The sequence below is a fragment of the Amphiprion ocellaris genome, chromosome 11 (genome assembly GCF_022539595.1).
Source record: "Amphiprion ocellaris isolate individual 3 ecotype Okinawa chromosome 11, ASM2253959v1, whole genome shotgun sequence".
In the NCBI taxonomy this organism is placed as follows: Eukaryota; Metazoa; Chordata; class Actinopteri; family Pomacentridae; genus Amphiprion; species Amphiprion ocellaris.
Window position 1 is genome coordinate 7,430,375 of NC_072776.1, and position 106,263 is coordinate 7,536,637.

General features: G+C 38.7%; 3 protein-coding genes across 11 annotated transcripts; all 3 read left to right on the forward strand.

The window, feature by feature from the left end:
* The first annotated feature begins 3,428 nt into the window (after positions 1–3,428).
* Positions 3,429–30,616, forward strand: LOC111583410 (rho GTPase-activating protein 6-like). 4 transcript variants are annotated; one of them, XM_055015555.1, is made up of 14 exons: positions 5,480–5,797; positions 19,860–20,019; positions 20,570–20,641; positions 21,511–21,773; positions 21,997–22,192; positions 22,362–22,417; positions 22,504–22,654; positions 22,773–22,921; positions 24,270–24,449; positions 25,222–25,319; positions 25,466–25,728; positions 27,396–27,470; positions 27,555–27,620; positions 30,415–30,616. In XM_055015555.1, exons 1-14 carry the CDS (start codon positions 5,651–5,653, stop codon positions 30,453–30,455), a joined length of 1,917 nt encoding a protein of 638 aa, XP_054871530.1. In that variant the 5' UTR covers positions 5,480–5,650; the 3' UTR covers positions 30,456–30,616. The 4 variants fall into 4 exon arrangements, with proteins under 4 accessions (XP_054871529.1, XP_054871530.1, XP_054871528.1 ...); XM_055015554.1 differs by lacking the exons at positions 5,480–5,797; positions 30,415–30,616 and adding an exon at positions 3,429–3,451 and having other exon boundaries at positions 27,555–29,635; XM_055015553.1 differs by lacking the exon at positions 30,415–30,616 and having other exon boundaries at positions 5,481–5,797; positions 27,555–29,635.
* Positions 30,617–37,890: 7,274 nt separating this feature from the next.
* Positions 37,891–64,779, forward strand: mid1 (midline 1). Of its 6 annotated transcripts, none has more exons than XM_023292495.3 (11): positions 37,891–38,048; positions 52,311–53,032; positions 54,359–54,418; positions 58,469–58,564; positions 59,164–59,271; positions 60,849–60,997; positions 61,138–61,265; positions 61,900–62,043; positions 62,554–62,715; positions 62,812–63,019; positions 63,644–64,779. In XM_023292495.3, exons 2-11 carry the CDS (start codon positions 52,367–52,369, stop codon positions 63,990–63,992), a joined length of 2,070 nt encoding a protein of 689 aa, XP_023148263.1. In that variant the 5' UTR covers positions 37,891–38,048; positions 52,311–52,366; the 3' UTR covers positions 63,993–64,779. The 6 variants fall into 6 exon arrangements, with proteins under 6 accessions (XP_023148263.1, XP_023148266.1, XP_035814163.1 ...); XM_035958270.2 differs by lacking the exon at positions 37,891–38,048 and adding an exon at positions 41,817–41,951; XM_035958271.2 differs by lacking the exon at positions 37,891–38,048 and adding an exon at positions 44,297–44,531.
* A 2,615-nt stretch (positions 64,780–67,394) lies between these two features.
* cog3 (component of oligomeric golgi complex 3) lies at positions 67,395–81,230 on the forward strand. The gene is made up of 23 exons (XM_023292500.3): positions 67,395–67,595; positions 67,884–68,030; positions 68,396–68,457; positions 69,667–69,832; positions 70,390–70,464; positions 70,857–70,949; positions 72,077–72,202; positions 72,315–72,395; positions 72,503–72,546; positions 72,660–72,786; positions 73,444–73,535; positions 73,817–73,956; positions 75,404–75,564; positions 76,556–76,664; positions 76,763–76,881; positions 76,987–77,076; positions 77,672–77,792; positions 78,071–78,159; positions 78,299–78,433; positions 78,907–78,982; positions 79,121–79,248; positions 79,927–80,025; positions 80,198–81,230. Exons 1-23 carry the CDS (start codon positions 67,428–67,430, stop codon positions 80,225–80,227), a joined length of 2,478 nt encoding a protein of 825 aa, XP_023148268.1. The 5' UTR covers positions 67,395–67,427; the 3' UTR covers positions 80,228–81,230.
* The last annotated feature ends 25,033 nt before the right edge of the window (positions 81,231–106,263 follow it).

Here is a 106,263-nt window from a genome sequence, read left to right on the forward strand (position 1 = left end):
AAACACATGAGCACATGTGTGAATCTCAAAGAGCACAGTCTCCTGGAAATGATGGGGTATCTGTGATGACTCACTGAGTTTAAATTTTGGATCTCTGCTGTGTTAAAGTGAACCCTGCCATTTTGTTGCAACCTTAAATAAAGAAAAAGAGATATATATAACAGTTTTTTTTTAAATCCTGGAGGGCTACAATTTGTGATAAAATCCTGTCATTTCTTTATAGTTTGTTAGTATTATTCTTCAGTATCTGCTCACTACTGGCTGAGAAATAGATACCTTTAGCAAGTAAAGTGAGTGCAACGTTTCCAAAGGTGCAATGTCACACTCCTTCGGAGGCCCTCTAGGACAAATACTCACTTTAACGTGTGCTATTAAGGGTTCATAATGCTATGAAGCTGAGAGCTGCTTGCATTAATCTGTGCTTGACAGTGCACCAGCACAGACAAGTGTCAAAAATGAGGCACTGCATTAGGCTAAGTTAAGCTGTTCAGGCTATGTTCTGTCATGTACAGTTTCTCTCAGTATGCAGTTGTTACAGGATATTATGTAGAGGGTTCATCAAACTCACATTTTCAGTAGAAGTTGCCTCTGGTGCGTTGTATAGCAGCTACACATGAGTTTGATTTCAAGAGCTTCTGGTATATTTCATCCTAAAGTGGTTGCAGTCAGACTACAGGAGATGAAAGATCTCTGTTGTCACATTTCCACATAATTCATCTTTGTTTTAAAATTAGAGCGATCTGATCTAAAATCCTGTTTGTATTAACAATCAATTTTAATACCAACTTCTTAGTTTGTAGTTAGTATTGATTCAATACTTAGTTTGACTTATGTTTGCAACATTTTTGTTATATCGTTTGTGTCGCAGCAGTTCTAACAGCACCTATTTTGTCCACAAATTACATCCATAAATCCCAAAAATCTGCTCAATCTATGCATTTTTTTTTCACAGGAAGTATACTGGGCATACATTAACATAATTCAAGTCCTGCATTGGTAGAATTTGCAACAATTGTAATGGATTTTATTATTATTATTATTATTATTATTATTATTATTATTACTGCACAGCAGATACGTCCATTTCCACATCCTGAATCTCTGATTTGATTGTAATTTGGATTGGAATAGGAGAATATCATATTGTACCGCTAAAGTATGATATACACTGGCTTAATTAGGACTACTACTACTATATTATCTGATTTTGAGGCCTTGTCTTGAAGAGATCAACTGTATCAAATTCTAGGTTTACAGTTTATTTGTTATAAATGTACTTACATGATGCATTAATAGTAAGTCAAACTACCTGCAGCAACTCTGCAGCTATTCCAGCAAATAGTATTTTCTTTCTGTTGAGCACTTTGTAACTTTAAGAGAAGGGCTATATAAATAAAAACCTTATATTAGACATAAATACTACACACAGTGCACAGAGAGAGGTGGAATGAGGGTTAATAGCAGCACAGCAGCTCATTTTTTGCTCAGGTAGGAGGTTAATCTGCTCAACCCAAATAAATTCTGCAAATTAATAATTAGTGCCACACACCATGTCTTGACTCCTAACAGTCAGACTGCATGTGCTAATGCCATCTAGTGGCCCGCTGTGTCCTGTTCTGTCAGCTCTTGCTATGCTGACTCATACAATCTTGCACATTCTTTCAGCTGCATACAAAATTACAGTGCTCCTCAGTTTTATTTATTATCATCATTTTTTTTATTAACCTCTATTTAACCAGGAGAAATCCCACTGAGAATAACAACCTCTTTTTCAAGGGAGTGCTGGCCAAGATAGGCAGCAGCAAATACAAAACACATTTACAAAATTACACATTTAAAACATGATTAAACCAAGTGCATGTTTTGGAGTCAGCCTCAAGAACTCACAGTTTGGATTTAAAAGCATTTAGTGGCTTTCTGAAATAATAAATAACCCCTGAGATACAACCTCTCATACATATTACACCTGATGTGGCCAGTCATTAGAGAGTTTAAAATGATTTTAAATTCAACACCGTGGTAAGGCTATTTTCATCACAGGTCTTAGAAGTCTGTACAAGAGCATGTAAATGCTACAACCGAGGCTTGTTTTGCTTTCATTTAATATCCCCCTGAAAATCTAATGGCACCAGAGAAATAACCTCATAAATCACAAGGAAAAATTACCTCCCACATACATCCCCAGAAACCTGTGTGGTTCCAGTGAGACAGCAGCATTAACAGTATCCCTGCTAGCAGGCTGCGCACTGCACTGCTCATTATTTTCCCTTTGTATTATTCTGCACGGCACTGTTCCACTGCTCCAGAGACTAATCCTCATTTATGTTCACAAACATGAATTCGATTTAATCAAAGCCAAAATGTTGTGTTTTATGCATGAATCTGTATATTTCTAAAACCAAATCCTGAGCTCACATGTAGCACCTTGGTGAACCTCATGTTTCTACTGACGAGGTTACTGGATGTAAGCTGCACCTATCCCTCTGAGAGATGATATAACGGGAAGTCTGATGGGAATCTCTTACTCCAAACCTCGCCACCACCAAATAAGTGGATCAAACGCGAAGCCGCCCTCTTATCACCACTTCCCTTGTCTGTTTGGTGGACTCTGGTATCTGATGAATCCTTATCGTGGCCATACAGTACTGGTTCACGTCATGTTATCACACAGGTCCCTTCCCCAGGGCTCCCACAGGAAGGGTCTGTGTCGAGGGCGCTGCATGCCATGTATCACAACCGCCTTATGGTGAAGGGGAAAAAAATTGCAATGTGAGTAAGAGAGAGAGCAGTAAATTTGGGCAAGGTCTGTCCCAACAGACTTACCACACTCCAGAGCCAAACTGATAGAACTGAAAGTAGTAATAGTTTCAGATGAAGTTTGTTGGATGTTTTCTGGCTCTAAAAGTGTTTCTGTAGAAATACAGATACCAGATATTCAAGCATGTGGAGCTATTTACGTTCATTTTGAACAAGTGTCTATTAATACGGTTTATATTTTATGTAATAAGTTATGTTTTCAATCATTATTAAAACATTTCATCAGTGTGTGAAGGATGAGTTGATGGAAGACAAAGGAGACACTTTTCAAACATTCTAACAGCAAATTATTTAGTTTTACAGCCACATCCCAAAATATGTTGTGACTTAATGTGTGAACTTTACTTTTAGACATTCCATCTGTGAGCGGCTGATTAGCCATCATTGCCATACAGCTGTGGGGGAACTAATGATTGGTTTGGCCGTTGTAGCAGGGGGGTCCAAATTGATTGACGGACGTAGCTCCAGTATACTCCTGAACACTCCTGGACAGGTACGCGCTGTGCAGCACGTGAAACACTGGTAAGTTTTAGATTTTGTATTAATATTGTTTCTTCTTTTAAGACCAGTCTTCTGTGGCTGCAGGGCCGAGTCCGCCGACGGCGTCATGCGCGTGTAGGGTCGGACAGCCGAGGTAAACAAAATGTTTGTTTATGCTTGTTGTTATCGTTCTGTTGCTTGATTGTGGTTAAACATTTCTTTGTTTCATTACAGTTTTGCCTCTGTTGCCTTGTCTTTTTGCTTGTTTATTTTGTTGTTTCTTTCTTTTAGTTTGTAATTGTTTTGCCTAGTTTTGTATCAGTTTGCTTGGTTAGAGTTTAGTTTCGTTTCTCCCCGTGTGTGTGTTTATCTTTAGGTTGTTGTGGCTGGTTCTCTGGCTCAGTAATCAGGTTTCTCCCCTCCATAGCGGCGTAGGGCCTGTGTGACTGTCAGTTTTAATAACTGCATTTATAATAACATTAGTGTGTGTGTGTGCTGAACATATTTTTGTACCAGAATAAAAATTGTATTTATATTTTTCTATACACGCCTCTGTGTTCATTTGTGCACGTATCTGTGTTTAGTAGGGGAAACCCTCTGTTGAGAGGCAGGATTGTTAACATTCTTAGGGTGAAAGTCCCTAGGTTGCGTTGTCTATTCCGTGTTAAAAGAAACCAGAAGACCCTCACCAGTCCTAACTTGGTTACACATCAGTAAGTGTCTGCGTTCACAGCATGAGCCTGTTGGATTTAACTAAATGTAAAACTATGGAGGGCTGAATGAAGGTTTAATAACATCTCTGTGCTTGTTTTTTTTTTTTTTTTTTTTTGTTAGATATTTATTAATTACTAGCACTATATCCTTATTCTTTAAACTAGCTCTGCTTTAGCGTGTTAATTGCTAGTTTTGTTGGCCCTAGTGCGGTAAGTTGGTCCTGACATTTTCTATTATCCAGCATGTGATTTATTTATCTATTTATTTTTTTGTATATGTTTTGTAAAATTTTTTTTGATCAGTTTAACCTTTTTTATATGCGATTTGGAATTTTTGAAAATGTCTGGACAGTTACATACGTTTTTCCTTCACAAATCTACAATTTTAACTTATTTTTTTTATTTATTTAATTATTTGAACTGATTTATTCTTGGCTGGTATATGTACATGAATAATTATAAAATTATATTAAGATGTAAATCTTTGTAAGGTCTCATTGATTTTTGAGTGAAATTGATTTAAAAAAATAGAAATATAGGGTATAAGTTTAGAAGAATGTCTTACTAGAGGGTCATTTCCCCCCCCCCCCAATTGTGTAGATAGATTAAACATTATATCGCTGTGTCCACTGTATTTGTCGTGCCGGTGTTTGTTGTGAAAGACACATGTAAGGTCCAAACTAGAAGAACTGAACGGGTCATTTTAATAGTTTTGATTGAAGTTTGTTGTATGTTTTCTAGCCATGAAAGCACCTTTCTAGAAATTCAGATACTGGATAGTTTCACATACAGTACCAGAATTATGAAAGAACACATATGGAATTACGTAGTAAACAAAAAGGTGTTCAACAAACCAGAATATGTTTTGTATTTTCGATTATTTAAAGTAGTCCCATTTTGCTTTGATAATGGCTTTGCACACTTGACCTGTTACTGTGACTATTTACTGAAATTTTGAGCTTTCCATCAAATATTTACTAATAAGGTTGATATTTTATGCAATGCATCTTCTTTTAAGTCATTATCAATCACTTACAGACGCTGGGATATATACTTGAGAAATTCTAAATGATATTGAGATGTAAATCCTTTGTGATGTCTTATTGATTTTTGAGCTACGCTGCTTAAATAAAATAAAAACAGCAATATAGGTTGTAAATGTGCAAGAACGCCTGACCAGAGGGTCAGTTTATTCCCTGGTCATACTTGAACGCATGAATCCACTGTGTTTACCCTGCTGGTGTTCATTGCAATTCATCTTTCCAGTTTACCAGCAGGAACCAGCTCTAAGTGAGTCATACCCACGCATAAATTAAAGTCTTTAGCCCTAATGCCTGGGTGTATTGTTTGTTTTGGTGCTTTGGGGAAATTAACACACTTCTTTAAATCGTTATTAAAAATGATGAAAGCAGGAAGCAGTGAGTCAGAGCTTTGGGAGGAGGTGGAAGGGGGAGGAGGTGACCAGAGACTCCAGGCGCGTATTTCATAATAGTGAGCATGCTGACGCGCCTGGGATTTGGTGCTGCCGTGGTGCTGCGCGTCTTTGGTCGCTTGGTTTGGACTTGTGGCAGAGATATGAGTCTGTTGTAACACTTTTTCTATATTTTTTTTTATCCACAATCTGAGTTACTAACTGAGATATGTCCGCTCAAGGATTGCTAAGCAGCGTTTTCTCGTGCTCGCTAAGTCCCAAAAGTATCTCCAAGAGGAGGCTGAGGCAGACCAGGAGTTTGGACTCGGCGTTGATGCGGCATTATGGTACCGAAACGGAGGAGACTTTATGTAAGGTCAGTGTCGGATTTAATCGCCTGAAATGCCAAACGGAACAACTTTGTCTGTGTGTGTGATTCCTCCAGTGTTAAACTTCTTCGATGATAAGATTTGGAGGCGTTGTGATAGTTAGATTTCTGGGGTTGCAAGTTTATCAAAACTTCCTTAAACTCACTTTTCAATTGCTTTTTTTCTCATAAAAAAAACATGCGTGAAATATTTTATTTAAGAAGTTAAGTGGAGCTTTTGGTTCATTCTCGCATTGTACATGCTGTTTCCAAATTCGGGAAGTGGCTGTGATTCCCTCCTGGATGAGGCATCCCAAGTGACGTGATTTCCATTCATCTCAAATAAAACGCTGGGATTATGCTTTTTCTACATCCACTACGTGCAGTTCTGCTTTTGGCGTGAAGAAACAGATCTAAAGGAAATCGAGGTGTCCTACTATTGCAACATCACCGGGTCTGACTAACAGGACAGTTTTGCAGTAGGCTACGTCTGGACGTCAGACAATAGAAGTGATTCAACTGTTGTTTTTTTTTTTGACATATTGATGCCAGCCTTTGCTTTGACTTGCTGGAAGACGTGTGACTGCATGGGAAACTTTGTAAGCCTTATTTTCTTACATCATAGGACAAATTTCAAGATGCTCTTCTGGGAAAAGCGAGGAAAATTCTGTCATAATTTCCTCTGCAAGTATGTCAAACAGAGTTATCATTAAACTATTTTCAGATTCGTGCTTTGTGAATCTGATCATATTCCTATAAAACTCTTACATAACTACTTATGAGCCTGAGAACCAAGGGAACAGGAACATTTTTAACTTGAGCTAAGGAAAACAATGTATTATTTTTCTAGTAGTTTCACAAATTAATGCAATGCTTTCTGCGTTTGTTTCTCTTAAACTCTTTCAGAAAAGTGCTATAAATTAAGTTTTTTTTATTGTTATGACTATACCACGTTAAGCAACAGTCGCAGTGCAGTGCATGCACAGGTAAAAGGCATTTCTGTTACAATTAATAAATCAAATCACTGAATATTAGTGCCTGCGACTGTGTCAGTCTGCTCTGTTGTGCTCAAATTGGTCCTCATGGTAACACTGTTTATGGAGTATAATGGAAATGTATTACAGACGTGACATTATAATAGGCTTGTAATCAATGCCAAGTATCTGTTCCCTCTTGAAGTCATCAACAAGGACACAGATCCTGCAGCCAGAACCCTTAGAAATGTATTCAGTAAATATGAATAAACCGATTAATAATGGAGACAACTATGTGTCACACAGGATATTTAATGCGATTTACGACTTTGGGGCGCGAGCCTGTGCCAACATGAGCCTAAGTTTTTTTAAATTTATTTTTTTAATTTATTTATTTTTTTTTTTTTTAAGCTGGAAAATTTTACCTCCACTGTAGATAACAGCCTCAGAGTCAGACTAGATGTTGTCATTAGTCACTGATATTCTTTTACTTTCACTAAGGCCTTTTGGGGTATTTATAGACGATGTAGCTGTACTGTCTTTATTCTAAGACGAAATCTAGACACATGAGCAGAAATCTCAGTTCTGTTATCCTTCCTGGAGACTCACATGATGTTGTTGTCAGCTTACAGTGACAGTAAGTAAGTGCCCTACTGTATGCAAACTACATTCCAAGTCAGCAATCGAAGTTGCATTTTCTGGCTGTGCAAACACCTAACCAGTGGTTCATTCAGGGACAACAGTATCCAAGAGACTGTTGCAACAACATTGGTGTAGTCAAGTTTACAGCAATTTCCCTTTTCCACAAATCACTGCAGCACCTCCGCCCAATAACAGCCCCAGCTTTGCAAGATTCTCCTTTCATGAGATATGCTTTGTAGCTCAAACTGCTCAGGCCTCTTTCAATACTGACTGCATTTACTTTCTTGAATGCCATCCAATGTATATTTATTTAAGACTGAATCACAAAGGCAACCGTGAGTTTTGATGAGATGCATTAGTTGCAATGGCTTGCTAAGGATGAGTTAGTATCACATGGAAATATACCACTACAATATGTCGTATTCAGTGTATCCTAATGAAGGTGTGCAGTCAAGTTTGTGATGTACATGTTGGTCAAACAAGCAGGTGATAACTTACTGTAGCATAAGAACACATATGTGTCTCAGAATGGTGTTGTTGATCAATGTTATAAATGGCCCTCTGTGTTCAATAGGCTGGCTATTGTTGCATTTTATTAGTGGTGTACTCACTCGGGATCTCTGCAGTCTGAGTTGAGATGGAAAGCAGAGACATCTGGTTTACATGAAGAAAGCTTCAACTCTTATTTCTCACAGTACAGCAGCATGACCTGATCCTTGGCTACAGTCCCTCAGGCACATATTTCTTCCCACAAGAGACTGTCCGTTTACATGGCATGGGGCTAAATCTGCTGCCTTGCAACTGCAGCAACACAGCATCCAGTTTGTGTCTGATAAATGGAAAACATACAGTGGGATGGCTGTAAATGTGAGTGTCAAATCACTGCTTTACATCAATTCATTTCAATCTCACTTTCAGCTACCTTTGTGTGGTTACATAACAAAGGGATATGATCTCCTTAGTGTAACTCAAAGGGTCCTCTCAGCCTAAATATGAGTTGAGATACTTACACTGCATAACCAAATTTAGCTCCTAGTTTTGCTGTGAGAATGCAGTAAGATAGTGGTGGCATAATGGGATGTAAAATTAGTTATGTTGGAGGTTTCAAGGTGCCAGATAAGGTGACAGATGAGAGGTGTATGAATCATCATGGCTTTGCTTATTACATAAACAAAGTGTTTCAAAGTTTTTACTCTTCTCTGGTTTTCTTTGTTGAGTATACTCAAAAGTGAACATGCTGTTCTTACGTATAAAAACAGCATGTTCACTGGTGAGCCTTTTTAGGGCAAAAATACATTGGAGACACTGAGAGGAGACAGAACGTTGAGCAGTAAGCGCTGAAAGTATTATGAAATTAGATTATTTCAGTTAGCAGAGGACAGTTTAAAGCACTGATGTGTTTTAAATAGGCTTTTAAGACACCATTAACAATGTGCACATTACAGTTACATTTTGGTGTTCACCTAAGAATCTACCATACCTTGATGTGCATTGATCTCATGTCTACATCTTCCCAGCATACTGCACTGTAGCACTGATCTTGAGGTGTTCTGACAGTAGGCTGCCCTACTTCAAGGCAAAGCTGTTTAATATGACTGCGGTGGATCTTTTCATTAGTTACAGTCATGTTTAAGATTTGTTTAAGTGGATTTTGCTTTTCATTTTGGGCTGTTATTAGACTGGCCTCTGGTTAGGACTTTGTGAAATATTGAAAAATATTTCATTCTAGTTGAATCTTGGATGTAAAAAACTTAACTTAATAACATCATTTAGTTTCTTTTCCTTTGTCTGCATTCTGCTTCAATATTGTTTTAGGGAAAGCTTGTGTGTAGAAGATGATGATTTTGAAAGGACCCCCAAGCAGTGCATGTTGTAATCTTCACTCATTTGATATAACCCTCAATGCTTTACAGGAATACTTTAGTATGATGCTCTAAAAAAAGATATACAGCTATAAAATATATCCTCACTCACTGAGCTTTCTCTTAGGGACCTGGTAAATCGCAGAAACGTATAAAGCCTTTAGAGGGAGCCGTTCATCATTCTGTTGTAGTAATGTAGTGACAAAATGAGGGCATAAATCACTGGAGCAAAGATTAAGAGTTGATAGGACATACTATCCAAAGATGTGTGCACTCATCTTGTGTAAAGTTAAACACTGAAATTGTAAGTTTTGCTGAATGTACACAGTTCTCAAATTATTCATGGTTGCGCTCCATTTATGACATCGCACATCCATGAGATCATTAGTTTGTGTTGTTTGCTAAAGGGGTGTTGTCACTGTACACATATTTCAAATGTCATTTTGTCTTACTCTCATTCCCTTTATGCCAAGCTGGAAGAGGCTGACTGCATAGAACTGTGGAATAAATGATTGTGGCGCGTTTATTACCTGCATTTTCTCAAAAAGGATCATAATAACCCTTAACGTATGCAGGCCTCTGTCAGTTCTTTGCTTGTTTCACATCGTTATAGCCTCATTTCACAAGCTAGTAAGCAAAGCTGCAAGCGTGATTCTGGAATGGAAGCATCTGAGACATTAAATTTCAAAATGAGATCATGATGTGCCGCAGAACACATCTGAATGCTCTCTTGGAATAATTTGAGGCAGGGAAAGAGAAGTTTGAGAGTACTGAGCAGCTGGAGTGTTTAGGTAAAGTGCCATCTGCATTCCTCTGAGCACCGTAGAGGAGAGATAGCCTGGAGGAGAATGAGCTTGCAGGAAACTGAAAAGTGCTCTCTTGGATCTCACCAAAGGGGGATTAACTTTGTGAAATGCAAGAGGAAACAAACTGAAATCTAGCTTATTTTCAGAAAGACTGAGAGACTCATTAAATCAGGCGGTGCTTCCTCCTCCTCCTCCTCTCCGAAGTTGAAAAAGTGACACTAGTGCTGCAAGACAGACTCCAATTAAAGTTTATAGAGGCAGATGATGACACAAATATTCAGTCTGAGGTGTCTCACGAAAATCTGTTGTCTATCATTGTGCTCTAATGCATTATACTGTCAATACCACAGAAACCAAATAGTTCAGACCACCTTTAATCTCTTCCCCCTCTACTGAAATCCATAGTAGTGAATTTATCACTGACTATAAACATTGTTCAAAAGAGCAAGTTAATTTCAAACAATGAACATGTGGAACTTAATCGGTATTTTGAATGCTTTTGTGCCGTGATGAGTTAGAGAAGACCTTCACACTGTAGCCGTGAGAAAGCTTAGGAAACTGATGTTATTTGTCTAATTGTAGTCGGCAGAGTGGATATTTAATCCTATCTGCATACTAATGCGGCTGTTAGTCTGTTCACAATATAATATGACAGTATAATATTTGTCAGCAGCTGCCCCAACTGCTGTGAACAAAGCCTTTGAATGCATTCGTGCTGTTTATTAAAACGAGTAAATGTAATAAGGGATGCCTTTTTGATTTCTAGATTTCATTTAATTATAAATCACTTCAGTATGGAGTCCATGCAAGTTCATTTGGCATATACAATAAATGGATGTTTTGCTGAAAGCACTACACAATTATCATCAGTTATCTGTGTTTAAATGTGTAAAACATCAAGCTGCTAATATACTGATTTTAGAGAAACATGTATGTAACTCAACTATTTCACAGACTGCATTGTAGAGAGTTTTGTGTTTTGTTTTGTTTTGTCTGTCTGGCATGCTGCCTCCTGTTCATGATCACCCTGCATAGCATTAGGAAACCTCATTTCTAGAAAATCACAGAAGCTTCAGTGCACTTTCCCAGATGATAATACATTTTACAGGGAGTAGCAAAAAAAAATACAACACAAAACAGGAAGAAAAAATTCAAGTCATATGAATCCAATCATAAAGAATGTACAGGTTTTCTCTTTCTTTTTAGTTTTACAATCAATGCTAATCATTGAGCTGTGGGCAAGTCAAAATATATTTAGGTTTTAAATCTTGATTTACTTAGATTTTTATAGAAAAAAGTAAATGAACCCTTTGGAATTAAAGTCTGTGTAGAACACTAAATTGTCTAGGCCTCTAAGTTACACTTATGAACAAACACAAGCATTTTGCTGTTCACAAGAAGCATCTGCTAATTTGAATGTGCCTCATATAAAGGGAACACTTATCATCAAACTGTTGATTTGCATGAAGCCAAAAAGATTCTCAAAGAGCTTAGATATTCATCATACCATAGTTAGATTGTCTATAAGTGGAGACACTTCAGCACTGTAGCTCTTCTCTCTAGAAGTGGATAGCTAAGAAGACTCCAAAGGCTGTATGCTGCATATTAAAAGGTCAAAAAAGAAGCTCAGAGTAACAGCTAAAGGCCTAAAGAAATTACTGCAGCTGCTATATGTCTCCTATCATGGCTGTACCACATGCAAATTATTGAAGAGACATGATGTTTGGGTTTAAATGTTTGGGAAGAACATGCAGCGCTATGTATAGCATCAAAATGGCATCCCAAAGGTGAAGTATGATAATGGGAGCATCGTGATTTGGAACGCTTTGATGCGTCTGGGCCAGAGCAGCTCTTCATTATCGAGGAGAAAATAAATTTCCAAGTTTACTGAGGTATTTTAGGGGATATTGTGAGAGTGGCTGTCTGCCAGCTGAAGTTCAGGCCACAAGAGATTACAATTGTTTATGTGCTATTAGCTTAATCACATTGTGTTTGTCTACACTTGTTACTTCGATGGAGATCAGATCTCGTTTAATGACCAATTAAAGCATTCCAAGCGGTTCACATACTTTTTCTCTTCACTGTAGTCGTTGGCACTTCAGTCTGACTACGGAGATTCATCTACAAGGGCGTTTTCCTTGAATTTGCCCTATTAGACCACTTCTCAGGCGGTAGACTGTGCTAGGCGCTGTCATGTTGCACTTTTTAATGCGGACAACTTTCACCTTTAGAACTCTTATAGGCCTTTTTCACAGTGTCAGTTTTGACCTGTCGTACAGTAGTAGAAAAAGAACTTTAGGGTTTGAAATAACACTAATGATGCCCATGTTCTGTTCAAGAGACCCAGCAGGCTGTGACAGTGAGCCTGCATGTACTGTACCAAGACCCTGAAACTAAAGCAGCTAAATAGAAGTTAATCATTTGTATCATTAATACCTGGGCTTATTTTATACTGGCTCATGTTAAAATGTCTATAAAGAAAGAGGTGCATTGGTGTTTTTTACTTTGCCTTTGACAAGGCCAGTTAGGTCATCATCATTTACTCCTTTCAGGTCCCTACTTAGAGCTCAAACCTAAAAGTGACAGAGGCTTTTATGGTTGTCACACCCAGACTCTGGGCTAGTCTCCTGTTCCACATTAAATCCTGTCCCTCCATTGGAAATTTCAAATCAAAATTATAGGTTTTTCCTGAAGCTGCCCTTGTCAGGCCCACTCTTTTTATCGACTTGCTGCTTTGTATTGATCGGTTGCGTTTTTCTCCTTTACTCTTTTGCTTTTATAGTTCCACCCGCTTTACTTTGGCTGTTCTTTCTGTTCATACGTCTGTCTTCACATGTGCTCATCCTTGTCACTTCCTCCATGTGTTTATATGTGTGATCTCTCTATTGTAGTTTATGTTTTACCCTCTCTGTTCTCTCTCCTTGTACATTTTTGGAGATATTTCTTGCTGCACAGGTCTGATCTGTGGTTATGGGTTCCACCAACATGTCCAGTGTTTGTATACTCTTGTTTGTTGTCTGTTTCTCTACGCTATTACTTTTCACTCTCATTTACTCTCACCCCAACCAGTAAAGGCTCCCTGAGTCTGGTTGTGCTGGAAGTCTCTTCAGTTTTAAAGGGAGCTCTTTCTCTCCGCTGTCTCAAATATGTTTCTGGGATTTTCCATTTAGAATTTTGTAGGGTCTTGATTTTTAAATTAATCAGGTAAATTTCCATAATTAGTAATAGTGTAGGTCCTTAACCTCACGATTTAATTTAATCAATTAAATTTGTATTTCATATATATATTTTAAAGTTTTTAGCCATATAATTGAAATTTCTCAGGTAATGTCACATAATGAATAGAACTGTAAAGTCTTTACATTAATATTTACAATTGCCTGGTAAATTCACAATGCAAATCTTTTTTTTCTGCACTGGAAAGCACTTTAGATAGAGAGCTATTTTAAATATACAATATATATAAAAGTAATTTTGCGAACCTCAAATGAATTGCCTCCAGATCAGTTTATTCAACCCAGCTCACTTCAAATACACAAAATGGATTTTTAAAACCAAGATATGTGCTAAGCAGGGCATTGTACCACTAAAAACTTTACTTATTAGTAGTGGACAAACAAATTGAGACCCTGTTTCAAGAGAAACTCAACCATAAACTGGCATTGTCTGTGCAGATACAGATTTAGCAAAGCTGTCTGCTTGCTCTTATTTTTCAGCTAATTTACTTCTGCTAGCTAACATATAACCAAACTAACATATATAGACTGACAAAAATGTAATAAAATTAAAAATTTAAACTAAAATTTTCCTATTGTGTTCAACTGGCTAAATATTACGCTGTACACCTAAAATATAATTTAATCTAGCTAGCTAACATCTTCAATCTGTTCACTTTCTTCCGCTCAGTTCCGCGCCGCTTGTTGGTCTCCATAGCGACAGTCGCCGTGGCTCATGGGTATTGTAGTACACGGAGTGATACACGCTAACCACAGTAATTAAACCCTCTGATCTGATAGCATCTGTACCGCAGCGTCTGCTCCCAGTGGAGAAATAGTTTCTTTGCATGACTGACGCTACTGTGTGTGATGATCACCTACATTTATATTCGTCTTTTCCTCCCCGGTGGCTTTGTTTTGTTAACTCGACGTAGGAGCGCTGACCCTTCCCGTCCAGCCCTCCCCATCAGCGCTAATAATATTCATGGAGATTGTAAATCAACTTGTTCCACTTTCCAGAGCACGTAACGAGTCTATCAGCACTCGATTCCGTGTGTTATCTGCGAACATGTGGGTCGTGTTTATGTGGGTCGATCGTCTGGAATCTGACGGTTGAACAGTTTGAGTTGTGGCTTGTCTTCTGTGGAGATCTAATGGGGGATCCGCTGCTGGAGAGAAGTCTCACTTATCTTGTGAGTAGCTGATCTTGTTGGTTTGGGGCAATAACTGTGTTTTTTGAAGGTGTCTTAGGATCACAAATAGTTATCAAATATGAATGACATGATTACAGGCGTATAGAAATAGAATGAAGTGAACTTGCAGCAGCCAGACTTTGAGAAGTTCTGACACCTTCTAAATAAGCATTTTTGTATACTATTATTTTATTGAAAACTACCTGAACTGTACCAAGTCATGCACCTGCTTTTTCCACTCCTCACTGAGTATGCAGTAGTGAAAAAGTAACTAAGTACATTTACTCAAGTACTGTGCTTAACTTGATTGTAATACAAGATAAGACAAAACTTTATTAATCCCAAAGGAAATAGTTTTGCCAGGTATTGCTTGGAAAACTAAATTACATCAAATGAGAAATGCACTGCTGGCAATATAATTTATATTATTAGATTATATTATTGCAGTATATAACGCTGGTAATTATTCTGAGATTGATAATGATGTTACTTCATACTTTCATTCCTCTACTTTTCAGAGTCACATGTTTTAGTTTCTGCTCCACTATATTAGTTTTACGGCATTACTTTCTTGAAAGATGAAGAGTTTTTGTAGTTTCTAACCATTTTGGCCTCTGACGTCTCACAAAATTCTTATTTCAGATGAGTTGTTAACAGCTCTAACAAATTGTGATTCCCCCCCCCCCCCCCCCCCCCACTTCTCTCATGGTTTAATTTCAGGAAATATTCAAATTATCCAATTAGAGAAAACTGAAAACAGATTTGTGTAGTTGAACTTTTTTTCTCTTCCAGTGTATCTGGTGTCTCTGTAAATAAAGCTGTATATGAAGTAGTTCAAACTCGCTCCACCTGCAGCAGCTGCAACAGAAAACATGCAGTTCCACATTGAAGCTTAAGTGGTAATAATCTAACATTTTTTTGTGCAGGACTTTTACTTGTAATGGAGTATTTTTACCCAAGGATTTGTGCATTTCTTCCCGAACTAACAGCCTGTGTCAACATTACCGTCTTATTATTAGTTCATGCCTTCAAGGACTTTTAGAAAATTGCCTGTTGTTTAAGGATGCAGCCAGTGAATGCGGTTTATTTAAAACCTAATACAGAATTCACTTTGGGACTCCGAGGCAAATAATGTGAACCGACTGCAAGGACTCTTGTGGAAAACTCTTCCTGTAATGCTCCATTGAATGGCTTCCTGAGCTCTGGCTAATATTCATCACCTCACTGGACCTCGCTCAAGTGTGCTTGATTAACGTAATCTGAGCTTTCAATCTAGCTATATTGTATGAACTACCTTGCACGTTTCCTTTCATTGTATTCTAGGAAGCGCTATTGTGTTCCAGCGAAGCTTTGAATTAAAATTAGGTACTGCTCAACCAAGTGCACCTGTATTCAAGTGCTGCGAGTTCACTGAAACATTAGAGGGGTTTAGATGAATTATAAGTTGATACATTTCAACAGCAGTGCATGCTTGACTGCTGGCGTTGTTAAGAGAATATGCAAATAAGTCATTAAAACTGACATTTTTAACTCGGTAGAAAATTTGACTGACTCTTAAATGTTGGCATCAAATTTGACAAGATTTTTAAGTGTGCATTTCACTGTGGTTTGCTTTGGCAAATCCTGTATTTTCATTCTAAGAATAAACTGCACAAGAAGCAGAAACTTCATCCAGCTTTGACAGCGACCGCTTCTGTAACAACTGGGAACAGCTGTCTGGCTCTGACTTCCATCCGCTGTGACAAATTTGAAAAAAAAAAAAGCATAAAAGGTTGTTAGAAAAAAGCCTTCTGCCTGTCAAAACTGTAATCCTCGCAATCCATTCACTGTCTGAAGAAATATTGGATAAAAACCGCACTCAAGTGACAAGTCTGGACACGACACACTTAAACCCGTTATTACGTAAAAGCTAAAGGGATGCTGCATCAAAAACCCAATACTTAGAATTCCACAAGGAGCGTAATTGGGTGTCGTTTGAAGACGTCACTTCACTGCCAGACATAAACTGTGGGAATAACCCAGCTCATCCTCACATCAGATATGGAGAAAGTTTCCACTCTAAGATAGTCACACAGGAAGAATGTCTGAACAAAACGGACAGATAAGAGCAAACGTGACTCACTCTCTGCCCATAATTTCACGTGCTCTCTACACAAAGAGTGGAATATAAAGCACTGGTAGTTGTTTTTATCAACTTTAGATGATTCTTACATATGAGACGTCTGTTGTCATTCGGAAAATACAATAAAGGATAACAGCGGTGACTTACATTGTGTTTAGTTTCCTATCTGCCAAACCTGTACTGGTTCCTGTCACTGTTTATTAATGAAAGTACTAAAGATAGGTGAGCAGAAAAGCCTCATAAAATACAGACAGCTAACATGCAACAGCTTCAGCAGCAGATAATTGGCTGTTAGCTGGAGCGCTATTCAGTATTAAACAATTCAGAAAGAGTGCCAGCCTCTGTCTCGGCGGTGTGTTATTTCTTCAGCTGAGGGGACTAAAGTGTCAGATTGCTGCTTATTTGTAAAAATAATATGTCTTCCTAAAATGTTCCCTACTGTAGTTGTAGCTGCCAAATTGCTTCCTGTCATCCTTTGTCTTACTCAATGTGATGATAAATTGAATATCTTTCGTTTTGGACTGTTGAACAGACAAAACAAGTGACTTGATATAATGAAAAGTGTACAAAAAAGTGTATTTTTCAACATCTTAAACAGCAGATGATTTATATTGTATTTTTTGTCATAAAACTATTGTGATTGTCAAATGATCATTTTAGTCATTTTAAAAGCAAAAACACTTTCGATTGCAGTTTCTTTGATGAAAGGATTTGCTTCTTTTCTCTGTTATTTATCATTGTGAGCTAAATATCTATCTGAACAAGATATTTAAAATGTCCCTTTGGGAAATAAATGATTAAACAATGATTTATTCAATCCACAGATTGATTGATAATGAAAATATTTCAGTTGTTTAGTAGTTTTTTAAGAAAATGATTACCAAATAAATCAATTTGGCCCAGTGGTTGATTGAAATGTACTTAAATTAACACTTCACTGGGCAAGCGATCATATTTGGTAACTTCACATTAAATATGGCGTTGCTCCCGCCTCTCAGTGAGGTCATGTGGTTTTCACCCAGCCAATCAGCAAAGATCAATCTACATTACAGCTTTCTACATCGTGGCATTTGACCAATCAGCAGAGGCCTAGAACGTATCAAACTTTCTCTTTTCTCCAAAGTTGGAAAAAGATGGACTTGCGGCTTGGTCTTCTTCCATATTTGCGGTCAAAACATCAACGCTAACCATGGTTAGTTGAAAAAACTCGTACATTTTACAGTTGAGTACTTGTGCTAAGTGATTTCTTGGAATGTTTTGTTTTATTTTTTACCACTAACAGGCAAGGAACCATATATGGTAACTTCACTGGCTTTGAATTCCAACATGGAAATTAAAAATTTAGAAAAATGTCACAAAAGTAAAAGTCTTGTTATGTCCTCCAATAGCACTCTAGGGCTGAAATTTTGAATTTCAAAATATTTCAATGACTGTCCTTTAAAGGGTTATTCAACATTCTGGCAAATCTAAACAAATAATCACATAATTCATCTTGTAGAAGCAACACTTTCTACAGCTCAAGAGTGTTCACTGAGGAGAAATCTAAAAACGGGTCGTTTAGGCAGCAGCATCCTTATATGTGGAGTTACAGGGTAAAATCAAAACTGCCGTGAGACAAATTATAGATACAGTGCAAAATAGTAAGATGTTTTATATAGTGACATTATTACAAACAATTCTAAAATTATATTTTTGCTTGTAATGTATTATGTACCTTTTTAAACTATGTTTTTGTGCAATCAGTGTGTTATTCTGTTGGTAATACAACTGATAGTAGACAAGAGTTGACATTGTGTTGCAGATTTCATCCACTTGGTTCTCAGATACAAATTGGTTGATGAACCTTAAAAAAAAACAAAAAAACAACCTGATTTCATACACTGCAGTAGGCTGGTGACCTGTCCAGGATGAATCCTGCTTCACCTTAAGTCACCTGATAGAAGTTCCAGCTCCTCCCTGACCCTACAGACGATTAGCGGTGTACAGATAATGGATGGCTGGATGGACTGACGTCATACATAGTGCTGTAAACAAAAAAAAGTACAACAAATTATCAGTATTTACCACCAAGGTACTTAGATTGTTCCAGTGTCCTGGAGAACTTGCCACCGTTCTTCTGTGGATTTATTTAGTCCAAATTGTTTCTGCCTCTTCGTATAATCCCAGACTGACCTGACAATGCTGAGGTCAAGACTCCTCTGTTCTCCTTCTTGTTGGGAGCGAATATAGTTCTTCTGACTTTTGCTGTATGTTTCAGTACAGTATCATGCTGCAGAATGAAATCAGTGGCCTTCAGATACCTCCCTGATGATGCTGCATGATGTTAAAAAAAATGCCTAAAACCTTTGTGCTGTATTTATACTATACTTTGTAGTACTGCATGTGTACTAGAGAATAGTATGCTACTAGAGCACAGCCCTAATTCTCATTTAATGGGAGTGAGGCACTTTACTGTAAGCCTTATCCTGATAATGAGTTACTAAGCCTCTTTGGAACATGGCTCATATGATTGGCTTGACTGTACTGGATCAAAGCACTGTAATCTCCAGCATGGAGATGCTCAAAGGTTGAGGATTTCAGATCAGATTATTTGCCCCATCATTACTATAGTACTAAACCTTCAGAATGACTGTAGCGATGTCATTATTAACATATTTCTGTGAGATGGTTTTGATTTATTTTGATGATAGATTTGTTTAAAGAAAATCAGTGGAATATGCACCAAAATTATATGCATCATCATCCACTATACTGAGTAGAGCGGGGATAGAATTAAGATGACGCAGGGCTTATGGTGTGTGTGTGTATGCATTATGAATAATCTTTATGCTACTTGTAAAGAAGGATAATCTAGACAATTGCTATTGTGATTCAGTATTTGTGGTGCAACAACTGGTTCAAATCGGCTTTAGGTATGTGTAAAATACTTTCAAAAAATGTATCTTAGTTCACACAGAGAGTGTCACTAATGTTGGCGTGTCACAATATTTGCCTCTTTTACTACAAATTCAGCATCCTAACATCAAGAAGTTAATTCCATTTGCGCATAACAAACTTTTACAGTGTGAGCTGTCCGTTCCTGTCATGGGAAGCGATTGTCCTTTTCAGTTGGCAAGTGAAGCAGAAATTTCTGTCAGCTCATGCACACTGGCGTCATGTAGGGAGCGTGACAGGTCATGAAAGTGAAATGTGACACCAATTATAGACGTGTCTGATGTGTTGCGTGAATACCTATGTGTGTGTGTGTGTGTCCTCAGGGCGACTTCACCTGGAACAGTGAGTCAGGGCGTAGCGTTGGCCTGAAGCCCGTCCCCTTACAAAGCCTGTCGGAGTTGGAGAGGGTGCGTCTCCAGGATGTGGCCTTTAGGCGATTGCTTCGTGGTCACGACCTGGGCTGCCACATCAGCATCCCTAAATGTATGAAAACACACACACACACACACACACACAAACACACACATATGTGCACACTTTTGGGCACCTTCTTGTCCACTAAGTTGCTATCTGGTTTTAGGCAAAAGCTTGACACAGCATTTCTCATCATTTATATGCAGAATGGGAAAAGTTTCTTTGTAAGGGTACAGTCTTCTTAAGCTCTTGCTCCTTTACTGATTTAATGACGTTTTACCAGTAATAGGCTGAATCATCAAAGTTTTTTTGACTGATTTCCTGATCCTGATTTCAGAAACATCCTTGCAGTCTTCACGTTTTGACAGTGTCTTTAATATAATGTTTGAAACTTGTGTTGTCACTGGTTTTGTAAAGGGCATACTCCTGTTTAAGTGTTATGAATTAGGAGTTACTCTCCACATCCTTGTTTTGACACTTTCTGCACAATTTATCTGTGTTACTCAGCTCTTTTGAACTGTGAAACCATTTGGGAAATGAGCCTGAGAGTATCAAGTGGAACAAGCACGAACATGAGAATTATAACTGGGTTTCTTCATTTAACTGTGCCTCTTTTCAGATGGCCACAAGCACAAGAAGTCACTTCGGAGGAAGCTGGACTCATTATCTAAGGAGAAGAGTAAGGACAGAGGTAATGTGGTTCAGGATATACTCCAAATTGGAGCCATATACAATATGTTAAATTGCACCGTTTGCCATTTATTAAGCACATTTTAGTTTCCTATTACAGCGCGATGTGATAGCAGTACCGGGGGAGCTTCAGTGCTCTCCAGCAATTTTCGAACCAGTGAAGATAAACACAGCTATCTTTTAGGCCTGTAGGAGAGCTACTGAGTCTTGTCAGACTTTTATTCCCTCTCCTGTTTCGAGCCTTGTCAGCCTCTTACAATAGAAAATATACTCTTTTCTCCTTTTGGCTGAAGCTGTAGAGGCGCACTGAAGCAGTCACTCTCAGCTGTTTGTACCCATGGAGCACTGAATGATCAGAATCTTACAGTACAGAGGAAGCTGTGATCTCCAGCCGCCACGCTGCCCCACCCGCTGCAACAATCTGGCAGGAAAGTGATGTTCTCTGTCAGACAGGCAGTCGAGGGAAATAACCAAACAATCTTAAGTGGTGGCTCATTCGTTACAGCCTATCCTCCGGCATACCCAGCCCCCTCTTTCCTCTTTTTCCCCTTTTGTTTACAAAGGCACTTGGGAAAGTATGCGCTCTCTACTCTGAATATTAAGTGTGCGCCGCAGCTACACGGTTCTTGCCATTTCTCTCATCGTATTTATTTTGAGCAGGATTTGTTTAAAAGTTCAGGTTTAAATATACTGAATGAAACTATTACAACACGCTTTCCGACACTTTCCACAGAAAATATTCCGAAGGGTATAATAGAGAATACGCTGACATGACTGACACATCTAAAGAGTAATTCTGGATCTCTCTGTTGACTTGGAGCTGACTGTGAACTTTAAGTCTCTCTGCTCATGCTCTTCCTCCCCACACAGAGACTATGCCACAGGCATTTGGCATACCGCTGTCGCATGTTATATCCAACGACCGCGTGCACAAGCTGCGGCACGATCACCCGCGGGAGGAGCACAGTGACCCCACAGAGCTGATGCTATCCTTCCTGCATCTGAACTCCAGCTTCAAAAGGGTTAACAAAGAGCTCTCCAGCAGCAACTCGTCCCTGAGCTCCACTTCTGAAACCCCTAATGAGTCACCTCTGCCCAGCACACCAGACACAGCCCCACGGACTCGCAGGAGGGTAGGCCTTTTATGTCGATAAATGTGGTACATGAATGTAGCACAACAGGGAAATCTGCCCGATTACACTTGCACACTAGATTTCTCTAGGAATTTGTGACCTTTTCAGATATTCTCTCTGTGGGTTGCTGCCATGTAATAACTGCAGCGCATTTTATCACTCACAGTATATACTCTGCTGCTTTTCCCACTCACTACATGGTTGTCACCCATCTGCTTGACAGGGCGGGGTGTCTGTGGATTGCATCACTGACCTTGATGATAACCAGTCTCGGCTCTTGGAGGCCCTCCAGCTGTCTCTGCCAGAAGAGGCAGCTGGAAACCGGAAGAAGCACCACGATAAAAAGCTCAGCCTTAACCCTATCTACAGACAAGTGCCCAGGATAGTGGACCTTTGCTGCCAGCACCTGGAACAATACGGTACCGAGTTCAAAAATGAAACTACATAAGCATAGTGCAGAAAAATATGCAACATATCCCTGTGGACATTTTGTTGTAATAAACTCATGACTCATACAATTTGGATGACTTTGAGGTTGAATATTAGCCACAGTATCAGCTCTGAGGGAGCATCTCTGTCTTTGTTTAGGCCTGCAGACAGTTGGAATTTTCCGTGTTGGGAGTTCCAAGAAGAGAGTACGACAGGTAAGACCTAACTTCTGCACTTTAATGAACCACCTCAGCTCTGAGCAGCATTTTAATGGTATTATTCGTCACAAAATTTCCTCCAGCTTCGTGAGGAGTTTGACCAGGGATGGGAGGTACACATGGATGAGGAGCACAGCGTCCACAATGTAGCTGCATTGCTTAAAGAATTCCTCAGAGATATGCCTGAGTCGCTGCTGACCAGAGAACTCTACACAGCCTTCATCAACACAATGAGTGAGCAGCACAGACATGCTGAATAAAACAGTCACCATTTATGCTGTCACTGGGTGAATTTTTGTTTTAGCTCTGGATTTCTTTGAAACTGACTTAAACTGGACTTCTTTTTCTGCAGTGCTGGATTATTCAGACCAAGAAAGTGCCATCCAGCTCCTGATATATTTGCTTCCTCCCTGTAACAGCGACACGCTGCAGCGCCTCCTCGGCTTGTTGTCCACTGTGTCTGCACATGCTGAAGACAGCCTAGACAATGACGGACAGGAGGTAAAAAAACAACAGGACAAGCTACATTTTTATGTTAATGTAAAGATGAGTCCAAGCAGCACCTGCTTTTTTATGATCTAAAAAAGGTGTGAATATTTTGGTCATAATAGAATCTTTTGGGTTGATTTCGCTTTAGGATTTGACTTCCACAAACCACCTGTGTTGGCTGTACGTCACACATTTGGTAACTTGTTGATTCTGCCAGCAGGAGCAAAATATATACTTAAGAAATGAGCAGCCATCAGAAAATAATGCTGAATATCTTAGACGAACTGTTTTACAAATTTAATGTGATCATTATAAGTCACGACAGCATTCAGAGGGCAGTTGGACAGATGCATGTTGCATCTGCAGCCTCTAATTTGAAGAAAGCACTGTGCCAAAACACAGCACCACTATGCATGATGATTCATTGTGGTGATATTCATTAAAGGATTCACAACCAGTATCACCCTACTGCATAATAAGCACACAAACACCATCTGCAAGCATTATTCTGCTCTGTCCTAATTTGATATGTGTGTATTTTAAAGCACAGAAGCTAGTGTGACGTTATGGCTGTACATTCTGCAACCACCATTTATATCAGCATCTATATGTTTGCATCTTGCCACTCTGCAGGTAATATTATTTTACCGTGTACTTTAAAGCCCGCCTGGACTCTCCTTTTTAATTTGTGAGCCGATTTGTTATGCACCAGTTTGTTTGGAATAGCTGGCTATAAAATTTAAGATGGGTAATGTGATGGGCTGAGAATATAATGATTAATTGTCCTACCCACATTTTTATATTCTACCTCACCCAGTGCTTTTAGACATAACAAAATGGATTTAGGTGTTTGGGAATGAACTCACTGTCCTCGTACACATCATGACCTTTTGCTGTGCAACCAAATTTCCTGTATTTATCACCTTTTAATCTTACTTTTTCACTACTAATTATCACAATGGAGAGGTTTTTTTTCTTTCCCACGGATATAAAGTGGGTTTATTCTTGGCTGTGGTCCTAGAGCATACATACTGAAACTGTGAACAAGAGGTCTGCTGAGTTTCTTTGAACAAAAGAAGGCAGAGCCAGCCTTATTGATGGTGGCAGGCCTGTGGTAGGTACACATTCCCAACATTTCCTGGGCACCATGGACGATCTGTCAACAGCAAAAGACTTACTGCTCATACAAATTATATGAGAGTACAAAACATTTCTTATAACAGCAAGGGGTCAAATTTGGGTAATGACCGAATTATTTCATGTGATCTCAGAGGTTTACTGGCAAAACTGCCAAAAAGATTAGTTAAAGAATGTGTGTGTTCTGTTAAAACATATAGATTCTGTATCCTGTTTTACTTAGATCACAGGAAACAAGATGACGTCACTCAATTTAGCCACCGTCTTTGGACCCAACCTCCTACACAAGCAGAAAAACTCAGATAAAGAGTTTTCGGTTGAGAGTTTTGCTCGTGCAGAGGAGAGTACAGCCATCATCGGCGTGGTCCAAAGGATGATCGATGCTTATGATACGCTATTTATGGTAAGCCGACCTGGATCAGTTAAAGAACACCCAGAGTTTGATCAGACAATCTCAAGGTCTTAGTCAGATTTTCCTTGAGGGAAAAAAGCGTTTATGGCGAGTTCTTAAGCGTAATGGAGTGGAGCCACCTAATGAAATGTAAACATTAACTCTATAGCTTTTGAGGACTAAGCTTTTATGGTCATAAGTAATTTGTTTTTCTCTCTTGGACCTTGTAAAATTAAGTTACTCTTTTCAGCACATGGCAGATGTGAAGCCTCCCACAACAGGTCAACGAGTGTCATTCCAGGCTTAGTTTTGTTTATAGACAACAGGAGCAAGGGCAAGTTTCTCATCTGCATTGTGTTTTCTGCTTTTCACCAGAAACTTTAGAGCAGATGCACTTAATTGAGTATCTAGAAATGATCCGTTAAGGAAATCAGAGGGCGAAGAAGACATTTTCTCTGCATCATTAATAACGATTTCCAAAGTGCTGTTAATTGTTTTCTCATTATACCATACAAACATCTGCTATAATCCACATTGCAGCACAGGTACAGTGTAAATATTGGAAATGCAGAATTGTTGACATAAAAGAAAAAAGAATGAAGTCAACTTAACCAAAAAAATAAGGCTGCTCTTGTTATAATTATGCTGTTTGTATACAATGAAGTATGCATTTAGTTTAGTTTTAATGTGATTTGCTATTAAGGAACAGGGAAAATAACGTGGCTTCCTTACATCTGTTACTCCTTATAATGAGCTTCAGTAAAAAGACTTTTGGTTCTCCTAGGTTCCTGCTGACCTGCAGAATGAGGTGCTGATGAGTTTACTAGAAACCGATCCAGATGTTGTGGATTATTTACTGCGGAGGAAGGCCTCTCAATGCTCGTGAGTTTCCTGCCTCGTCTCACGATTAGTCACATGTTTTTGTAAAGATGTGTGCTTTTTTGAGAAACATATTTTGCATACGTGCATATGCATGCGGTATAGATATACCTAGTGCTTAATGTGTGTTGTCTTCCTCATTTCTGTAGAGAGTCAGGCCTTCTTAGACCAGAAGAGTCCTTTCCTCTGACTGAGAGATGCTTATCCAATGACTCCCTCAAAGCATCGAGTGGAGAGTTGTCTCCATATGACAATAACTCCCCTGTCCTGTCAAATCGACTGCTGTGTAAATACCCAGAGGACAGTGATCTACGCTCAGAAAGGGTCACCAGACCCTCTGATAAGTACAAACTCAGAGATCATTCGAAAGATGGATCTGGCAGCACCTCTCCTACCCTTTCTACTGACAAAGGTGAACTAAATTCATTTTAAAATACAGTTTTATTAAGTATAATTTAAAAGATTTACTTTGGGAAATGTGCTTGCCTATTTTTTGCTGAATTAAATATATGATAACCTTCATTGTCACAATTCTAAGGTACATGAGCAGCTTAGCTTAAATGACTAGAAACAGCAGGAAACCGTTAGCTTGGCTCTGTTCAAATGCACTGAAAATGTGTAAAATAACTCTGTATAATAAACATTTCTATTGTTTTTATTGACACACATATTTACCTATCACATATAAATTTATAAACTTATGGAAACATTTAAACAGAGCATGCTAGCTGTTAGTGCTATCTAAGCTAACTGGATGCTGGTTGAATTGATTTTCTCCTCTAATTTCATGCAAGTAAAGTTGAACTGTTTCTTAAAATTGTGTCAGTAATTGCATAAAAGACATTTAGAAGTGTAGTGTCAATTTAAATGGCTTGTTAGCTTTCAAAAACAACAGCTCCCATGAGGCTTTGACAGTGCATCTGTGACTAATGGGATAAGCTGTTGCTGAATGTCAACAATAATAATCAGCTGACTCCTTGAAATACTGCCAAGCAAGCAATTTTAATGTCTTAAAAAACAAAACAAAAAATAAAAGCAATATCATCAAATCTTTCAAGCCAATACAGTAGCTAATACTAATCTCAGAATAAAGACGAATTCTAGTATTGTGTTTTTGGCTTTTCGGAAAGACGAGTAGCGTAAATCTAAATGGGTCGATATATAATTAGGAGGGAATTAGTAGGGACTTTGAAGTCCATGGGATATATCTTGTATCCATTTTTTATTAAAAGTAAAAAAAAAAAAATATTTTTATGTTCATTATGATCATGTCTTTACAAATTCCACAGTTATTTATTGTGGAAACAATCCCTTAATAAAAAATAACTATATCACTAAAATGTCAAATAAATAACCGTGCAAATTTAACAACAACCACCTTCTAATTAGCTAAACAACAATAAAATGGGCTTATTCAAAAATAGTTTTGATTGTGTTCTTTTTATTAACTTGAGATAATCATGACAGATATTTCTTTTTTGGCAATATATCAAATTTTAGATGGAAAATAACAAATTGTATCCATGTCAGAGAAATCAATTTCAACTAAGTTATCCATTACAAAAACATCTCTCAAGGAAGTGTGTTAATTTCAGATCACATGACCTGCTCCACATGATATCATTTCCTCCTGAAGAAAAGACTGACAAGACTCCAAGGCTTTCTGAGTTATTTAATATAAAGTGGTGTGTGAGTCAAGTGTGGATTTATGGCATGTCAACAGGTTTACTACAATATCTTTAGAAATAACTTTCAATTTTATTCAATTGTATTTTACAAGAATCTTTCTGTAAAAATGCCATGTGGTGTTTGATTATAGGCGGCCATGTTGATTTTAGTCCTGAAAACAACAATAATTTCAACTATGATACCTGTCAACTATGATACAAAAACTCCCACAATTACATATTGACTCACATACATACTGTTCGTGTAACATTGCCGAGGTGAAAGGGAAGCAGAAGCTAGCTTGAGAACGAGGGCATCACTTTGCTTCTGTTATATTTTGCCCAATTAGAAGTATATAAAGATTTCCTAAGCTTAAGTAAGTAATCCTCTTAATTCTTTTGTTTTTATCAGAGCTGTCAATGGACAGTTTCTGGGACACCTGGCAGGAACTGCTCAGGAAGGATTTAACTGGCCACTGCATCACTGGTAACAGAATCCTCTTTACATGTTGCTCCAGATGGTTGGGGGATATGAAATGAATGCTAGATGTTAATGAATGGTTTCTCCCAGGCTCCCTTGGAGACGCGTCGGAATGTGACTCGTATGGATCATCGGAGGGGCTGAGCAGTCACCAAGGTAACAACAAGCTGCCCGTCAGACCGACACAAACGTCATTGGGCGTTTCGGAATGCAGGCCACACCTCCCGGTGGCTCGCAGCAGCAGTGGTCCTCACGACCAGAGAGAGCAGAGACAGCCAGAAACATCATTGCATCAGTCACTGAGCAGCCAATCAGCAGCCATTAGCTCAGACAACTTAGCACAAAGGACAGGATGCCCTGCGTGTCCGTTATTTAAGGTCAGGACGGACAGTTTGTCTCCCTTTCACTGTTCTAGACCTCTAAGAGAGACTCACATTTCCCACTCCACACCCTCCCTCTTCACACATAAGCCTGACCTCCAGACCCCACAGCAGTCCCAGCAGAGCCCTGCCCTCCAGACTGGAGATACAACAGGTGCCTCTGGGCCCGGAGAAGAAAAGGGCCCTGATCCCTCAAACTGGCAGACAGAGAGGTGGCATATATGGCAGATGCTGTCAAAAGAAAATCCAGAAGCCCTGACAGAAACCTTGGTGTGATGCACCTTTAACTCTAAACTTTTAGAGACAGTTATCTTCATCCTGTCACATCATCATCTGTAAATTTATTCTATTTCATATGCTGATGAAAATATACCAATTGTTATTTTGCAAGGTGGAGCGTTTAACTGTACATATGTAAAGCATGCTTTTGTTTCTAGTTCATTGCACTCTGTTGTGCAATAATGAAACACGGAGAAATAATTTGCAACAACCATGAAAAGCTTGTATTTAGACTTGAATGTCTTAATTAGACTTGAATGTTTTTTTAACGTTGAATGTAAAAACATAAATCCTCTTTATATCGTAATAGCGCTTTAAAATTTAAAGTACCTTAATGTGTACTTTGGCTACTTTAATACTGAGCTTTGTTGCAGGCAGGCTGTAATCTGCTCACTTGAGGAAAAGCTGCAATTTGTGTCCACATTTCAATTTATTTTTTTTTCCACCAGAAAATTAAAACTGGATTATTATGTGTTTTCATAATGGGTTATTACACTATTTTAAGTGAATTGTCACATTTCAGCACTCAGTGTGTGCTTATCTGCACTCCTGCTTTTGTGTTTGATATAAAGTAATAACTGTTAAAGGAGCATTATTTGTAGAGACAAATTTATATTATTTGTAAATTTGCAGTATTTTATAATTTAATAAAAATCAATTTTGCCTCTTTTTTCAGATGCCACTTAACAAATTGACTTTGATTTTGTTCTTGTTTTTCTATATTAAAATAATCTCAGCCTTTCTGGTGTCATACAGTTAAATTCAATAGAAACCAAATTGCTCTCAAAGTAATGTTTTCTTTCATATTTGGCATCGATCTGACTGTTGACTAGTCTGACTGCAGAGGACAAAGTTATAAACGTGACACACTGACACTGCATGTAAGAAAATGATGCGTAAAGTTGGATCGGTTCTGCAAAGTGACTTGAAATGCCTTCAATCTATATGAAAAACATCAGAAAGTCAAATTAGAGAGTTCATTTGGACCAACTTGTTGCTAGTAGCATATGTACAGTTTAACTGCAGCACTGACCGTTTATATCAGTAAACTATGTCACATCATACATCATTATTTCCACATGCACTTGAATTGAAATTGCAAATGGGTTTAAGTACACTGAAATATTTTACCTGCAATGTAGAAAAGCAATGATGAAGCAAAGACAATACAGTAGTGTGTGTATTGACATCCTTAGAAATATGTTTCCTGATGTCAGATAATGTAACCTGAACCTTTATCTTTGTCGTTAACTCAGAAATCAGCATGAAGTTGAGCTCAAATGTTGACTAAATCGTGACATGCGGCACTGATTCTGCTCAACAACACATTAAAACAGTTATTTAAAACGGCCACAAGAGGGAAGCATCAGACCAGGGAATGCTTTTCTTTGGCTTTTCTTTTTCATTGTAACCAGCGAACATTGTGAGTCTGTGAAGTGGGTTTTAAAAATTCATTATGTATTGAAGAGCTGCTTGTTGCATTTCATTTCTATTATAGCCCTTTCACCGTGATTCCGTGTGGTAGGAATAATGTCTGTTTTTTCTGTTTGTAAAGATCTAATTATGCTCCCCATGTATTGATGTTGCACATATTTTGTCTGATCAACATTAATCTTGCTTTATGTGGATAAAAATGCAAAGTCTGAGCTGAGCTGAGACAATAACTGGCAAGATTTAGCGATAAATTCATGTTTGGAGGACTGGTATTGATAGAAGTACTCAATATAAGTGCATAATAATGCCAGAAAAGAGTGCCACTGGAATTTAAAATAGATTACAGCCAGTTTATGACAATAAGGGAATGCATATTTGAGAGTTTGGTTTGATTACTTGCCTTTAATTGATGGAAATGATTGTGATGACTGTGTAATTTAGTCTTGAGCTATGAAAAATAGGGATTTCTGACCCAGTTGTTAAACAAAAGACAGGATTTGTGTTCAAACTTTCAGAGCTCCACAGCTGTGTGGGTTGAATCACCTCACAGTCCCATAATGACGAGACCGAAGAGACAAAACAGGATGTCTGGATGTGTTTTACATAGATTCCAGCCTTACTGATATCTGCCATCACTTTTTAGTTTTTTTTTTTTTTTACATCTGGGTTGCAAATGAAGCCATTCATTGTTCCAAACACAAACAGTCCAAACACGGTGGAAAAACCCCCACAAAAACAGACACTAGAGATGCTGCGTTCTTGTGTCTTGCCTGCTGAATGCAAACGATCGAGATCAAATATTTAATTTCACGCCTTATCTTTGCATTGCTGATGGCTGTAAATTGATCCTTTGGCAGAGTGCTGCTGCTGTTCCCAACAGGAGGTCCATCCTGTCTGAGTCCTCGCCCCGGCATCAGGAGCAGCTGCAGGGAGGACAGAGGAAGGTCACCGCCAAAATGAGACTGAACGTTCAGAAACGAGGGAGGCCCGGCCCTGCGGTTTCAAGGTCGAGATTGATACACAAATCTCTCCGCAGAGGAAGAATAGAGCTCAGTGGAGCTCATTAAGGTGTTAGTCATGCACAATCACTCTCAAATCAAATGCGACAAAGCCTCAGTCCTTTTTTTATTCTGTCATTTTATGCGCCGGCTCTTAATATGCTGCTGCATACTGACTGCTTTTCAATAACTTGTCATGCAACTTAAGTGCTCACTGGCTTCAGTGATTTACTCGCCGATTTGTTAAAGCACCTTGGAGCAGACCTTAGACTGCTCAAAAATGTTTCCTCACAGCCTGCTGTTGGTGTTTACTTTAAATCAGGGAGTGCACCTTTAATTCGAAAAGAATTCCTTTCATCAATCACCCAAGTTAATGTGCTGCATTTGCATTTTGAGGCAAGAAACTACTTTGTCCTGTTTCATTCTCCATTTGAAAATGTTTTTCTGCAGTCTCAAGGAGGAACACTAAACGTCCATCATTTCACCAATGGGGAAGTGTGTTGGACAATAATAAGCAGACTGTTAATGAATGCAAGAGTCACACAGGAGCCAAATGTCAATAAGAGGAGCTTATAGAGAGCAATGGTCATGACTGGCTAATGAAGTGTGTTCCAAGGAGAAAAGCTCATGTCATGGTTATGGGTTTTCGTCAATGATTTATTCAGTCTGGTTGATCTGCTCTCCTGCTTCTTCACATGAGCCAATCCAAACCCGCCTCACTTTTCTGCATCACCTGATCTTCCCCGCCTCTCTGCTCACCAATCTCCCCTCTGCTAATCAGCTCCCTCAGTATATAAACACAACCCCCCACTCACTGCTACATACTATAGATTGTCTTTTACCCGGTGTGTTAGCGGTTCCGTGTTCTGGTTTACTCTTGAATAGTTTTTGGATCTCTTGAGTCTGCTTCCGTCTGCTCCCTTGTGTTTGTTTAAATGGATGTTTTTATGTAACCTTGTACTATTTTTTAGAGTGTAAAGCTTCCCTTTCGCTTTTACAACCTGCCTCTTGTGACGTGCTCTTGGGTCCTCCGAACAGAACTCTGATAGTTCAAGATTAAAGGATTAACAATGATTGCATTAAGCCCCTCGGCTAAGTCCACTTCAACACTTCATGAGCAAAACGTGATGCTTCAGATACCAAGTGTGCCACCGATTCAACAAGTTAAGGCAGTTTGGTGCAATTTCTGACGCGCTCTGCATTCTTAGCAGCACGCCCCTCTTGTCTTTGGATTCTGGTGTTTGAAGTAACACTTTCTAGTCGGTGTTTTGTGTAAAGAATCAGTAAATTTATATCTGTTTGAGATCATCATGCCAGTACAGTGAGAAACATGTTTTCTCCAGTTAGTGAAGCCGCCCAAGAGCTGTGTTCATGCAGCCCACAAAATCTTGTTTCATTCACACCATCTGTTCTGCCTCACGCTCCAAGTGGGATAAATGTGATTAATATTTCTCATCTTGAAACAGGGACCACCTTGCACTCAGAGTTTCTTTATTTTGATGTTAAATGTCAAACGATCAGTGTAGGTTTAGAAATCGAGTATGTGTACGGAGCCACATGTGGTTGTGATGTCCCAAATAGCTTTTATTGTTTTGTTTTGTTTTTTCGCCAGCAATATTTTTCCTTTTCTCTCCTTGTGTCCACATGATCCAGCAGAGCAGTTGAGTTGGGATGCCGGCTGTGTATTGGGTGGGACAGGGGATCAAGCTGGGTCAACCTCAATATGTCAGTTGTTTGGCAGTGCTGGCCAGTGAATGATTCGCTGTTTAAATTACATTAGCACGACCCTTCAGGACAGTTTTCAACAGGCCGTTTCGTTCGACACTGCAAAAATTGCGCAACAAACAGAAAACTATGTGGCCGGAAAAATAAAGACTCCCATGCAACATCAGGAATCAGAGCAGCCAGATGTTTTCCTCCAAAGTTTGTCGTTTTATGAGACAGCCACGAACACTGATCTATCTACTTCTTGCTTATTATCCTTTTATAATTCATTTCTGCTGACAGTCTAGTTGAGAGTGTCAGCGTGACATTTAGCAAGCATTTAGCATATGCTCGAGGTGTGACATTTGACTGCATATGCTCTGTGAACATGTGTGTGCCAGAGAGACTGGTTAGTTTTCATATTTCACAACTAGATGAGCTTTTATCTCAACTGTACTCTTTATTCAGGGCCTCGTGTGAAAAGGGATAATAATGTAAACATGTGTAACTCTTCTTTATATATCCATCTATTATCTATACACTGCTTATTTCTCATTCGGGTCATGGGGGTGCTGGAGCCCATCCCAGCTGACTTAGGGTGAAGGCAGGCCTGGGTCAATATATAATTGTGGGACTTTTTGTAACATAGTTGACATTTTTGCTGTTTTCAGGCCTAAAATCAACATGGCAGCCTATAATCAAACACCACATGGCATTTTTACAGAAAGATTCTTCTAATATATTATATATACAATTGAGTAAAATTGAAATTGAAAGTTATTTCTAAAGATATTGTAGTAAACCTGTTGACATGTGATAAATCCACACTACTTTATATTAAATAACTCAGAAAGTCTTGGAGTCTTGCCAGTCTTCTCTTCAGGAGGAAATGACATCATGTGGAGCAGGTCATGTGATCTGGAATTAACACACTTCCTTCAGAGGTGTTTTTGTAATGGGGAACTTAGTTGAAAGTGATTTCTCAGAGATAGTTTGTTTTTTTCCATCTAAAATTTGATATATTGCCAAAAAAGAAATATCTGTCATGATTATGTCAACTTATAAAAAGAACACAATCAAAACTATTTTTGAATCAGCTCATTTTATCATTGTTTAGCTAATTAGAAGGTGGTTGTTGTTAAATTCGGACGATTATTTAGTTTACATGTAGTGATATCCAGTCATTTTTTATTAATAAGTGATTGCTTCCATAATAAATAATTATGGAATTTGTAAAGACATGATCATAATGAACATAAAAAAACATTAGTTATTTTACTTTTAATAAAAATGTATGCAAGATATATTCCATGGACTTCAAAAATCCCTCAATTTGTTTAACAATTGGGTCAAAAATCCTTATTTTTCATAGCTCAAGACTAAATTACAAAGTCGCAGTCATCACAATCATTTCAAAGTCTGTCATTTTTCAGTACTCAGCAGGCTAGGTTGTTGAAAGTCCATGTATTTCTCCAGTGCACACTGGCAGCAGGAGAACCACCAGCTTACAAACTGCAGAAGGCAAATTAAATCAGTCTTTTATTATGATACTTTCTTATTAAAGAAAGAAACTGCCAGCTGTTAATAATGAAGCAGAGGACAGACCTCTGTAATTAGTCCAAAAATGACAGTTTGAAGAGTTGAAAGGCAAACACAGACACTTGGTAATATGCCTGTGTGCCCAGAAATGGAATAAATCAGCACCTTTAGGATTTCACACTGTTGTTCAGAAAAAGACAGTGAGTGTTATTTCCTTTACAAGTTCTCACTGAATCTTCTCACCACTTTGTCCTCCAATTTCCCCCCTGGCAGCTTTCTCTCTTCTAGCTATCTTGCTTACATCCTTATTCCCTTTGGTCCTCATTTTCAGATACGTTTTAAAAAACATGCTCATTTTAGCAGATTCCATTAATGTTCTGTCTCATCCATGTCACTCTTTCCATTCGTTTTCTTTCCTGTTACCCCAGTTACCACAATTCAAAAGAGAAGATGCACACATTGAAATGCACGTCATTAGAAATGTATGTTCTTTCAGGGGAAATATATAAATATACCATGTGAAAATGTGCTATTTATGTGATTTGATGTATAGAATAGGTGAAAACACTGTAAGAGCCAGCCTAACAACCACCTAACAACAACCAAAAATACCAATTCGAGAAACACGTGATGCCTGTGCTATACATGCTTTTAACCTTGCCATTATGCATACATAAGCTGTTCTAGTTCTGATATTGAAGTGCACTGTTTACTCATATGTTCATAAGACACTCTCCCTTCCTCTTCTATATGTAAGAAAACACAAAAATATACATACATTCACTGGTAACAAATACTGTTAATTGTAAAATTTGCAATAAAGAGCAATCAAGCAATAGTGGCAGGTAATTACACAGTGCTTTAACACTTTAAAAGGGAAAATGAAAAGACTTTATGCGCATTACTAGCATCAGATTTTATTGTAGATCAAAGGAACACAGGATTTAAAAGTAGCCTTTATCAACTCTAAGCTGCTATCAGGTAGCCCTTAATGATGATTGCCTTTTCAATGCAACACGGAGTTCAAGTAGGCAACCTGTTAATAAACAACAAGACAGCACTTCATACAGAGAATGCGAAACCTTGGCACAAGAATATTTCTCTGTATCAAGAGGCTTGTATAAATAACCAAAACTCACCAAGGCTTTTGATTTATTGATTTGATAAATATTGAAATAATTTGCCAATTTGGAGCCAAAACCGTGAAATAATTTCGACTTGAAATTGGATTTTAAGTCTTTTTGAAACTTTCTCCGAAGGCCAAAGCACCAACTATCTGCTCTGTAGTCCCAGCGGAACATTTGTTGTGATCTTGCGAATGATCCGAAAATGTTTCATCAGCCACGCACAGATGCTCAGTCTGTTCACTGTTTGTTTGAGCCCACATCAGTGCTATCAGCAACATCCATGTCCAATATTACTTTTCCTTGTGGAAAAAATAATGCAGATAATATTTTTTTGATATCTTCCAACACTCTTGACTGCTACGGTTTGATACTGCACATCTGCATCTTCAGATTTCTGCACACCCACTCATGTTGGGGGTGAGTTCCTGTCTGCTGGAAATTTTGCTGAAGTCATCGCACTCCATTCTGCTCAAAGGAATCATAGAGGTGTAATCATCCCACCTCAACAGGTGTGCAAAAAGTCCCCTCTAATTCCCCAACTCCTCTGGCTTTGCTCTCATGTAGGTGGAAAACCTAGAATCTAGAAAGAAAGCTCACTTGTGGAAAACAAGCCGCGTTTAAATGCTACATTTTTTCCCTTTTAGTAACAATAACTCTGCAAACACAAATTACTCCCCTAATAGAATGAAGGAGCTGAACATTTCAGCTGATCTAATAAAGTTGATTGTTTTTGCTGGAGCCGTTCACAACTTTAAAACGCTCCAATGTTCCATCAGTCCTTCACGCCAGATCTGATTAATTCAATAGCGAGACTCCAAACTCAGTTTCCAATATTTTGATAGAAAGTTCCAATTAAAACTCCCTAATTGGAACTCAGCAAGATGGAGCAAGACTTCAGTGCGAGACAAGTTTGAACTCCAGCCTAACAACCTTTTTCCACCTCTTATTAGTTCTTACTGGAAGGGTAATTATGAGAGGTGCTAATCAGAAGGTAGCAGCGATGATAGAAGGAAGGAAGGGCTAGATTTAAACTGTGAATGCTTTAGGGGGGAGAAGCAGGCAGGCACTGCACATTCACTTCATCCCAGCCCTGCTTGTTCATCAGCTTTGTTAAATCCTGCCTGACAACTTCATCATCCACATGAGAGGTCTCCATTATGAGCATTTTTTATGCAAACAAACTCTGATCAAGCTCCTCACATCATCGGCTTTCATCAGCGTCAATCTTTGCCTGGTAACCTAATGCCTACAGTCCCCAAAGCACAAAGTCAGTGCAGGTTATGCAGACAAGGGAGCACTCAGATGTGCCGTAATCATGCTTGAGAGCTTCATCAGAGGCATTGTTGATCAGATCCCTAGATTTCTCAACTAAGGATCAGTGCTGCTATAATCAACCTCAGACAGATGTCTCACAAGGGAAAAAAGGCCAACAGTCTCAGAAAATCTAATTTACTGCAAGAATTCAGCCTGCTATTTCCTCTTTTCAGCCAAGTAGCAAAGGTTTGGTTTCTTGATTAATAGGTTTCAGCTGCTCCAAATAAGTGAAGGATTCTGATGGCAGCACGGTTCACTGAGATTTAGCAACTGTATTGTGCAAATTTTAGAGTAGAAACACGGCAACACTTTGGAATCTTGAGAATGATTCCTGTGCTACAACTGAGTAAGATAAAGTGAAAAGTACCTGTTTACTTTTATATTTTGGACAAAAAGGTACATTAACACACTCTGTTGGACTCTAATCTCACTTCAAAAGCTTTTTTCTGGAGTCCTCTTCATCAAGGAATAGAAAGATAACTGGCAGAACTCTAAGCAGACTGCTGAGTCATGGTAAGAGACTAAAGCGTTTTTCTGATGAAGTACAGTTATCTTTTCTCATAGCTTTTGCACGTGACGCGCTAATTGTGAATCTCCCTCACTAATCTCTCTTTTTTTTTTAGTAAATTGTCTTTAACTTTATTTATTTAAGCAGCTGCCTGATTTGTAACTTTGCCTTCTCTGATCCAAAACAACCTACATATGCCCAAAGTGTTAGATTTCTCTTTTCTCCACAAGTAGCCTTGTCCCTTTCCAGAAGTCTGAAAATCCATTTTTCATTTATGTTTTTGGTGTCTGGCACTGGCTATTACTTGACCAGACCCAGGCCACACAAGCTTTAAAATCGGTGCCCCAGTAGAACTGATTTAAGAAGAGTAAAAGTCTCTCTCCGTTTTTCATCCAGGCCATTTTTCTCTTTCTGGCTCACAGCACCTTTGTTGACATGTACATACTGTTAGTGCGCAGTGATTTTATTTTTTCGTGGGTAGAGGAAGAAGAACTTTCTTAAGATAAGGTTAGATCTGGCTGAAATTCTCCACTTTTTTTTTTCCTCTAGCGGGATGCACACCCAATTCCTCAAATATGATCTCATTATTGCAAGTATGGAATTGTGTTTTCAGACTGACTCATCTATCTCACAGGATGAATTCTCATTAGGGTGGAGAAAACCAATTCTGTCTTGCTTAATAGCGAGGCTTTTTTTTCTTTGCTGCTTTTCTGCCTGCTGGCTGCTGCGAATCCTCAAGCTTGAGCTTTATTTTTCTCTGCTTGGTAACACAATAGAGCTACCCGTGGCGATGAACCAAAGCCTTTTATCAGCATTATCTGGGGCTGACTTACAATATATCAGGTCCCACCTTAGACTCACATTTTTTTTAATCCATTTGTTCTCCTGAGTGCATAAAACACAAAAGGCTACTCATTAATGAAACCGCTGCCCTTGATGGAGCAAGAAAAGTGACAGTGCATATTTTTTTTTGGCTGATTTCCATGACACTATATGACAAATATCCTCCTTTTCCATTCACTGACAGCTCCTGAAAGGGTTAAGTCTTCTTCTCAGGAGCTTCACATGCTCCTGTGTAAACCTGTACAGCAGATGAGAAGCAGAGTGTGTGTCAGAGAGGTATGTGTGGGTACACACCCCAACGAAGGGGAGTGTACATGCAGACAGAACACCTTCAGCCTTCTGTCTCCTGTCTGTTTTACCTCAGGGGAAGTACCAGCTGCCTAACAGTAACACTCTGTTTTAGCCGAGTATTTATTCGCCAGGGAGAGAAACATACCGCCGCAGCCATGGGGAAGCAGGTAAGATCAGATAAAGAAACATTTAAGGGCATTTGATTAAGAGAGTTTAATAAGTGCCAAGTCTTAAATTTTGTTTCTAGTGTGCTGACAATTACTAAATGCTGATCATCTCAGACTGAGCAGTGGGACGACTGTCTAGCACTCTGCTGAGGCGTGAAAAGGTGACAGCGAGGGCCTAAATCCTCGTGCATATATGGTTTCTGGCTAAGTGGAAATTTAATCATTGTAAATCATCACACATCAATCACAGCACTCTGTCGACTTATACTACAAGAGAAATCAACGCACTGCGGTCTGCACACTCAGGAAAACACTAAATGAACACGTGCATGGATGCACAGGAGTGCACAGACTGGTTTGCACAAACAGAGGCGCTGCACTTTATGTGTAACACATTAAAGAAGTGTTGGTTGTTTGTGCTTCTCAGTGAGAAGGTTAATTTAGAAGGGGAGCCAGATCTGCCATCTTATTAACAAGTTCACTCTTGTTTGCACATGCATCACATCTGCTGACATCTTAATGCAATTCTGACGTGTCAGCTTCTGCATAAAACAGCTGCTGGGAAATTATTAAACTGGCACGGATGCTGCAATTGTTCTCGTGCTTTTGTTGTCCCAGATTTTCGAGTTTTGTGAATTTTTGCACAATAGGTTAGGGTTCCCAGTGAGCGGCACTACCACTCTTGATGTGTTTTGGTGGGAACTGAAGCAGTGCCATGTTGTTCTAAGAGAGAATAGAACGTGTAATTTTGCCAAAATAACTGTGGATCAGGAACCCTGGTGAATTCATTTTCTCTCTCTTTTTAAAAAAACAAAAAACAAAACTACTTTCCTTCATGGAAGCATCTGGATTTGCCGTTGCACTGAAGCACTGTCTTTGCTTCAGTTTTAAGAGACTAAACTATTCTTCCTTAATAATCTTTTGTGCCTGAGCTGCAGAATAATTTTCATTTAACCTTTCAATTTCATATTAAAAACCGGTTAGAGAAGATAATTTGAGTGCAGCGTTATTTCCCTGAGTGCTGGTGAATTTAATCAGTTTTTTAAAAAAGTCTCATTCTTGCTCTCATTACGTGGCTCGATTTCTTCGGTCATCGCACCGAATGATAAACAAAACCGTGTCCATTTGGGTCAGCAGTGGCAGCTCCATCAGCAGCTGCGAGCTCTCCGGGCCTCGCTGCTGTGACGGGGTGAGAGCTGTTGCTGGGTCACTCTCACTGTCAGAGCCAATAACTGCACATGGAAATGGGGTCTTGTAGGGGGGGAGGTAAACCGGGGGCTTGTGTGTGTCTTTGTGTGTGTGGACTCACCGCACCGTGCAGCTGAAAAATATTATTTTATCAGCAATACCTCTGCGAATGTTTCATCCATCTCAAACGGCAGAGAATGTGCTTCACAAGCCAAGAGAGAGGAATGCGTCCCGCACTGTCTTGAAGGAATGTCTTGTTGACATGTAGATGGAGTGTAAGTGAGGATATTCTGGAGGGCCACACCGAGCCAGCAGGAGCAGAAAGTGATCGGTTTGACTAGCTTTTAGCCTCTATATCCCAGCAATGACAGGCGTTTTACTGTATGTCTGGGTGCTTTTAACACCGGTGGTTAGAGCTAAATGCAACAGTGACAACACTGTCGCAAATGTTTTAACCTCAAGATCAAAACATCCTGCAGATGACCCAGATCCCAACAGCTGGGCTCCTGCCTTTGGCTCTGATGGTCTCCTTGGATTCATGAATGCAGCATACCACAACAGATGTTCAGACTTCCTCCAACAAACGTAGATGTGTGAGGTTTGAGCACATAGAGTCTCAGTCTCTCTGTCTAACAACGGTGGAAGTGATAGATCTTAAGCATCTTCACTGGAGACGTTTAAGACCAATCTTTTCCATCTTTCTCAGTTTGATCTGTCGGTCTTAGACCTCTTTATTGGAGAGATGAAAGTTTATACCTGCCGGCGTTGGACAGGTAGAGTATTTAATTGCTGCTGCTGCTTGTAAAGCAGAATGGACTGGGTGGAGATACCAGATGGAAGGGCGTTTCAGCGCTTCACCAGCACTGTCTTCGATAAGATAAGCTGAGTGTTGTCGTTGGGAGATTCGTGATAAAGATGTGACACGTTATTTCTCTACAGTTGATCCCTCAGAAGCTGGAAGCAATTACAGACTTCTCCAAGCAGCAAAGAATGTAGCAGGCGTTCACCACACTCTTTCAAAGGAGACTTTTTTTTTCAGGAAAAAATAAAAGCCAAGACTCTAAGGCTACGGGCCTGCGGTGTGCACTAAACATAACATATGACCTTGCTTTTCCAAAACCCCTTCACCGTTTCATTTCAGTGAGAAAACACCAGACAAGACAGTATTTCATTGTGTTGGTTTCAGCCACAAAGTACAACTGGTTTTCCTGGTAAATGATAGATGGATGTTTCCGATGGGCTACTTTTTTTTTCTCTTTTGATCTCACGCTATAAATTCATGTTAATTATTCCATGAAACCACATACTAAATAACCATACAACTTTATATGAGTGGAATACAACTATGACCATTTAAACATTAGCAGAGTGTCTTTAAGGCTCTCTAGATAGAATCCCTGAACTTTCCAAATGTGTCTGTTTATGCCAGCATTTGTTTTGATAGAACATATTAGAAAGCAGAAACAAGGGTGACAATTGAGTCTGTTGATGGCAGGAGCATGAACACAACACCAATAAAGCTGCAGCAAACCCAGAGGAAACCAATTAATTCCAGGTCAGTGCCCACAATAGGCCTATCTGCTCTGCCAGCTAATCATAAAGCACACTAAATGCATGTGGGCGCTGGCTGATGTGTACAGCAGATATTTCATACATTTCAGCTTCTGCCCTCCAGAACCTGTGATAAATAGCTCCAACAATTAAAGGGGTCGATTTTCTTTGAGATACTACCTTAAATTGCGCAAAGTAACACCTCTGTTGAAAGTTGAGGATAAATTGCAGCAAGCGTTAATTGGCTTGGTACTAACATGTTCATTCATTTGGTTGATGTTTGGATTGATTGCCGTTGCTTAGCTATGGGCATCGTGCCTATGGGATGAAAGCAATTAAAATCTTGAACCTTTGCCATAATGGGAGCAGGCTATGCTTTCATCTTATTGTTTATTGGCAAAACGAGGAGTGTTCTGGACTGTCCTAGTTAGGAAAATAATTATTGCTGCTTAGATCACTGTTTGCACTCAAAAAGACAATCTTGATGCCAAAGCACATGCTAACTCAATTAGGCGTGCACATTCAGACTTTAATTACTGTATTTTCTCAGAGTTCGATGGCAAACATAACACAGTAAAGATAGTCAGTTTTATGCCGCCTTTTTACTTGCATGTGCTCTATGATCTGATGAGTGCCATTTAGTGCGCAGAAGAACACAACATTTATTGTGGGGATTTATGGAGCTGTGTATTAAATGCAACGATGCAGCACAGCCCTGGAGACTGATCCCATCTGTTCAAGGCCTGACTGTGTCGTTAGAAACTCATCAAAACGGGGTCCCCAAGGTTTGTGCGCCCCCCTTTTGTCTCTCCATTTGTTACCTCTTTGTCTTATTGCTGAGAGGGTGGGGAGCCAGGGGCAAGAGCTCAACCCCAGAAGGCGGGGGTGATGGGCCTGAGCTTTAATGGAGATAGTAGCCATGAAATGGCCCAGTGGAAGTGACGCTTCCTGGGCATGTTTTACGCTCGCATGAGCATACGGCTGGGGCTGGGGTTGGGTGGGGAGCCTTAGTAATGAGGGAGGGAGTACAAAACGAGACTAGCCAGCATGCTACTGTATGTTTTGTTTAATCTCTCATCCATGTGCTACTGAAATAGAGCTGAGCTGTCAATGGGAGTTGCATTTTACTCCTGTGTTTTAGAGGATCTCTCTGGACTATAGCATGTAAGTCACATTTACTGCTTATTTGTGGATGCTAAGTCTGCTTGGAATGTCCTGATTTGCTTTGCTGAGCAGTTCTGGTTGCTTTGCAATTGTTCCTCCTGCTGATCAATTAGTCATGTGACTCTGCACTGCAAAAGCATTGCCTTACAATTTGTTTTCTGAATGTGTATTTGCATACTTCAGGTTGAACACATTTTTTGGAGCTCTTTGTTCAGAATAGAAACACGTTTACACATAGAAGTGGGTAAACATCAAGGTGAAGAATAATCTTGTAACATGATGAAGATGCAGTTTACAATCGTCTGCTTGCTTATTTCCTCAGAGACGTCATAGATTTATTTCTCAACCATCAAGGTTTATATAACATTCAATTTCACAGCAAATTTTTTTCCAACTTCTTATCGGCGTTTTCAGGAGGGCATTTCTGGCCCTCTCCAGGTCTTTTTCCAATTAATACAGCTTGATGTGCCAACCATCACCAACAGAACTGCCTCCGGCAGCAAATGGCCTTATTTAGTGGGGATGAATATTCATTTGTTTTGAGTAATTATTTCGACAGTGCTGTTATGTATTGATAAGGGAATATATGTACAGTATAATGCAACATATTTCCTGGAAGTCGTTTTACTAGGATTACACAAAAAAATGCCAGCATCTTGATTGTCACTTATACAAACATGTCAACAAAAATATAGAATTCTTATTGTTACCTTTTCAATGTCTGGAGCCCTATTTTATTGGTTTGCTTTGATGGAACAGTCAGTTTCTGTTTTGTCAGATTTATCACATTATGACATAGCTGATGTCAAATATTTGGATTTAAACAGTACATTATATTTGTTTTGAGTGGGTAGTTAAGCTACTAAGTAACGGGATACACGAAAATAAATGTTTTGATCAATTTTCCGGACTGAAAGCCACAGAAACTTTAGCCTGGATCAAGAAACAGGTTGGGTTTCCAGTGGGTGAGGTGGGAACAGTTGCTAAAACCACAGGGCAGACAAGTTTTCTTTAGCGGAATGATTAAAACAGAAACAGACATTTTCCACATCATGTTTACTGCAGTTCAGAGAGGGGCGTGACTTTGGATTGACCCTGAAGTGGCAAACCATTTTCACCTTTAAAAAGCACCGGCCTTAAATGTCAGGGTGACTCTAATGTCTCGAGTTTTATGGCATTTTATTGCACCGAAATGAATCCCAGTGTGAGAGTAAGTAGTGAAGTAATTATTTCACAGACAATTTGTGGATATATATAGTACTGTGTGGCCTTGGGCACGGGCAATGTCCCTTTCTTTTTGATTTCCTAGCTGTGGTAAATTACTGGAGAAGTGGAGTACAACTAAAGAATGATGTGAGAATAATGCAGATGTGCTGTCTCTGTGTTTTGCATAGAAAACGGATATGTGTTTTGCTGTTTACAAATCCATTAGTGTGTTGGTAATGTGTGCAGATTAAGCCAAGCCTGGGAGTCACACTGGAAGTCACGCTTAATTAGCCTATTGTTTCTCATTGCTTTTCAGAGTTTAGTCGTGGTCACAGGGAGGAGAGTGACCTCTCTCGGGTATTGTTGTCTTCCTAACCGTGTCTTTACACGATTCTTTCCTCTACAAAACGCTACAGACTTTAGATTGGCATGGGATGCTGGAAGGAGCTGGACAGTGACAGACAGCACTAGACTTGACTGAGAAACAAACAAGCTGTGAAGAGGGAGCTGAAGGTTTGCCAGTGAAAAGATTAGAGTGGCATTCGGCTCAAGCGCCAAGATGCATCGTTGCTCTTGGACACTGCCATGGCAACGGAAGCTTTATGCTTCCCTCTCAGTCCCCCCACTGAGTGTCCAGACTGTACCAAAGAGTCATTTAAAGATCTGGTGATTATTCATGTTGACCCTAACATTTACCTCATTAGTCATGTACAACGTAAATTACATTTTCTTGAATTCAGCTGCATGAAAGCAGACATTTTGCTGTCATCTTTGAATTTGCACACATTTGAATGGCTTTATATGCTTTTCAATGACATGCAAATAAGTAAGCTGTTTAAAAAAAAAGTCTATTATATATGTAACCTTAGCTGCTCATCTGTACAATCCCACCTATTCCACAGCACCCATTTGTCATGCAGGGCAACTCTGTTCCCTGGTGACCAATCAGGAGTGCTTCCTTGGCGGTTAAAAGCACCCCCTCACCACCTCATCGTCACATGTGATTGACAGCCTCCCACAGGAAGGAGGGGGGTTATTTACCTCCTTATGTTCTCATGGGACTAAGTTAATGATCCCAGCCAACAAAATAATACAAAGAGGGAAAAGCCTGAGAAGTCGGCGCCTGGTTGAACCATTTGGAGCAGTTTCGGCTTCTTTTAGAGAGGATTAGAGAAGAAGGGACTGTGTGAGGAGAATTTCAGAGATAGCAGTGAGACACATGAAGCAGCAGAACCCAGACAGAAAGTAGAAGCTGAAGGGAGGCTTCTGAGGAAAGTCGGTGTTTTCAGAAAAATCTCTTCCTGGGCTTTATTTCTGTATTCATCTGTCACGCTGGCTGTGGATTGTGTGGTTGACTGACTAACAGACTGCAAGGTAAAGCATGATATGTATTTCCAGTGGATGTCACTTTAAAAAGTCCCCTTTAAGTCTGTCTTTAGACTTTTAGGCTTTGACGGAGTTTTAGTGTGCTAAATCAAACATGCCTCACAGTATTCTGCATATTTTTTTAGGTCTTTATGTTTGAAATGTGGCATTTTTATTAACTTGGGTTTACAGGAAAGTGAATATCACAATGTAAACAAATGACAGTGGTGATGTGATGGTTGGCTATAGTCTGTTTTTCTCTGTGAATTTTCTCTGCAACTCAATTGAAATATTTTTATGCTTCATTTCCTGTGCTTCTACACTGCAAGTTATGATAACCCAACTACTGGATTTGCATCGGTTCTCCCGTAATTAACAGGAGGTTAATGGCTTTACATTTTAAGTCATAATCGGCTTCAAAATACTTTAGATTCTATGTTGTTTTACTTTCTCTCACATTTCTTTTCATACTTTTTGAAACCCCGCAGGCTAAACTGAAACACAAGGACTCCTGGCAGGGGTTTTGGCTTACTACTAATCCAAATCAATCCGTGCCTTATGCGCTGTGGCTTTAACCCCTTAAAACAAACATTTGCTTTGCATAGAGACACAGTTTTAACAAAACACTCTGAGCCGATGTTGCTGACAAGGTTGTCCCAGGTAATGGCATTTAACTGTCAACCTCAGACCTACATTTTCAAATGTTAAGCTAAAATCCAGAGCTGAGAAACCGATCAGACTTTATGTGATCAGCCTCACTATTTGGATGCCAGCCGTCTCAGCTAGCATGTTTGTGTTGGGAGCATTTTCCATGCAGCCAAGAACTGGTGCACAGATGCCAACAATCTGAGACAACTTTCAACACTATCGAAGTCAGCTGTCACAACCACAGCGGCACACAAACACGCATTCCTGTGTGTTTCCATTCCAGTGAGTGTGTCCACATGGAAAAATAAAAGGGTGTGACTTCTCTGAGATATAAGGCTGCTACAGAGTTTGAACGAACACACTGCAGTGCAATTTTATTGATGTCCTAATGGACATGTAAATTGCTAACAGTGTTGTGCAGCACCAACAATTGATGGTCTGTTCGTTTAGCCATGATAGAATTTGCACTAGGCCACTGACAAAGCATCCCTCTTGTCCTTTCTAGAGAGTATAATCATAATTGATTGCCGTGTTTGCTTAGGCTCTTTCAGTTGGCCATATTGACTCTTGCCTTAAGCATAAAACACATTTCCAACTGCAATAATCAAGAGTGGAAAGCATTTCAGATTTTGTCTGGCTGTGGCTGATGTTTCTTATAAATGTCATCATGCCACTTGGACAAAAAAAATGAAACAAATGTGTTATTAATGCACAAAATGTTGTTTTTTGCTCAGCTATTTGCAAGATGTTTATCTGAGGATGACAACAAAGCTTTGTCGAGAGCTGTGGCAACACGCCACGCTCCGATAGCCCTGAGTGATGACCAAACCAGTAAAAGTCCTGCCCCTTTCATACGATTGGCTAGAGCAACAATTTGCAGCCCACTTCATCTAGATGGGATAGGTACAGTTCTCAGCGAGAGGAGAGAAAAGGGTGGTAAGTCGTGATCCTCCTGCTGTTTTTAAGTAGAGGAAAGGGTTAGAGGGGTCAGAAAACTCACAAAGGGCAGAAAAGACGAGTCACTTTGCTCTAAGTTCAGACCACTGCTCTGGATCAGCTGTGCAGAGCCTGAACATCAACACTGACTTGACTTTAAAGGTGGCTCTTCCCTCCTCTGGCTTGTTTATGGCTGTAATCATGTGGAAGGTAAGTCTCAACTCAGTCTGTATTTTATGTTACTATGTCTCTGTGTTTCTCTAGCAAAACAATGAGTCACCATATGTTTCCAAGCCTACAGGCGGGGATCTGTTCAAGTGCTAAGGTTGTTTGACCTTGTTGTGTTCACAGATTCCTTCATGTTTTGTACTGTGGATAACACTTGAGGGGTAAGATGACTAAGTGAGAAGGCCGAAGGGATTTTGTAATTAAAAAGCATCAAAGATGAGTGGGAGTAGACAAAGTAGACTTCCAGTGTCAAAGCAGCTGCTCAGTGCATTTCCTAAAATACACACTTCTACATTGATTTTATCCAAAAGAATATTATATCATTTGTTGGAGCAATCCTTAAAAAGAACCTTGCAAGAATATTTCCAGAGAAGGCCGATCTTTCCCCTTTTCTAAGTGCCACATTCTCTTAGTCATCATAAAAGTTTTTTTATTACCTTCACTCAGACTTGGAGATCCAGAGCAGCACTGAGGGAGATAAAACCATCCTTTCATCCATAATCTGGCAGCCTCGTGACCTACAAAATACCATTTACTCCACCGATAAGATAAAAGATACAGACGCTTTCCTGCTGCAACATCTATATAAGCCCTGGCAGTACATCTGGACACGTTTTGTGACAGGCCTACATACATTAAAGCACATTGGAGTCTTGTTACATGAAGCTAATGAAGAGTAAAACTGGGACATTGCAGTTGAGCCGGTGGTTGCCCCTATTAATTAGTAACTTATCTTGTTCTCGTGAAGAGAAATGTTAGACATCTTCCCACCAGAGCTGTGCCTCTGATCACTAGTGTGACAAACAGATATCAAGCTGTCCCCATGGCAACACATGTGGAGGTCTTTACAGTGTATGAAGAACTGTTGCATTGGTTTTAAGAGCAGAATAAGGGGGATTTATTGAAGGGCACATTTGTGAACATTTTTTTTTATATAAGTGACTGTTAAATTTGCACAATTATAGCAATTTTTCCAACTGCAAAATGTCACCTTGTAATTTTGGCGCATTTTTTGCTAACAAAGGAAACCTCAGAGTTCAGACATGTGAAGTTGCTTCCTGTATTTTTACAACTCAGCCACATGGTGTCGCTCTCTGAGTGTTTTCCACAATAGTAAAGCATCATTCTTGTTGCATCCCATCTGCCAATTGTATGTCTTTGCATAGGGGACAACAGATAAATAGTGTTACATTTTAACAAGCTAGTTAATCGATAGTGTTGAGCTCAGAGAGACACTTCTTCTGTCTGGTCTTCTGACTAACAGGCCACGGCCGCATGCCTGGAAAGCGACATTCTGTAAAGTTCCTGTGGTTGTGGAAAGGTTACGGTGTTTTCCCGCTGCTGCCACCTGCCAAGCCGCGGAGAGGAAATGAGAGTTTGGTGCAACTTCTGATGCTGACCAGGGTGACCTGAGCAGCACAGTCTGGAAGCACGAAGAAAAATGAAACACAGGAAAAAATGAAGTCCTGTAACCGACCCATAGACATCTGTTTTCATTTCTTACTCAGCGAGAAACTCATTACAACCATTATGCAGACTAGATTATAGATTTTTAGAGATAATTTTTCAACTGATGCTCGTTATACACTCTGGAAGGAGGCTTAAGCCCACGCTTTCATTACAAGTCTTTCTTTTCCATGCATTTGTGTTTGACAGATGCGTTTTAAATTCACTAGCTGAAATGTTTAGGTTTGTAATTAACTTGTCCTCTATAATCATTTAAATAACAGTATCAGTAGCTGTTGGTCAGGGCCAGACTCCATTAAGCTAATCTCAGTAATGTGTGCAGCTGCAGATCAGGTAGATTTGTCAGTCTAATCAGCTGGCTTGTGCTGCTACAGCTGTAAATCACATTAGGCCTGATTGGGCCGCTGCTGAGCTGGCTGCTTTAGGGAGCAGCAACAGGCCACACATTGGTCACGGATACGCTGTGAAGACAGGATTACAGATAAATATGTTAGGTGCCTGCCCCAGGAAAGAAGACAAAGAGCAATCACACTCTTTCAGCGTCTGGATACGTGGTTCAGAGCCATCATTAAGGCTGATAAAAGACCATAACCAAAAGGATTAGAAAGTGCTTGAGCAGGAAATTGTCTTCGTATCTCAGACATTGTAATTGTTTCATCTCTAAATGACCCATTACTTCCTAATCGAATGAAACTGCGAATCCCAACTTTGTACTCAGGTTTGTCATTTAACAGAGAACCACACAAAGCAAAATGCATACGTTTCACAACTGACTATCTGATTTAACTTTGCAAACATGTTTGTATGGTGTGAAGTTAGCAGTCAGAGCCATGGCAGAGCATTTACACCTCGAAACTGCAGCTTATTGATGACTGTCCCAAAAATATGGATTCAGAGTTCCCTGATTTCATACGTAACAAACCTGAGGAAACAATTCTGTTAACTAGCAGGGTGATTATCCTTCTTCAGAACTGGTTTCTGCTTTTAAACATGTCTGGTTGAGATACTCCAATATTACAACTTGCCATTGTGTAAGTGTAGGTTTACAATGGCTGCGCAGTCACAGGTGAGCTGGTGTGCTTGAGTTGCAATGAATAGGGAGGGGTGAGAGGAGAGGCAAGGACTTAACCGATCTGCACATTCTAGAGGAAGTAGTGGTGTAGAGTTACATCAAAGGCATTCAAGGTAGGAAGGCAAGTTCTAATGGAAGAAAACTTCTAAATATGAAACTTTGATAGAGTTTAATCAATAATTTTAAAACTCACGAAGCACCTTGAATTTTACCTTTTCTGTGCAACATATAAAATGTACTCTGGAATAAGAACGTGTACGGATTTTTTAATACATAGAAATACTGTCAGTTTTATGATATGAGGCTACATTTTATATGAGATTCTGGTCTTTGTATATCATGATACAACTTTGGTGATTTTCTTGTCTTAAATGCTGCATTTCAGTTATGAAGCTACTTGATTGTTGTTGTTGAAAAGTGAACAATGGATCTCTTTGGTCATCGTATTTAATGCCTGTTTATCTTAAACTTCTGAATACCAGAATAGTTGTATAGCAACACCATATCAATACACAATCTAATGGTTTGGATATGTGATATGGCTCAGCTGTTTTGAAAGTTAATCAGATTTTATTTACATGATATTAGATGGCCTTGAATGTTAGACTTGGTGACGAGTTCACTGGCCTCTCTTAATTAACAGCTGCACAAAATCACCTTGCAAATCTGAAATTAGCAACATACTTGTGAATACTTTCAATTTGAATGTGAAACACAAAAGTGCACTAAAGAGATGAGCAACAAGCAGCAACTGAGCTATGGATTCCTTTGGTAATCATCCCAATTTTTTCCCTAATGTTTACTAAAAGGTGTTGCTCAGTTCTCACTGATCTCCTTCCAAGTTGTAGAAGGAACCCCGGGAATGCCAGTCACTTCTCCATGTGGCTTCCCCAAGTAATGTAGCTTGTACCCACAGCTTTGTCTGAACTTTAGCATGCTTTAATATTTACAGTGTTGTATCTGTCTCTCAGAGAGGATAGTCACACTGGGGACTCCTTTGAATGACAGGAGAATTGAAAAGGAGCTCAGCAGGGGTGTGTCTGGAAATAGAGGCACATGGTAAGCAGATGGTACCTCGGCGATTCCCACATGAAGGCCAGCTGTGACAAACTTGGATGTACTGGCAGATAATATCACGGTGCGTCTTCATTTGGGATTTGGTCGGAAATTCCGCATCGCCTTGTTGGATGCTGAGAGAATCATCTGACCTCATGTTACAGATGGGTCCTTGCTGCCTCTCAGGCTCCTTCTCATCTGTGTTTGTGTCTTCAGTCTTTCTCTTTGAATTCAATGCCTGGTAGGATTGCCAAGAAGAGTCATAGTCCAAAGCATTGTGCGGCTTGAAGCAGAGGGACAGTAACACAAGGAAACCTGAAACTGATCCTAAAGCTTTGAATTTCTGAATGGGCAGGGCTGAGGGGACACTGACCTGCCTGTGTGGACGTGGGCTAGGGCTCTGCTCATTTGCTGGTTTTGACTCTCTCTCTCTCTCTCTCTCTCTCTCTCTCTCTCTCTCTCTCTCTCGCTGTCGTCTGCTCTCTCTCTCTCTTCTTCCAGTACCGGCCAGAGCTCCAGCTGTAGGTGGAGCTGGCTTTCCTGGAATTGTCGGGCAACTTTTCCTGTTGTGCTTGCTACCTCTTGCTCAATCTCTTGCTTAATGACAGCTCTGCAGCAGGACGACTGGGGCTGTGAAGACTTGTACCATCTGGATGCACATCTCTACAGCATGCTGGAGTTTATGACTGGTGCATTTGTTATTATAAACATATTTTCATGATTCAGGTCAGAAGTTTTCCTTCAGCAAAAATGTCTCGGCAGTGCAAAGTGGGGCGAAATCCATCGGTGGGTAAAGTAAACTGTATATGAATGGACGAGCTTTCAGGAGTGCGTAATGTACTTGGGGGCTGTAACGCAGTTTGCAGGGGCTTTTTGCTACAGTGTTATTTTACAAGCTCTTTGTAACTTCATGATATTTTATACCACAGGCGATGACATAAGCGGATTAGTGACTTTGCATTGTGTTTGTGGTACAAAGCTCTTTATTCAGTTTGTGTTTAGGGTGAATCAACAACTTAACCTGTTTGACGAGACCTGCAGAGGCAGCGTGTTGTAACTGATAGCTCTGCTGAAGATGATGTGATGTTGTCTTGTGTCTCAGAGTGAAACATCAAATGAAATGTTGGATAAGTAGTTACATCTTTAGAGATTAATTTAGCTTTTAAACTCTTAAACATGCACAAACAAGTTCCGGATTCTGCACAGCAAACATAAATTAGAATTGAAGTAAAAACCAACTGTGTAAAATATAGGAAATTGTTAAAGAAAACATCCTAATACCAACTTCTAAACAATATCTGTTCCAGAAGGCTTAATGTCTAACATGTTTTGTTGAAAACAGAGGGATTTGGATGGTGGAGAGCTCGTCTTTGATCCTCAGTTTCTAGGCACCTGCATTCGTCGCTTTGTCTGTAAAGAACAAAATAGCAAAGAAACAAAGGCCCACAGATGCATCCCCAGTCACATGAGACAAGTGCAACAATTGCTTCTTGTCTTGTACAGTACGGTGGGATAAGTGAACGTCTGTGAAAATTTGAATAAAAGAACAAACCCAGGTCTGTAGCTCAGAGGTAATTGCTGTATCCTCACAACTTCAAAAGGCTACTTGTGCCCGAATGTCCTGATAATGAGCTTTTGCCTTCTTCACACATAATGAGTGGAGGTAGGGAGTTCACATAGAGAGACGCTGTGAGCACAGTGTGTCCACTCGCAGCTGGGGTGTCTAACTGGCCGGGAACAAAGGCTTAGTGTCTGTGATGGTGTGGAGTCCCAGCCATCAGCAAGCAGGCCAATAGACTTCTGCTTGGCTGAGTTGTCAGTCCTCACTGGCCTGCTGGCCCACGGACTACGCTACAGAGCAGAACACATGCGGACAGGCTAGACTATTCCTGTGCCAAATTAAAATGAGTCGCTGCCGCATTCTTTAAGCAGTAAGCTCAGCCATAGAGGCCTAGCAGATCCATGTTTATGTATTGCATGCAAACACGTGTTTTCGCTTTAGTATTCTCCCATAGTTGCCCGTTTTATTTTTCCAATTTGCTTCATTTCCATAATCAGATATCTCTCCCTAATATTTACATAATATTTATATTCATGTTTTCATCTTCAGCTCGCAGTGGAAATCAAATGAAGCTGAAGATAGAGATGAATAACTTATCATTAATGCTTTATAATTAAGCCAGTATGTGTGATGGCTGTTTATTCTTTTTTTTCAAGTATGCTTCAATGTGGACAGTAAGGTTACAAGTAACTGTTGTTTATTTATAAATTACTCTCAGAGAAATAATTTGTTTGCATCTTAACTTAATTAATAAGCAACTTATTAACAATTTAGCTTCTTTCATTACATTTTCTATTTCGATTCTGTCTCCTCTTTCCAGATAGCTGATCAGCTTCCCTGGATTTCGCTGACAGTCCCACTTCGTTTTGCCTGAAGATGGAAACACTGGAGTCGGAGCTGACCTGCCCAATCTGTCTGGAGCTTTTTGAGGACCCGCTGCTCTTGCCCTGCGCTCACAGTCTTTGTTTCAACTGTGCCCACCGAATCCTGGTCTCCCACTGCACCCCCAGCGAGCCAATTCAGTCCATCAGCGCCTTTCAGTGCCCGACCTGCCGCTATGTCATCACCCTCAACCAGAGGGGCCTAGAGGGACTCAAACGCAACGTAACCCTGCAGAACATCATTGACCGCTACCAGAAGGCTTCCTTGAGTGGACCTAACTCCCCAAACGAGACCCGGCGTGAGCGAGCCGTCCCCGACAGCAGAGCCATGACATCTCCCAGTGACCGGGTGCAGTGCCAGTTCTGCGAGCAGGACCCTCCGCAGGACGCCGTGAAGACCTGCGTCACCTGCGAGGTGTCGTACTGCGAGGAGTGTCTCAAGGCCACCCATCCCAACAAGAAGCCCTTCACGGGCCACCGTCTAATCGAGCCCTTGCTGGACTCCCATCTGCGAGGGCTTATGTGTCTGGAGCACGAGGACGAGAAGGTCAACATGTACTGCGTGACAGATGAACAGTTGATCTGTGCATTGTGCAAGCTGGTCGGCCGACACCGAGACCACCAAGTGGCAGCCCTCAGCGACCGATACGACAAACTCAAGGTAAGGAAACAAATTTGCAGGGTGAGGGATTTTACAAGGCAGTGACAAAAGCATCCCCGCTCATGTTTAACCCCACAGTATTCAACGATGATTTGTGCATTTGTCAAAAGCCTCTTCTCAGCTCGTACATTATCACAGTGTGATAAGTGCTCAAGCTGATAATGAATTTGTTGGATTTTCATTTTATGATAAACATAGGGGAGCTTTTGCTTGATTTTGGCAATGAAAAAATGTGCACAGACACGGAAATAAATCATAGTTGATAGCCCAGACACATAAAACTAAATCTCATTAATTGCTTTTTTGTGCAATTTATCTTTTATTTAAGCAGTGTAAGAAATTACTGTATGAATGATGTGCTACATGAAAAATACACGATGATTTTTCCTACAAGCACTAATATCATATAATGTTATGGCAAGAGAGACGCATCTGCACCTTTTGATGTTAATCAGTTATGAAGCAAGTGTTATCTTTAAGCAGATCTACAGTGGCACTTTGCAAACAGCACAAACATCCTACGGTAGAATAAATTAGTGTAGAAGATTACTTCTGTATTCAGTTAGACATTACAATATTGTGTGAGTTGCAGGTTGACTGTCACTCTTAAATGTAATGGCACCAGGGCCAGAAACTGCTTTTACAGTTTTAGGTTAAGAGAAGCTGCTCACTTTCAGCAGATGGGCTGACATCAATAAGACATGAGAAGACTCTTTTAGCTGAAGCATAAAAAGCTGGCTCCGCTTTCCTTTCATTGTAAACTCAAACGAGAAATTTAGACTTAGTGGGTCAGTATTTTGCCAACTCACTCAAGGTGTCTATTGTGGCTCCAGCAACATCACAGGATTCTTTAGTCCACTAAGAGACAGCTGTGCCACGAAGCTTTATTGTGACGCCTTTAGCACAAAAATAGTACACAAGGGAGTGAGAATTTCTTTCACATCATTAAACATCTCCTTTTTTTTTACATTTGGGAATAAGTCTTGAACTCAGATGGATAAAGCTTTTCAGTTCAGTGAAAGTTTACCCAAGTTCATCCTAAACTTTTTTCCAGAGAATTGCATGGCATAGACTGCATGAAAAATAAAGAGTGTCCTCCTTTTTTTTCCCAAACACTCACAGTCTTCATGCATGACTCACAAAGGGATGGTTTTATGTATCACAAGTAACACTCAAAAAAAAAAACCTTTTGTGCCCATTCCTTTCTTTCACAATGCTTGGTCACAGTGGGATTGGTATGCAAACAATCTTTTGCAGTTTGGGAAGATAGGTCAGAGGACCAGTCTTAACCTCTCTCCTTTGTTTGATCATGCTGTCATTGTGCAGAAATCTCCTGGCCGCTTTCTCTGTGTGGGCCGTGAACATTCACACCAGGAGGCAGACCAGGTGATCATTTCTTTGATTACACATTCGGGGCAGATTTATTAGACGGATCCGCCGAAACCTGAATGTCACTTTTCGAGGGATCAGCCAAAATCAGTGAAATTGCTCTGCTCTACTTGAGCGATACTGACTAATGTACATGGAAGCGTGGTCTTGGTGCTACCAGTTAGGACTGTGTTTTTATTACTTTATGAGGTAGTTCATGTGCTCACTAACATTACAAAAAGAGCAACATCCCCCAGATGCAGTTGCACTGTTGGAAGCCTGAAGTGAAAGAGGAAACAGCAATTCCCATCTTAGAGAGGCATAATTTGTTCCTCATGGCATGCAGGACAGGACCCAGGTGGCATGCAGCTGAGCTTGTTGGTAGATGATGGTTTTTTCTAGCATATGTTTACAACCACAGTGCCGCACATTTCTCAGAAATTCCCACACAAAGGGACACTATGACATTGTTAAGACGTGGGTGCATTTGTACGATGCAGTGTTATTTCTTCTCCCTGATCTGGGCGTTATGCGACATGATTCTGGTTTGGCATCACGTCTATAATTATCTTTTCCGGCATATATTTTTTATGTCGATGGATTCTTACCCGAGTGAGTTGGAGCATGAAGTTAAAACCCCAGTTTGCTGCAGAACCTTTGTAAATAGACAAAAACAGTGAGGCTCACAGGCATTTCAAAATTAGATTTTAAGTCGAATAAATTTAAACTATGAGAAAGAACCGATCTAAATAGGAAGAACATGTAAACTCAACAACAAGAGCAGGGGAATGAATATAAGAACCTCCTGTTGTGAGGTGACAATACCCATCAGTCATCTACAGTGCTGAAATATTTAGAATAAATAAATAATTAAGATCTCCTCTGGTAATTGATTGAAGTCCAAAGAGCTCATCTCTGTGCATCAAAGTTGTATAGTTGGAAGGCTTTTCCATGGAACTAACCCCCTAAAATGGCTTAGATGTAACTCTACACCCTTGTTTCATCTACAATACGTGGCTCTGCATTGTCCTGCATTTCTCTTCACGGACCAGTTCCCACTCGTAACAGCTGGAGCTCAGTTACCTGCTGAAATACTCGAAACTCTGTAGACTCTACACACCACAATAGCCAGTTGCAATGTTGGACTAATTCAGCCATACATGCTTAAACTCAAATCGATTCTGAACAAGAATAATGATACAGAAAGCACCATTCTGCAAGTTGACAGGACTGTTTCCTTAGGTTTGTTGCATAAGAAACATTTATTTTGCTTGTGATATATCTTCTAGCATATGGACTCTCAAAAGGGGCTTTAATATCTAAGTTAGTCGACAAAAGTATAGAAACAATTCCCAGCTTAAACCTTTCTAAGCTTTTTTTTTCCAAATAATATTGAAAAAAGCGCTTGTATTGTATTGCTTCAGTATTGCTTCCATCTCTGAATGGAATAACAGTTACATTTTCTTTTTAACTTTCACATGATTATGTATTTTAACATTCCACACATTGGGCATCTGGGCAAAAATACATCATGTTTGAAAGACAACAATGGCCCTCTGATTTGGTAACTTGCAGGGTCAGCATGTCAGTTGTAGTATTTCTTAAACTATATATTCGTAAACTATAATTTCTCCAAGGTGACATACTGTGAAAGCCTAACAGTCAATAGACTGAATGCATAGTACGCAAAGCATCTCTGCTCTCCAACCTGTTTAGCAGAAGACCAAATGCGTCATTGCATTCAGACCTCCCGCCATGTTGAAAAACAAATAGTATTACATATTTATTACCACATTGTGTCGTCCACTTCATAGAGATACAAGCATACAATATGAAACACATTCTGTGGCGGGTAATTAGGTGCAATCTCTCATTGAAATGAATTCTACACGATTTTAATTTGAAACTGTGACTGACAAGTCCTTTAATAGGCCTTTTTCAAAACTGACATTTCATCATGTCAGGAAAAGCATAGGTGTTACGCCTACTGTGACACATAAAAGTTTCTACCACTGAAATAGGCTACACTGTACAACACTAGACAGCATTTAGCAGAAATCAAAGTCGCTTGTCTTTACAGACCTATTATTTGAAATTATGATTAGATGAGAAACCCACCCGTAAAATTAAGTACCTATAAAATGCATGGCAAAAAATATTAATTAATTCGGTGCATATTTTTCTTTTTTAAAGTTATTTTTTTGGCCTTTTTCGCCTTTATTCGATAGAGGCAGTGGAGACAGACAGGAAAGGAGGGAGAAGAGTTGGGGGAAGACATGCAGCAAAGGGCCGTGAGCGGGAATCAAACCCAGGCCGCTGCATCAGGGACCAGCAACTGTACATGGGTCGTCCGCTTAACCCGTTCAGCTATCCAGGCACCCCGGTGCATATTTTTCTAATAATATATATGTACATTAGACTACTGCACCACTATACAGGTTTCTGATTCAACAGAAGCTTAAACTGCCCTCCAACAAAGTAAAACAGGACCAGTGGTGCTCACAGGATAAAGTGGCTGCCAACAGATAAAGTTTCTGATGTTGACACAGGATAAACCTCTAAGTCCTGACGGTGACCTGTCAGGACTCTGAAAGGAAGGAAGAGAAACTGGCCAACGCAAAGGTGTGGGACCAGAAGCATTCACATACAAAAGGAAGCTGCTATTCTTTCCTCTCATCAGGTTTCAGTGATTTTAGGAAAGAGAGGTCCATTAGAGAGAGCTGTCTAAACATGTGAAACGCATTAATGCTGTACAAGAAGCTCTATTTTAGATACACCGAGGAAACCAGTGCACCAAAATGTGAGCGTAGAAGAACTCACACTTTCTGTCTTTTCTATTTACTCTGCGTGGGTATATTTGATATAGCTCCCTATAGCCTTTCACATTTACTGTTGTGACTACATGCAGCATCATTTTGATTAATACGTTGTGTTTCATGTGTCAGTTTTGAAATTGTGAACTCTCCTCACCTGTACCTGCAACACAGCATCTGAAATGGCTTTCATCACATTCTTTTCCATATGAATAAATCATGTTCATGAGGGCAGTAAAATAAAGCCGCTGCTATTTTAGTAGGCGGTGACGCACACACCTTATGAAATCACAATGTGAAACATCTAATATGAAAGAGGACTCCCCACTATTTGCCTCGAGCTCCGGCTCTTTGCAGACTTCTCATACCTGTTTGCTCTCATCTTTGAGTATTTGCAGTTCGGATTGTATTTTTTGGTGTTTGTGACAGGTTTTTCGAGGGGGAAGTTTTATGATATTTATCTTTGAAAATGTGCACATGAACTGAGCATTAAAGGCGTCTCACTTTTTTTTCTGCATCTCTCAGTGCTGTGCAGTTTAAACCCAGAGTCAGTCATTCTTTGACTATAAATATTACAGATCCATCCACTTATATAATTCAAGACTTTTAATAATAGTCTAAAACAAGCAGGGTTCTCTTTTTATCTGATTCACTTGAAAGCATAGGCGTCAGAGAGCAACACAAAATATGATTAATTTAGATTTTATTGGCTGGTATTAGTGTGTTAAAACACCTGAGGCATTTTCCACACATTTGCTAGTGTCAGTTTTAACTGAAATCATTGATTGCATACTTAAACACATGCATGCAAATGTGCATTAATCTTTTATTTAGGAAGAACAGCGCTTACAATATTAGAGGACATTTTGTACCATCACAGAACACCATCATCATGCTACCCAATTACAGCAAAGAGATGAAGTTTGAAACATAAGCCTTTGATCTGAGTCAGTGATTAACACAGCCAAGGTTTAGTTGCCCGAATCACTGGCAGATGCTCCGCTAAGCTCCGTGGCCTCAGCCGGCAGTATATGGGATCTTTGGCACACACTGGGGGGGACTGGGGGGCTTCACACTGATCAGAGCCCAAAACATGGCCACTCATATCCAGTGGCAGCCTTGTGTGTCCTCCTCTCCAGATATGGTCCTTATGTTCCCGTTCACCTAACACTCCCCCCTAGATTTATTCAGCTGTTTACAGTTTGATGGGGGACAGCGCGTAATGAAATATTCCCTTTCAATTTTGTTTTTGCAGCAAGCCTTGGATTCCAACCTCAGCAATCTAATCAAGAGGACCAGTGAGTTGGAAAGTCTGATGGGCAAACTTATCCAAACCTGCCAACATGTTGAGGTGAGGTTGTTTATCTGTTCCCGTTCAGGTGGGGGCTCGCAGCCTCCGTGGCATTTCATGGGCAACAACTCATTAAATTATTAACACCGTGATGAATTACTGTATCTGAAAGCGGCATTTTATCATGTCAACAAGATTGAGTGCTCATTAGTCTGTAGATCAATAATTTATGTCACATGCTTGCAAATTGAATAGTCTTCAGAGCATGTGTAGGCTAAATATGAATGTGCATACAATGTAAATATTCATAAACACATGAAGCAGATGAAAGATAATTGTGGTGTATTCCATTTAGATTCTAGCAATTATTTTGCCTCACTGTGCATTTTAATCACCCTTGCTTAGTATAAAGTTTTAAAAACAATAAAGAAATCTTGTTTTGGTAAATCTGAGTGTCATCGCCTTCAATCTTACATGCGTGTCACATAAAAGAGAGGCAGAATTGTCCTCTTTTTTTCCTCGGTATCCTCTGTCTCAGTGGGGTTTGCATAACTGAATTGTGCCGTTGTTAGTGCATGCTGTAATGACTTCAAAATTGCGTATAGTTGCAAATGAGCAAGCGAATAAAATGACTGCCTCTTATCTATATTTCTGTCTAGGTAAATGCATCGCGGCAGGAAAACAAGCTGCTAGAAGAGTGTGACCTGCTGATTAATATAATACAGCAGCGAAGACAAATCATAGCGACCAAGATAAAGGAGGGGAAGGTATTCTTTATCACCTTTTGTATCTCGATAACCTTTGTTTGTTTGTTTATCACCTTGTCCGGGCTGATAACCTTGCCTCCACACACACACACACACACACACACACACACACACACACACACACACACACACACACACACACACACACACACACACACACACACACACACACACACACACACACACACACACACCTACATGCCCGAGTATGCTGGTCTTATGAGAATATAACCATGACAAATCACTGTTGTTGGGGAAAAAACATTTATCTTCAAAATGTTACTGCTTAAAGTGAGGGCAAGTTTGAAAGAATCAATAAATCATTTTTTTTCTCAGAAATGAAAAGTTGAACTCCTAAGCAAAAAAAAAAAAAAGAAACAACTTTTGATACTACAATTTTAGTTTGTCTAGTTTGACCAGCAGCTTACGGTGGCTAACGTTAGCAAACTTTAGACAGATATTGTTTTCTTAACTGACATTACTGAGGTCAGTTGACTAGCTATGACATACACTACATTTTATTACAAAAGCAAAAAGACGGTATACGTAACTCGTGATATATTTGCCTAATGATGATATTTCAATGCAACTGACCGAAGAGAAACTTTGGATATAATAATAATTTAAAAGATCCTATAAATTTAAGTGAAATGCATCTGCAGTTCCTAGTTCTGGCCACAGACAAGTCCTCCAGCCTGCACCACAACATCCATAATTTGTCCCTTTCCTCTGATTATGACTCATCAGTTACCATAGAACCACTATATTTTTCCTTTCTTTGGCTAGAGTCATGCACAAAAACAACCAAAGATTTGGTTTGGGGTTTTGGTTTTGGCCATAAACATGTTGTTATGGAACAGTCATGGTTAAAGAAAAACATTGAATCTTGGTGCAAATTGGGAACAAAACAAACAGTCGTCTTTTAAATGGCTTGGTGTACTTGTCTGAGCATATTTATAGGCTATGTGAGCTGATATAGACACCAGTTTATTGCTTTTTTTCGTCTTCATTAACAGTATTCCTCTCTGGAGGTCTTCTGGCACAGTGTCCATACATTTAATGAGAATGTGCCAGGTCTCTTGAATGGTTTCCCTTCCTTTTCCCCTGCTAGATGCCCTTAGAAAGGTGGTGGCATGCTGTGCAATGTTCAGTGTCAATGTAAAATCAGCCCTGCTTCCTGTGATGGGCCTCTCTGGAGGAGGACGCTTTCCTTCCTCACCTCGTGCCTCGTGTCAGGTTGTGAGGTTGCTTTCAGCCGCTGAGCCACTGAGGCACAGAGGGCAGGAGAGGGGGAGGCCTGGTTGCTATGACAGTGTTATGAGAGATGTTTCACAAATACACCTCTCATAAGTTCAGAGGTATAAATAAATAAATAAATAAATAAAAGGTTGGCGCTCACAGTCCACACGGAAAATCGGATTGTCAGTGCTGTAAATCTAATTTTCCCTCAGCAAGACTGTCTAATTGGCAAGGTGAAAACCAATCAAGCATCTGGCAGTGAGGTGTCTCATAGGTCACACATTCGTTGGGTGTTTACCAAGCTATTTGTCTGTCTGCATATCTTATTTTCTGCACAGTCTGTGAGGCTGAGGAAGCTCGCCCAGCAGATAGCCAGCTGCAAACAGTGCATCGAGAGGTCCTCGTCCCTCATCGCTCAGGCTGACCAAACTCTCAAGGAGACTGACCACACTCGCTTCCTTCAGACGGCTAAAAGTATCTGTGAGAGGTGAGGGACCTGTGAAAAACAACCCTAACAACAAATTCTATAAAACTATCGCCACTATATAACTACACTATTGCTACTATATAACTACAAAGTCTATAAAACTATCGCCATGTCTTAACATATGTCCCTCTTTATCATAGAGTCTCTATGGCAACAGCGTCCTCCCAAATCCTGTTACCAGAAATTAACCTGAATGACACCTTTGACACTTTTGCTTTGGACTTCACAAGAGAGAAGAAAATGCTAGAAAGCTTGGATTACCTCACTGGTGAGTCAAGTCTTGCATGTTAAGCACCCAATATTTCATAGTTTGGCTCAGAAGCCTATCCAAAACTGACTATAATCTATTTCTTGTTTAGAATATACTGCCTGATGGGGTTAGTTGTGCATTAGCACACTCTGTAATTCCTCAAATTTAATTCTTAAATGACTTGTTTGGTTCCTGTATTGAAAAAAACTGCACCTAAAATAATCCACTCCTTATCCCCAAATGATGGATTTATAAAATTTAAAGGCTTTGGATGGGAGCAGGGTGTTATTATATTTTAACGTTGTGCCTGTTAGCGAGTGGCAGCAAACTAAAAAGCTCACATATTTAAAGGCAGCAGCGGTTTTATTTTCTGCCGAATGAAACAGGTTTGATTGTTTATGCTCGGCCCCTGTTGTGCAGCGTGAATTTAACTCAGCATGGGGGCTGCAGCTCTAATAGCTGGAGGAACTCCAACGTAGATTAATTACACTTGTCAGAATAAAAAACACAAATGAATGGTGCTATTTATCCCCCACTGGTTTCTACACCATAGTTTTTGTTTGTTGTTTTGATGCTGTTGTGTGCAATATGAAATCCACTCAGCTTCCATTACTGTCTTTGGAAACATTTGCTTTTTGTTTTCTGTCTGCAGCACCAAATCCGCCAGTAATCCGCGAGGAGTTATGCACGGCTTCGTATGACACGATCACAGTTCACTGGACATCAGATGATGAATTCTCTGTTGTATCGTATGAACTTCAGTACGCCATCTTCACCAGCCAATCGAACGTTGTCAGTAAGTCTATAAGTGTGGTGGAAAGTATAATATTTGTAGTGAAAAACATGACAATGATGGAGGGATATGAAAGGGATTTCTGTGAAGGACTTTTTTTTATATGTTTAGTGGGGGCTATGTTACAATATCCAAACATAATATTGTGTTTTAGCAGCAGGAGAGGAGAGCTCTTATGGATAATGAGATGTTAACAAAATACACTGTTATTTGTGCAGCCTCTTGGAAGGGATAGAACAATGAGACTGGATTGACATCCAGATGCATCTCATAAACTCAATATTATCTGAGGGTTGAAGTGTGCAGCAGTCTGTTTCCATTGATCTCTCCAATGCAGTCACAACATGCTCGATCAAGCAATCTACTCTCTGCTTCAGTACTTAAACACATTTGCATGAGTGTTAATGTGACTCTGTTTAATGAGTCAAAAACAGCATAAAACATTCAGTTCAACTATCTCACCAAGAATTTGCACGATAACTTGGTTTGTTCTCACTGACTTTCTCTCTGCAGGTTTGTGTAACTCCGCTGACAGCTGGATGATAGTACCGAACATCAAACAAAATCACTACACTGTGCACGGACTCCAGTGTGGCACCAAGTACATTTTCATAGTGAAGGCCATAAACCAGGCTGGAAACCGCAGCAGTGAACCGGGGAAACTCAAAACCAACAGTATGTCAACAGCTGCACGGAATTACTCGTGTTACTACTTTATCCTTGAGAATTTTAATGAGTGCATTTTACTGAAAATGCCTGTTTTATTTTAAGGTCAGCCATTCAAATTGGACCCGAAGTCTGCTCACAGAAAGCTGAGGGTGTCCCACGACAACCTGACGGTAGAGAGGGATGAGACTTCGTCCAAGAAGAGCCACAGTCAGGACCGCTTCTCCAGTCATAGCAGCTATGGCGTCACAGGAAATGTCTACATCGACAGCGGCCGCCATTACTGGGAGGCTCTGATAGGAGGAAGCACATGGTAAAAACAAACAGTTTTTAGACACTTTTAGCACTTGGGGTGACAGTGTTACTCTATCGGATGGTTGGTTAGTTCATTGCTTTAGTTCAGATTGTAATATCTCAAGAAATATTGAAAAGATTCCCATGAAATTTGTTACACACATCCATCCATCCAATATCTACACACCGCTTAATCCTCATTAGGATCACCGGGGTGCTGGAGTCTATCCCAGCTGATTTAGGACGAAGGCAGGGGACACTCTGGACAGGTCACCAGTCTATCACAGGACTATGTATAGAGAACAACAGCCACACTCACACTCAAACCTACGGACAATTTAGAGTTACCAATTAGCATGTTTTTGGACTGTGGGAGGAAGCTGGAGTACCTGGAGAAAACCCACGCATGCACAGGGAGAACATGCAAACTCCATGCAGAAAGAGCCCAGGAAGGCTGAGGATCTTCCAGCTGCAAGGCCAAAGTGCTAACCACCAAGCCACTTAAGCAGCCTACACACATTCATGCATTGCTAAATTTGCCGTTTAATATTTCTATTTATTCCCTCATGGATCATGTGTCTGAATTACAATGCTGGAAATGTGCCCGTATTTATGATTTTGCACTTTTCATTGGTGCACACAGGTTCGCAGTGGGCATTGCTTACAAGTCGGCACCAAAGCACGAGTGGGTTGGCAAAAACTCGGCCTCCTGGGTACTGTCTCGCTGCAACAACTCCTGGGTGGTGCGTCACAACAGCAAGGAGATGCCCATCGAGCCTTCGCCTCACCTGCGGCGTCTCGGGGTGTTGTTGGACTATGACACTGGGTCTCTGTCTTTCTACGACGCTGTTGGATCGCAGCACTTGTACACGTTTGACATTGCCTTTGCGCAGCCAGTGTGCCCTGTGTTCAACGTGTGGAACAGGTGTTTAACAATCCTCAGTGGACTGCCGATCCCCGATCACTTAGAGGGAACAGACTACAACAACTGAAAAAACACATTTTCTTTTTGTATCCAAAAAGAGACCAGACTGCCTGCACCTGTTAAACTGTGATGACCACATTTTTTATGGTAGGAAGAGAAGAGAAAAAAGAAAACTGTTGTCAGACGAGATGCAATGACCTCGGTGTCCATTCTTAAGCAAGCCTATGTTGAAATTAATGGGAATAATTTAAGAAATATTTTCAGGCACTTGTAAATGTATTTCTTTGCTTTGCACATTTATGCACATTGCTCTGCTGGGTGGTTTTAACGGTTTACTGACATTTTTAAAAAAAAACTCATGGAGATATTTTCAAATGGGCTGCATATTTTTTTTAGCATTATTTTAAAATTCATATTACACACTTTTGCATTCATGTCTTGTTAAGGTCGATGATAAACCTTGAACAGCAAGTGACAAGAGGGACTCTTTGGCTTGAATGATTCTGGAAAGTTAATTTATAGACTGTTAATGTTTTTAAAGATCGTTTTAAGTCATAGCACTTTGATAAGACAGAGTTGTCACTATAAATGCATTTCTAAGCCACTTCTACTGTAATACAAATGTTTACTTGTCATTGTATTCTAAGGAAATTTCACTTAAATAGATCCAGAAACAATAGTTAAAAACTGTTTCACTTAGAAATTCTAATTTGCAATCAGTCACTTCAGCCATTTTTAAGTATTTATCTGTAAATGTACTGTTTCATCTCCTCACAGTAGTGATTTCCAAACAAACCTTCATCACAATGTTCCCATTTAAGTTCTAAGATTTAATAAAAAATGACTTCACATAATTACCTGTGTGGCTTTCCTCTTTGTTGTACTGTGAGCTACAAATCTGTCCCAGTAGGATGATAATTTAATACAATGTACACTTGTTGTTTACACTCATTTATTTTGGATTCTTCATTTATGCCTCAACGAGCCTTCACAACACAGTGAAAAGAAAACACCCACCGCCGTAGAGACAAGTGCTTTTCAGGGCTCACTCTGACCCACACTGAGCCAAAATACAACTTTTGACAAGATTTGCTCTGACATCTCTTTTTGTACTGGAGTAACGTGGCTTGAATTCTGGAGAGTCTCCTTTCCACAAAGTAGACAAGAGTGAAAAAGAAAAAAAATAAATCTGAACTCTGTGTGACCTCCCCGTGAGACACCCTGCAGACAAAGCTGTAATATATGAACACAAGCCCACCTCCTCTATGCAATGCCACCAGGATTGCATTTTCAGATGCATTCGTTTTGTGTGTAAATAAATACTCAAGGCTATTTACGTAAGTAAATGTTACACAGTTCAGGTTTTGAGTACAATTTAATCTCTTGAAAAATAATACATATATATTTTTTAAAATGATTTAAATAATTTGTCAGTGCCAGCTTCCAGAAGAGGATATTTTTGCAAAAAGAGGAAAACATTTGCCTTACAACCTGGTATAAATATTTCCTTCCTCTAGAGATCAGTTGGTTGTGTATAACTCAGCTGATAAAAATGCCTCAAGAACAGAGATGATTAGTACAAAACAAAAATAACATTGTTGCATGATTTCATCACATGCTTAGCATATTGTTGAAAATATGTAAAATATCAGTTTTCATCTGAGATTTACGGGGTCTTTCCAACGATTTCATCACTGACTGTAAATATATTTAATCAGTGACTGTTTTCCATTATTAGTTTGAAAAAAAAACTATGGCATAAATGCTACACATCTAAGCAAACTATTTGATGTTCTTCACTTCCTTATATTCTACAGGACTAAACAAAGACAGGCACAGAAAAGTTGGCAGATATATATAAATGTTTTACTCTGATTGAGTATATGGGGAAAAGAAACTAGTTTACAGACAAGATGCAAAAAAAGAAAAAAAATCGACTGGATTTTTTCAAATTTATTTCGTGATAGATTAGTCTAATGTGCTGCCTGATGCCATATCTGTCCCACCCTGAAATTCCATCTTCCACATTGGTCTGCTTGTGTATTTGTGGTGTTTGTTTTGTAATATTAATATTATGGGCTTTAGCTGTAAGGTGGTATCTGAAATAAATTTAGCTCAAGGCAAGTAGAGAATAATAGTCAGGTCCCCCTGTAATAACTCGAATGTCCACTTGTTCAGGGATGGTCAAGAGTAACTTATACTTCTATGCAGTGTGATTGCAAAATAAAGCATGTTCATATTTTCTTCCTTTTTTTTGCTGTTTAAACCGGCTAGATCCATTTATGCATACTCAGAAAATAGGAAGTAGCTGGTTCAATTCTGTTATATCCAGCATACACACCACTTGCCCTTTAATTGCTTTTCAGCGTTGAATCATGGTCAACTTCATTTAAAAATGATTCTTTCATGGCAAAGGGTGAGTAGTGTGATGTGAATTAATTAAAATTATAAAATGATAGGTAGAAGTATTCACCCTCTTTAAAGTAAATCGCCTAATTCAACAAGGGTGCAGCCAATTGGTGCTAGACGTCACATGTTTAGTAAAATGGAGATCATCTGAGTGCAGTGAATGTGTCTCGTGATTTTAGTATAAAGACACATGTATCTGGAAAGCGTGGTAACTGGCGAATCAGTACTACTGGCTAGAAAAGATTATTAAAGCATAAGTCAGGGGATAGATAGTGGAAAAAGTCACTGAATATCCATTGGAGTACAGTTTTATCCATCATTAAGAAATGGCAGGAATATTCGACATGCTTAAATCTGCCAAGAGCAAACCATCTTTACAAAACTGAACTGACTGTGTGCAAGAAAGAAACTAGTAGGGGAGGCCGCCAAGACACCTATGACTCCTTTAAAGGAATTGCAAGCTTCTTCATCAGTCAAAGCGTAATGGGAGGGTGTCAAAGAGTAAACTAATGTTAAAGGAAAAAAAAAACTCATAATAAAAAGGGATGTGAGAGACTCTGAAGTCAACTGGGAGAATATTCTTTGGTCTGATGAGACCCATCACAAACACCATCCTCACCATGAAGCATGGTGGTGGAAGCATCATGCTGTGTAGCTGCTTCTAGCTAATGGTAACATTAGGTCAATAAGCTACACAGTGTGCTAACACCAAGCACCATGTTTTTTTTGTGGGGATATTGCTATCAAAAATAATGGTATTTTGTTGGATCTTCAGTTACGCAGATGCTGGAGTTGGAAAACTATGAGTTTGTGGTTATATGTAGCATTTCATGTGTGTAGTAGGTCAAATTCTCACTGCCTTGTAAAGCTGGTAGGCTATCTAGTTGTAGGGGCAGAAGTAAACGTCTTCATGTCCAAGCAGATTTCACTGGACACCAGTTTATAACACCAACTAAACACAATAAAAGTGTTATGTTTTTTCACCTTATGGGACCTTTAAGTGCACCCTGAGTGCAGCTGAAGTCCCGCCCACGTTCCCGGAACAGGAAGTAGCTGCGTGTTGCTGCTGACGTTGGTGCTGTCCGAAGTAACGATGGCGTCCACGGATCAGTCCCTCCTGGACCTCACAGATAAGGAAACCCGGGAGAAACTGTCGCTGTGGGATCGCCGCACCGATGCCACGGCTCCCCTCACGGAGAAACAAATGGACTCCGTCCTGGAGATCCGAGCTGCGGCTGAAACGCTCTCTGTGCCCTCAGAGGTGAGCTGGGACTCCGGTGTCAGCTAGCTAGCTAGCACGGTTGCTAACTTACTTTTAAAGCACGAGTAAGGTTAACTAAACATAGAAGCTGCCTGTGTTAACTTAATTTACCTTTCCGCTGTGTTGAAATTATGTTTTAATGAAGTTGTCACGGAATGCCACCTAATAGGCTGTCTAGCGGGCTTGTTTTTGTGCTGCGCTACGTCAAGCTATCCAGCTAGTTAGCTTCAAATGAAGGCATGTCTAGCCCGATGAGAAATAAGGAGCCGTGTTTTGTTGTTTTTTCAGTTGCCTATAGAGGACTTGTGCAGCCTGTCATCACGGTCATTGCAGTCCCCGTTCACAGCGACTGTTCCTGCATCAACAGAGGATGTCCTGCTCAAAGGTTTCCAGATGCTTGATATGGAAAATGACAGGATAGAAACTGCACAACAGGTGACTGTCTTTGTTGACATCACACAGTTCTGTAGACAGTAAGGTTCACTACACCACAGGAAAATGTTCATGTATTCTGCATCAGTAATTGTATTTATTCCCATCATCAGATTCTGCAAAATGTGCACCAAGCTGCTGGTTCACTTTAAATATGCCCCTTTAAATATATATCTGTTGCTGTACATAATAATTGAATGCTCGTTTCTTTCTTTAAACCATTTTAAATGCATGTGTGTGCTTTTTTATGTAAGTACTCTGAGAAAAAGAGTTGGAATCATATTCCTTGCATGCATACACATATTTGGCCAATAAAGCTCATTCTTTCTGATGCATTGTTGTAATATTATTGCCAATTTGTGTTGCAGTTTTTTTCCTGGTTTGCCAAGTTACAGGCCAACATGGACCAAGATGAAAGCGCAAAATACAGGTACTTAAATCTTAACAGTACCTCTGTCTGTGGTGTCATGCTGTGTGTATTGATTGGGGGCTTGTCTGAAGGAGGACGGGCTTAGAATAAAGTTTTGGAAGTGTTAAATTAGAAACAAAACAGATAGACATCAAAAGTAAACTCAATGTGCTTTCATGTAAAATGCTTGTTTGTCACACACTTCATAGTCAGGTTTCAGACCTCTGATTCACTGCCCACATTTCATATTTATTCCACAAATAAATACAGTAAAACTTGAATTACTTGAATTTCCCTCGGGATTAGTAAAGTATCTATCTATCTATGACTGTACAGTCTGACAATTTTTCTAGACAGAAACCAGACTAAAGCATGTAAAGGCAAAATTTATATTGAGTGATCAGAACGCCTTACATGACAGAAAACTTTTTTTGTATTGAATATGGACACCATTGTCTCTTTGTCTTCAGTGAGCAGAGAGTAAAAGAAAAGTAATCAAAAAGAATAGGGTTAAAATATCCTCCTGTGCTGCTTTTTATAGGCTAAACTTTCACCCTACCCTCTTGAATACATACGTAAACAGGGATACAGGTGTTTTGCCACTGACAGCTGACATGAAATATCTGCAGTGATGGTGATTCTATAGTGCCTGGTGAAGTACAGCATGCTAAAAACAGAGAAGAGCACATCAGCAGCTTCCCATTCAATGTGGAAACACAAATGGATGCTTTACTTTGTTGTGAAATTGCAATGCAAATCTCAGCTCAACTCAACTTTATTATTTGTCCCTTGAAGGGCGATTTCTTTTGCAGCAGTTTTGCAGCAGTTTACACAAGCATTCCAGTAACAATAAAAACAAACAAAAAAACCACATAAAACAGTAAAAACAGTAAAAGCTCAATAAAAAAAAAAAACATAAATAGTAAAAATAAATGAAGACAATAAATATCACACGAAACATAAGATTGACATGGACACTAGCAGCAATCTTGGTCATTCATGTAGTCAAGTATATTTCAGTGCAAACAGTCAGCAGCAACAAGCCAGAATAAAGACAAGTAAAAACAGGATAAAGTGCATTGCAGTACATGATAAAGTACAGCAGCAAAAAACCCCCAAAAAACACAGTTTATTACCTCCTCGGCGTTTATAACTTGGATCAGTAGGTGGCTTTACTTCATCATTTTGTTTGGTGGAAACAAAGAGATGATCTGTTTTCTTTCCTTTTAGGAAAACCAGATTTGAGCTAAACTGCTATCAGGAACAATGCGATGCCATTCTAAAAGATGTCACTGCAGCACTTGAGCATTTGGACTCCCTTCAGAAACAATACCTGTTTGTGTCCAACAAGACCGGTGCCCTGCATGAGGCCTGTGAACAGCTCCTTAAAGAACAGGTAAAGTGCATGCAATCCTGTCATCTGTGAAATCTCGTGTTATTGAAATGATAAGCTTATTGTTGATCAGTGCAGAATTTGTAAATTGTAATATAATTTAATGTCTTTCTACCTCACACTCTACAAAAGACAGTGCATTCAGTATTTGTGAGCATCAATGTTCCGCTTCAAACCAGAAACAGAATTAATTGATACATCTATAAGGTCAAAGCTGGGTTAAAATTGTCTTAAAACAGCCGTGGTAACACCAGAAGGAGCCAATGTAGATGGCCGGAAAGACTGTGTGGTATCAAATTCAGAGCGCTGTGTAACAGATAAAAACTTGTCTGAATATTAAGTTGCTCCCAAACATTCTTTTGTCAGCTGTTCTTTCTTTCTGTGACCTATTAAATATCATCCTATTACGGCACGTTTTTCTCGTTATTTTTCTAACTCTTACAGTTAGCTGATCATGCATGCAAACAGATGTAGATTTGACTATTTGAGAGACCTGGACTGAACTAAAATTCAGCTGTTGTATTATTTCAACTGTGTTGTGTTGTTTTGTCTCTTCCCAGTCAGAGCTTGTTGACCTGGCAGAGAGCATACAGCAGAAACTGTCATATTTTAACGAGCTGGAAAACATAAACACAGTAGGTTGTTTTTTTTTGTTGTTGTCTACACCCGAAATATTTCATAACTAAAAGTATCCAGTGTAAATAATGTGTCATTTAATTGGTTAATTAGATCTAATTTTAATTATTATTAGGATTAGCACCTATGTCCCTGATTAAAAACATTATTCTAAAGCCAACTTTACATCATAGTTAAAATAAATGGTACCAAAAGAAATATTTTCTTCCTAAAACCTACAGATTAAATTTTTTTTTTGTACATATTTCACTTTGGCCTGATTTAAAATCAAAAGCAATGCCTTTGTTGCAATGCTGACTTGAAAAAAAGATATTTTGATTAAAAGGATGTAGTGCTCTAAGAGTTTTTTTTCAGAATTGCTTCAAACTAAACTTTCTCTTCGTCTTTGCAGAAATTGAACTCGCCAACCTTGTCTGTAAATAGTGAAGGTTTCATCCCAATGCTATCGAAATTGGATGACTGCATTGAATATGTTTCCTCACATGTAAGTAGCTCTCTGCGCATTTAAAAGCCAAAGTGTTTGAATGCTCTCTATGTAGTTAATGCGTCTTTGTGTCCACTGTGCTAGCATTTTGTGATTTTTCATTTTATTAAACTTTTTACTACTGATGAAAAGTCAAACCAAAATGATGACTTGTAATAACTTAAAAGAGGGCTTTGGCTTGTTTCTACGTTTTCCGTTATTGTGGCTCTAAGTGTCACGCTAACCTTGCAGTCCTCGTCTCTGTTGTAGAGTTTTAAGGGAAATGAGGAGTTGCACAAAACTGTGAATGGCGTCTAGTGGTGCAGTTTAGCCAAAGCATCCTGCAGCTTACCGAACAAAGAAGATTTTTACATGAATCATTTAAAGGATTTGACTTCAATCTGACCTACATTTAACACAGAAACTCGCTGCTACAAACGGACCAGCATTCGGGGGATACTTGCCGGCTGACCTAATGGTCAGCATGGTTTTCTGTGAATGTTAGTTTTTGACGTGTGTGACGTTGACTTTCATTGTGGGGAAGGAGGCAGAAAGACAACAGGACATCCTCAGAAACAGCATACCTCAGGAAAATGGTGTTGTTCCTGCACTCACTGCTCTGCTGCCAGCTGAGGAAGAAAACTGTTGCTACAGTGTGTGGCCTGTTTATGCCAGAAAATCTCCTTTTGCCCATAAATGAGAGTAACCTCACATGTGAAATTGCAATTAATGAACGTACAGCTTTGCTAAACATTGCCGTCCTGGAGATAATGTTTCATCTCCCCCAAATCATCTGGGAAAAAAAGACGATGAGTGGTTGAACTGAATGCAAAGCTAGAAAAATTTGCAGCCAATTTCTGTTTATTTTCATTCAAACTTTAAAACAAATGTTTAAAATGATATGTGTAAATATCAGCTTTCTTTGGAAAATTGGAGCATGATCCTGCTAATTGCCCCCCTGCTAAATGTTACTTTACTTACTTTAGCATGACATTTAAAGCCACAGTAATAACACAACAGCCTCATTAATGTGAAATACGACAAGTTGAAATAAACCAGAATTCCCTTTCATGAACTTGTGCTAGTCCTGTAGTATAATCTATGCATCGGTGTATTGTGTCTAACACTTGCTTATCTCTTCATTACAGCCCAATTTCAAGGACTATCCGGTTTATTTGGCCAAGTTTAAACAATGTCTCTCTAAAGCTATGCACTTCATGAAGATCCACATTGTAAACACTATGCAGAATCTCACAAGCCAGTTAACAAAAAGGGTAAGAAAACATTCCATTTCCTCCTCTAACAAAGTTAACTGTGTGAAGAGACACACTGTAAGCCTCTAGTCCAGCATCAATACTTGACTTTATTTCTTTTTGTGTCCCACAGGATCCATTGGGTTTGGCAAACGCAGACAATGCCTTCACACTTTACTACGTCAAGTTTAGAGCAGCTGCACCTAAAGTTAGAGTGAGTATGTTTTTCTCTACCTACTGAATCTATGCATGGCAGTATTTTGCATAGATAACCTTCTTTAATAAAATCACGCTGTTATTTCCTTTTCTCCTCCTCATCAGTCACTGATTGAACAGATAGAACAGCGAGCAGAGAAGATTCCAGAGTGAGTATTAGCATTTCTTCAGAACAAAATCACCACATTAGCCCTGCTGTTTTTTTTTTCCCCACAGTTCTTGCACTAAATTAACTCATCTTTCTTTATATTGATGCGAGCAGATACCATCAGCTCCTTGATGAAATCCATCAGTGCTATCTTGACCAGAGGGAGCAGCTCCTGAGTCCCTGCATTACATCCACCATTACTGACTTGACCAACCAAAACTGCAAAGACCACTGCGCTCTGGTAAGGCATGACTAGTTCAAAGGCGGAATTGCCCTTTCAATATAGTAAGGTGACATTTGAGCTTGCATAGAATGGACAGCACGAGCCCTCAGGGATATTTTCTGCAGTGTTTGGAGGAGACACAAAGCTGTGCACATGATAAATGAGCATGACCTGAGATTGTGCACAGCAGGCGTCTGGAGGTTTCTCCCACTTTGTTCACAAGTGAATTGCTGTGGAGAGACTGGGTGTTGTTAGTATACCCTCAGTCATACCTCATCTATAAAGCTGTGGATTATAGAGCTATTTCTTTTGTCTTTTGAGAATCCTGACCTAAAGTTTGGCACAGTTATTAATGGTAAAATATTTATATTCTAATGTGACACCCCAGACAAACCTGGTGTGGTTTTGGTACCCGTGTGCATCTTTAAACACTTTGATAATTAGCGTAATGACGTAATTAAAGGTCAGAATTTCATGCAGTGAAACATCATAACAGCCACACCACCTGTCTGGAGCTTTCTTTTAATGACTCTTAAAAGGTTATGCATCTAGTTAATGATTGCTGTAATACAGTAGGTGCCTGCATCAATTTTTGTGAAAGAGTTTGTTTGTTTGAGATGGAGCCAAAGTATTTGCAGGCGCTGCAGCATGTGATCATTATGTGTATTTGTACAGGTTCGCAGTGGCTGTGCCTTTATGGTGCATGTGTGTCAGGATGAGCACCAGCTGTACAATGAGTTCTTCTCCAAACCTACACCTAAACTAGAGTGAGTTGCACCCACCTCACTGGTAACATGATCATTAAACACACAGAGGAGAACCACCACCTATCAGCACATGTACAGGCACTGTGTGTTTGCTTAAGGTGTCTCATTTTCAAATCTGTAACAGCCATTTCAAGTTGTTATGTTTAGTGTTTGAAAAAGCAATTCACACAGCACATTTCTTTATCTTCACCTTGAAGAAAAGTTGACGCTTGAACTGGAAGTCCAATGTTAGACTTTTCTCAGTGGTACAAAGCAATGAAATAGTTTTTGATCTCTGACAGTGAGCTGCTAGAGAAGTTATGTTTGTCGCTGTATGACGTCCTCCGGCCTCTGATAATCCACATCATCCATCTGGAAACCCTGTCTGAGCTCTGCAGCATCCTCAAGAATGAGATGCTTGAAGACCACGTTCATAACAATGGTAGGTCAGAGATTTAACTCTCTTCAAAGCTTCTTAAAGGTTAGAATTGAGTTACTGGAATGCAGCTGTACCAGTGTTGTTGGAGACCGATGCAGTACTGTGTATTGCTTTGGACACCATTTCCATCTTTGTACTTTTGTTGTGCTAAAAAAAAAAAAAAATCTTTGAAATTACATTATTTGAACTTCATGACTGAAAGATGATGAGAGATTGTGATAATGGGATATGTGCAACAGTGTTAAAGGGACATGTATAAGGTAAATATGTATAATGTAGACAGGGATATGTGCAATGTTATCATGTGCAATAGTGAAAATGGAAATGTGCAATACAATTATATGTAACAGAGTCGGAAGGATATATGTAGTGGAATCTTATGATATAGTGACAGAGGGATAAGTGTAGTATAGCAATGTGCAAAAATGATGGAGGGATATGTGCAATAGCAACAATTAGATATTTGCAATATAGCCATGTGTAAATGTTAATTAATTACTGCTTGGTTGCTTACCTTGGTCCCCCAGCTTTTGTCTGTTATGTGCACTACGTGTTATCGCTTGTTGCTTGTTTTTGTGCGTCTTCAATCAATCAATCTTTATTGGTCATTGCACATTTTCATATACAACGAAATTTCATTTGAGCTGCCCTGCCAATGACGGCTCCGGCTGCTGCGCAGTGCTGCGCTCACCTTTCTTGAAGAAAAAAAGAAAAAGGACATGTTAGGATCTGGGTAGGGATTGCAAAGGGTAAAAGAAAAGTGTTCAGTTATGGTATTGTGTTAATTGTAATTTCTTTACTTTCTTACTTACTTTCTTTAATTTCTTTTTCTTTCTGGGATCAACCAATGGGACACGAGATGGAAATTACCCGTATGGCTACAATCTCTCGTTTTTACATGGAAATGTACATTAATACGAACGGTCCCATTTTAAAAATAAACATAATTAACATAGTTTCCAGACTGAGCCAAAAATAACTGGAAATAAAATATTCCAAAAGGCAGAGGCTGCTTTTGTCAGCGGAAAATACTGTATATCATGCAGCCATGCATGTTTCTCATGAATAACCGTTCGACATTCTGCCTTTTTGCCAATTAAAGCAGAACATTAGGACTGATTCTGTCAAAAGCTACTTTGTGTCTGGGCCTTCCAGCTAAAAGAAAATATTGTCATAGTCCTTAAATTTAGCCAAAACTACTAATTTGGTATGTTTATCTAAGCTTGCAGTGCACTTTTACATGGTTGGTTTCTGAGAAGACAACCTCCAGTGACAGTGTCCGCTTTTGGATAAAACAAGAGAGAAAAATATATGTTCTTTGACGCTTGAGGATGCTTTCATGTAACAGTTTTTTTTTTTTTTAAATCTTCTGATCTCACATCATGAGTTCATCACATCACATACATATAAGCTTAAACTGTGAACCGACCTTCATGTGCTTTCTCTGTAGCTGCTCAGCTGGGGGCCTTTGATGCAGTCGTCAAGCAGATGCTGGAAGACGTTCAGGAGAGGCTGGTCTACAGGACTCACATTTACATCCAGACCGACATTACAGGCTACAACCCAGCTCCAGGGGATCTGGCCTACCCTGAGAAACTGGAGATGATGGAGGTAAGGACTCTATGCTGGAAGGTGTCTGAGCATTTCTTTATAAAATCATTGTTGCTAAATATTGAAAATAATTGACTTGTCTTCTAAAAATAAACTCCAATAAATACATTACTGTTGCAACCTGGATGCAGCTAGAGAGACAGATATTTTTATTTTTTATTTTCATGAAGTGAATATAACATATACTTTTTTCTTAATTGTTGAGTAATTTTATCTATAAAATGTCAAAGAAAAATGCCCATCACAAGTTCCCACAGAAAACTTTTAAACCACAACGTTTGCTAACTGTTTGCATTACCTTGAAAACACTTTATGTCTTATTTAAGTGTCAATTTAAGCCTCAGAAGGTATTTGATCTTGGAAATGTCTGGACATGTTGTTTAATGTGCCTCTGAGTCTGGACCCCTGTTTTTAAGCTCTTAAAATGCTCTGCATGCATGTAGTTTTCTTAAAATTTCTCCGATTGTGCTTCCATATTCTTTGGTATTTCAAAAATCTTTTTGGAATGTTTTCAGAAACTTTAATTCCATTTTATGTTAAGCCATCCAAGACCTGTAGACTTTTTTTCTGTAGCTGAGGAAAATATTGACTTTCCAACCTCTTAATATTTTGAATCACAGCAACTCCATAAAATGTTGCAATGCATAAAACTGTATTATGCAAATTTGAGGCTATGAAGGGTTTTTGTTCTTGTCAATATCAGCACATCTTGGTAAATATGCTACTGAGTCCTAGCTTATTTTTAAAAGCTTCTACATTTCTTATACACTTTCTTGTTAATATTAAATCTCCTTGATGTTCTTAATATTTCTTTGATGTTTGTTTGACTTTCTGTCGACATACAAACTTGTTTTGCAAGTAATTTAATGTTAATTAACCTTCAAAACCTGTAGGCCTCTTTTGAAGGCAAAAATTAAAAAACATGCCTTTCCAGAATCTTAACATTTTCCATCTACCAACTCTTGTTTTTTACTTTTCTTGTCGCAAATAGAGAATTGCACAGAGCTTGAAGGAAGAGCAAATGAAGCAGATGTCACAAGAGTCCTTATTTTCTGACGTACAGCTTGAGGATCCTGATAGTAGAAGAAACAGTAACGCTGGTCTGTGTTTCCAGATTGTAACACTTGCTTTTTTAACAACGGTTAGTCTTTTTGTCTTTTGCCTGATGGCTTTCTCCTCCTGTGTTCAATAAATACAGGCAGTGTTGAAGCATCTCGTCTGCAGACAACTGTCTCTCCTGCTGATTTGCACGGCATGTGGTACCCTACTGTCAGACGAACACTGGTTTGTCTGTCCAAGCTCTACAGATGTATAGATGTGAGTCTAACTTATAGAGCAGCAGGACGTGTAGTATATAGTTTTGCCACTTTTGCATTTTCTCGTTCATCTGTTTTCTTACACCAAATCTTGGTCTTTTTCCAGAGAGCAGTCTTCCAGGGTTTATCTCAAGAAGCCTTATCTGCCTGCATCCAGTCCCTGCTTAAAGCTTCTGATATCATCCTTAAAAACAAGGTTGGCACACATGGTTAAGCACAGAGTGTGGTTTTGCATTGCGACTGAACTTTTAAAATTTTTATTATTATCAAAATAGCTTTTTATACAGTAAACAAGGCCAGTTCCCGCTTATAAAAACATTCTTTCAGGCTGCAAGATCCTTAACTGAAGCAGATGGGATGTCATTTAAAGTTTATTTGAAAAGATGCTTTATTATGCTCTACATAGCATTCAGTAGACCGTGCTTTATTTATGAGCTTCTCACACCTTCAAATTTGCTGTCAATATCTGTACTAACTGGCCTGTTTTAACCTAACACTTCAAATTAAAGCAGCGGCATCAGTCTCAGAGGATATATTGCCACCTCTTGTTGATGTCTTTTTCCAGTGTTTTAGTTGCTAGCTGAGCAATAAATGACACGAGCTGCCTTATTTGTCACAGTAACGTGTCTCTTCCCAGGTATGGTTAATTAACGGTTATTAATTAGACATATTCCCTTATCGTCACTGTGTTTGGGCTTTTTACGTTCTCTGTAGCTTGGATCGTCAGCAGATGCCCTTTTGTGTTGGCAGCCTGCAGTGTGGATTTAACAGTGTGCTTTCGCTTTCTGTAGACACAAATAGATGGGCAACTTTTCCTGATCAAGCACCTGCTGATAATGCGTGAACAGATTGCCCCATTTCACACCGATTTTGCCATCAAGGAAATCTCACTGGACCTGAAAAAAACGCGAGGTAAGATAATTAAAGGTAGAGGGAACATTGGCGTTCAGCTCCATAAAGCCAGTCATTACATTTTCATGCTCATTAAGCAACTTGTGCCTATCACATGCACTGGTGGCAACAATTAATGTGGAAATTGTAATCCAACACCATAATGTACATTAACCGATGGCTCACAGGGCAGATTCGTTCTATCACCCTCATCTCATTCAAGGACATATTAAATTTGTAGCACTAGAGGGCACTCTAATTCTACAGGAGCCCAGATTAAATCTCTGCTTTGTTTTAAGATGCTGCCTTCAAAATCCTGAACCCTAAGGCTGTTCCCAAATTCTTCCGACTTAACAGTCACAACGCCATACTTGAATTCCTGTTGGAGGTAGTGTTTTTTTTTCCTTCACCATTTTTTTTTTTTTTTTTTTGCTAAACATGCCATACACTTTAAGTACTTTGATAGCACCCTGCCTAAGGGAAACGCCACTTGATAGTGCTAAAGCCTTTTTCTCCGTGGCCCCCAGGGAACACCAGAGATAAAGGAGCACTACATTGACTCTAAGAAGGATGTGGACCGGCACCTGAAGTTCAGCTGTGAGCAGTTTATCCAGCAGCAGACTCAGATCTTTGTGGGGAACCTTGAGGAGTTTCTCACCAAGGTAACTGTTAGAGCGAAGGCAGACTTGGCCTCAGGCAGCGACAGCTCATCCTGACCTTCATTTTTGCAGCTTTTACCTTTTAAAAAAACCTTTCTGCAAAAAAAAAAAAAAATCATTTGCTTATTCACTGATCACTGAAGGTCTCGGTACTTAACTGACAAGATAAAATGTCTGTTTTTCAAAAAGGATATCTAATTCAGACGCTAGGCATTCGTGTGTGTGTATATGTATATCCGTGTGCTTTCATAGCTCGTTTTTGTGTTCTTTCAATGCAGCAATTCGGCTGTCTTTTCTTCCAGCCTCGCACTCAGTTTTTTTTTTACTATTATTTATGTAAATACTACTCTAATTCAAGTCAGAATTGAATTAGCTGAACTGGCAGCACCACTTCTTGTGCTTGTTTGTGTGGTTTACCGTAACTAACACAAATTAAGTCTTTTCAAATTGCTGTTTTTTTGGCTGTCTGCACTCAGGTTTCAGCTCTTAAAACTATGGCTATTCAAGGTGGTCCCACGTATAGTCTGTCTCAGCAACCTTGGGCACAGCCAGGTAAGATTTGTCTCAGGAAACGCCGTGTGCGTCATACCGTAATTCATCAAACCCCATATAGAAAATGCTAGAGGGCATGTCAATGTTTTTTTGTTGTTTTTTTTTTTTTCTCAGTACATTTTTTTTTTCTCTTTTCAGCGAAGATCAACGATATAGTGATGGCTACCTACCGGGTGATGAAGAGCAAGCTGCCAAGCACTTTACAGAGCATGTCCTTGTACTTAGCCAATAGAGACACAGAGTTCATCCTTTTCAAGCCTGTCCGGGTGGGTGGCGGAAAAGCTAGGATATAGCTTGTGCTGCTTGAGTCAGTTCCTTTTTAAGTCATTGTTAAAGCTCAAGAAATCCAGGAATCCTTTCATATAGTATTTGTAAAGCAGGAATGCCATGTCAGTCCACTTCTAGGTCCAATCAGTATTTTTTTTAAATAAGAAGAAATCAACGCTTATTCACTTGTATCTCTGAAGAGCTGAACTCAAGCATGTTTATTTCTCTTTCCTTATAGATCTCCTCTCAGGTCTTTTGTACTGAAGTGCTTGCTGATATTATCATATAAACAAACCTCTCAAAGCGTCAGATCCCTTTCATTGCATACATTTATTCATCTGTGATGGTTAGATGCTGCCCTAAAAGACATGTTAGTGATTTTTGGAGAGATGTAGAAAATAATTCTTTGTTTGAAATCTTCTCTTGGGGCGACTCTTGCTTAAGTTTGGCTTGGCGATTGTGCCTTTAGCTATAAATTGCCAGTGTGATTGAACTCTAATAGAGAAACCTCAGTGCTGCCTGTGTACTGTTCATCAAGGTGCCAGGTGAGGCTGAATGAGAGAAACAAAATTCTGTGGTTGACATGGAAACAAGATAGTGAGGGGACATAGGCCAGATGGAAATGTAGTATTAATTTCCTTCCAGCGCTCAGTAATACGATGGCTTTTTTTCCACAGAATAACATCCAGCAGGTATTCCAAAGACTGCACGCCTTGCTTCAGGAGGAATACAGTGGAGAAGACCTTCAAATCATTGCATGTCCATCTATGGAGCAGGTACAGTACTGTGGGATTAGCACAGCCTGAAGGCACCTGGCATAGTTGTAGTAATACTGCTTGCAGCATCCAAAACTGCTGAGAGCAACTTCAGTCAAGAAACATTAAATAGCACACTGTGTATCAGCTAAGGCACGGTGAGCGCTTATCATTTTTCACGGCTCTCTTCCAGATTAACCTACTGCTGTCTGTGAATAAGTAATGTGCGGCGTAGCGATACTGGTGGACACCTCCTGGATAGCAATGGGATGTTGCAACTCCAGCCATGACCAGGAGCTGTGAGGTTGAGGAGGCAAGATGACCAGAACCCTGCACCTGAGCTGCATGCTAGACCAGGAGTGCTGATGGGAAGGCAAAAAAAAGGCATAATAATTCTGCACAAGGCCAAAGATTTTTTTAAACTGAGGCCCAAGTAGCTGCAAGTATGAAGAGTTCAGGTATTTATCTTGTGGTCTATAACAAACTGGGAGGTGGAGAGTAAGTTTTGGGGTACTGAGTTGATCCTTTTGTTTGACTTAAACTAAAGGCTTGTGGTTATGGTTGCTTTCATGTAGCGGAATACCATCTTGAATAAGGTGGATTTGCGATCACAGCTGCGTCTCTCTTAACAACAAATTGCTTGCATAAAAAGACTTTGCACACTAAGTGGGTGTGGGGTGTTGAGACAAGGACACTTTAGGTGCACAGATAGAGCTACTGAACAGTTGCTCATCAGCCAGGTAGCTAATGGCCAGTATGGGGGCTCGCGTGCAGATGCCCAGATAGTCTTGATGGCTTTGGAAGGATGACAAAACAAATGCTGCATAATATTTTATTCCTCTGTGCTACAGGTGTTTCAGGTCCAACAGGTTTTCCCCTCTAATCATAGCAAAATCCACACAGCTGTTTTCTTAAATGTTTATCCAGCTCTTTCTTGCGAATGTTTTGTTGTAAATGTGAAAAAAAAACGAAAAAGACAATGAAATATTATGTTTTATACGTTTTTCTTTTATATAACTGGGTTGATTTAAAAAAAATACGGACTGTTGACTTTATCAGTTTTGCTCTGTATGTGATTCAAGGTTGTGTTTCCTAGTGGTCCTCACAGAGTCTAACAGAAGTAACGGGACACTATCATTGTGACATTTGCTCTGGTGTGTCCCATGTAAAATGATGTGTACAGTAATGCTATTTATGGACATTTTGATTAAAACTGGTTAATAATGCTTCTGGGGTTATTTCTAAAAATGGACTTTGTCATTAAATTCAAATTCCGGGAACGCTGCAGTTCTTTCTAGTCGCTTCACACAAATGAGAAACCGCCATTCAAGGACATCATTGGCTTTAGGGGTTCTTCTTGGCAGACCGTTGCTGTTTCACTGGCAGCTGCCGTCTTTCCATCTGTGAGATGAGGCTTTGCTGGGGCTTGACCTTCCGTCGACTGACAGTCTTTTGATAGGTGATGAGGGACTGGATGTTGTGGAGCAGGACATTGATCTCTGCACTCTTCTGCTGCAAATACCTCTGAAGCATGTCAGGCCCTGGCAGCATTAGACCTTTGCCTTGATTCAGCTGCGACAGCAAGGAAATATAAAGAAAGGCAATGATTCAGTCCAAAATTGGATTCTACTCTTCACATCTCTGCTGTTGCTACAGATGTGTAATAATAGCACAAGATCTAATCTCTTGCTCTCAGTTTTGCTCCCACTTTAAGGTGTATGCTGCATTTATCAGTGATGAAGATGTGCTCATTGGATTGGATGTGGATGTTGAGGTCAGGGCTCATTGTTATTCAGAGGGGGAACATGAGCACTATGCTTATTGTCCAACAGCACCAATGTTTCTTCAGATGTCCTTTGTCACTGCAGTAGGTGCCTCCCCATGAAGTCAGATACACCCTAATAAAGAGAAGCAGCTTGTGAACAATGAGCCCCTCAGGGGTTTTATTGTCTCACCCAGATAGTTTGTCATCTCTGTCTCCTGCCGGTTTTGTCAATAATTGAAAAACGAAACTTAAAAGGCTTCCGCAGGGAGCTGGTGGTAATAAAATAGATTTAAATTTTAAAATAAATGGCTGATTTTCAGCCAGTTATATAAATTGATTCAACAACTAATCATACCAAATGCCACCATTCTCGTAACAGGTACCTTGTCCTCTTTTGGAGAAATGTGAGGCTGCCGATGTTTGTCTTCTGTGACGACAACACAAAGGCAGGCAGCTACAAAAATAGCAAGACTTCCTGATGAATCGCTTTTTAATATGTCAAAGGTGAACAGTGTAATATGAAGTATAATTAATGCCATGTCAGTTAATTGTCAATTAGATTCACATAAAGAGTACCACAGCTGCCCTGTTCCATCTGGAAAGATCATAATTTGACAAACAGTGATATTGATGGGCATAGGCTTCTCTTCTGTTAGGTGTTGTATTGTAGTCTACAACATCCTACTATGTGTAAACCTCAGTGCTCAAAAAAAGAGTGTGATTTAAACATTTGTCCAGCATTTTCTACATAGAGAATATTTTCTGACTGTCCATGACTTCTATTTCACTGAACGAAGCTTCCCTCTTGGCAGTCAAAGCATCATCTGAGAGTCGATTATGTCGGGTTGGTGTACATACTTGTCTGTGTCCTGTAATGTTGTTAAAGGTGTCATGACATGGTTTATGAAAATAGAAGGAAAGGCAAATTTAATCTGCATGAGATATCTGTCCGTGGTCGATGTTGTGTGTAACCTGCTTTAGGGGTCTGACGCTCTGAACCCTTTTCTGATTTCAAACCTTTCAACATGCGGTGTGTCATGGAAAATGCAGCATCAGAGATTCAATAGCATAGAAATTTAATTTGAAAAAACCATTAAATGGTGGGAGCCAGTAATAGACACGAGCAATCCTGACCTTTGATCTATCTGCATCGCTGGGTCCCCATCAGTCACAGTTTCTTTCGTGATAACCACTGAACCCTACGGCAAAGTCTCTGATGTCTTCCATGCGTTCTCACAGCTCAAAAACTGACAGAAAGAGAAAAAGCCTGGTGTCGATGTAGAAATGCAACAGATATTCAAAAGTCTGCTATTTATTTACATTTGTTATTGTTAAACTAACACTAACTGCCTAACTGTAAAATTAACCATAATTTAGAGCATTGAAATGTTTTGATTTGAAAGCCATCTGTCTGGATTCATGTTGTTTGAAGGAGTTCGTCTGTTCAGACTGACAATTCTTGTGCTATTCAAAAGAAGTTTAAAAAAAATCTAAGTTCAAGTGTGAGTTTTTCACATCAGAGCTGCCAGGGAGAGCTTTTCTTCCTATATTTTAGGAAGGTTGGAGGTTTGGATCATAGAGTCTGACTGAGCAGTTGCACCCTGAAAGGACAAAAGCCCGATCCAACTCTAACAAACAAGACTTCCTCTATGTCCCTGGCTTTATTTTCCCAGTCAAAAAGACAGTCTGTCAGAAATACATAGCAGCCAAATGTTCTAGTTAATCAGTTATTCTGAAACCAAGTTAAAGTCAGCCATGTTTCGTAGTGTTTCAAGTAGTGATGGACAAGCTTTGATACAAATGTTCCATATGTGAATTCATATATGTACTAGAGGTGGAAAAGGGAGCATTTTCAAAGGGGTATCTTTTACCATGTCTTGTCCGGATTTATGCTTTCAGACTCCATGGAAATCTGTATGCAATTATAGGATAATCCATCCAGTAGTTGTCAAGATATTGCGAGCCACAAATATAACTATCATGAGGGAACTATAGGAAAAGCCAGGAGACTATAGAGACAATTCTACCTGAGCTGGCTGAAAATGATATAAAAAGCACTACTCAAAGTTACTACTTGGTCATTTCAGTGAGGGAAATGCAAACCATCTAAATTCATGCAGATGATCTTCGTAATAAAGTATTTATATCATGCAATTTCAGTAGTGTTTAAATTTCCATATAGTCATCATCCAATAATGGTTAAATTTTACAGTTAGGTGTTATAGCTTTTTTTTTATTATTCAAAAATATTCTTCCTTTTATTCATTTCCACAATCCTCCCAACTCCAAACCGCAACACGATCAGATTTTTCCCCCCTATTCACTCGATTGTTTTCCCGCTTTGTCGCCGTGTTTATTATAGTTTTAGCTGCACACTCACTCCCTCACCTCCGTTGGGTCAGCTCTGTTGGCTGTCGGATCACTGGTCACTGGGGGTTTCATCCGCTGCTGGCAGTGCTCACAGCAAATGTTCAACACTCTCTGCAGCAAACTCCTCTGATCCACTTGAGGTTGGGAGTTGAAAAAAACATGATCAGAATAGATGCTTTTTATTTCTTTATTTTCATTTATACTACGTTTTTAAAAGATACTGAGAAACACATATCATCCAACCGCTACAGCTAATGAGGTATTCAGAAACCAACTTAAAGCCAGGCATAATTTAAAACAAGTGACAGGCAAATTTTGATACCTTACAAATGCAGACTAATTGCATCTTTCCTAAATCTATTCATATTTACACGAGAGGAGGGGAAAAAAGAGCAGTTTGAAAGTGGCATTTTCCTGCCATACCTTGTCCAGATTAGTTAAAGACACTTCAGTTTCTCCTTGGCAGGCTGAAGGAGTTTGGGGAGTTTCCTTGCTGAGCAAATCCAACACTTCATTATCTGGGGGATATCTCCAGCTCAGACTTCATGTTTTTAGGAACACTCCGAGGAGAAAAAACAAAGACACTTCATAATTTATTAAATTCTTTGAGGTCTTTAACTTGTGCTTCATGAATAAATCAAAACCGTGAAACTCCATGTCTCTGGATACCATGTCATATCATCTTTCACAAGATAAAACTTACGCTGTGACAAGGATAGACAAGGCTATGAAAACTCAAATTCAGTATTTCTTTGGCAATACGAAAAATTATCTCTAAAACACACAAAAAAAGCTCCATATATGCTAATTGTATCTGTTCGCCATTTGTCTGAGGGCTCTCTACAAAGTGCATTTCAAATGTTGGTTTAATACCATAAAAAAATACTCACTTCAGAGAAACCGCTCTTACTCCGTGTGTCCTAGCAAAGCTTTTACTTTGTCAAGGACATCTCATTGTTGCAATTCAGAGAGAGAGGTATTTTACAAGCCACAAAATCTAATTGTTAGTTTATTGTTGTATTTATTCTCCGCGGTATACACCCCAACTCCAGACTCTCCTCTGCTCAGACGCGACCCCAAATCCTTGAAGCCCTTGATGTACCTTGGTGTGGTTGTGTATAGTCTGCAGATGGAGAGAGAAAAAAAATTACCTCAGACGTTTACAGACCGAGGTCAGACGCTCATAAGAATGAAATATGAAGAAAACTCTACCTTGACTGCGCTATCCTCATGTCTCCAGTCAGTCTGTTTACCAAAGCTGATTCTTGTGACAACTCTCCCGTCAAACGCATGGACTGTCAGGTATCCACATGAGGGGCTGATTGATGACACATTCATGCTTAAAGCTGATTTTCTTCACAGTTTTTTGTGGCAAAAACTGGTAGAAAAAAAAAGCTCCATGTTTCAAAGGATTCTCTAAATAAGGTCCACGACAGTTTCTTTTAGTATAAGGTGAGATACTATCTTTTACAAGCAAGATTTTTATAGTCTGACCTCCTTTAGTTTTACTGATCTATTGTTCATGATGCTGTGACTTAAGTCTGTCAATTTGTGGCATTTCTTTCCTAACCTTGCCTTGCATCATCTTGTTATATCATCGTGAAACAGAGGTGAGCAGAGAAACCACAAAATGAAAAAGATACAGAATGGTCAAATAACCATAGTAACCATAGAACGACGAGCATTTGTGTCTGTCGTAGACAAGACACAGAGATAACTTTAAATCAAATCCGCCTCCTCTTTTATTTGATCCTTTTTCCTTTTGTAGTCCTCACCACTGCCATTATTGTCCAGTACTGTACACGGTATATACTGTGTATATATAATACTGTGCAAAAGCTTTAAGGTACTTTGAATGTTTAGGTTCTTATCCATCAAACATTACCACCAGGGAGGCATGTGATTGGTCCCCTGCTTATTCTGCTTCACGTCGACGAGCCCCAACATATAGACAGAGACTTAAAAAAGCTATCCTCAGTGTCAAGAAGAAGAAGAAGTTCTGTCACAGATGGCTTGAATCCCACAGAGTCCTGATCTCAACATCTAGTTACTCTGAGATCATGTAAAAAGACAGAAGCACTGTTCTCCCAGTTACTTACAACCTACTATATACCTTCAAAAAAGTATGCAAATTTACCTAGAATAATTTAAAGGTGGTGTAGGTTACTTGATTTTATATATACTTAAAAATAAACTGTCCAGTCAGATTACATTGTAAATATAAGTCCCAAAGTGTCAAATACTCAATATTTTAGCTAATAACACAATTATTGTAAGATAAAACAGTTCAGAATCATTTAACATTTTGGCTTTTCTTGCACAGAGACATACTCAGTTTGGTTATATGCTGAATTTACAGTATTTAAAAAGATTTTAATGTTCAAAGATTTCAGTTTTTAATGTAATGCATTTTGTTGTTGTCATGATTCTGACACTGCGAATCTTGGGAAACCTATACTATACTTTTAATGCTCATACCAATAAAATAGATGTAAATGTGTCTAAGAGAAAGCAAAAGAAAAAGACATAGAATATTCCCTTCTTAGTGGGGTGTTTTCACAATCTGCAACTCCTATAAAAACTGGAAGTGTAAAGCAGCTATATACTCATGTTTGATGGCTGTATGAGCTCAATAATTTAAAGCTTTGGGAATAACACTAATTAACAGACTTCCAGTGGGCCATATTTAGTAACTAGATAATGGAAATAAATCATTACAGTAGTCTGCCGTTGACTAGAGGAGAGGTTGACTAGTTACGATAGCATAAAATAAGTGTTGCCAACAGCTTCCAGTAAATTGCAAATGAATTCTCAGGCTGATCTTCCTAAATCTCAGCGTGCATGTGCAGGGATCTTTTGACACAGCATGAATATGTATGGAGACAGAAAAGCCTGTGTGATGTACCTCATGATGTATCTGTTGTATATAATTAAGGGATGCTACTAACATGGTTTATTTATCATGAGCGTCCTGGGGGCTCATTTTTATACGAGAGAAAATATAGCCTTTACCCCTTTCTAGAATGTCTACTAAATAGCAGCTTAAAAGCCCCCAAAACCTTTGGTGGAGAAAAATATGTCCCCATACACTTGAGTTATGGAAGAAAATAATTACTAATGAAACTTAACCCTGCAAATCTGTGACAGCGTGAAAGAAGTTGCAAGAGACTGGAGAATAGCAGCCATTAAAAATGGATTCCAACAGATTTATCTATAGCTATACGTTGGTAAAGTGTTTTCCAATGCATCCAGTTTAACCTATAGAGTATATTCTGTTCACTCGGAAAATTAATTAGAAATTATACTCAGAATCTGAAAATCTTACTTGATCTCATGGTGTTTGATTCAAAACTCCCAAATGAAGCTTTAGGCAAGTGAAACCACTGGTAGTCACATCAGACTTGTATTGTAGACATCCCCAGCTGGTTATTAGCTGATGTTAAAATAGAGAATGTGGAAAAAGAATTGAATAGCAGATGGGGGATTCTTGTTACTGCCGCTATTCTGCGTTTGTCAGACTTCCTATAAATGGCAAATAAACCCTAGTTAAGTAAAGAGCAAAAAAGTAGGATGTTTATTTGGAACTGATGGGTGGAGTGTATTTAGAATTTTATGTTTGTGCAGCTGCTGACATTTTTGATTTCCTATTAAGTAGAAGACATATATGTGCAACGAGGACAAGAATAAGCTGCACATCTGTATTACTTTAGGCCTCTTTAATGTTAATGGTCTTGGTCAAGCTGTTAGAGCTAAAATATTTAGCTACATTTCTAAAGTTGTTCCATTATCACTGGATTCTGTGGTCTAACTTCCATGCACAAGCTGTGTTTCTTCCCTAAGATTCTATTCCCTTGTGCCAAATTTCACTATGAACTGATTTCCAATTCTTCTGAAATGTCTGCGTTCCAACAACAATTGACCCAGTCTTCCATAAATCTTTTTTTTATTAAGCTCAGACCCTTTACAGTGTGAATGTAACTGTGAATAATATAAGCACCAGCTACTCAAGAGATGCTAAATAATGTAATGCTGTAAACTCTGGCGCTGCCATAAATGATATTAGCTTTTGCCAATTCTGTATTTCTCTCTTAATTTACATGGACCTTTATCTTTTTGGATGACTTCTCCTTTTTTCCATTTGGTTGCCAGGGCAATGAAACTGTAATGTAGCTTAATGTTGTGCAGATTTACACAGTGGTAGGGCATGCGTGGTGAAACAGATAAGCTCTAATATGGAAGGTATTGTGCATTTTATGACTAAAGCATGAAAGTTTCTCTGATGTTTCTATAAAAAGGAAGTTTATTTTCTGATGTGGAACCATGTCAGATTTGATCTCTGGGACTCAGAGCAAATTTCAGGTTGTCAAACTGGAATGTTTTTCTTCCACATTTTGCACCCATAAAGGCAGTATACATCAATTATGTCTTATTTTTTATGCTCTTGGTACACATAGATTGTACATAACTGTGGTAAACTCTATTTTAATCAAGTCAAACATGAATAAATGTGCTAACCCACCCAATATTGATTTATCAGGTCAGTATGGTCATGTGTGAAACCCGACCAGTCGCATGAGATTTGACAAAAGGCAGTGTCCTTGAGGGCATCCTTTTTGCACTTGTAGCACATACTACACCCTTTCTTGAAGCCACAATGGATAAGTTCATGAGGAGGGTTCACTGTGGCTGCCATCCTGTTGTTTCCTTCACTTAGCCCCAATCAGAAGGGCTCGGCAGCTCAGGGTCAGGCAGTAAAGCTTTGCTCCTGACACCGGCCTGATAGGTGAAATATTTCTGAAGAAATCACTCAAAATACTGTTCCAAAGTTTGCTGTAGTGGGGCATTAACTGGTATTCAGGTATACAGCGAGCTCACAGACATAGTGAGCACTGTTCCCTCTAAGCTGCGCGCGTATTGCGCACTGCTGACACGGTCTCCGCGCACAGAAAATCTGCGCTGCGCACAAAAAAAATCCAACCTAAATTGTAAATAAAATAAACACGTAACAATTCATTCTGTGCTATTTTTCAGTGTGAGTCAGTGAGTGACCAGTGACTGGCTGCTGCAGCCAATGATGTGATTCACAGACGTATTTACCATAGACTGTATATAATGGTATTTACGCAGCTAATCAACGTCAGGCGTCCTTATGCGTAGCTACCGTTGTTGTCATAGATATGAATGAGGAGATAGGACACGCCCCTTTGAGCTGCGTGCTACCGCGAGGCTAAGCTAGTGGGGGAAAAGTTTCAGTGCATTCCGTTGACGTAGACGGCGTGAAAACGAAAAAAAGTATGCCGTCTCACTGTGCTGCATACAATTACACACTACGTCGTACGATTGAGACAAGGAAACTTGGAATGACTTTTCATAGGTAGGAATAGTTTTTGGCTCTTTTTTCCATTATGAAATCTTGTTGAGAGCTTCCAGTCTATGAGAGCTAACTAGTTAGCCACTAGCAAAACGCTAAGGCGAGCTAGCAGCTTGACAACCAAATACCAGACGATTAATAGTAGCTGTAGTATAGTTGTACAAGCAGTAGTAGTAATACTAAAAGTACAAACAGCAGTAGTAGTATAAACAGCTGTTAGAGTCGTAGAAGTAGTATCAGCAATTGTAATAATATTACAAGTTGTAGTAGCAGTGCCAGTATCAGCAGCAGTTGGTGTACCACTACTACTAGTAGTAGTCGCATTACTATTACTACCACCAATACTACCAATAGTAGTTATAAAGCCTAACTCATGTATATCCAGATTACCATCTATGTTCTTCCTCCAAACCCATTTTATGATTGGGATTACAGGCAGTTCTTTAGGACTGCTCTCAAATAATTGACATGTTACTAAACAAGGTTATAATTATCAAATTAAATAGCTCTGGTCTCCAGTATATTGGTGAATTTGGTTATTTGTACTTAATTTATTAGCATGATTTCTTTTTTAATATGTTGTGTACAGACTTAATTACTTCTCTGTCTACTTACTCCATGTAGGTTTCCCAGAGACTATGGGTTGAGGAGGAATTGGAAGTTTGTCGGCTTAGACCTGGTGTCATTCCATCAGTGTTTAACTTCCTGGCTCATCTTTGAAGAGTACGTGCCAGAAAGACCACGACCAAGCAGCCTTGAGATCTTAGACAGCGTCTCCCTCAGGTGGGTGTCGACGGTGTTCACAGTCAGGTCTGTGGTAATCCTGTCAAAAAACAAAACAGAAAAAAATCTAGATTATAAATCAACATGTAACCAAAGCACTCTGTGTATAACGCCATAGTATAGGATGTAGTTCAGAAAATGTCAAAGTATAGTATACTTTACTCAAGAATAACATAGTGTGGCCTGTAGTTCATAGTACAGCATGTTGGCAAGAAAAAAAAACAAAACATAGATTATTATGTGGTTCAAAAAGCGCAAAATGGTAGGATGTTGCCTAAAATTGTCATGTATGATATGTGGTTCAAAAAATGTCATAGTGCAGTATATTGTCAAAATAGTATGTTATTCAAGAAAACATCAGAGTATAATATGTCGTCTAAAAATGCCATAGAATAATAATTTCATTGCACAAGTAAAAGTATAGTAACTTTTAAAACTGTCCAAATTCTTATAATATGTTGCTAAAAAACAACAGAAAAAACTAAAACAAAAAAAACGTCAGTAATATGTCAATTAAAAAAGCCTATAGTATAGCGTGTCGCCCAACAAACATCATAGTATAGCATGTCGCTCTAAAAACGTCAGAGTATAGCCTTTAGTCCACAGCTGTCAGTAGGTGAGGAGCAACACAAAAACTGTCCAAACGCTGGTTTCCAGAGGGTTAGACGAGAATTTATTTGAAAGAGTAAGTTTACAACAACACAACATATGAGGGGGTTAAAAACAAATGGGTGTTAGTAAAATAAAAATAAATAAACGGAACTAAAAGTGAACTTCATGTTGACATTGATGGGCATTCCAACCAGGAACAAAGTAAAAGATAATCAATACAAAAAAAAACCCTCTTCCTGTTCACCTCTTAAAACCCAAAAACACACCGCAGTAGCACCCTAAAATAAAACTACCAATGGGTTCCCTGTTTTCCTTTCTGAACAATTCAAAGGTCCCTCTTTATCTCCCCACACACCAACCACTGGAACACATCTCCAAAGTTCTGCTGGGCCAGCTCAGCTTCCCCTCAGAAGAAGTGCCGCTACCTGCCAGATGAAGGAGCCTTTTGAGAGGCAGCTGGCATCGTGATTGGACTGTACTTTGGTCTGTTCCAATCCAGCTTCAGCTCCAGAGACGGCAGGCGGGACGAGTCAACGGAGGCCGGGTGGATGAAGGCATGCAGCTGAGTACAATCCAGAAAACAACAGAGGAGGAGTGCAGCGGCTCAGGGCTAGAACAAACAGAGTAGCACATTATGTCTCTTAGAAAACATCATAGTATAGCCTTTGGGATGAAAAAACGGCATAATATACATCGTATATTGTACAAATAACAAGTCAAAGGAAAGAGACATCAACTGTAGAATTGTAGTAATTGTGGGCTGACTGATTTACTGATTATCAGTATTTAATTTTTTACTGATTTACGGTAATAAATACATTTAAAAATGGTGCTACTTTGGCTCTGAACCTTTATCTACCTGTGGTTGCTCTGTCTTCTGGAGTGATTTGATTGGTTATACGTCACGAATAAAACTCCTTTAACATCTGTAAACAAAACAAAAACGTATCAACAAAATGTTCTGTTAGAGTTTGTGTTCTTCTAAGTTTAACTCCAAGATTTTAAATACTTTCATTTACTGCAAATGAATATCTACTCCAAATGTCTCAGTAATAATCATTATCAGCCTTAAAAACCCACAAAACACCCCTCTATACTCGACCACACTTAGTACAGTCCGGTTCCCCCTTCTATAAATCTGCTTGGAATCGTCCACTTCCTGTTTGTCAAAGTGGCCTTCTACGTGGACAGGTTCTGTTGGAGCTCATGCAACAAACATTTTGGGTAACTGCACTTTAATATGGATGGATGACACTGAATTAGAGTCTGTTTTAATGAGACTGAGTTAAGATGTGTAGCTCTGTCGTTAAATAGTAAATTATTTCTCAGAATTCACAGAGAAAAGTCTGAAATGTTTGCTAGGTTAGCGTCCCACATGTTCTTTGGCTCAGCTAAAGCTAACTCTCTCCAACTTCTGGATCTCTTGAGTTGCTTGTTGTTAAAATATCTTGCTGGAGGTGCTGAAGCTCAGAAAGTCTGAGATGTTTGTTCAAAATAAGCTCATTCTCAAGTCTGATCTGAACTGTCCTCTTTTGTTTGAACTTTCCCTAAACTTAGGAGTTAATGACAGAGCAGCACATCCAGACTGTCTCATTTATGTAGAGATTAAACTTCAGTGTCATTCATTGATGTTAAAGTGCAGTTTTTCAAATGTTTGTTGCACATGCTCCCGACCAAACCAGTCCAGGTGGAAGACGATGTGAAGAGAAAGCTCCAGAGGATGAATATCACACATTTACGTTGGAAATAAATGTCCTTTAATTAGACATTGTCATGCAAAAGTTGGATTTCCCTTTAATGATGTTCAAATCTTTGTTGAGTGTTTTGTTGATGTTGGTTTCTAAATATTTTTTGACATTCGGCCCCAAAGATTAAAACCTTCTACGGCTCACAAGCTGCAACAGTTCACACATTATCAACTATCTTTCTGACTAAACTAAGATAAAAAGTGAAAAACTGTCTGATTCCTGCATCATGAATGTAAATCTTTTTGGTTTTTATGACAGTAAACTGAATATATTTGGGTTTGACATTTTATAAACCAATCAAGAAATGAATTACTGGAGAAAACGATCAACAGATTAATGGACAAAGAAAATGTGTTTTCTAACATATATGGCTGAATTACTCAAACATTACAAGACATACAATTTTAATTCAATTTTATTTATATAACGCCAATTACAGGTCAGATTGTCTCAAGACTTTATTTTTATATTTTTTTGTCATATAAAATATGACAAAGTAAGAAATTTAAACCTCTTGACTAATCCAATTTAATACTTGGTTTTTAAGAGACTAATCGACAACTAAAATAACTTTCTCCACTAAAACTAATAAGCATGAGGTCAAATAGAAGGAACAGTTTTAAATACTGCAGTCCCACGATGACAAGAATAAAGTTTGTCAACAAAAACAAAATCTGCTGGTGGATTCCATTAAAATCCTAATAAATGATAATAAAGTGCGATACTAAAGGTTTGTGGTGCTAAAAATGTCAAAGTAAAGATATCAAGTTGAACATCTGGATGGAGGTTGATAAAAGTTGACCTTCTTTCATTTCTCTGGAGTCGACTCCATGGATTTTATGGATGGTGGTTAAAGACCTGCTCTTCTAGTCATCTTCCTTCTAGTCGCTGTAAAAAGTCACTCCATCCTGGCTAACTTCAACACCTCTTCATGACAACTTGTTCTGCCTCCGACCTGGTGGAAACTCCAGAAACTCGGGAAAACCCATCGAGACTCGAAGAACTCGTGGCGACTCGAGGAACTCGTCGGGCGGGGGAAGGTGTGGTGGGCGGTGGGGGGAGGTGGGGGAGTAGAGGGGGGAGGCCGCCACCCACCTCCCCGCCTACTCTCCGCCCTGACTCCACCCAGACTCCGCCTTGGCTCCACCCATGTGGTCACTTGATGAACTACGATGTCAAAGGGACGACGAATTTATTTCTTTTTATCTGATCTGTAGCTCAGTGAGTTAAGGATTTGCCTATGGAGCTGCAGGTCGCTGGTTCAAGACCAGTCCCTTCTTAAATTTTATCAAAGTCCTGACAAAGACAAAGAAATAAACATGCCGGTGGCGGGTCTTGAACCAGCTACCTTCCAGTTGGTAGTCCTCTTCTTATCCCCCTGAGCTACTCGCTCAGATACTAATTCTTCTGGTTTTTGCGCATTTATCATCTATTTTTTTTGCCATTTTCGAGTTTTTTTTAACTTGAGTCTCGACTCGACCGTTTTTCTCAGGAGGTTGGACTTCAGCCTTTGTGCTGGAGGGTGGAACCCTCAGTTCCAAGACTTTCCAAAGCCTCCACACCTCCCGAGTCCTCAGGACCTGAGCTTTCAGACAGTCTGAGGGCTGATATCTTCTAAGTTCTTGAGTTGTTCTCTGTGAGTTTGAACCTTCAGACAGTCTGAGGGCTGAAATTTTCCAAGTCCCACAGTAGATCTCTGTTAGATTCAACTTTCAGACAGTCTGAGGGCTGATATCTTCTAAGTTCCTGAGTAGTTCTCTGTTAGTTTGAACCTTCAGACAGTCTGGGGGCTGAAATCTCAAAAGTTTCTCAGTACTTCTCTGTTCGTTTGAACCTTCAGACAGTCTGAGGACTGAAATCTTAAAAGTTTCTCAGTACTTCTCTGTTAGTTTGAACTTTCTAGTTAGCAGAAGCCTTAAAACTTGTGACCATGAGTCTTGATTTCACATTTAGACCATTCATCTGAGTTCTTCTCAGACCTTCACCTGTGGGTTTTTTAGAAATCCTGAACAAACTTTGATTCTCTTCACTGAACAGTAAAGTTTGTGGAGATCAGAAGGTAACATTAGTTTGATCGATGCCTTCAACCTCTAGTAGACTTTATCTGGAAAGCAGTTTTCTGAAATGAGTTCTTAGTAAATCTGTCCACAATCAAACCAAGAACATAGAAAGAGGAAATGTTTGAAGAAACAACTTGATGTTTTCATTTCAGACTAGAAAACGCTTTAAGATCTTTATGTTTTTGCTCTTTTTGATCGTTTTATTGTCTCCTCTGTTTAATTTGATCTTCTAAAGTCTAACTGGTGTCTTTTCAAATGTTTTATCTTTAGTTTGATTTTTCTTAAATGTTTAGTTTTACTCTTTTCTTACCTTTTATTCTGTTCTAATGTCTGATCTGATTTCGAAATGTTTTGTCTTTTTAATGTTTAATTGTTGTTTTTTCAAATGTTTTATCAGCTTGTTTGAAAAATTTCCTTTTCTTTCCCAATGTTTAATTTTTTGATTAAATCTTTAAGGTTTTTCTTTTTAAATGTTTTACCACCTTTTAATGTTTAATTTTCTTTTTTAATGCTTCATTGTATTTTCTGTTTAATTCCTATTTAAAGTTTTATTGTCTTTAAGATTTAATTTTCTAATTAAACATTTAATTTTTTAATTAAATGTTTTGACTTTTAAAGGTTTAATAACTTAAATGTTTTTATTTTTCTAAAAGTGTAATATTCTTGTTTAATTGTATTTTTTAAATGTTTAATTATCTAAAATATTTCATCTTTAATGTTGAATATTTTTGTTTAAAATTTTTTGTTTAATTTCATAATTACATGCTTTGTATCTCCTGTTTAATTATCTAATTAAATATTTTGTCTAATATAATTTAATTGTATTTAATGTTTAATTTTCTTCTTAAAAGTTTTATTATATTAAATGTTTTTTCCTTTGATTTAATTGCTTTTTTACTGTAGTTTATTTCTTTAATCTTTTTTTCTGTCAAGATTTTAACCCCAACATTAAAAATGAAATAAACCCTTATATCACAATGAAAATACTTCTGTTGTCACAATCATGAGTTAGTCAGTTATTCAGTTTATCAATTCAACTTTATTTGTTTAGCACCTTTCACACAGATTACAAAACTAAACAAGCAAAGAGAAAAAAACTATGCTAAAACTATGATTAAAACTCCCAAAAAAAAAAAAATAATAATAATTTAACATCGTAATAAAATATGTTGTGTCCAGGGGATGGAGGGAGTTTATCGACATCTTCTTGGGCTCACATGGGAAATCATTTAAAATATAAACTTGATATTCAGTCTAAGGAAGCTGCAGAGCGACAGAAGAACCAACAATATCTCCCATTTTCTCCTTTAATGAGTTGACTCTTCTTGTGCTTTCAGACCAAAGAACTACAGACTCTTCACAACCTGCTCAAACTCTTGGTACAGGACCTCACCACACGGGTCAAGAAGGTTTCCGTCTCATTTCTACTCTGAAGCTCACCTTCTCCTGCTCAAACTGCTGACAAATGTTTCTGCTGCTCTAAAGTCTGCTCTCCAGAACTTCCTAAAAACTCTCAAAGTCTCTTCTGCTGCAGGTTGCTTTGTAGAACTGTTCCAGAAAACCTCACTAAACCACATGGAGGGGCCTCAAGATAGTTGTCTAAATGAAACCATACAAAAACCAAACTAGTACAACCCAAACACTAAAGTCTCCTACAGCCTACCAGAGAAGCTCTGAGAACAGAGAATCAGGACAGGAACTCTTACCTTCTGGACAACCAACGTTGGTTCTCAAACAAGAATACAGAATGTGTCTGACCAAAAACCTCTAAAGACACAACTCAGCTGTACCAAATCCACTAATCACTGCACACACTAGCACTATGTGCTAACTGTGGCTAAAGAACCTCATTTACCAAGACAACTATCCAATACAAAGCCCTAAAACACACCAAGAAACACATTAAAGTCTATTTTACTGCTGGAAGCTGCAAGCCAACGCCTAAAGAACAAGCTAAAGCAACAGAGCCAAACCCGGTTAAGTGGTGAACAGAAGCAGAGGAAATGTTTGTCTGCAGCTAAACAAAGCAGGAAGACACTGAGCTGCTCAGGTGTTCCTGATAACACCAAGCAGCCACCTGGACAGCCAATAGGAACACAGCTTACTGGAAGTCCAGAGGGCTGGGTTAGTGAAGTAAATTTAGTTTAAAGTTGAAGCAGAAAGTTAACAAAGAAAGTTGAAAACCACCTTCTGATACCTGAAATCTCTGAGTTTTCACACAAAGAACACCTGAACATGTCAAACTGGTTCCATAGTAGAACCATCATTGTAAAAACGTCATAGTATGGTGTGTTGCTCAAAAAACATTAGGACCCGGCTGTCAGGGGACAAACATGTAAGAAACATGAGAACAGAGAGAACCCAACCAGTAGGTCACAGTTTATCATCCCCCAGTCATCTCCTGAAGTCCATATGGTGAGAGACATCAGTATCTGGTTGTTAATTTACCAGAGGATGCTTATAATCATGCTGATGTGGTCTGTACTCTACAGTATTTTAGTGACTCAATAAATGCCTAAGTTGTTTTTTTTTAAATGCTTTTTAGTTTTTAATAAACATTTAATAGCCTATATGTGATCAATAAATGGCCTTTGCCTATCTTAAGAAAAATTCACTCAGAACTCTGATATGTTAACAGTACTAAATAAATCAATAAATACACGCATACACACATAAATAAGTTAATACATTAACTGTGTTAAGATAAGATTTAGATTTTAAAAAAGTTGTTTATGTTTTTGCAGAATCCAGTATTGCTCACTGGTTGGTCATTACATTTTGTTAGTTTGATTTCACTGTTTAAAATGATGCCACCTCTTTTCAGACAGAACCTGTGATAATAAAACAATACAAAATTTTTAGTTCCGTGTTAATAAAGCACTTAAAGCTTTAAGTATGGCTAAATGCTTTTTTCCAAATTAAATATATCACTCCTTGGGTGGTAGTGGCCCCAAGTTCAGTAAAGTTGGAAAGATATTCACAGATTCAGACTTCCAGCATCAATAACTCATTAGATATAGGTTGTCAAAACATAAATGGTGCCTCTTTCCCATTGTTGCAAGGCAGACAATGTGCTACAAGCCCAGTTTTATCAAAAGTAGCTGTCTTTCAAGCTACAGGAATAACATTGGTGTCTATGGAGTGAACAGGGTCCGTCTGCAATTTGCAAAACCGCTTCAACAGTAAAGAGAGACAAATATTCAATAACTTCACTCTTATAAATTGTAGTGTCACTAAAATCACTGCAGCCTTCAACTGGCTCCTGTTGACAAAGTGTTTTAACAGAAATGTAAATGCTGTAATTTGATTCTTTTAATGAACCATGTAACTTGAATGGATGTGATGCTGGTGTGATCACAGTGCACACGTCTGATGTTGCTCACAGTGGTCCAAGGGACGCTCAGGGAGTTTGTGTGTTTGCTCAGACTCATGAAAAATTACAGGGAACATTGGTTCCCACAACTCACCATGCCAGGCCAGGAAATAGTAATAGACTGCACTGACATGGGAGACAGAGTGAGAAGATGTAGATATCTCCTTGTGGCGGTAGATTCATTCACAGGATGGTCCGAAGCCTGGCCAGCTAAGAAAGAAGACAGTAAAACAGTGATAAAATGTTTGGTGAATCACTACATACCAACACATGGGTTCCCCAGAAGAATCAAATCAGACAATGGGACTCATTTCAAAAACAAAGACCTGCAAACCGTTGAACAGATGTTAGGTCTAAAACATGCATTTGGTACAGTCTACCACCCACAGTCCCAAGGCAGAGTAGAAAGGATGAATCAAAACCTGAAAGGAAAATTAGCCAAAATATGCTCTCAGACTGACATGTCTTGGTTAGATGCACTACCTATTGCCTTAATGACCATTTGCAGTGCAGTGAATAGACAGACAGGATTCACTCCTTATGAGTTGTTGACAGAGAGACAGTTTCCAGGACCAGCTTAACCTTTGACAGCCTCTGGCACAGAAACTAGAGTAGGTTATCAACCTTACTATGACCAACTAACAGCTCTTGTCTCAACCTTCTCAAAACAGGTGGAGGAACGGAGAGGAGAGCAGAAGGAGAGGACTGAGCCCCATTCGGCTGAGTGGGTTCTTCTTAAGGTCCTGAAAAGGAAGTGGTCGGAACCCCGCTGGACCAGACCGTTCCAAGTGACGGAGAGAACGTCACACGCAGTTTGATAATGTTGGATGCTTACTGCTAAATTGCTTATAATAGTTAATCAGAAAGATGTATTTGCTAAACAGATATACAATGCTTATTGTACTGAGTGATATTGATTCATTTCTAACACATAGAGTGCCCTTGACATTTTTTCGAACAGCAGTAGAAAAGTAGCTTTTGTTGCTGTGCAGAGTATCCTTGTTTTACAGGAAAGCAGAAGAAGAACCAAGGCCATGGGAGCGAGTCAGCAGCACATCAGAGAAGGGAGGAACTTAAACTAGCCCAGCCACCTGCGTCTCAACGCTTAGATAGTCACACAACTCTGTTAGATTATAAAAACACTGGGTCACAGAGAAATAGCCAGTCTGATTCTGCTTGAACTGACTGGACACTTGTCTGTTAGGGAAAGGCACTCAGACCCAGAGCTCTGTATTGCACATTCAGTCTTGGTGTAATACAGACTCTTTTTAACCTGAATTGAATTCTCCTGACTACTCCATCAAAAGAACCGGAGGAAACAGCCTGACACATTGTTTTATTCTTTTATGATTAATTTTAGAATCGGCTGATTTCCAACACAACCTAAACTGTTTTTGAGACATTTTTGACCGCAAACTCAACTATGACGATTTTGTGACATTTTTGACCACATACTGAACTATGACATTTTTGTGGGAAAAGAAATCATCATGAATTTTGGCCATAGTATACTATGTCGAGAAAAAAAATGTAATTTTTCAACATGTTGTAAAAACGTGCCATATGATGAAATAATGTAAAAGAGGCAGTGCAAAAACACTCCAGAAAGGTTTTCTTTGAAAAAAAAATCATCATGAATTTTGGCACAAAAAAAACGCCTTACTATACTATATCGGAAAAAAATGGCATTTTTCAAACATGTTGTAAAAACGTGCCATATGATGAAATAATGTAAATGAGGGCGTGAAAAACACTCCAGAAAGCTTTTCTATGAAAAAAAAATCATCATGAATTTTGGCGCAAAAAAAACGCCTTACTATACTATGTCGAAAAAAAATGCCATTTTTCAAACATGTTGTAAAAACGTGCCATATGATGAAATAATGTAAAGGAGGCCGTGAAAAACACTCCAGAAAGATTTTCTTTGAAAAAAAAATCGTCATGAATTTCGGCGCAAAAAAAAACGCCTTACTATACTATGTCGAAAAAAAATGCCATTTTTCAAACATGTTGTAAAAACATGCCATATGATGAAATAATGTAAATGAGGGCGTGAAAAACACTCCAGAAAGGTTTTCTTTGAAAAAGAAATGATCATGAATTTTGGCACAAAAAAACGCCTTACTATACTATGTCGAAAAAAAATGCCATTTTTCAAACATGTTGTAAAAACGTGCCATATGATGAAATAATGTAAATGAGGGCGTGAAAAACACTCCAGAAAGCTTTTCTATGAAAAAAAAATCATCATGAATTTTGGCGCAAAAAAACGCCTTACTATACTATGTCGAAAAAAAATGCCATTTTTCAAACATGTTGTAAAAACGTGCCATATGATGAAATAATGTAAAGGAGGCCGTGAAAAACACTCCAGAAAGATTTTCTTTGAAAAAAAAATCGTCATGAATTTCGGCGCAAAAAAAACGCCTTACTATACTATGTCGAAAAAAAATGCCATTTTTCGAACATGTTGTAAAAACATGGCATATGATGAAATAATGTAAATGAGGGCGTGAAAAACACTCCAGAAAGGTTTTCTTTGAAAAAGAAATGATCATGAATTTTGGCACAAAAAAAACGCCTTACTATACTATGTCGAAAAAAAATGCCATTTTTCAAACATGTTGTAAAAACGTGCCATATGATGAAATAATGTAAATGAGGGCATGAAAAACACTCCAGAAAGGTTTTCTTTGAAAAAAAAATCATCATGAATTTTGGCACAAAAAAAACGCCTTACTATACTATGTCGAAAAAAAATGCCATTTTTCAAACATGTTGTAAAAACGTGCCATATGATGAAATAATGTAAAGGAGGCCATGAAAAACACTCCAGAAAGATTTTCTTTGAAAAAAAAATCATCATGAATTTTGGCGCAAAAAAAACGCCTTACTATACTATGTCGAAAAAAAATGCCATTTTTCAAACATGTCGTAAAAACATGCCATATGATGAAATAATGTAAATGAGGGCGTGAAAAACACTCCAGAAAGGTTTTCTTTGAAAAAAAAAATCATCATGAATTTTGGCGCAAAAAAAACGCCTTACTATACTATGTCGAAAAAAAATTCCATTTTTCAAACATGTTGTAAAAACGTGCCATATGATGAAATAATGTAAAGGAGGGCCGTGAAAAACACTCCAGAAAGGTTTTCTTTGAAAAAAAAATCATCATGAATTTTGGCGCAAAAAAAACGCCTTACTATACTATGTCGAAAAAAAATGCCATTTTTCAAACATGTCGTAAAAACATGCCATATGATGAAATAATGTAAATGAGGGCGTGAAAAACACTCCAGAAAGGTTTTCTTTGAAAAAAAAATCATCATGAATTTTGGCGCAAAAAAAAACGCCTTACTATACTATGTCGAAAAAAAATGTGATTTTTCAAACATGTTGTAAAAACGTGCCATATGATGAAATAATGTAAAGGAGGCCGTGAAAAACACTCCAGAAAGGTTTTCTTTGAAAAAAAAATCATCATGAATTTTGGCGCAAAAAAAAAACGCCTTACTATACTATGTCGAAAAAAAATGGCATTTTTCAAACATGTTGTAAAAACATGCCATATGATGAAATAATGTAAATGAGGGCGTGAAAAACACTCCAGAAAGGTTTTCTTTGAAAAAAAAATCATCATGAATTTTGGCGCAAAAAAAAACGCCTTACTATACTATGTCGAAAAAAAATGCCATTTTTCAAACATGTTGTAAAAACGTGCCATATGATGAAATAATGTAAAGGAGGGCAGTGAAAAACACTCCAGAAAGGTTTTCTTTGAAAAAAAAATCATCATGAATTTTGGCGCAAAAAAAACGCCTTACTATACTATGTCGAAAAAAAATGCCATTTTTCAAACATGTTGTAAAAACATGCCATATGATGAAATAATGTAAATGAGGGCGTGAAAAACACTCCAGAAAGGTTTTCTTTGAAAAAAAAATCATCATGAATTTTGGCGCAAAAAAAACGCCTTACTATACTATGTCGAAAAAAAATGCCATTTTTCAAACATGTCGTAAAAACATGCCATATGATGAAATAATGTAAAGGAGGCCGTGAAAAACACTCCAGAAAGGTTTTCTTTGAAAAAAAAATCATCATGAATTTTGGCGCAAAAAAAACGCCTTACTATACTATGTCGAAAAAAAATGGCATTTTTCAAACATGTTGTAAAAACATGCCATATGATGAAATAATGTAAATGAGGGCGTGAAAAACACTCCAGAAAGGTTTTCTTTGGAAAAAAAATCATCATGAATTTTGGCGCAAAAAAAACGCCTTACTATACTATGTCGAAAAAAAATGCCATTTTTCAAACATGTTGTAAAAACATGCCATATGATGAAATAATGTAAATGAGGGCGTGAAAAACACTCCAGAAAGGTTTTCTTTGAAAAAAAAATCATCATGAATTTTGGCGCAAAAAAAACGCCTTACTATACTATGTCGAAAAAAAATGCATTTTTCAAACATGTTGTAAAAACATGCCATATGATGAAATAATGTAAAGGAGGCCGTGAAAAACACTCCAGAAAGGTTTTCTTTGAAAAAAAAATCATCATGAATTTTGGCGCAAAAAAAACGCCTTACTATACTATGTCGAAAAAAAATGCCATTTTTCAAACATGTTGTAAAAACATGCCATATGATGAAATAATGTAAAGGAGGGCGTGAAAAACACTCCAGAAAGGTTTTCTTTGAAAAAAAAATCATCATGAATTTTGGCGCAAAAAAAAACGCCTTACTATACTATGTCGAAAAAAAATGCGATTTTTCAAACATGTTGTAAAAACGTGCCATATGATGAAATAATGTAAAGGAGGGCCGTGAAAAACACTCCAGAAAGGTTTTCTTTGAAAAAAAAATCATCATGAATTTTGGCGCAAAAAAAAACGCCTTACTATACTATGTCGAAAAAAAATGCCATTTTTCAAACATGTTGTAAAAACTTGCCATATGATGAAATAATGTAAATGAGGGCGTGAAAAACACTCCAGAAAGGTTTTCTTTGAAAAAAAAATCATCATGAATTTTGGCGCAAAAAAAACGCCTTACTATACTATGTCGAAAAAAAATGCCATTTTTCAAACATGTTGTAAAAACGTGCCATATGATGAAATAATGTAAAGGAGGGCGTGAAAAACACTCCAGAAAGGTTTTCTTTGAAAAAAAAATCATCATGAATTTTGGCGCAAAAAAAAACGCCTTACTATACTATGTCGAAAAAAAATGCCATTTTTCAAACATGTTGTAAAAACATGCCATATGATGAAATAATGTAAAGGAGGGCGTGAAAAACACTCCAGAAAGGTTTTCTTTGAAAAAAAAATCATCATGAATTTTGGCGCAAAAAAAACGCCTTACTATACTATGTCGAAAAAAAATGCCATTTTTCAAACATGTTGTAAAAACATGCCATATGATGAAATAATGTAAAGGAGGCCGTGAAAAACACTCCAGAAAGGTTTTCTTTGAAAAAAAAATCATCATGAATTTTGGCGCAAAAAAAACGCCTTACTATACTATGTCGAAAAAAAATGGCATTTTTCAAACATGTTGTAAAAACGTGCCATATGATGAAATAATGTAAAGGAGGGCGTGAAAAACACTCCAGAAAGGTTTTCTTTGAAAAAAAAATCATCATGAATTTTGGCGCAAAAAAAACGCCTTACTATACTATGTCGAAAAAAAATGCGATTTTTCAAACATGTTGTAAAAACGTGCCATATGATGAAATAATGTAAAGGAGGCCGTGAAAAACACTCCAGAAAGGTTTTCTTTGAAAAAAAAATCATCATGAATTTTGGCGCAAAAAAAAACGCCTTACTATACTATGTCGAAAAAAAATGCCATTTTTCAAACATGTTGTAAAAACGTGCCATATGATGAAATAATGTAAAGGAGGGCCGTGAAAAACACTCCAGAAAGGTTTTCTTTGAAAAAAAAATCATCATGAATTTTGGCGCAAAAAAAACGCCTTACTATACTATGTCGAAAAAAAATGCCATTTTTCAAACATGTTGTAAAAACGTGCCATATGATGAAATAATGTAAAGGAGGGCGTGAAAAACACTCCAGAAAGGTTTTCTTTGAAAAAAAAATCATCATGAATTTTGGCGCAAAAAAAACGCCTTACTATACTATGTCGAAAAAAAATGCCATTTTTCAAACATGTTGTAAAAACGTGCCATATGATGAAATAATGTAAAGGAGGGCCGTGAAAAACACTCCAGAAAGGTTTTCTTTGAAAAAAAAATCATCATGAATTTTGGCGCAAAAAAAAACGCCTTACTATACTATGTCGAAAAAAAATGCCATTTTTCAAACATGTTGTAAAAACGTGCCATATGATGAAATAATGTAAAGGAGGCCGTGAAAAACACTCCAGAAAGGTTTTCTTTGAAAAAAAAATCATCATGAATTTTGGCGCAAAAAAAACGCCTTACTATACTATGTCGAAAAAAAATGCCATTTTTCAAACATGTTGTAAAAACGTGCCATATGATGAAATAATGTAAAGGAGGGCGTGAAAAACACTCCAGAAAGGTTTTCTTTGAAAAAAAAATCATCATGAATTTTGGCGCAAAAAAAACGCCTTACTATACTATGTCGAAAAAAAATGCGATTTTTCAAACATGTTGTAAAAACGTGCCATATGATGAAATAATGTAAAGGAGGCCGTGAAAAACACTCCAGAAAGGTTTTCTTTGAAAAAAAAATCATCATGAATTTTGGCGCAAAAAAAAACGCCTTACTATACTATGTCGAAAAAAAAATGCCATTTTTCAAACATGTTGTAAAAACGTGCCATATGATGAAATAATGTAAAGGAGGGCGTGAAAAACACTCCAGAAAGGTTTTCTTTGAAAAAAAAATCATCATGAATTTTGGCGCAAAAAAAACGCCTTACTATACTATGTCGAAAAAAAATGCCATTTTTCAAACATGTTGTAAAAACGTGCCATATGATGAAATAATGTAAAGGAGGGCGTGAAAAACACTCCAGAAAGGTTTTCTTTGAAAAAAAAATCATCATGAATTTTGGCGCAAAAAAAACGCCTTACTATACTATGTCGAAAAAAAATGCCATTTTTCAAACATGTTGTAAAAACGTGCCATATGATGAAATAATGTAAAGGAGGGCGTGAAAAACACTCCAGAAAGGTTTTCTTTGAAAAAAAAAATCATCATGAATTTTGGCGCAAAAAAAACGCCTTACTATACTATGTCGAAAAAAAATGCCATTTTTCAAACATGTTGTAAAAACGTGCCATATGATGAAATAATGTAAAGGAGGGCGTGAAAAACACTCCAGAAAGGTTTTCTTTGAAAAAAAAATCATCATGAATTTTGGCGCAAAAAAAACGCCTTACTATACTATGTCGAAAAAAAATGCCATTTTTCAAACATGTTGTAAAAACGTGCCATATGATGAAATAATGTAAAGGAGGGCCGTGAAAAACACTCCAGAAAGGTTTTCTTTGAAAAAAAAATCATCATGAATTTTGGCGCAAAAAAAAACGCCTTACTATACTATGTCGAAAAAAAATGCGATTTTTCAAACATGTTGTAAAAACGTGCCATATGATGAAATAATGTAAAGGAGGCCGTGAAAAACACTCCAGAAAGGTTTTCTTTGAAAAAAAAATCATCATGAATTTTGGCGCAAAAAAAAACGCCTTACTATACTATGTCGAAAAAAAATGGCCATTTTTCAAACATGTTGTAAAAACATGCCATATGATGAAATAATGTAAATGAGGGCGTGAAAAACACTCCAGAAAGGTTTTCTTTGAAAAAAAAAATCATCATGAATTTTGGCGCAAAAAAAACGCCTTACTATACTATGTCGAAAAAAAATGCCATTTTTCAAACATGTTGTAAAAACGTGCCATATGATGAAATAATGTAAAGGAGGGCGTGAAAAACACTCCAGAAAGGTTTTCTTTGAAAAAAAAAATCATCATGAATTTTGGCGCAAAAAAAAACGCCTTACTATACTATGTCGAAAAAAAATGCCATTTTTCAAACATGTTGTAAAAACGTGCCATATGATGAAATAATGTAAATGAGGGCGTGAAAAACACTCCAGAAAGGTTTTCTTTGAAAAAAAAATCATCATGAATTTTGGCGCAAAAAAAACGCCTTACTATACTATGTCGAAAAAAATGCC

Coding starts and splice junctions, on each gene's coding strand:
- LOC111583410 (XM_055015553.1), top strand. CDS start 5,651: ATGTCCGCTCAAGGATTGCTAAGCAGCGTTTTCTCGTGCTCGCTAAGT. Junction 5,798..19,859: donor CGGAGGAGACTTTATGTAAG/GTCAGTGTCGGA, acceptor GTGTGTCCTCAG/GGCGACTTCACCTGGAACAG. Junction 20,642..21,510: donor GGAGAAGAGTAAGGACAGAG/GTAATGTGGTTC, acceptor CTCCCCACACAG/AGACTATGCCACAGGCATTT.
- mid1 (XM_023292495.3), top strand. CDS start 52,367: ATGGAAACACTGGAGTCGGAGCTGACCTGCCCAATCTGTCTGGAGCTT. Junction 58,565..59,163: donor AAACCTGCCAACATGTTGAG/GTGAGGTTGTTT, acceptor ATTTCTGTCTAG/GTAAATGCATCGCGGCAGGA. Junction 61,266..61,899: donor AAGCTTGGATTACCTCACTG/GTGAGTCAAGTC, acceptor TTCTGTCTGCAG/CACCAAATCCGCCAGTAATC.
- cog3 (XM_023292500.3), top strand. CDS start 67,428: ATGGCGTCCACGGATCAGTCCCTCCTGGACCTCACAGATAAGGAAACC. Junction 69,833..70,389: donor AACAGCTCCTTAAAGAACAG/GTAAAGTGCATG, acceptor GTCTCTTCCCAG/TCAGAGCTTGTTGACCTGGC. Junction 72,787..73,443: donor GCAAAGACCACTGCGCTCTG/GTAAGGCATGAC, acceptor GTATTTGTACAG/GTTCGCAGTGGCTGTGCCTT.